The 102,469-nt window shown below is 35.0% G+C and overlaps 16 protein-coding genes, 1 long non-coding RNA gene and 1 pseudogene across 23 annotated transcripts; 8 read left to right on the top strand and 10 right to left on the bottom strand.

Annotated features, from left to right (window-relative positions):
• Window positions 1-6,163: 6,163 nt before the first annotated feature.
• On the top strand, window positions 6,164-8,928 carry LOC133680211 (transcription factor ABORTED MICROSPORES). The gene is made up of 8 exons (XM_062103018.1): window positions 6,164-6,258; window positions 6,347-6,526; window positions 6,615-6,693; window positions 6,792-6,860; window positions 6,967-7,596; window positions 8,059-8,349; window positions 8,446-8,622; window positions 8,725-8,928. The coding sequence occupies exons 1-8, from the start codon at window positions 6,182-6,184 to the stop codon at window positions 8,926-8,928; spliced, it is 1,707 nt and encodes a 568-aa protein (XP_061959002.1). The 5' UTR covers window positions 6,164-6,181.
• A 256-nt stretch (window positions 8,929-9,184) lies between these two features.
• LOC133679090 (basic blue protein-like) lies at window positions 9,185-10,174 on the bottom strand. The gene is made up of 2 exons (XM_062101596.1): window positions 9,848-10,174; window positions 9,185-9,638 (listed from the first exon to the last, which is right to left on the bottom strand). The coding sequence occupies exons 1-2, from the start codon at window positions 10,005-10,007 to the stop codon at window positions 9,283-9,285; spliced, it is 516 nt and encodes a 171-aa protein (XP_061957580.1). The 5' UTR covers window positions 10,008-10,174; the 3' UTR covers window positions 9,185-9,282.
• A 6,800-nt stretch (window positions 10,175-16,974) lies between these two features.
• LOC133679692 (uncharacterized) lies at window positions 16,975-17,736 on the top strand. The gene has a single exon (XM_062102365.1). The coding sequence runs from the start codon at window positions 17,070-17,072 to the stop codon at window positions 17,529-17,531; it is 462 nt and encodes a 153-aa protein (XP_061958349.1). The 5' UTR covers window positions 16,975-17,069; the 3' UTR covers window positions 17,532-17,736.
• Window positions 17,737-19,402: 1,666 nt separating this feature from the next.
• On the bottom strand, window positions 19,403-26,135 carry LOC133679948 (probable ubiquitin-conjugating enzyme E2 23). The gene is made up of 8 exons (XM_062102689.1): window positions 25,855-26,135; window positions 23,187-25,232; window positions 22,610-22,750; window positions 21,511-22,002; window positions 21,145-21,214; window positions 20,915-21,054; window positions 20,466-20,774; window positions 19,403-20,059 (listed from the first exon to the last, which is right to left on the bottom strand). The coding sequence occupies exons 2-8, from the start codon at window positions 25,230-25,232 to the stop codon at window positions 19,808-19,810; spliced, it is 3,450 nt and encodes a 1,149-aa protein (XP_061958673.1). The 5' UTR covers window positions 25,855-26,135; the 3' UTR covers window positions 19,403-19,807.
• A 5,434-nt stretch (window positions 26,136-31,569) lies between these two features.
• On the bottom strand, window positions 31,570-33,280 carry LOC133679230 (SKP1-like protein 1A). Its single transcript, XM_062101767.1, has 2 exons — window positions 32,901-33,280; window positions 31,570-31,981 (listed from the first exon to the last, which is right to left on the bottom strand). Exons 1-2 carry the CDS (start codon window positions 33,201-33,203, stop codon window positions 31,808-31,810), a joined length of 477 nt encoding a protein of 158 aa, XP_061957751.1. The 5' UTR covers window positions 33,204-33,280; the 3' UTR covers window positions 31,570-31,807.
• Window positions 33,281-34,252: 972 nt separating this feature from the next.
• On the bottom strand, window positions 34,253-36,559 carry LOC133680210 (glycerate dehydrogenase HPR, peroxisomal-like; annotated as a pseudogene).
• A 1,297-nt stretch (window positions 36,560-37,856) lies between these two features.
• On the top strand, window positions 37,857-41,053 carry LOC133680362 (chloroplast protein FOR GROWTH AND FERTILITY 2-like). Its single transcript, XM_062103265.1, has 2 exons — window positions 37,857-38,268; window positions 40,038-41,053. The coding sequence occupies exons 1-2, from the start codon at window positions 37,975-37,977 to the stop codon at window positions 40,875-40,877; spliced, it is 1,134 nt and encodes a 377-aa protein (XP_061959249.1). The 5' UTR covers window positions 37,857-37,974; the 3' UTR covers window positions 40,878-41,053.
• Window positions 41,054-42,081: 1,028 nt separating this feature from the next.
• Window positions 42,082-45,874, bottom strand: LOC133679184 (CDP-diacylglycerol--inositol 3-phosphatidyltransferase 1-like). 2 transcript variants are annotated; one of them, XM_062101705.1, is made up of 11 exons: window positions 45,720-45,874; window positions 44,770-44,866; window positions 44,586-44,670; window positions 44,391-44,440; window positions 43,809-43,848; window positions 43,662-43,706; window positions 43,510-43,575; window positions 43,276-43,390; window positions 43,122-43,181; window positions 42,920-43,018; window positions 42,082-42,343 (listed from the first exon to the last, which is right to left on the bottom strand). In XM_062101705.1, the coding sequence occupies exons 2-11, from the start codon at window positions 44,843-44,845 to the stop codon at window positions 42,284-42,286; spliced, it is 696 nt and encodes a 231-aa protein (XP_061957689.1). In that variant the 5' UTR covers window positions 44,846-44,866; window positions 45,720-45,874; the 3' UTR covers window positions 42,082-42,283. The 2 variants fall into 2 exon arrangements, with proteins under 2 accessions (XP_061957689.1, XP_061957687.1); XM_062101703.1 differs by lacking the exon at window positions 45,720-45,874 and adding an exon at window positions 44,955-45,307.
• Window positions 45,875-47,259: 1,385 nt separating this feature from the next.
• LOC133679670 (probable BOI-related E3 ubiquitin-protein ligase 2) lies at window positions 47,260-48,971 on the bottom strand. The gene is made up of 2 exons (XM_062102338.1): window positions 48,311-48,971; window positions 47,260-48,218 (listed from the first exon to the last, which is right to left on the bottom strand). Exons 1-2 carry the CDS (start codon window positions 48,608-48,610, stop codon window positions 47,694-47,696), a joined length of 825 nt encoding a protein of 274 aa, XP_061958322.1. The 5' UTR covers window positions 48,611-48,971; the 3' UTR covers window positions 47,260-47,693.
• Window positions 48,972-56,926: 7,955 nt separating this feature from the next.
• On the top strand, window positions 56,927-58,794 carry LOC133679576 (heavy metal-associated isoprenylated plant protein 26-like). The gene is made up of 2 exons (XM_062102213.1): window positions 56,927-57,172; window positions 58,253-58,794. The coding sequence occupies exons 1-2, from the start codon at window positions 57,092-57,094 to the stop codon at window positions 58,634-58,636; spliced, it is 465 nt and encodes a 154-aa protein (XP_061958197.1). The 5' UTR covers window positions 56,927-57,091; the 3' UTR covers window positions 58,637-58,794.
• A 5,877-nt stretch (window positions 58,795-64,671) lies between these two features.
• Window positions 64,672-66,616, top strand: LOC133679288 (heavy metal-associated isoprenylated plant protein 26-like). Of its 2 annotated transcripts, XR_009836148.1 has the most exons (3): window positions 64,672-65,008; window positions 65,089-65,160; window positions 66,072-66,119. XR_009836148.1 is itself a non-coding variant. In XM_062101832.1 (2 exons), the coding sequence occupies exons 1-2, from the start codon at window positions 64,760-64,762 to the stop codon at window positions 66,453-66,455; spliced, it is 633 nt and encodes a 210-aa protein (XP_061957816.1). In that variant the 5' UTR covers window positions 64,692-64,759; the 3' UTR covers window positions 66,456-66,616. The 2 variants fall into 2 exon arrangements, 1 of the variants encoding a protein (XP_061957816.1); XM_062101832.1 differs by lacking the exon at window positions 65,089-65,160 and having other exon boundaries at window positions 64,692-65,008; window positions 66,072-66,616.
• Window positions 66,617-67,195: 579 nt separating this feature from the next.
• Window positions 67,196-71,041, top strand: LOC133679374 (WD-40 repeat-containing protein MSI2-like). The gene is made up of 7 exons (XM_062101953.1): window positions 67,196-67,756; window positions 68,567-68,890; window positions 68,995-69,138; window positions 69,333-69,457; window positions 69,980-70,075; window positions 70,586-70,857; window positions 70,892-71,041. Exons 1-6 carry the CDS (start codon window positions 67,424-67,426, stop codon window positions 70,818-70,820), a joined length of 1,257 nt encoding a protein of 418 aa, XP_061957937.1. The 5' UTR covers window positions 67,196-67,423; the 3' UTR covers window positions 70,821-70,857; window positions 70,892-71,041.
• Window positions 71,042-71,968: 927 nt separating this feature from the next.
• Window positions 71,969-72,835, top strand: LOC133679461 (uncharacterized). The gene is made up of 3 exons (XR_009836167.1): window positions 71,969-72,174; window positions 72,289-72,346; window positions 72,613-72,835. It is a non-coding gene; the product is annotated as an uncharacterized LOC133679461 (long non-coding RNA).
• A 1,421-nt stretch (window positions 72,836-74,256) lies between these two features.
• On the bottom strand, window positions 74,257-77,391 carry LOC133680482 (basic leucine zipper 23-like). 3 transcript variants are annotated; one of them, XR_009836332.1, is made up of 4 exons: window positions 77,236-77,391; window positions 75,875-76,822; window positions 75,182-75,318; window positions 74,257-74,782 (listed from the first exon to the last, which is right to left on the bottom strand). XR_009836332.1 is itself a non-coding variant. In XM_062103462.1 (3 exons), the coding sequence occupies exons 2-3, from the start codon at window positions 76,647-76,649 to the stop codon at window positions 75,290-75,292; spliced, it is 804 nt and encodes a 267-aa protein (XP_061959446.1). In that variant the 5' UTR covers window positions 76,650-76,822; window positions 77,236-77,391; the 3' UTR covers window positions 74,934-75,289. The 3 variants fall into 3 exon arrangements, 2 of the variants coding, with proteins under 2 accessions (XP_061959446.1, XP_061959448.1); XM_062103462.1 differs by lacking the exon at window positions 74,257-74,782 and having other exon boundaries at window positions 74,934-75,318; XM_062103464.1 differs by lacking the exons at window positions 74,257-74,782; window positions 77,236-77,391 and adding an exon at window positions 77,000-77,219 and having other exon boundaries at window positions 74,934-75,318.
• Window positions 77,392-79,794: 2,403 nt separating this feature from the next.
• Window positions 79,795-81,879, top strand: LOC133679582 (uncharacterized). The gene is made up of 3 exons (XM_062102222.1): window positions 79,795-80,238; window positions 80,855-81,185; window positions 81,268-81,879. The coding sequence occupies exons 1-3, from the start codon at window positions 80,158-80,160 to the stop codon at window positions 81,594-81,596; spliced, it is 741 nt and encodes a 246-aa protein (XP_061958206.1). The 5' UTR covers window positions 79,795-80,157; the 3' UTR covers window positions 81,597-81,879.
• A 299-nt stretch (window positions 81,880-82,178) lies between these two features.
• Window positions 82,179-85,925, bottom strand: LOC133679581 (protein kinase STUNTED-like). Of its 3 annotated transcripts, XM_062102220.1 has the most exons (11): window positions 85,659-85,925; window positions 85,071-85,370; window positions 84,907-84,980; window positions 84,693-84,811; window positions 84,492-84,607; window positions 83,881-84,408; window positions 83,547-83,795; window positions 83,302-83,465; window positions 82,985-83,209; window positions 82,747-82,896; window positions 82,179-82,660 (listed from the first exon to the last, which is right to left on the bottom strand). In XM_062102220.1, exons 2-11 carry the CDS (start codon window positions 85,228-85,230, stop codon window positions 82,406-82,408), a joined length of 2,040 nt encoding a protein of 679 aa, XP_061958204.1. In that variant the 5' UTR covers window positions 85,231-85,370; window positions 85,659-85,925; the 3' UTR covers window positions 82,179-82,405. The 3 variants fall into 3 exon arrangements, with proteins under 3 accessions (XP_061958204.1, XP_061958203.1, XP_061958205.1); XM_062102219.1 differs by lacking the exon at window positions 85,659-85,925 and having other exon boundaries at window positions 85,071-85,526; XM_062102221.1 differs by lacking the exons at window positions 84,907-84,980; window positions 85,071-85,370; window positions 85,659-85,925 and having other exon boundaries at window positions 84,492-84,620.
• A 5,946-nt stretch (window positions 85,926-91,871) lies between these two features.
• LOC133679358 (rac-like GTP-binding protein 5) lies at window positions 91,872-96,044 on the bottom strand. The gene is made up of 7 exons (XM_062101929.1): window positions 95,617-96,044; window positions 94,043-94,130; window positions 93,851-93,960; window positions 93,682-93,745; window positions 92,608-92,672; window positions 92,414-92,479; window positions 91,872-92,325 (listed from the first exon to the last, which is right to left on the bottom strand). The coding sequence occupies exons 1-7, from the start codon at window positions 95,713-95,715 to the stop codon at window positions 92,221-92,223; spliced, it is 597 nt and encodes a 198-aa protein (XP_061957913.1). The 5' UTR covers window positions 95,716-96,044; the 3' UTR covers window positions 91,872-92,220.
• Window positions 96,045-98,719: 2,675 nt separating this feature from the next.
• Window positions 98,720-102,455, bottom strand: LOC133679845 (uncharacterized). The gene is made up of 11 exons (XM_062102555.1): window positions 102,282-102,455; window positions 101,515-101,698; window positions 101,104-101,178; window positions 100,713-100,950; window positions 100,498-100,622; window positions 100,174-100,207; window positions 100,042-100,088; window positions 99,736-99,876; window positions 99,573-99,637; window positions 99,424-99,496; window positions 98,720-99,326 (listed from the first exon to the last, which is right to left on the bottom strand). The coding sequence occupies exons 1-11, from the start codon at window positions 102,385-102,387 to the stop codon at window positions 99,164-99,166; spliced, it is 1,251 nt and encodes a 416-aa protein (XP_061958539.1). The 5' UTR covers window positions 102,388-102,455; the 3' UTR covers window positions 98,720-99,163.
• Between the last annotated feature and the right edge of the window lie 14 nt (window positions 102,456-102,469).

Raw genomic sequence — 102,469 nt, 5'->3', positions numbered from 1 at the left:
TTATTATTTTATAATTTTTTCTTTTCAATTTATTTTGTTATTTCTTTCTAAAAGGAAAGTGAAAAGTAGGTGAGATGGGAAATCTCACAGGAAAAAGGGTTTTTTTGAAGCAAAAAGTTACAAGATTGAGTTTACCTTGACACCTTATCAACAGAGAATTGATTATTAAATTGTTTCTCGTACTCTGAGGACTACTTTGTTCATTTCACTAAACCAGAGGGACTAGTTTGATTAACCCTTGCCTTTTCTTGTCCAGCTAATAATAATAAATTTTATTAGAAGCTTCTCGCCGGTCAAATCAATGGCACTCTGGTTTTCGACCAATGGAAACTCATAAAATCAAGAAAAATATATTTTGTTTGTTATAAAGTTGAAAAATCATATATATATATATATATAGAAAGTTGAAAGCTGAAACACATGGGAGCTTCTAGAGAAGATGACGTAAATTTGCTAAATTTCTTGATTTGACCTTGTATTTTAATATTCATTAATTACATTAAAATTGATATTGGATATAACTAACTTAATTATTATACTATAATTGACTACGGAAAATATTTTTATTTTCATGCCTTTGAATGGTCGTGATAAAATCGCAGTGTCGTGGTTTGAATGCCACCGTTTATAATTGCTGACACTTTACAAAATATAAGAGTGCACGTTATTTTATATTTCTGTATAATATATATTTTATAGTGTGATAGCGATTGTTTTTTAAATAATTTTAATTAGTTTTAAAATAATTTTGATTATTGAAATATATGTTAATAATTTTTTTTAATTTTTAAAAATTATTTTTTTTATATTAACATACATTAAAGCAATTCAAAATATATAAAATATATTAAAATTTAATAAAAAAATGTTGGGATTTGAAGCAGTGATGCAAGTTGGATGAACTTTGAAAAGTATATTTTCCACGGGTTGAGCTCAGCTTTATTAGACTTGTCTCAAAACTGCTTGACGCCCACTTTTTCTTCTTTTTCATGGCAACTTCGCTTTACGAGAGATTAATACCATATTTTAATAAAGCTCCATGCCGTCGTGTTAAGTGGGTTAGAGTCGATCAAGATGCTGATAGCTCTTGAGAGTTATGGCTTTTAGGCGATAATTCCAACACAAGCAAGCAAGACAAGTCGCGTTCATTCACAAGAGAGTGAATGATTTGCATTTATTTAGCGTTGTAGGATGGAAAAGATAAGTAAATTTGTTTTTAGAATGAATTTAGATTAAATTTATATACTTTTAAAATATAAAATATAAAGAAATATGTTTTTTTTTGTTTTCATTGTCTCCTTTCCCAAATAATATCTTATACAACACTCATGCTTGATTAATATTGTACCGGGCGAGAGATATAAAAGATATAAATCTATGATATATAGTTTTATAGTGAATTTTATATTTTCTAAATAAAAAGGATATACAAGGATATGATTCCTTTATCTTTTCTATTCCAATAAAATAAATAATCTATAAATACTATAAAAAAATGTGATAAATTTGGGCAAGATATTAATCAGCTTTTATAAATACAAACCCCTCGGGTGCAACTTTCCATGGAGAGACCTGATAATATGAAGATCAGGTATGCAGGTTTTTTATTTCCTTTTTTTTTTAAAAAAAAGAGGGGAGACCAAGTTAGAATATATACATCAGAAAGTTCTTAGGGCCCAATCAAAGTTGCCAGCAATTTTGGACATATTAGACAACTAGCGTAGAAATTACAAAAAAAAAAAAACAAAGAACAAAGAAACAACACATAAGCAAAAATTTTGACAAAATAATATACTTTAAAATATCACAGTTTAAGAATATAATATATAATTAATATCATGTTTATGAGAACCGCAAAATCAATGTCTATATTTCTTCGCAAACAATGTGTCATATTAAATAAATAAACCATGAGTCATGTACAGAAGAGAAGAGAGACAATGGAATGCTATTTGTTTTACTTTTTGGTTTTTATCCAGGTATTCTAGCACTTTTTTAAGAAATGAGACTATTTTTGTTTGGGGTTTGTAGGTTCATGGCTGTTCCTTTTATTAAATATGTTTTTTAAAAATTAAACTTGTGTTTTTTTATTTTTATAATAATATAATAATATCTTAACCACTAGATTAATAGTTGATAATCGGTAAAAATACTAATTTTTAAAAAATTACGTGAATGATTGTGTCAAGACAAAAACAAAAGAAAAATATCAGCTTTCATCACGTACCTGGATTCAAGCTTTAAGGTACTCATCTTCTCTCCATGGAAATTCTTTATTTTTAGCAACAAATTAATCTTCTTTATGCTTTTGCAGGCAAGAGTGGAAAACTAAGGAGAAAAGGTACGTACTACTGGCCCCTCCAACCAATTTATTTTTGTTTTTTACGATACACACGAAGACGACGAAAACATCCGCTTCCACTAAAACCTTTTTGAAAGGTGATATTTTACTAAAATTCTTAAATTACTGTGATATTTTATTTTATTTTTATAAAAAAACCCATTTTCCTGGCTCTATCGAACGAGCATTTTTCCCAGGTAAGTTTGGACACTTGTTGGCTTTTGCAGAACATGATCTTCACGATCTGACAATATCCCTTTCAATTCGATCCCAGGTAATTTAACCATTTTTTTAATTTAAAAAAAAGAGAAAAATTGTGAGATAACTTGTTAAAAAGAAGTAATATATATAAGAACATAGCTAACAATATTGAATAAATTATCCACAAAATCAAAACAAATGAAACGGAAAATCTGTTTTATTTTGATATAACCTGCTTTCTATAGATAGGTGTGGTGTTTGTACATTGCACAAACCTTCTAAGCAATCTGATCAGGTTGATTTTGATTACTGGAAAATCCTTTCATAAAAAAAAAAAAATCATTTCTTCAAGGAGTTGCTATATATGATAGTTAAAAGAGATATGTTTTATTTTTTTCAGTTCTCCCATCAGGAAAATTAACATCAGTTGATACCAAATTGACCCGAAACCATCCCTCACCGTGAAAAAAAAAGAAGAGAAAAGAAACCAGGTATCCATTCTCTTGCTGCCACCAAATTTGCCTTCCCTACCAACTTTTCTCGTCTTCAATGCTACAGAAGCCCAAGACGACTTAAGTGAACGAACCAGCTTTCCCGGCTCATCGATGCATTGAGAATTGACAAGAAGAGAAATTTGGTCCGCTGAGAAATGGGAGCGACGTCTCTCTCAGAGACCTTACAGTCTAACCAGAAGAGACATGGATCCAGCCAAAGAAGTTTGGTGATGTGGGCAATAATGCTTTGTTTTAAAGTCAAAAACATGCTCACCACGTTAAGTTCTGTGATGTTAGGCTTTGCATCTAATTATCTGCCCATAAAAATTATTAATTGCGTTTTTTGCTGCACAGGTTTGGGTATGATTTGTAAACTTGATTAGTGTGATGAAATTAATTGTTCCTTTTTTTCTTCCTATTTTATTGGAAAGGACTTTTGTTTAAGATGGAGAAGTTAGCCAAGAATACCATAAAGATGAATTATTATTTTTATATTGTTTTAAAAGTAATTCTTAAAACATATATATAATATTTTTAAATAAAAAAAAAACTCTAAAAAACAATAAGATCTCCATAAGAAAGAGAAGGAAAAGGGAAAAGGTTTGGATAGGATTTGCTTTGGTGTACACATGGACTTAATTAGCCTAGGGCCATATAGCCCACGCAATAATAGAGGTGTAATTAATTAGCCATTAATTAATACGAGCAAAATATCTCGACATGAAGGCTGGAAAACTTTGAAAAATGACATTGGAATGATAATTGACAGGAGAATGACAGTCTATGACTAATTGGTCCCTGTACTCTTGAGTAATTTACGTTCAGCTGGTCCATGGAGGACCTCTCTTAACCATTCTTTCCGTTATACAAAACGGTGACCTTTGAATGACCGCTAACTTTGTTACATAAAGCTAGTTTAGCGTAGTTATTAAACTTAATCTCAAATTACCATCGTTTGGGTCCAATTAATTTGGATTAACTTTTTTTAAAAAAATTAAATTAGATATTGAGATGATTAAATAGGTTTCGAGTTAACCCTTAAATTAGCATTTGTATTTGAATCTTCCAGCCACTGAATTATAAAAAAAAATAAAATCTTGATTGACATTAATATTATTGTCCGATAAATATGCAGTATCTAATTGAGAATGGAGCCTTGTCTTTGTTCTCTATTGATTTTGATTCTTTCTTTCTTTTTCCAAGGATCCAAATTTCAAGCATACATGAAAATGGGCCGGGCCATACTCCATTCCCTGTCCAAATGAAGTTTCTCGAGAGGGTCCTGAGTCTTCTGATAGAGGCCCAGAATTAGTCAGGCCTTCGAAAATATCAAATGGACAATCCCGTCCATGTTAAATCTATTTTATTATTAATATTATTTTTTATATATGTAATATATAACAATTTCATTAATATAAATTAAATAAATGCAAGTTCACAGGAAGATAGACAAGCGTTGCTTTTAATACAAATAAACTTAGGCATCGTCATCGTGTTCTAACTAGAAGCTTGCTTTCGAACTCAACCAAACCATTGCTCTAAGTACTTCAGAAAGAGTTGTTCAAAAGATGATGTCCTAAAATTTCATTCATGAAATCCAAGATTACGAGAATAGAAGAATTTCCTGATTCCAGTAAAGCACTTGGTGGACGGTGGACACGCTTTATATCGTCACAAGGGGCCGGAGAATATCAAACCCGGCCAATTTTGTTGCTTTATCTCTATAGATATATATGCTTATAAATGTGATTATTTGTGAAAGTTATTAAACTCAATACGTTATATTATTCATTTCAAGGTTTGGGTTATTAATTTAAAATAATATTATTTTCAAATTTTATTTTATAAAAAAAATAGAACAACATTTAAAAAAAAAACAAATCAAGTTTTGACCGGATCAATTCGATTATGTTTAATCAATTTCTACTCAGTTTAATTTAAAACTTGAATTAATAATCACATTATCAAATCATCAAATTAATCTATTAGATTATATACCGAATTTAATATTTAAGACATGAAATAATACTTTACCAAAACGAATATAGGTAGTTAAGGTTTTGTACACCATCTTAGCTCATGCAATATGCTCCTTCCATCATTACAACAGAAAGCAATACACAAAAAACTCTACTTACACATGCCCCCTTGCATAATCAATTTTACATGAGCAGATCCTCACCTTGGATTTATTGATGTTAAACCTCAGAAAAATGATCAAATGATCCTAATTAAACAGATCAATAGATAGATCCTCATTACACCATAAGGTAATTAGGGGAACCCCCAAATTAGTTACTTACTTATCCACCGGCTTTCAATTGGGTCCCTAAACTTAATATTTTCTCAATTGAGTTCCTAAAGTGTTAGACATTCTTCGATAGTCCATATCGACATGTTGTTTTGTTATTTTATGCATTAAAGTGGCACCTTTTTAAGGATATTTGACAAGGTTGAGAATCATGTAATAGATTAGGGATGAAAATGAGGTTTCACAAAGTTATATATTAACTATATATAAATTGAAAGAAAATTATTTATTATTATATTTCAATATATCATGCAAGCAGTGCACTTCACCTACCAAAGCAACAGCCAAACGTGAGATATGAAGGGAGACGATGTAGGAATTAGGGGATCAATAGTTGTATTTTTTCTTCTTCTTTATATAAAAAAAATCATTCAATATATATAATATAAAGTCTTTCGTTTCATCTTTCATTTGCTGCTCACGCAAGGGTGTTCTTTGGTGCAGTTAGCCATTGCTATCATCTGAAGTTTGTGGGATCCTTGCTTTTGTTTTTACTACTACACTTTTGTTTCTTGTTCCAATATCCTTTCGTTTTTCTTGCTTTGTTTAGCTAAAAGAGGCAGCAAACTACAGAGATTTTGGAACTAAGATGAGGTACCCTTATCAGCCAGGTATCGATCTTTCTATCTTTGGTTACATCATGTGAGTATACTAGAGAAGTCTGTGATCTATTCAGTATATTTTTGTTAACAGTTTTGTGCTTTTTCAAGGATTTTTATGCATTCTTTTTCCTAATTCACTTACAAAAGTGTCACGCTGATTTTGGAGTTTGTCCCACTTGGCTTTAATCAATCATGCATCATAGGTAACATCATGAATGTGGTACAAAACCTCATGGAGAGACTGAGGCCTCTTGTGGGTGTAAAAGGCTGGGATTATTGTGTTCTTTGGAAACTGAGTGAGGATCGAAGGTTAATGCAAACTATCCTAATTAAACTCATGTCTCTCTCATTCCCTCTCTCTCTTTCTCCTTATGTTTTGTTTGGGGTTCGCTTTTAGGTATATTGAATTGATGGATTGTTGTTGCGCTGGGACTGAGCCCACTCAAAATGGTGGAGAAGACCTTCAGTTTCCTGTTTCTGCAGTCCTTCCTTGCAGGGATGTCATGTTTCAGCACCCAAGAACTAAATCTTGTGAACTTCTTGCTCAACTTCCTTCTTCAATGCCCCTAAACTCAGGGTACGTACTTGTCAGATATTTAACAGAAAATTATCATATAAAAGAAGTGCTTTAAGTTGAATATTTAATTACTCGAGTTTGAAAACAGGTTTCATGCACAGGCCCTGAGCTCAAACCTGCCTAGGTGGTTAAACTTCTCTAGTAGCTCAGATTCAAATGTTCTTGAGGTGAGTAATTTCTATTCTTTGCATAAATGAAAAGGAAACCAAGACTTATAAGTAGCAGTCATTTATGGGACCAATAAGTTCTATGCTGACCTGAACAGGAAACGGTTGGAACTAGGGCCCTGATTCCAGTGCCAGGAGGACTAATGGAACTGTTCATTGCTAAACAAGTATGGTTTCCTTTTGTTTTGTTGATTTTTTATACTTGAGAACTAATGGAAATGTCACTGCTAATCAATGGTGAAAGTGTTTATCTTTATATCTTATGCTGCTCAGGTACCTGAAGATCAACATGTCATAGATGTTGTAACATCTCAATGCAACTTCCTAATGGAACAGGAAGCCATGATCAACTCAACCAACATGCATTCAAGTTTATCAATTGATGTGAATGTTATGAGTGAAAACCAATCAAAGCCATTTCTTGCTAATGAAAATGAACAAGAGGATCATCACAGTTTGAATATTCCATATGATACCTCCCTTGATAGACTCCACATGTCTAGTTCTCCAATGAACAACTTCATGCACCAGTTCAATTACAGCACCGACGAAACCAAAACAAAAGGCGATCTCTTTCAAGGAGTAGAGAGTGGGCTACAAGATATGGATGATTTGCAGAAGTCCATGATGGCTAATGCAGAAAGCTCGCAGATGCAATATATGGAGTCAGGTTTAACAACCAAGGATCAACATGGAAATGACAAAGAATCAATAAAACTAGAGAATGGGCCATCAGCAGAATATTCACACTCGGATTGCAACGATGATGAGGATGATGCAAAGTATCGGAGGAGGACTGGGAAAGGACCTCAATCAAAAAACCTTGTTGCTGAGAGGAAAAGGAGGAAGAAGCTTAATGATAGGCTCTATGCTCTCCGGTCCTTGGTTCCCAACATTTCAAAGGTAGTCACTCTCTTCAGTCTTCATTTTGTGGCACACATCAATCTAAATCTCTCAATTTATGGGTGGAACTACTCATGAATTCTATGAAGTAATCCCTCTCCTCTCTAGACCATGTCAACATAACATGCAATATTTAGGATCAATATTTCTAACCATTTTTATCATTCAATCCCTTGTGACGAGTCGATGAATTTAAGATACATAACCACGCAATGAGAGCATGAAACCATGCCTGGTTATATGAAAAGGTCCCCAAAATAACTTTGTACGTTGTACCATTCCACTATTGAGCCGATTTCCTTATCAGCTCCCCCAGCGCTCTTGGCTGGGCATAAGCCTTTTGAATTTGGTAGCCGAAAAATGGTATCCTGCACGTGTGAAAAGAATTCGACCTAACCTGAATTGGTGAATTTCTACCACTAGTGTTACATTATTGATGTATCGTGTGCTTTTTATTCTTAGCTGGATAGGGCTTCCATACTTGGAGATGCGATCGAATTTGTGAAAGAGCTTCAAAAGGAAGCGAAAGAACTCCAGGATGAGCTTGAAGAGAATTCAGATGATGAGGGTGCTAAAAACGGGAACAACAACAATATGCCACCAGAAATTCTGAACCAAAATGGAGTTAATCTTGGTGCATACAGGTCTGATTATGGTGTGAATGGATTTCATGTGGAAGCATCAGGCATTAGTACTGTTTCAAAACAAAACCAAGACTCAGAAAATTCTCACGATAAGGGACATCAAATGGAGGTATATCTTACTCTACTGTTCCCTTCTTTTGAATTTATGGTATCACTAACTCTTAAGTCATTTTTGTTTTCCTGATCATATATATGACAATTATAGGCGCAAGTGGAAGTTGCTCAAATAGATGGGAATGAGTTCTTTGTTAAGGTATTCTGTGAGCACAAGCCTGGAGGGTTTGTGAGATTAATGGAGGCTTTGGATTCTCTTGGCTTAGAAGTTACAAATGCTAATGTGACCAGCAATAGAGGCCTGGTTTCTAATGTCTTAAAAGTAGAGGTAAATAAAGACCATTACGAATCCTTCCTCTCTTTTCATTCTGAAGTATAAACTGAGAATACGAAAATTCAGTGTCTATTTCCTTTGTCGTCTTTTGATTAGAAGGACAGTGAAATGGTTCAAGCAGACTATGTAAGGGACTCTTTGCTGGAGTTAACAAGAGACCCATCAAGAGCGTGGCCTGAAATGCCTAAAGCATCAGAGATTTGCTGTAGTGGGATGGACTATCCTCACCATGATCACCACCAGCACCACCTGCAGAATGGCCACATGAATTACAACCACCATCACCTCCACCACCTTTGACCATAATCTGATCAGTTTCAAATGAGAAATGTTACACATATATAGACTCTAACGTTTCCTCGTGTTTTTCTTGCAAACATATGGAATAATTAGGTGATCTGTAAGAATCTTTTCTAAGACAATATAGCACGTATGGCTGCTTGGTGTCTATCAAATGTTTGTGTTTTCCTCATCTAAGCACTCAAGTAATTAAGAAGGGGCTTGGTTTCCTGCTCAAATATTGGAGAAAATCAAAACAAAGGAGAAGGGATGGATCTTTAATTTAATTCGTTTACCATAAAAAAAAATCATTTAATTTATCATAAAAAAATCGTTTACCATAAAAAAAATTATGCATTACAATTTCCACTAGTCTTACAATTGGAGTAAAACTCCAAAAGCAACAAGAGAAACCCAAAAACTCCATCCATCAAAGACGTAAATGGCAGCACAGGAGTTGGCTGGTGGTGGTGGTGGAATTGGTTCACTTTGTGGTGTGGTTGGCCTAATATTTGTGGAATTAGCTTCTTTAACATCGATGAAAAACCTCATGCCTCCAAGGCAATGCCCATCAAAATTGCAAATGAACCAATATTTCTTTGCTTTATTGAGTTCAATTTGATCATTCCCACTCTCATATGTCGCTAAAACCCCAGTGCTTCCATTGCATGATCGATATGTAGCCTCAATCACTTCATACACGTTGTGCTGTCCCTTCACATACTTAAAAACTACACCAAAGCACCAAAATTTGAGTTCCATTTCACAAAGGAATATATATAAAATTAAAACTTAATTTGAAACAGTCTTGGAAATGGAATTATATAACCACTTAATCACCGGCCGGCTCCATTGAAAATTTTTATGGCCGGTGAATTAAATGCTCTCGAGTTAACTATAGAAAGCAAGGAAATTCAGAACGAGAACGAGGACTACATACCGAGAGTATCGCCAACGCTAAAATTATATTTCTGTGACCAAGAACCAAAGTTAGCCCCCGTATTCCATTCTAACTCATCGCCAACTGTATGAACTTCAGATACAGCACCTTTCAAGAACACCATAATCAAGATCATTAGGAAGATCCTGGCCTCTCCCATGCTTGCAAGGTTGAGAAGAACAATGGAAAACAAAAAATCAAGATATTGAGCTGGTTGACTGTGTCTTGTAACCTTTGTATCATGACTTTCTAGCTGGAACCCTTCTTCGGTTTTTTCTTCCAGTTACAGCACAGGACAGCTAATTGCTCATTATTTATCTTCTTCCGTTTATATGGTTGCTGAAATTGACCATATATGCTTGTTGAATATATATATATATATATATATATAAAGAGAGGACCATTTGCAAAGTGGACCTATAAAATCATGGCGTCTTCTTTAGAAATAAAGACCTTTTCGTTGGTTGCACGCTTCTTCGTCATGTTCAATACTATAATTCTAAATTAAAAAAGAAGAAGCTAATTTAACACCTGAAAGAAAAGGGAGCTCTCTGGCTTATAAAAATTATAGCTATTAATTAAATACCGTCCAGTACTACTCTAGAGTTGATTTAAGATTCTACCGATTTTTTTTCAGTTTAAACACGGTGATTAAAAAAAAAACAACCTGAAGTTTATTGATTTGACTTTTTTTATTTTATTAAAATATAATTGTTTTGACTATTTTATTAAAAAAATTATTGATCTTGATAAACTGCCTAACCCCTAACCTAAATATTCCGTCAAATCTGGTTTAATAATAGCTATCCTTCTAGTAACATGTAGTTGAGTGTTATTAATTAATATATGTTCATTCGTCTATGTCTATAGTATATTTTATTGACTGGGTCCATTTTCTTGTTAGGGTTGATCACTACTATGTACCTGGACCTCTTAAAATAAAAGTTTTTTTTTTTTTTTTGTTGGAGACGTCCGTCCGTCCGTCCGTACGTCTATCTGTCTGTCCGTCGATACGATCGGTGTGATAATTGGCCATGGAAATGTGCGGTTGTTGATGGATTTAATAAATGTTAATGTCCAAGAAATTGATGTGAACGAAGCTTGGATCAAAAGATACATACATACATATATATATATATATACATACATATATATAAAAGCCTTGAAACGTACGAAAGTATAGACCGCAAGCATTTTCCATGATGGATTTGATTAATTGTTAATTCACTTGCTAAGATAATTATGCACACCCACTATCTATTGGACCATTGACAGGCTCGGCCTCAAGTCCAAGGTACCGCCCAGCGACATCATAGCAGAAGCCTGACGAATTCCAAGATCCAAAACACTTGGTAATAATTAGAATGGTATATTAGATAATCGGGTTAATTTTTTATTTTAAATAATTTAATTTATTTTACTTTGTTAAAATGTTTGGTTATTTGATACGTTGATAGCTTCTAGTTGCTGGTGCTGGATAAACTAAAGTGATCAAATATATGTTAAAGGTTTTTTTTAATAAATAAAAAGAACTTACAATAACATTTTAGAAAACTTTTATACTATCATGATTAAAAAAGTGTTAAGAATAAAAAAGTTATGAATCTATAATTGGATGGATTTATAAAGTGTGTGTCTTTATATATATATATATATATATATATATATATATATATATATATATATATATATATATATATCTTATGAGTTATGTGTAGGGAATTCCGACCGGTGATGTTCTGATATTTGCCCATTGGAGGCTAAGCACACTGACATAATATTTAACGTGGTTCGGCAAATCGCCTACATCCACGGGAGAAGCCATTGCATTATATAGGGAGAGAACAAGATTTACAACAATAGAGGAGGAGGAATCATCCCCTCTTTGGCAACTCTCAACCTCACTCTATTTCTCTCTTTTCAGTGCTGCAATGGCAGCTACTGCTGGCTGCCTTGGCAGCCTACTCTCTCCTATATCTCTCACATCTTTAGCTCTACTTTCCTTCTCCTTGGCAGCCCCTCTTGCTCTTTTGTCAACAATGGTGGCTGCCAAACTTACCAAACTTTGACATTAGACAATGGTTGTTGGCTGCCACCAACAACCCACCATTGCAGCCATCTTCTTTGACAATGGCACCCACATAATTGACAATATTCCAACAATCACCCCCTTTGCCATTTATGTGGGCAATTGTTCTCTTGCTTCTTCAGCACATGCTTGCATCTTGCAACTCTTCTAAGCTTACCATTCCGAGAGCGTCTTTGGCTAAGTTTCCAGGTACTTGCCAAACCTTTCAATCACCAGAGTCATCCAAGCACCCCTTTGCTCACTCCAAAGGATCACTTCAATCAGATGGTTTGTCATATCTCATCTGAAGAGTGTTTAACGCTTGTTTCTGGAACAACATCCCCCTTCAAGGATATCAACCATGCTTGGCCTGGAATGATTTATCAAGCCTTACACCAAGGCTTACAACACCCCCTCAAACGGATATTTCCAAGTGCGACAGTCATTGAGTATTTTAATGTGATCTCGAGCTCACCACTCTTCCAAGAGTCTACTCATCCCGGAGTTGCGTCTGCCCTCTGTTCCTCCCTAGGAACCACACCTTACTTCTCCGTGAGTCTCCAGCTCTTAGTCTCAAGAGTCCAGGTAGCTCTTCACCTTTAACCATGGGGACAACCCATTAAAGGTTGATCCATCTCTATCTTCATACTCTGAGTATTACAATGTCATTACTGAGCTCACCACCTTGACAAGAGTCAACTTGTTCCCGGAACCTGCGCATGCCCTCTGCTTCTTCATAGCAGTCGCGTCTTAATGCTCCACAAGTCACCCACTTATTGTCCAAGGCAAATGTCTTCTAGCTCATTGATCTTTAGCATGGGGGCAATATCCATGAAAGTTAATCCTGCATTTGTCTCCATACTCATCATAGCCTCTTCATTGGCTATACACTTGTCCACTTATACCAGCCATCACATTGGCTCTGGGGCATTCTGTAATTGGGCTCCTATCATGGCCCTCACACCTTCTCCTGAGGTGTCTCTGCCTGTCGTCATGAGACGGTCTGAACTTGGACTCATATCATGGTCCTCACACCTTCCATCCGAGGTGTCTCCTCCTGTCGTCATGAGACGGTCTGAACTTGGGCTAGTTTCATGGCCCACACACCTTCTGCCTGAGGTGTCTCCGCTCATCGTCATGTGGCGGTCTGTACTTGGGCTCGTTTCATGGCCCACACACCTTCTTGCCTGAGGTGTCTCCATCTGTCATGAAGCTGTCACATCCTCCTTCATCGGGGATGTCTCCAGTGACTCTAAGATTCTCTACCACCATGTGGACTTGGGAGAGATCACTGCACTGTTCACATAGAAAGAGAGAGTTGTGGTGCACTCTTCACAATCCTCCATCTCATTTTCTATGTTTGGAGCTTCTGTGCCTCTCTGTTTGATAGCTCCACCTACACCAACTCTCTTTGGTGTCTTCGCCTTTCATCATAAGCGGTCGCACCCCCTTCATTTGGTGCTTTTGCAACAGCTCATCTTTCCATCCTTGCATGCATTGGAAAGGTCCTCGCTTGTTGCCTTTATCAAGAGCACAAAAGACTTCCTGTTGTACAACTTTTTCACACAGTCTCTGCTCTAAGCTTCATCTGGGAACTCTTCTTCTCCTTGCATCTGTTGTCTCATTATAGTACCTCGTTGGATCCTTCGGGTACTCCTGCATAATCTGCGTGTGCTCTCGTGCAATTTCGGTTCTCCAGATTTCTCCCTATTCTTTGCTTTTATGTTTGACAGCAGCTCATCCTGTCACAACATTTATCCAAGTCAAAATAGAGTGTCAATCTTTATCCCTTGTTGTATTTCTCTTCCATTATCAAGGTCTTCATTAATTCTCCATTCGAGAAATTACAGTCACCGAATCTAACTTCTTTGGAGAAATCACCACTCTATCAGATCCTTGAACATACGGAACCCAACTGTTCCTTTGTGCCGTCATCTTGCTAGTCTTCAACAGTTTCATTACAAACTGTTACATATACAAAAATAGTACTGTGTGGATGATCCTTCAACTAAGCAAGTTCCCAGGAAAGATTTGGAGGGGTCACACTGGTCCCACTTAAAACCCAATCTCCTAGACAGAACTTCTTAGAACGTATCTATCCACCGTACTGCCTTTTCGTATATACAACCATTTGCTAGCTTTGTTGCGGCTTTCCTTTACAAGTGATCTGGGGTATCCCGGTTTTATACCTGATTTCTCAACATCTGGCGAGACTACCAGTTCTTAGATTCGTCAAGATTGGTCTTCATCAATTTCCACTCTCCACCTCAAATCGTCCACATGATCGGGTGTCCAGAGTATCCCAATTTTGCCTTCCTTCAAGGCAATTAAAATTTCTCCGCACTTAGCAGTTCAGCACATGTAATTGGGCAAACATGTGTACTTTCTCCTTCTTCATCTCCATCGACCACCATGATGACCTACAGATGCCTCTTCATCGGGCAATCTCTTTCAATAATTCACCACTGCCATTTTCGGTCTCAAATCTCAACGATCGGACCGTACAATTGTATCCGGAACGATCAAATTAGCTGGAAACAAGTCTGAAATCGTCCAAATCGCATTTCAGACGGCTAAGATTTGATCAAAACAATTCTGGCCTGATGAACGACTCAGATTCAATCTCAGATCCAGTTGCACATAGGATCAGCTACGCTGGATCCTATCCCTCGGCTCGCCGCTCGGCTCCAACTCGGCTCGGCTTCATTTGGCTAAGCTCAACTCAGCTCGGCTCGCGGCTGATGACGTGGCAGATGGTCCCACTGTGCTGACGTGGCTGATGACTGGGCGCTGGCATGCTACTGTACATGCTGATGTCACAATTACATCAGGATGACATCATCCCTGGCATGTCTACTGTGCATGCTGACATCATCTTTATCCGGGTCAGTCACATGGGTCGGGTCAACTGGTATTCGGGTCGGGTCAACCCATCCGGGCGAAGAAGACGCGTGGCGTAAGTTTCCGACGTCCGATTTTCACCAGTGGCTTCGTCTCTTCCTCCTCTACACGGTGGTATGGTCAAAACACAATTTTGACAACTTTCATTTTGAGCAAAAATCAAACACCACTTCAAACCATATGCTCTCATACCAATTGTAGGGAATCCCGACCGGTGATGTTCTGATATTTGCCCATTGGAGGCTAAGCACACTGACATAATATTTAACGTGGTTCGGCAAATAGCCTACATCCACGGGAGAAGCCATTGCATTATATAGGGAGAGAACAAGATTTACAACAATAGAGGAGGAGGAATCATCCCCTCTTTGGCAACTCTCAACCTCACTCTATTTCTCTCTTTTCAGTGCTGCAATGGCAGCTACTGCTGGCTGCCTTGGCAGCCCACTCTCTCCTACATCTCTCACATCTTTAGCTCTACTTTCCTTCTCTTTACTCTCTCATTTTGCTCTCTAATGTATGCCTCTATTTATAGGCATCCATGGCAGCCCCTCTTGCTCTTTTGTCAACAATGGTGGCTGCCAAACTTACCAAACTTTGACATTAGACAATGGTTGTTGGCTGCCACCAACAACCCACCATTGCAGCCATCTTCTTTGACAATGGCACCCACATAATTGACAATATTCCAACATTATGTTCATTTACGGAGAGGAAGAACTTGAGTGTTATTGTATTTTTATGATATTTTAAATTATATTTTATTTAAAATAATATATATCAAATGAATATAAAATATTTAAAAATATACATGAGATAAAAAAAATAATATTGGGCTTAAAGCACATTCCCAGCACCCTAATTTTTTTTTGTTTAATGTGGGTGTCCAGATCAGCTTGCACACATCTCGACTAATCTCACAAGTCTTGAAGTTAACGACCATATAAAATTCTAGTGATTATTATATGAGCAACTACAAAACTTAAATCTAAAATCATAGATAAAATAAATTTTTTAATCTTAAACTCTAATCGCTAACTAGCATTTAAATGATTCCTAGCACCCCCGATTATTTGGAAGGGTGCTGGCGTGCCCAGCGCCCCCAGTTAATTAGGGGGGTGCTGGCCGCGGCAGAACCCCAGTTGATTGTGTGGGTGGTGGCGTGTCGAACACTCCCCAATTAATTGGGAGAGTGCTGCTGGGCAAAAATTAATTGAATGCGCTAAGCATGGATATAATTAATTCAGGCAATAGTCTGGCTCTGGCAGGCATGTTTTACTTTTTGAAGAATTTCTTAGGCTGGTTAAATTTCTTAACTGAGCAACCTAATTAAACCACCATGAGCTTTCATGTTAAATTGCTTGTTTGAAGCTACAGTTGGGTTGTTAAAAAATTATTTTTTTTATATTTATTAATAGTTTTAATATTCTGATATTAAAAATAATATTTTAATAAAAAAAATATTATTTTAATATATTTACAGGTAAAAAATACTTTAAAAAATATTCTAATATTTTTCTAAACACCCTCAAAATCTGATTTGAACAAAGATTTAAATTATTGGATTATCATGTGAATTCTTGGCTTAATTTAAGTTTTTTTTATTTTATTATTAAAACTTTATTGTTTAATTTTTTTAAAAAAAATCATAGTGTTGAATTAGTTAAGTTTAGACAGGTAATGAATTAACATATCAAGTTTAACTTTATCTCAATCGAGTTTTAAATTATAAATTTTCTTAATTAATCCACCAAGCAAGCTAGATTAATAACTATATTAGGAACAATACATAATTTTATTAACAAAATATAATTAATTTGATCTGAAATTTAAAATTTGATGATCAAGGATGAATATATATATATATATATATATATATATATATATCAGATACGTTAATACCATCATGTTATTTTACATGCCTAGCCTTCTCAAACGGTATTGTCCCCGTTAATTTTATTAACAAAATATAATTAATTTGATAATTAATCTTTTTTTTATGGTCCCTGTTTTGGAGCCAAGACCACGTGGCAGCATTTCAATTGAAATCACGTGGCAGCATTTCAATTGAAATCACGTGGCAGCATTTCAATTGAAATCACGTGGCAGCATTTCAAGCCAAATGACATGAACTATGAAAACGCTGTCGGTTCAACTATTGATTTTACTTTTCCGCCACTGCAAGTGCAAGCAGAGCAAAGAGGTTGTCCAAAAACCCTAAGCAAAAAACCCTCACCGCTAGAAGAACAAGCAATGGCGGCAGCAGCGGCAAAAGGAGGAAGATTCAGAGAGCTCCTAAAGAAATATGGGAAAGTAGCATTAGGTGTACACTTCTCTGTCTCAGCAGTTTCAATCACTGGTCTTTACATTGCCATCAAGAACAACGTGGATGTCGAATCTCTCTTCGACAAGTGGCATCTCCCTGGTTTCTCTAATCAAGAACCGACCCAACAAGATCTTCAAGAATTGAAATCCCAAGATGGGTTTCTCGAGAACGATGGTTATAATGATAGATCAATGGTGGTGATCGGGGAAGAGAAGAAGACGAAGAGGAATCGGACGGCTGAGCTTGTTGCGTCAACTGGTGGGGCGTTGACTCTGGCTGTGCTGTGTAATAAGGCTTTGTTTCCAATACGGGTACCTATAACTATTGCCGTTACTCCTCCTCTGGCAAGGTTTTTGGCTAGGAGAGGGATTATCAAGAATGGTGTATGATTCTTGATTTGTTTTTTTTAGGGGCTTTTTTACCTCGTTGCTTCTCTATCTAGTACGTTTTGTAATGGTTAATGTTGAACGGTATAGAAAAGGAGAGGAAATTTGGGATAAGTTGATAAAATTTGAAGTGGGTTTTGGTGGATATTGGTTTATAATGGTGTTTTTAAAGTTGCCACAAATAATAAACTTACTGTTAAACTGTGTTGATTCTGGCTGTTTGTAAACGCTAAGGAGGAATTGGTTTAAGCTTGATGTGGATTTTGGCAAGTCTTGTTTTTTGCAGGAAATATTTTGTTCAGTTTGTAATAACACTTGCTAGGGAAATCCTTGCTAGAACAAGAAGCATGGAAGATTGACATGAACAACTGACTACCTTGTTGGTTTTCTTGCTTAATACCTTTCCACATTCTTGTTCATGTTGAATGTACCGATCTCATGCTCTAATGTGCTTATTACATAAACTTCTTGGAACTTCAAAACCCAGTCGAGAGTTTTACCTCTCTTTTTTTTATGTCAGCTTGAATGTCCGTGATCTTGTAGATAGGAATTGCCGAGTCACCCTGTCTGAACTTTGTGCAATTTCAGGATTTTTCTTATTTGGTTGCCATTGGTTTTTCTCCATTAAAATGCCTTTTGGCCAGACTGTTTTCATAAGTTGTTTTTACCCGCGTTGCGGAATGGTATTGCTTTTCTCATCTGTTTTGTTCTCTCATTTGCTTATGTGCAATTAAATTGAGTTAATAATCAAATCAGAGCCAGATTATTGTTCCTTGCCTAATCTTTGATTTATTTAACTTTGTTAAAATGTTTGGTGATTTGATATGTTGCACATAAGCAGGAAGTAGTGATTTGTTTTGGTGCACCTCCGCAACGTTCAGAGTTTGACAATTGTAGCTTTGCCTTGTTGATTTTCCTGGACTGAAAACTCAAATCTCAATAAATAAAGAGCATAAATGCACGTAAATTTGCAGATGGGAGGACCTTGAGAAAGTTTTTGATGGAGGAATATGAGAAAGTTGATTGCATTTTGTTCACTCATCTCTTAATTTTTACTAGCTGAATTTGGAACTGCAAAGAAATCAATTCTAACAATGCATGCATTTTTTTGGGAGAAGCTAGCAAGGCTAGATATCAAACCTAGCTAAAATAGCATTAATGGGAGAAGCTTGGTAGCATTTTGAGCGGTCCAAAACAAATTTTGTTCGAATTTGTTTTGGTCATGTTCAAGAAAAGATTTCTAGTGTCAGCCTCACTAAACACAGCACCCTAGACGAAAGAGCAGCAGCTATTATAAGCTCTCTCCTAGCCTCGACCTTCAAATTTGCTTTCACAATTACTCTTTTAGCACTGTGATGCTTTTGTTTTAGATTGGATAAAATTAAGTGAACGATCGACACTTTCAAGCAATTGACAGACAAAAGGGCCTCATTAAAATAATGATGTCTAATATCCAATTGCCGCAGGCAGTCTTATCAGGAACGGTTCAGGTTATTGCTTGCCCCTGATACAGGTAGGATTCGCTTGAAACCCAGGCTATGGTTTGGGGCTTCAATCATGACCTGAGTTCTTATTATTTCTGACCCTGTTATGGGTTCAGTTTCTTTGCTGCACTTTGATACAGATCGAGTTGCTACCCCTTCTGTGTAGAATCTAGTTTTCTTCGTTGTAGGGCTGCAGCGCTTTCAACAAACAAAAAATCCTGAGTTTTTTACAGGTGATAATTATTAGGTTTTACCTTGCCAATCACAATGGATAGAAACAACGTGCAAATAAAGCTTGAATTAAAGACCATAGAAAGCCAATTTTGAGGCATTCCATGATCGATTCAACGTCTGCTTAATACACGTGTGTGTGTGTGATAGAGAGGGCTCTTTCTTCAATTATATATGATTCATCATTTCAATAAACGAGCAAACTGAACAGTAAATCCAAAATCCTGTCTGTCTTCTGGATCCCAAAGTACCAGAAAATTGTCGACGAGGTTAGCTGCAAAATTTCCAAGATTAAAGAAACATTCCCTCACTGTTGTATTCCCTGATCAAATAATCTTATGACCAAGGGAAGCACTTAAAGAAACATCAGGACCTAAACCCAATGAAGCACCAGAATGTTTCCGATCCCAAATTCATGTTTCTGAAAAACTGACATTTACAGGTATCTGGGATTTGAAAGTAATGGCAATGAATGAATGGAAGTTTTTTTTTTTAAAAAAGAAAAAAAACCTGACCTTGCTGATTTGACAGGATGTTGAAAGACCGACTCATCAGGTTGTAATATTATGACGGTAGCAGATGCTTAAATTCATGACAATCAGCGCCAACTTCATTCAATGCCAAGTAAAGCTTTGGCAAAATCTTTGCTAACATCAGTTTGAAACCAACTGAACTTAGATTGGAACTTTCCTTGCTGCTTACAGAGGCCTCTTGAGTGAGAGACCCGATTAAATTGCCTTGCATATATGCATTGCAGGCTTTGAGAATGTAGTGACCGCGCCTCCTGAAATGCTCCTTTACCAAGTCTTCAAAATCCTGACATGTATTGACATAATGAAACATTTTTTTTGTGATTAGCGGAATATACTCTACAAGTAATACAGAGTTGCAGCATAATGCACAAAATTAATATTCGCCTCAAAAAAGTTGAACAGGTGTCTGTTTGAATATGTCAAAGCCCAGAAATATATGGAACATTTGCCAACTAAAAGCATTCAAATCATCTGTGTTTCGTAAAACGTCCCAATCCAATAAAATTACAAAAAGAAAGAAAGAAAATGAAACAGGATGAAATAAAACAGTTCTTTTGCATATTCATAATCATTGTCATTTGATCAAATCTTTGGTAACCAAATGACCATTATTAATTGTTAACACAAGAATAAAAGAAACATGAAAAAAAAGGTGATAAGAAGTGGAATTCTTGTGATTAATATATTACCTTGGGGGGTTTTCTCATAAGATACATCATTGTCTTGCAGTTCAGCAAGAATGTATTCTCATTGTATGACAACGAATTTTTCTCTCCTTCAGCTGTCCCTATCTGCTTGTCATACCCAGCTTCATTAAAGTATGGCTTAGAATTTAGTACCAGCCCTTGAAGCGAAACTAAGACCTGAAGGATACTAGAAGACGAGTGCCAGACTTCATTTCCTCTGCCAGTCCAGGTATTTAAAAGGCTAAGGCACACCTTGCCTTCCTCATACAAATTTGGATTTATTCGCCAACCACCAGAATGATAGTGTGCTGACTGCAACAACGCAAAAGACAGAAAAAATAGAGTCATGAACAATTTTTTCCAGGTCAAACTCAAGGTGGATTGCAACAAACAATACAAAATCAGAATAGTAGCCTTCGAACCAAAGATCAAGTAAGATCAGTATATCTCACAGGAGGGACATCAGGATACTCTGGTGGAAGGTGAAAGTCAAAAAAGAATAGTCCATCTTGGTAAGGTGTTCCATATGCCCCAACTATTGCTGCCCTTAAGAGATCCATTCGATCCTCATAAACCCGTACGTAGATCTCATCTGTTAAAATTTTTTGATGTTGAGACTGAAAGATGCGAGATATTCTAGTCAACAGGGCATAAAATTTGACATGCTCTGAACAACTCGTACCTGGAAGGTTGTTCTGGAGGATGTTCCAATCTTGTTGAACCTTCTTGAGCCACTTCCTTCCATTATTGATCTGCCAAGTTTGATGCATTAGAAATTATTCGAAAATATCATGGATATCATGGCACATTTCAAACATTTAGATTTCTTGATTATGATAGGTGATCAGAAACATCAAAAAATGAACAATTATAAAAACTTGAAAAATTAAGTAATTACTGCACTGTTGTAAACTACTACACACATTTGAAGACCATTAATGTCGATCAAAGCAACTCAGAGAAAGAGTTTACTTCAACACCAATGAAAGTCTGCCTATTTAAGTCTCATGTATTAAGAAGGAACAATTGTCAGAATAGCACATCATACCTGTCCATTTGAATCAAGAAAATGATGGTCCAAAGGATCTTTAGCGGTCTCAAAATGTTTAAAGTAGTGATAAATCCGAGCCTCAGAACATGTCATATCATTTGACATTTCAGTGCTTAAATTGCATGAAGCTTCTTCATTTGACAATATCAGGACCTCCACTGAAGCATCTTCCTCTTCTTTTTCATTGGTATTTTGCACACCACAATTATCATTGACATTAGATTTTCCAGAACTAGACTTGTCACTGGATTCTTTTTCTTCAGAAATACAACTCGTTCCCTGAGAAGGCATTTCATTTTCACCTTTGTAGCCTGAAAAATCCGGGTCTACATTTTTCCGACCTCGAGAGAATATTCCGTTGGCCAATCTTGCAACAAAGTCAAGAGCAGAAAAGGGAAAATTAAGTGCTGTATTCCTTCCCAAATTATAATTCTCCACGCTCGCTTCTTCTTCTGAGTTCATGCTGGTTGCATCTTGCAGTGCAACTGCCTGAGCAGCAGATACTATCATCAGTTACTGAATACAGCTATATTTCCAATCTAATAAGATAACTCCTAAGGAATGTTCGAGCAATTCATGTGAGAATGGTTAATCAAATGACATTAATTATTTGGCAGTTGTTTATGGATGGATCATGTGTGGTACTGATACAGCAAATGAGAAATTCCGAGAACCGCAAGATTAGAGATCAAATAAAAATTATGTATATGGCCTAGATTCTATATGTTACTGCTTATTCCATGTCATTGTGACATGTTATATTCACAGCACTCTTAGTTTCTAATGTTTAGTATTTTGTGAGTTCACTACTAGGATAATGAAATAAAAAACCTATATAAGCTTCATAATTTCTTTTTAATGTCTATGCCTCTCATTGACATCTAAAAAACAATGAATGGCATTATGATTAATTCATAAATGATCACATATCAAACCTCAAAGACCTACTTTTTATAAGTATTTCCTTGCCGAGGATATATTACAGAGCTAGATCCCATCATATGACCCACTTATATGTTACCCCTGATTACCCATTAACATTTTTGTCACCATTGAGTTTAACAATGCAATGCTACAGTTTCAAATGGAAACACACCTCTCGAGTATTCTCAAGAGCGTCCCTCTCATCGTCATCAACTGTTTCCCAACTAGCTGCAGCGCCACTTACTTCACTCCCAGCTGCCATTGAATCATCGTCATCATCTCGACCAACAACAAATATTGCTTGAGGTCCAACCTAAAAGCAAACCAAGGAATAAATGCATCAAATCAACAACTTGTCCTCTAAATCATAATAATGATGATGTAACAGCTTTGTAATTTAAGTTGTAAAGGTAAAACAAATTATAATTGATATCCAAAATCTCATATTGAGCAAATCCCAAACCAGCCATGTATTTTACATGGAAAAATTTGTATTCCATGCATACATGTACTTTTAGAAACTTAGGTGTTGAATATCTTTCTTTCCCATATCATGAAGAAGAATTCATAAGGAGATAGGAGCCACCAACTCTTTGCAATGATCAATTTCATGGATAAAAGAAGGTGCAGGAATCAGAGAAAGTAATTGAGCCAGGAAGATAAAAAATAGTAAGAGCTGATCCCTAACCAGATTTGATAATTTAAAATGGAAAGTGGGAAAATTTCAAGAAAAAAACTGCTAAGCATACCGTTGAAACCATCCCATCTGCCCATGTGACTTCAATATCACCATTCCTAAGACCAGATATATTCCCAACCCAAGAGAGATCTGAAAAGTCTATAGAAACTTCATTACTGGATGCATCCTCTCCTTTCTTGCGTCCCAAGCACTTTTTTGTATTCATAACCTCACTTTGTCCACTTTGTTGCTTTGAATCCCCAACAGTCTCCAAATCAGAGGTTGTTTGATCAGAAACAGTTACTGGGGACAATCGAACGACTACATCCCCATAAGAATAATCATAATCCAGATGACTCTCCAGCTCATAGACACTTACAATTTCCTCCTTGTCAAACTCACGAGGATCTTCTGCCCTGGCAACTGGCTTCAACCATCTCACACAAGCTGTTCGCTCTTTCGCATTAACACTTTTAACAACCCCAACACGCTTAGCTTCAGAAGAGCTATCAACATCATCAGAGGCCTTCTCCACTACATACTGTTCAGAAATGAATTCATGATCACCAGGACTATCAATTGGAATCAAAGTTGTTGAGATCAGTCCACATTCTATAGTTCCATCCTGCCATGCTACATCGACCCTTGTCCTGGTGTTGACAATCAAAAGGGCTCTTTCAAAATCTTCCTCTTTTTTTCGAGGCTTCTTTTCTCTTCTGAGTATAACTTTACGAAGCTTTTTGCGATGGGCAGGCACCTTTGAAACTGAAGTTGAACTGCCACAAGAGCTAGATTCATTACTTGCAATAACAGCTGTATTTCCATCTGGTGCTGCTGCAGGATCAATAACCACCGATCCATTAGTATCATCTAATTCCTCGGTTGCAACCCCTTCTGAATCACATCCGCTGCCCAGTTGACTAGAACCTAATTCACTTTTGGTTGAATCATGAATTCCCAACTTCAATAAATCCTTGTCTAAAGTAACAGAGGATGATTGTGCAACAGATGATGGGAGAAGACACCAGTCACCTACTTGCCAACTTGCATGTGCAAAACAAGACAGCAGTTTTAAGTTCTTTGGACTCTGCTCTTCAGCAGGGGTAGTTGAAGAATCAGGTCCATGGCCAGCAGATGCTATCCAATAAATGAATACTGATCCAGCTGTAACTTTAGTAACAGTACCTTCCAATCTATTAGCTTTCCACAAGCCTGATAGCCATCGAGAATTTTTAAAAACTGATGATGAGGTAGCCCTCACACGCTGGCCTGGGTGGTATGGTAAATGCTCATCTTCCTCAAAGATACCCTTGGAAATTGGTTTTAGATGCAATGGCTCAGCCCCCTTTACTTTGCACACAGAACCATCATCAATTAACACAGTCACATCATCTAAAACATCATCAACTCTACCCAACCAGGGACCAAAGACCACATAATCACCAGCAGCAAACTCCCTCACACGTACCAAATCTCTGGATGACACATCTTTTATAACAGACCCGTCAGGAGCTAACAAATCAACAGAGATATTAACATCCACGACAACACCCACTTGCCCTGTTGGGTCCGAAGCAGATGCAACATAATCCCCATGTAAGAATCCTCGATCAATGACAGTTACATCATTGACATGTTGAATTGGGTTAACATCACCCATCCAAATTACCCGAACCTGATCGGTCTGAAGAGTTTCACCCTTGTAATCATCACTTTCTTTGTTCCTCTCTTCAATTGTATCACCATTAGCATTACCGTTACCTCCCTCATCACCAGCATCCTCATCAGCATCATCCTCATCTTCGATGTCGTCGTCATCATCATCATCATCATCTGTAATACTGCCATCCGAATCTGACTCACCAGCAACTCCACTTACTACTCCGACCACGTTACATTTTTTATGTCTAACAATATCTTGTCTATAAACATACGGCACATTATTCAAGTTCCTACCAACCTCATCTGGTTTTTTAACATTATTTTCAACATCTGCATTCAACTTGCAAACCAACCCATTTGCCATAGAACCACTTTGAATCAAGCAGTTTTTATTATCACCCCCATCACTAGACCCATTAACTTCAGAACTACTCTCATTTTGTGCACTTTCCATCTGAAAACACATATTGGAATACAGGAAAAAATTCAAAACCTTTACCATTAACACAAAGTCCCCAAAAACAAAAAAATCTTAGAGGCACCCAGAAGTTGATGCTTTTAAAACTAATAAATTAAAATCGACGATCTGTCACTGAAATGCAGTCAAAACTTTGCTTCTTTCCATATTGAAAAATTACCTTGAATCTCAAACCCTTAAACTGTAAAACTAAATTCGACGGGCAGCCATCTAAGTTCAATTAAAGTTTAGCTTCTTTATACATTGAAAAATTACCCTGAAGATCGAGCCTTTAAACAGTAAAATTAAAAGTGACGGACTGCCATTGAAATTCGAAACTAAGCTACACAATCAATGCTATTTTTTCATAACCCGTAACAAGATTGAGATAAAAAAAAAACGATACCCATTGCTTAAACTAAAATCTGCAATCTAATCAAACCCCCCCCCCAAAAAAAAAAAAAAACTTGCATATTTATTAACATAATCAATGATTGAAACCTATAATTTTATATCACATCAAAATCTCACAAAATATTAAAAAATCACATGCTCAGTATCGAAAGCAGCAAATAGTCATCAATAATGGAATAAAAAGATTAATGTTACAGAAACTAACCGATTAGAGGAAAAACACTGAAGCAGCTCCAAAATGATCGAGCTCAAATCCACGTGATAGAAGCTTAATAGCTAAAAGTCGTTAATAATTGCCCAATAAAAACGATGATTAACACGATATAATCGCAGGATTATAAGAGGATCCGTATCAAATTCTTTTTTTAAGGGATTTTCTTAGCTCTGTTTATGAAATTTTTTGAAGAAAAAAAATGAACGGTCTTTGAAAAATTAGAGAGACTCCTGTTTTTCTTTTTTGTAATATGTGTATTTATAAAGCCAAAAAGAAGAAGAAGAAAAGGGAGGCATGAGAGCTGGAAAATGAAGCGATGTTGCAAGGGTATCTCTGTAATTTTAAAGCGCTGTGTGCATCGGATTGACTTGTAAAATGCTCGTTTGATAGGTCGTGAAATAAAGTTGGTGAGTTGATCCTGGCCGTTCGATTTGATGACTTTAGTAATACAAGGGATTTAAAAAAAAAAAAAAACAAATTGTGTGATGGATGATGCTTTTGGGGGTAGGATGGTGAAGAAAGAAGAGTATACGTGGGCTGGGTTGCGCTTCTGCTCTAATAATAATAAGAGGATTTTAGGGTGTGTTTGGCAATTGAGATTGTGGTGCACATGTTTTTTTAAATAAGTTCTTGTTTGGAAATATATTGATTTTTTTTATATTTTTTAATATTAAAAAATATAAAAATATATTAATTTAATATTTTTTCCAACCAAAAATATTTTCAAAACAAAAACAGAAACTGATCATTTGTTTAAAGTTGAAGTAAAGAAATTAATAATATTTTACTATGGTTTCTTGACGTATGGGACAATTATGAATTTTTTGATATACAAGCTAGGGTTCCGTTGATTCATCTTTGTTTTTTTCAAAAAAATAAAAATAAAAGATGAAGTTTGGTGTTAGAGGAGGGTTCAATTGATCAATTTAAAAGAGCTCGAGGATCTTGTAAGAAAAAATAGTAAAATTCAAAAATTAACAAGTCATGTGTCTCCCTGTTAAGAGGATGAGATAATTTAGTCGCTCGATATTTTATATATGGTTGGATGCTTGTAATATTATTATTTTTATGTTAATTATCAATGTAATTATTATAATTATATTTACTTGTATTGCTGATATTGGGTTTGAACATGAATAGTTAAAGATTTTATATATACTCGTTAGAAATGCTTAACCAAAAATATATAATTTGTATAGTATTTATTTTAACTTGATATCGATTTTGATTTTTAAAAAAATATAATATATATTCTCTTGATACATACCGAATTTAAATTATTAATCAATTTCAATTTGTTAATAAAATTCTATTATATCACTTGATTTCATTAACTTTACTAAGAAAAATAATTTAATTAAAAAGTAATAAGGTTTCAAATAATACACGCTTCAATTCCAATATTATCGTCCAGGTTTAAGCAAATTGAAGGACCTTGATGCAAGTTGATATAATTTAAGACACCGTTTTTAAATAATTTTTGTTTTTACATGTTATAAAAAAAAATGCTAGTATTCATCGCTTTCAATTAGTTAGAGTAACAATAATTTATAATAAACTCATGATAAGAAATTGTAATTCAAAGTTTTTTGTTAAAAGTTTTTCTCATATATTTTTTTAAAATTTAGTATCAACGTTTAAATTTTTGTCTTTTTCAATACCATTATTTTAATTGTTCATCCAAAAATTTTGATTTTTTTTTCTTAAATCAAATGTCTAAATACCCTTTTCTGTCTAAAAAAAACCGCTAGCCTTATAATCTCTTCTTTTTTATATTTTTCATTTAAAATTCAATTTTATAATTTGAAAGATAAAAGTATGATTTTAGATTCTATATACGGAAACTTGCTATCAAACATGTCAAAAATAAAATTAAAAATATATAAACTAATTTTCTAATAATTTTAAGCCAAGAGATCTTTTTAGCATATTAGCCTTTCAATAGTGGTTAAAATGCATTGAAACTTAAATTATATTGGAATTGGCTCAATTATTGGTTGTTGGTTTAAATGATTCGAACGCTTGTTCCTTTCAAATAAGATCTCGAGTAGTTCAAGCCTTGTAAATAAATCACATTATCATTACTGGGAAAGTTTTATATTTTAGTGAGCTGCTCCAGCTCAATTGGATTAGTTGTAATATAGTAAACTTCTAGGTATTAGAGTTTAGACTAGAAAAAAATATTGGACCGCTAGAGACTTGAGCTAATTTACCAAAAACCAGGGTATTGCTATTTTTTATATTTTTTTTATATAAGCAGTATATGTTAGTGTTAATGGTCTGGACGTTTTAATTAGGGTAGATAGATATATTTATTGAAAGCCACCTTTATTTAAATACCCAGTTGGGACAAACAGAAATCATCATAACGTGCAGTAACCTTTTCTTTTCTGTTTTTCCACGAGCAAAAGATTTCAAATCAAGACCCTGAAGAAGCGAACATGAGAACGAAAACAAGTCTGCAGAAACCACAGAAAAAACTAAAGAGAAGCAATTTGCTGACAAGGAAGACTCATGGCTCAAAAGCCATACCGAAAAGCCATAAGAAATATATAAAGAGAGTCGATCCAAACATAACTTATTAATAGAATGCAGTCCAAAAGAAAAAAGCTTCAATCCAGGGAAAAAAAATATAGGAAGAATGCTAAATTATAATTAATATATGATACTCCCCTCTCCCTCCCTGTATAGACTAAAATTATTATTATTTGATCATTTATTTAATCTTAAGCTAGCTGGTTTCAAGTCTAATTAAACATATATTAATCATATTTTGAAATCTCACATAATAGTTTAAGTTATTGGGTTGAGATGATTTTTTAATATGGTATCAGAGCCTTGATGACTAAGTGGTCACAAGTTTGAATCTTATCATTTTTATTTGTTTAATAAAAATCAATCACAAAATAATATAGATTTTTATAATTTTCAAACCCCAAGAGTTTTTACTTTTAAAATAAATAATAGTAATTGCAAGTAAACCACAACTCATCAACCGTGGACATAGTAATTAGATAAGCATCAAGAAACAAGAGTCGTAACTATCATTGTTTCAAATTCTTTTTTTTTTCTTGTTGGTTTTTACATCAAATTCTATTTCCTAAACAAAGGAGAAACTTGAGTGGTGGTCTCTCGTATTACCAGGCCATCAATTGTTTATTCACACTCCACTTTTTTTTTCCGTTAATTATGACTGATATAACCTTGTTAATTAATTAATTTATTCATAATAAAAGAAATATACAAAGAAGTTTATATTTGTGATTTCAATAAAATATGCAGTGAGAATACCAGTTTGTGTTCGTAAATAAATAATACTCTGTACAATACATATATATATATAGAGAGAGAAGCCTCTCATTAAAACTCCCATGCATTGTTATCGTAAGGAAAGCCATAAACCCGAGAAATCCCTTCTTTCTCGAGCTAAAGCAAACAATGGCGAACGAGAGAGAAGTCATGAAAATTGAAAAAATACGTCTAGCTGAGATAATTTTGTTCTGGATTGAGAGGGCAGCAATTCTTCTCTTTGTTTTCTTTGGTGGCATCCCACGATTCCTTCGCTGTTCTCTGGGACTCTTTGCCTTCACAAATATATACCATGCATCCCTTGCCTATGACCGACTATTTGTCAATCCTCAGCCCAATGTAATTAAGTGCTAAAAAAACAAAAAAAGATGTTTTTTTTTTTTTGCAATATTGACCTTGATTGTAAAATATACGTTGTGGTTTAATATATTTTTTTAGTTGGTAAATTTCTTGTTGTTTTTTCTTTCTTTTTTACAGGAACCATCAAACACTTTGTTTGTTTTTGATCGGTATGCAATCTGGTTAGCGGCAATGTACTTTTTCTTGGGATCTCCAGTCTATCGTTATGTGGCTGCTGCTGTATTTGTTATATCAAATACGAATTCAATCGTGAAAGCTTTGGGGGTGAATGCGAACCAGATCCTTTGCTGTAACCCTACAGTGAGTCCTTTTTAATAATATATGTTCTTTTGAGCTTCCTGCGCGCATCGATATGCCCAATATTAAGATTTCTGTGTACATATGCAAAAACTCTTTTCTTTTAGAAGTAACTAGGGTTTGTAGTCAATAAATATTATGTGAAATTAACTATGACCAATAAACATGTTAAGGGAGAAAATAATTCTCCTTTTCCATATCTAGAATGGGATTTAATTAAATTAATGCCTACTAATTTATACCACCTCCTTTAAGTATCAATCAAAATATTTACATTAATCTTGTGCATGCCCGTTAATCAATTTTGGAGGGCTTTAGATAGCCACTCCCACCATTGAGCAATTCATATTCTCATAATTAATTACTGTATGGCTCCTAGACGCCTAGGCTCCTAGCCCCTAAGTCTAGCATGCATGCAAATGGTCTGAGTATTCATGCATTGTTATCATATATCTTTACAAAATAATGTTGCTCGAGAGAATCATCAACTTCTATCTTGTTATAAGGCTTGGATTGATTATATGCGTATGCTCATTTGTCGATGAGCATGCTTGATGCTATCTTGTTCATTAATCTGTTTTTAACTTAGAAGAAAATTGGTTATGCAGAAAGATGACAAAGAAGAGGAGATAGAGAAAGCTCTAGCCGTGGAAGAGTACTCAGCAGAAGAGAAAACCAAGCATCGTGAAATAGAAGAAATCCCAGACACTGAAACTATTGAGCCTGAGGCCCATCATGAGATTGATGAGGAGGACTATGAAATGGTTAGCTACAAAAAAGATGTTGATGAGGAGGAAGAAGAAGACTGCAGTAGTGGTGGTGATGATGAGGAGGAGGAGGAAGACTGCAGTAGTAGTGTTGGTGATGATGATGATGATGATGATGGTGATGAAGAGGAGGAGGAGGAGGAGGAGGAGGAGTACTGCTATAGTAGCGATGATGATGGTGATGTCCAAAAAGAAACGATCGAGAAAGAAGTGATGAAGGATCAAGAATTGAAGGAAACAGGAGATGGACGTTGCTGCGAAACGAGTAGAGCTTTTCTTTCCTCAATGCAACGTGAGATCGGGCTGCTGAAGGAGCTCAATGAAAAAAATTGCAAATTGATGAAGGATCTCGCAGATACATTGTTGTTGTTAGAGCAAGAAAATGAGGTTCTGTCTAGAAAGCTTATTAGTGCTGAAAGTACATCGTCAACCGAGCAATTAAATCAAATTGTGTACGAGTATGAAAGGAAATGCCAAAGATTGGAGGAAGAGAAAGCTAATCTTAATGCTAGCCTTTCTACTGCAGAAGCTGAATCTGATTTTTATCGAGAGTGCATGCATAACTTAGGTCTTAGCAATGAGCTACCTACTATTTCTACTCCTTATTAACGGACAAGGGTCTATCTAGCTTATATTTTTATAGTTTTTTAAGGTTTTATAATGATACTTACATTGTTTATATCTCCTTTTCTAATTAATTAGTAGGTTTTTTAATATTTTCAGGGCAATGCTTTAGTTTCTTCTTCTTTTTCATTACTATTATTGTTGTTGTTGGAACAAAAGACCATTTACTTGTTTGTTGTAATTTCGATCATGAGATCATCAGTATCCCTACTAAATAAAATTTGAACCAGTGGGGGGGCATACTCAAAAGTTCTCTGAATAAATCGAAAGTTGTGGTTCTCATAGCCCTGCCCTTGAAAGTTGAAACTGCTGGCTTTGATAAAATGCATGACATTCATAGGCATCCATATTAAAAAAAATAAAATTCCGATTATGTGATGAAAAGAAAAGTGGTTCGGGGCAACCAACCTTGAAAGAGGAAGTCCGAAGCAATTCTACTAGTCCGTGAAAACAGAAAATGACCTCAACCTTGCTACCAACTAGAGAAAAATAAAGCATGGCATCCTATCTTCTTATATCAAGATTCCTATCATTGTATGGACAACTTTCCTATCATAGTATGGACATTGTGAGGACAGCTTGTAGTATCACTTAAATGCCCACTGGTTGTCTTTGCGGATCTGCTCTTCTTCTTCTGGAGTGAAGTCATTCTTGATGTTAAATATCTTACGGATCTCGTCTGGAGTCTTCCCCTTGATCATGTCAGCCGCAGCCTGGCAGGTCAGATCTAGCAAATCCTTGATGTTCAGATAGTTTGCAGCCTGAAATCAACATAACTTTGCCATGTTAATTCAGATAAAGTGTCTAAATAACAAAGTCACGAACAAAAAATAAAAAATAAAGTAGCTTAACAAATAATCATCCAATATGAGAAGCACTGAATAGGATCACTGGGTTCGTTAATCAAATACAGAGAATTTCACAAACTAAAGTGTTGAAGCATGAACATAAAACAGGAAGCAAACAAGAAGCTCACTATCCATCATATTTCACAAACAAATCAATCTACCAAAAACAGGCAAAATTGCCACATTACAGTTGCAAACAACGCGCCAGTTATCTATCGATCAAGGCATCAGTTCACTTTGTTTCCACTGTTCATCTAAAAGAACTAAAAAAAACTACAAATCATTTTCTTGATCCGTATAATCTTTCCATGTTTCCCTGCGTAAGAGCATCATAAGATAATAGTTGAAGCAAATAGACAAGAGAAGAAATCCAAAGTGTGGGTACAAATCAGTGAGTTAAAACAAATCTCTCACAACGGAGCACAATCCCCAGAAAAACAATACAGAAAAAAACCCCTAACCCCAAAACAAAAGAACCCCCCCCCCCCCCCCCACATCAAAAAACCATAATCTCCAACTTACAAACTCGTATTTAGCACTAACAGATACCACAAGGACCCAATAAAAAAACAGATACCACAAGGACCCAATAAAAAAACAGATACCACAATGACAACATCATATAACTACAACAAACCTAAAGACCAGTCTCTAGTAATATTGCAAACCAGCTCCCCTGACAAAACTAAACAATGAAACCCTAAAAAGCAAAAAGATACGATCTTTAACCAATAAAAAACAAATAGAAACCCAAACAATGGCAAAATCATAAATATTCACAAACAAAGGGTTAAGAAAAAAAATCTTGAAAAAAGGAAACAGAAAGTCTTACCAAGATGAGGTCAAAGAGGGTGTTTTTGTCAACTTTGATGAACTCGGCATCCCAACTCTTCATAAAGTCATCCTTTCCAGTAATAGTCGCATCTTTATCAGCATCAGCTTCCACATGTTTCTTGCAGTACTCGATAACCTTAGCAAGAATCTTGCTTGTCACATTAGGCAACGGGATGTCATTTTCTGCGCAATCATCTTCAATCATATGTTTGATGGTCTGTGACTCAACGGCGACCGCTTCTTCGACAACGAATGTCTCGCCGTCGGAGGATTTTAGCGTGATTTTCTTTGATTCTGACATATTGGGAAAGAATTTGGAGAGAGAAAAAACCCTAAACTTAGTTTTTTTAAAAGAGAAATGAAAAGTGAAAATGAGGATTGAGGGTGAAAGGGAATGGTGCTGTTTTATAGAAGTATTTTGGGAGTGAAATGGTGTCTGTTTTGGAATAGTGTTTGTTTAGGATTCCGATAAACGAAATTACCTTTAGATCCTTCCTTAGTTCACAAGGAAAATGCGGGCTAATTTGAGAATCCTGTGTAAATAAGGAGAAGAACGAGGGTGGTTTCGGGATTTTATTGTTCTTATTATTCTTTCTTGTTTAATTATATGATTTGATGAGGAAATTTTGTTTGGAGTTAACGTATAAAAAAAATATTTTTTTATTTTTTTAATATTAATATATCAAAACAATTAAAAAAAAAGCTAAAAAATAAAAATAATTAAAAACATGGTTGACTGTAATGCTAAACAACTTTAATTAAGCTTATTATTTTTATTTTTATTTTTTAAAATATATTATCTTATTTTTTTTAAATAAAATAATATCATGAGTTAACTTATCCACCCTACAATTTACCCTAATTTAATTACTATAATAATGAACCTACAACCTAGCCTAATTTAATTACTATAATAATGAGTTTTTTTTTTTTGGATAGATGGTGAGTATTTTAAGTTGAGAGACGATTGGATAGAGACTTAATTAAAAATAAGGTAGTAATAAATTATTTATTATTGAGTGATTAAAAATACTAGTGGTTTTTGATGGGTTTATTTATTTATTTATTTATCGAATGAGAGGTGTAATTTTATGTGGTATTTATTGATTTACTATATAAATTAATAGATATTGTATGTTATCCAATAAAGAGAAAAATATTGATATTTTAATCCTCAAAAATCCCTTTTATTGCTATTAATAATTTGTGAGTCCCTCGTACGTTGAATGGTTATCAAAACAAAAAAAGAATTGTTTTCGTATGATTACAAGGATCGCATGCAGATGGTAATTTGCTCATTCATGAAGCTTGCTCTCTCAAATAATTCTTACTGACTAAAAGAACATCACTTCAGATTTTTACCTTCTTCATTGTTGCAAGCCTTTCTTTGTTGATCAAGTGGTAAGTGGCTTTGTCCAATATTGGGCGAAGACTTATCTACAATGAACACCAATGGCAGTCCGTATTATTTGAAAAGACAAATCAAACTTGAGACCATTTGTAAGACAGCAAAGGTATCCAACCACTTCTGCCTCTCGAAGCACCTCATCCATGCTGGCTGCTCTTTTCCAAGCAACCGGCTGCTCACCGCTAGCTTTTAGGAATTCACCATAAGCTGCAATTACAGAGCATACTACCATGAGCTAGCACAAAGAGGAATTGAGAACTAAATAGTTCTGATAGACTGTCAGAAGCATGCCTGTAACAAACTTCTCTAGGCGTGTGGATTGGTAGAGATCATAGTAAATCAGATTCATTTTGAACCCTTCAACCTGTTATGAAGAAGAAAAATATGTATATAAACATGTGTTCTATGCTTTCGCCAGTACGGTTCATTCGTTGCATGTTTCACCAAATGAAATTGCATTATGATCACTGGACTGGAACGTCTCCTGCCTTTTGAGTTTCTCTTCAAAAACACATTAATGCTCATTTATGTGCATTTTTCCGTCAACTCTAATCAAATTGACCTGCTAAGCTTGATATGTAAGTCCCCTAAACAATCCAATGACTCAGAAATTCACACAACCACTAGGAAAAATGTTTGGATAAGCAATGGTTAGAGTCGTACGTACAGGTGAGGAAGCCATCCATCATACAAGCCTTCCCTCATGAACTGGTCTGCTTCAACAATTCTTCTAGCAGCAGCTAAAGAAAGTGATGCTGCCAACTCTGCAGTTGTCTCTGTAAGAACTACCTAACCAAATAACCAAGGTATCAATCTTCATTCATTTTCCCCGTCAAGGATTCAAAACTTGCTCAGAGCATGTATTAAACTTACATGAGTATTTCCAACAGCAACACCATACTTGTTAGCAGCACTAACATCGACATTATTATAACCAACAGCCATGTTACTAAAGGCCTTTCCACCTGCCCTGCTTAGTGCTGCGAACAATGTCTCCCCCCGATCTTATGTCAGCTGAATCACAAAACAGTACAAAAGAACAATTCTTAAACATGTCCACAGCAATTTCCAACATGATCCTACATGAGAAATTAATGAAATACCTGGCCTATTACACTGCCACACTTATCACCAATTAGAGCAATAATATCTTCAACAGACAGTATTGTTTTCTTCTGGGTGCATATCTAGTAGACATTAAAACCAATAAAAACAAAAGTCTATCAAATTCACAAAATCATTCAAGAAATTAAAAAAAAAATCGGTAGGTTGGTTGGTGATTGGGTGTGATTTCTGTGGTGGAATTTTCGGACCTTCTATTTGGTATAAGATAATGGTGACAAGGGTTGCTTTTATCACTTTTGTTCAATGATAGATAATGGTGACCTTCTGGGTGCATATTGTTTGGACAGTGCTAGCTTAAAGTTCCTTTGATACGGTCCCTCGGAGAATTCTCAACAAGCCATAACAAAATTGAACCTTTCATGGTTCATTTTTGTCTAGAGGCTAGCCCATTGTTTTAACGTGAATCATGGGTCGACACCAGCGTCAATTGGACTAGGCATGGTTCTGAACTCAGGCTTGAGCCATCATAAACCACTTTTGTGTGTGGTAGTAATAATGGGCCGTGGCTAGCCCTATTAGTGAAGCTGTCAGATCAACAATTAAATTGCTTTGGTCACCAATATATCAACGAAGTTTATGATGAATGACTGTTCAATAAAAGTTGATGTGTGCTTATGAGTGTTTAGAAATTATTTTGGTTCGAAAAATTATTAAATTTATATTTTTTTAAGTGGTTTTTTATGGTTTTGATGTATAGATATTAAAAAAATATATATATTTAAAAAATTATGTTAATATATTTTTAAACAAAAAAAACTACTTTAAACAATATTTTTGCATCACTGTATTACCTTTAGTTGAATAGAATTATGAAAAAACAATCCTCCAAATGCTAAAAACAAGAACGCCTTCTCATTCCAAAGAGCATCCCAACTCTTTTCACCACAAGATCCAAATCGAGCCCAAAGAATTTGACTCTCTTTTTTTTCCCATTTCTTCTCCTTTGTGAAGAATTGCAAGTCACTGGGCAAATGCATCCCAATTTGTAGGAGTAGGACCATCATTGCAGTACGCCCCACCGGAAAAATCCAGAGTGGACTGGTGGTCCAACCCAATTTCTGATCAGGTCTCTTTCGTGCGTGTGCCGGGCGCACGCCAAAGCGAGGGAGCCCATGCGCCAGCATGAGCCGCTCTGTCTTTGGACTTTGATTGATGTGTTCCTTTGAAAGGATATTTATAATTGCGGTGTATTTTTAAAAAAAATATATTTTTTATTTAAAAATAATTTTTTTAATTTTTAAAGGTTTAATAACTACATCTTTTATTTACTAATATTGTTTGAAAGTGTAATTGTGGTTATTTTTAAAAGTATTTTTTATTTAAAAATATATTAAAATAATATTTTTTTATTTTAAAAAAATATTTTTAATATTTACGCATCAAAATAATCTAAAAACATTAGAAAAATATTAATTTAAAATAAAAAATAAAATTTTTTTTAACTTTTTAAAAACATATAAAAAAAAAAACACGATCAATATGTGAGTAGTCTCACCATGGTTCGATTCCTAAGAACAGTAGCTTAGTTTTGCCATCAGCATGTTTTGAAGTAAAAAATTAAATTAAATAAAAAACAATTTAAAAGGCAAATGTAAATAAACATTCTAAAAATCTCTATCCATCTACAACATAGCCCCCACGTTCCCTTTTTCTTTTTTTCTTTTTTTATCCTCCACTTCTTTCCCACCAAGCTCTAACTTCTCAGCTAAAACCTATCTCCCTCTGTACGTGCTTTCTTCCGATAGCCTCCTCCTCCTCCTCCTCCTCCCAACCTACCAAACTGCCATGTGGGTCTTGTTGTGGCGTAAAATCGATTAGATAAACATCAATTTGTTAACCAGAATGTTTGGGAGCGGAAAGGGAACTACAGAGGGAGGAGGAAGGTTCTTTGTCGAGGGCACTACTGTGGCTGCAATGAAACCACTAGTTTTTCTGGTTACCAAACCACTAGTTTACTTAAAGAATAATAGTCAATGATGATATCTTGACGGTGGCCTTGTAGGCAGATTGATGGTGGCCTTGTTGGCAGCCGAACGATGAACAGCGATAGATCAATCATGAGATAATTTTTGGAGAGCTCCATGAAAGATGTGGGAAAAAAAAAAAATTTAATTTAAAAATTTAAGTTGGAATGTGAGATTTTAATATATAATTTATATTATATTTTAATATATTTCTTTTTTAATTTGAAATTTACAAAGATTCTTTATTGTATTGTGTTTAATGTTTAATTTTATTAAATAAAATAAGGTAGTGAAATATAAATTTATAATTTTTTATTAATAAAATTTTTATATCATGTTAAAAAATTATTTAAATTTAATATATAATTTTTATTGTTTTTTAATAATCTTAATACAAAAGATATAAAATTTAAACTCGTTTTATCAATAAAACCTCTGATATCATGTTTTTTTCCTAATAATCCCAAAATTTCAATTTTCAGTTAATAAGGTAACCAAGACTTTATCCTCAACAAACCCCTCATTCTTCCCTTCTCTCTGCGAAACATTTACCTCTCCACAAACACAGAGAGTTCATGGAGAGGCTTCTGTATTCTTCTTCTCCTACTCCTCTAAAAACCCACTTCAAAAGGCCCACTCCTTTGCTTCCTAGACTCTGCAAACTTGAGTTACCGAAACCTGGTTTTCCCTCTTTGACAAGGCCGGAGTTCAGGAGAGTCAACTCTGTCTCTTGCAAACATGAGAACCCATCAAACCCATTTATTAAATTGTCATCCCTGTCTCCTCTTAAGGTTGATTCATCATCTGGGTCGACGCCAAAATCCCACCTTGTCAAACAGATCGTTGATGGAGTTTCTGTGAAGTCTAAGGTACCGAGTTTGTGTAGTTTTATGGGTAAAGTTTTGTTTTTTATGGAATAAATTATTGATTTTTGTGTAATTTTCCGATTTAACTGAACAAATGAGTTGATTTAGCTATGCTGTTATGACTACGAGGCTTAAGATATCACCGACTTATGTTGTCCTTGAATGGATTCCATGAGAAATCATAATTGAAGATTTTGAGGCAGTTTATATTGTACAAAGACTGATCCTTCCATGGATTATTTTTTTTAGTGGTGATGGACTAATGCCTTCCAGAGTTTTTAGTTAAAGGGGGAATTGTGTTGATAACTCGATATCTAGCTTTAAATGTCATGATAGGAAGGCTTTAGATATCACTAGCTTAAGTTATCCTCGAATGAATTAACATAAGAAATCATAGTGTAATAATTTGAGACAATGTTTTTTCAGAAAAGATGGGTATTTTTGTCAGTTTTTTCATTGATACTTAGATATGCTTGTTGCAATTGGGAGGTTTTAAATGACATTAGAATGAAATCATAATTGAACATTCAGGACGTGATATTGTTTAAATAGTGGTCCTTTTTTTGGATTCTTAGTGATGATGGACTAATTGCTACAAGGATCGAGGATTGTGGAATGGCAATGCGGGGATGGAAGATTTGGTAACTGATGGACTGTTTGTAAAATAAAGAAGGGGAAGAGAAGGGAAGGAGAAGGGAAATGCTGAAAAATGAATAATTTTTGCGTGCTTTATGTGAAACCGGACACACAGGCAAGACGCATGGTATTAGTGCTTTAACATGATCACAATGGGATTTAAATCTGTTGTCTATTATGCTTAGCTCTTAAGGCGGCATTGTGTTGTGATTTCTGTTCTACACTGAAATTTGTGAAGTCCCGAAGTTGCAATTGATGCTGGATTCCACCACATGGTAGAGACTGCTTTAGTTACAATTATTCTAGGAACATAAGTTGTATTGCTTTAGTTATAGAGAATTGACTGTTTGCATTGTTTTCTGAAAACTAAGCTCAGATTGAAAGGAGTGGAGTCTGACTGAATATGCAATTACCACATTCATAAGGACAATTGTGCTAATCTTTATCTTTGCTTATTATGATGGGAATGCGTTAAAGGTATCTCTAGCTTATATTATCCTTGAATGAATTCCCATGAAAAATCGTAGTTGAATAAATTGTGGAAATGATATTGTAAAAAGAGCAGTCCTTTTGATGGATTTTTGGTGATGATAGACTAATATCTTCTAGGTTTGAGAAATATGGATTTTGGTGGTATGGAAGTGGAAAATTTGGACTTGAACCTCATCTTAGGTAATTAGGACTTGAACCTCATCTTCTTTGCTGAGCAAAATGAAACTATTTGTTGATGTTATCAATGCACTTTAGACATTTTATCGGTGCCTGGAAACAAGGTACCTCTTCCCCATCCTTACTGAAACCTTCCAATTCATATCTCACCTATTGTTATAGCTCTGTTTATTTCTTGGTTTTTGGACCTTTCAGTTCCAGTAGAAAGGAATTTCAGACTCTTCTTTGTGAATTTAGAATTTGAAAATGCCTACTGTCCTTTAGAACAACTAAAGTAGAGGCAGTAACACGAGAACCATCAAAATCCTGATGGTTGTAAAACATTCCAAGAATGCCAAGTGGATTTGAATGCCAAAAACACTAAACTATTTTGATGAAATTTTAGATGGTTTACTAGATTTTGTAGTTAAAATTCCATCCTTTTTTGTCAAAGCTGCTAAATCTGTTGTATTCTCTAAATGCTGCAGGCAGCTACTGTTGGGATATTCATGGTAGTTTCTGCTCTCATCATGTTAATCCACCCAGTTTTCGCATTGCCAGCTTTTGCAACCTTCCAAACTGCTGCCCAGACTGGGGGCCCTGCTGCTGCTGCAGGAGGGGCAAAATTTATGCGAACTGAACTACTGACCAGTGCTTGGGCTGGTTTATTTGCTGGTTGCTTGCACACACTGTCAGGGCCTGACCACCTTGCTGCTTTGGCTCCACTCTCAATCGGTCGATCCCGGATGGAAAGTGCTGCTGTTGGAGCTCTTTGGGGTTGTGGCCACGATGCAGGTCAGGTCATATTTGGCTTGCTATTTCTACTGCTGAAGGATCGACTCCATATTGAAATCATCAGAACTTGGGGCACAAGAGTGGTCGGTCTAACTCTACTTGTTATTGGTGCTATGGGTATTAAGGAGGCATCAGAAGTCCCAACTCCATGTGTTGCCTTAGAAAATGGTGAGTGTGATGTTAGTGCTTATGAAGCATTAGAAACCCCAACAGTAGGGAAGAAGAAAAAGATTGGTTTTGCTACTTTTGCTACCGGTATTGTCCACGGACTACAACCAGATGCATTGATGATGGTGTTGCCTGCACTTGCATTGCCTTCTCGGGTGGCTGGGGCTGCATTTCTGATCATGTTCCTGTTTGGGACTGTGGTTGCCATGGGTAGCTACACGGTATTTATAGGGTCATGTAGTGAAGCATTAAAGGACAGAGTACCCAGAATAACTGAGAAACTCACATGGGTTTCGTCCCTGATAGCCATTGCCCTTGGCCTTGGTATTATCGTTAGCCAGTTGTTCGGGTTCAGTTTATACTGATCTGTGTGGTTGCAAGCTACCATTTTAGTTTTAGAGAAAGAACATTAGAGAAGAATTTCAATTTATTTAGAATTTCCATCTTTTTTTATCTCATTGAACTTTTTAAGTTTGTAATCTTCAACATACAAGGGAAAGACTTGTGTCTCTGAGAAGTATTTATAATTTATTTGGTACAACTCCAGCTCTGATAATCATTGTTTTTGTGCTTCAATTGATATATGCATTGCCATTTTTACTGTGATGGTAAAATGCATTAAGGAAGTTGATTGTGTGATGAAAATTGCTGTTGGCAACAAGTTGGCAGCACATGCTTTTCCCTTTTCCACAGGGGATAAATCCAGCAAAAAGCACTTACAGCTGTGTCTCGATTGATATGACGGCATGAAAATAGTACGATTGTGAGTCCATGACTCAATCATATACACCAAAGAAGTGACAATATATTTGTGTTTTGCCGTCGGAATCAGCACAATCACATAAATTGTGTTCTTCAAGTAAACAAGTGTCTGTCTGAGTATTTTGATATTTTTTAAAAGTAATTTTTATTGAAAAAACTATTAATTTTATGTTAAAATCAAATCATGCCTAAAACAACTAATTTACAAACACCTTTTTATTCTCAAAATTTTTTCATATTGAATTTTAAATTGACTACTACTAATTGATAATTATCATTATTATTAATTAACCTATTAAGAAAATTTAGTTTAACTACCTCTAATCATTTTCATTATAATTGTCATTATTATTAATTAACTAAGAAAATTTGAATTGACTGCAATCATGATAATGATCATATTTATTGAGATTTAAATGACATCTTGTTTACTTCAATAGGTTAACAGCACATGCCAGATTTTTTTTGAAATATTTTGCTTGTAGATGACAGTGACGGTTCCAAAGACAACCATATGGAGCTCTTGCAGAAGTAGATATATCATATTCTTAATTACAACCCTTGATTCAAAAACAATTCCCAGATATTTCATTGCGTTGTTTCTTAATACTTGCCTAAACCCTGCCTGCCCTAATTGCAGAGCAAAAGCTTGTATAAACCCGGCACAGCAGCAGTCCACAGGCATATGTAGCAATGCTTCCATCTATATACCATCTAGCATTAGGACCCAAAACTTGGGCCAACGTGCTTCAACAAAAAAATGTCTTTCTACCATAAAGGAAAATGAAAAGACTACACTGTGCAACATGGTAGAAAAATCCCGTTGTCATGTCGTCGCTAAGATGTTTTAAATTCATCGCCTGTTATATAAGTATAAGCTTTTCACATTGCAACATCAATTGAAATTCGGCACTTTCAAGTTTCAACAATAGAAATGAAGACTAACAGACTGTACGTTATCAAGTCTGATGCAGCTAAGGCCCTGGAATTGTACAAACTGAAAAAATCATCATGGCCTCTCCTTTTTGTTGATATCATGAAGCACACAAACATCCGAAGCAGTTTTAATCTGAAATCATCAAAAGAATTGCAGAAAAACCCAGATCATATCAAAACATTAAAAGGCAACCGAGTATGATAGGCTCTCTAAAATATATACAACTCAAATTTACAGACTTTTACTGTACATGGGCGAGAACGATGACAGGTCTAGAATTGAGTAAAATCTATGACGACTAAAGTTCATCTGAGACAAAACTTTGACTGCTACAGACTAAGTGTTGATGTGATCACCTTGGTCAATTTCAAAGAAGAATTTGAATTGATAGCACAAGACTAAATGCCATCATGGCTAATGATCTTGTTATGCTACTACAATGCATATTAGTTTTCTACCAAAACAAGAATTAAATTCAACAAAATACTGAAACTTTTTAGCTCAGAATCTGGGTAAGGCACCAATCACATTTTACACAAAATGTAGATACAGGAGATGCACATCAGTCACCAATTTCAGGAATCTCAAAAGCTAATATATCAAAAGATATACATGAAGAAGAATCTCAGCATCCACAATTTTCTTTGTTGTCTAAAGAATGACATGACATAGTTCGTAACAAGATAATAGAGGTATTAGCTGGTGTACCTGGATGATATTCACAAGTTGCTTGATTGCCCATCCAAACAAACTTAAAACAACCAGGACAGAGACGAGTGAACCCTCTGTTATAGAAGCCTTTAAAACCTGAAAGTAGAAATGACTCAGAAACCAAGACAAACAAGAAAAATTATCTGCTTAATACATGATGAAAATTGAAAAGTAAACTTGTAAAATAATGAGGGCTTACATCCATCAACTTTTTTTCAGTTTCATTTTGTGCAAGAAGAAACAGGGAAATATAAAGAACCTGCAGAATTAACAGTCAGATCAAGAGAACAGAGGTAACCATTACATTACAGAGAATTTGACTATGTAAACTGGCAGATCTAAGTCATAATTACCTCACATGCCACGCAACAATAAGCCATAAACATACGGTTTCCATAGTAAGCCTTGAAAAGCCAATTAGTACTATCTTTCACATCCTTGTGGCTAGCTTTGCCTAGCAAGAAGGTACTGCAAATTGATGTAGTAGAGATCCAATAAAGTAGAGTAGGTTACACGTGCATGTTTATTCAGCAAGATCATATAAAAGAAACAAATGCAGGCCAAGTTATATAAAGAAAGAAAGATACCTGTACATCTGCAGCCAGTGGCTGCCAATATCGAGGGCAAGCAATGACAGAAAAACCATGCCAGGCCTGCATAAAATCCAACCAAAAATCTCAGGTATTATTGTACAAGTTCTCCAACTGTGATGCACGTGAAATCAATAGAGAAACCTTGCCTGTATACTTGGGAAAGGATTACTAGGAGGCAAGCTGTGCTAATCCTGGATGAAACACAAATACATGAGGGTGAAATCAAAAAGGAACGGAGAGTGCTGAAGAAAAATTCAGATTTGGTATGAGTTTGTGTTACGGAAAGAAAATACCTGTCCGTTACCATGTCCAAAACAGCTCCAAAAGTCGAAACTGAACAACAGAAAAGATGAATCAAATATTCCACCTCAGGCATTATTTATAACTAAAATGAAACTGTCAGGAACGGGGCAAACCCTTATGACCAGATAAAACATAGAAAGCATGGAATGACATTTTAATACAGTATCATTAACCTATTTAACAGAACATTTCCCTCGCCTAACAAACGATAATCTTTCACGAAAAAAAAAAGAGCTAGAAACAAGGAAAGAACTTTTACAGTATCTTCAAGTTGATAAGACCTTAGATTGTAGCTGTTGTTGAGCTCCATTTAGCTAAATATATCCCTGAACATTCTATCTGATTCGAACTCAAGATGTAAGGTACAATACAATGGCTCTCGCCAAATAATCAACATACAGCAACTTTTTCAAGCAGATATTATTCAGACTATTTAGTCCCAAATTTAATCCAAAAATTTTGTTCTGCGCAGCTTCATGTGATTACTAAGTGAATTTGCATTCATACTTGAATCAGGACCTTTATAATTCACATATTGAACAATAAGAAGACCGGGAAAGAAAAGACCATGCCTTGATTGAATTTGCGAGCAGCCCAACCATCGATACCATCACAAACAAAGCTGAAATCACAAAACACAAAATCACACACCCATTTCTTTCACACATTGAAAAAAAAAAGGAAAAAAAACACCAATAATATTGGAAATATAAATTAAATCAAAACTCAAAACTAAAATAACCCTTCAAGAAACACAAAATCCTCACCTGATAAAATAAAGAGCACAAAATAGCCATTTGTTAGAAAAACACATAGCAAATGCATAGCAATTCATGAGCACTCTTGTATACCCTGAGTGAATATTCACCAAAAAAACAAAAATCCCATAAAGCAAAACGTCATAACATAAACAAAAACAGCAAGGAAATGTTGAATAGAAGAAAAACCCACCAATAATATTAGGAATGTAAAGATAAACACTTAATTTGCTTGGTTTTATTGGTCTTGACTTGTTGTTTTTAGCCATTGAAGAAGCTTTCTATCACAGCTGCAACACATCAAAACACAACACAACATTAACTATTCATATTCACAGTTTCCAAGACAGAAAAACAAGAGAGGAACAATAAATTGACCTGTGATGATACAGAGGTAACAGCAGTGAATAGACCAAACAAGGGAGTAGTGGCAGAAAACCCAAGAAAGAAGATATGGGCTCTTTGTGTTTTCAAGGGGTAACTGCGGATTAAAACTAAATTTTGGGTTTTTAGGGTTCTGATTATAGTTAGCTAGCAAGTGGATTTGATTTGTTTGGGACAGGGAGGGAGCTGGAGCTGGAAGGCAGGAGGGAAGGAGGTGGTGGGGAATCTGTAATTTGCTTGATTTTGCTGGCTAATTATGTAAATTAATGGATAGAAATTTTATTTCTCATGGAGTATTAAGTTTAAATAGATGATAACCAAGCAATGAGGGCATCTTTTTAGTCATTAGTCCGGTCCCCTTTAACTATATACTTCTGATTATGGTTAAAATCCATACTTTAAATAAAATAATGTAATATTGAAACATTAGGACATCGAATCAAACTAAAAAAAAAATATTAAAATTAAAAAAAAAAACATTCGAAGAAATGAAATGAATATAACCAGAGCAATACAGGAAGTAAAATAGATTAAATTTCAAATCAAATAATATAATTAAATTTAAGTACATCAAACAATTAATTCAAGATAACCTGTAAATAAAATCCGACCAAATAACTCTAAATAATTAATTGAATTTAAAAAATAACAATCAACCCAGCAATCTAATAACTCAAACTTTAAACCAAGGAAAATCCCAAAGAGTCCGGCAACTTTCAATGAAAGCTGAGGGACCGTCGAGGTCAAAGCTTCCGATACCTTGCTTTTGGCCATAGCCATTGACGCCATCAATATTCCTTGCCTCCGCCATTGTTTAATCCTCCTATTTCTTAGCCCTAGGAGCTTGGTCCACATGCATGGCCCCTGAAAATCGCTGAGACGTGACGAGACAAGAAGAACCACCTCCTTAAGATTCCAATTTGTCACTCTCACCTTCATGATGGTGTTTATCCACAAACTTTGAAGTTATGCAAATCGAACATTATCCTCAAAGCAAGATAGGAGCACATTCTAGACTTGGGTCCCAAGCTTCCTTACCGATGCTCCTTGCCTCCGAATCATTTTAAATTACAACCTCTTTTTTGCCTCCGAATCATTTTAAATTACAACCTCTTTTTTGCCTCCGATGCTCGTTGTAAGTGTTCGTATTAAACTATGTTTTATTTTAAAATATATTAAATTAATATTATTTTTTATCTTTTAAAATTTATTGTTAACATTAATACATAAAAAATTAAAAAACATTATTGAAAAGACAGTATAATTTTAATAAAAATAATCAATCCGATATATTATAAATTTACAAAGCAATGGCAATCTACTCTGTCTAGGAAGGTACTAGGATACTCTGCCGAGTAGTGACGATGAACAATAAACGTCCACGTCAGCACCAACTGACAAACAAATGGTTCTCTTGCAGAAGGGAAAGAGATACGCTGAGAAGGGCATCGTAGACATGGACAGCAAAATCAAAAAACTCGAACTTCTATTTACCAGTAGGGAAACGGGCCCCACGAGAAGGACAAAATCAAAAGGGACAATCAGAGAGACGCATGGGAGATACAGTGCAGCTCCCCACAGCAACCATAAAAGAGAAGAGCTGGATGGACACTTAATCAGGCGGGAAATATGGAAGGGCCCACCAACAGACCAGGAGACTTACGAAATTACCGGACTGCCCATCGAATCTCCGCTTCGATGAAAATTTAGTTTTTTTTAAAAGGAACTGTATTTGAAAATATATTTAATTTTAAAAAATATTAATTTAATATTTTTTAAAAATATTCTTAGTGATTTAGACGGGAATAATTAATTACCTTGCATGGGCTCGACGCGCCTGATAGTATAACCTTTGGAGATCTTATCATTTTTAAAACTAGTTGGTTGGTTGAAATCTTAGTTCTTAAGTGATCTCATACAAGGGAAGAAATCATGATGATTTGCCTATGAACTGACGCGGTAATTACTTTTTATTTTGAAATAATCCAGGATTTATAATATTTTAAAACATTATTTGGATCGTTTTTGCACGTCGAGTTTAAATCCAAGTCATGATTGATTTTAAGTGGTGGGTGATCTTGCATCATGAACTCCAAGACTACTGTAAAATAGGGTGTTAATAGCTGAGAGATAGATGGCTTTCTCGTTTAAAGCCAACAATAACCAAAAAAAAGGGTGGGTGGCTCAAATCTCACGGCTCACAAACCCTAGCTGGTGTTATGTTCAATCAAACACAGTCAAGCAGATTGCCTATCATTTTCTTTTCAGAACATATGGCATAAAATCAAGAGAATCCCAATTAATCAAGCTATAGACTTCCAGTATAGCGACTTTTCATTTCACAGATGAGGTGTGAACGCAGATTGAGAGCTTGGTGGGAATCTGACATTGCTTTCAATCTTTTCTTGTCACTGCCAATGCCCACACAATTGGCAAGAAAATGCATCAGAAGAAAGCAAGAGATGCCCTCATCTTGTCCCGTAATTCTGTCCAATATGTCTGATTGATTTCTTGCTACTGGTTTGAAGTACAACTATGAACACATGAGACCCTAAAAAGGCAAAAGAGAAAAAAAGAAAAGATAAAGGAAAGAAAAAGATATCTAATAGCCCTAGCCCCTAGTAACTACACATCGATCCTTGCTTCTATCCAATGCATTGAATTGGGTTCTTGATTTTCTTTCCCGTTCCTTTTCTATTTACCTTTCACTTTTCCCGGAATGTTTTTGAAAATCTAAACCATTAAAGCCTCGATACTGGCCTTCTTTGGTGTTTGACACACCGGACAAGAATCAAGAAAAGCCTCACAGGCTTTACATGAGCAAAGGTGCCTGCAAGGAAGGAACAAAATGCACGAATTCCTAGAACTACATCCCTTGCATACCATCACCATCTTTCTCGCTGTGTCATCAGCGGCATCAAGCAACCCCTCCTCTGCTCCGCTACTAACATCGCAGCAGGACTCTGAATCCTCTGCACCATTGTTAAAGCAACCAGATGAATTTTCTCTTAGCTGTTCAATTGTGTTGTTGAGAGAAACAACCATCGCTTCGTTTTCTTTAGCCATTCTTTGCCATGTTTGATTCTCAAACTCTAGTTTCTTCAAGAACTCTCCAAGCTCCACTGTTCTTTTAGCTGCCTGTGCTATTTCTTCATCCTTCTGTTTCATTATAGGCAGGGCCTTTGATTCTAGTTTCTTTAACAACAGTCCAAGCTGCTGCCTTTTTTGCTCTTGTAACACCAATCTCAATCTCTCATTCTGTTTTCAGAAGATGAAAAGAGTCTTTTTAAGTTATTAAACAAACACAAAAATAAAGAAAATAAAGAAAATAGATTGTTATCTGGCCAAACCTGCAGTCTGATATAGTGATCAATCTCTTGTCTTTGCTTCTCATCGTAGGAGGCCAGGGTACTCATTGAAAGATTACTGGTGTTGCAGTTATTTTTCGAAGCAGAAACAAGAGTGTTATCAGAGAAAAGATCTTGATTCCTTTGAAGCTGGTAATTCTGTAGCTGATGCATGTTACATTGCTGCAGCTGCTGCTGTTTTTGTTGCTGAACATTGAAGTGCTGATTTAAACCTCCACAGCCATAATCCATCCAATCCTGCTGTGACCCTCCACAAAATGGAAACTGTGCTTCTATTGCCATTCTTTAAGTAACCAAAAAAAAAACAAACCAATCTTGATCCTTATCAGATCCCAGAAACCAAATGGTATAGAGTTCTTGAAATAAAACTGGATTCCTGAAAGCCAGGACTCGAATTTCTTCCTGGTCTCTGATACGTGACAATAAGGGGCAGAAAAATAAGTGGAGGGGTTGAATATATATAGGAGGTGATGTGTGATAATAATAGAGAGATGTGATAAAAGTAGCCGCTATGACTTTGAAGAAAAAGGGGAAAGAGACTGTCTAGGATACTAATTTTTCCTTTTTATATAAGCTCTACCTCTACTCTTATACGCATACAGATATATTATTTTTGTTAAACGACGTACGCATGCAGATTCTGTGACTAAACTATCGGGTCAGAGATTTCAGAGGGGTGTTTCTTCGGCTTTGATTAAATTTAAAGAAGAAAAAAAGGGGGTGTGGGGAGGAGGATCAGAGAGAATTGTCAGTTTGATCATTTGGAAGGCCTGAAGAATAGGATTCTTTATTTGCCTTTTGGGAGTGTAAATCCTTGCCACCTTTTTTCTTTTTCTGGGGAGACATGGCTTGCAGGTATTTTTGGCATTGATCTGGGCAGGATTTTATCGGGCATGTATTCAAGTTGTTGAATCATTCTTTGGACAGATGGAACCATGGTAATCAGATCTAGCTCACATCATATTTACTGGAGTTAATATTTAAAAACACTTTATATCACGATCTCAAGCACGACAGCTAGGAATTGGTGATGTAATTTAGGAAATGAAAGCTAATTTTGATGGCGGTTTCCCTTTTTTGCTTCATGGACAGCAGATTAGGAGCTGTACTTCCTATAGTTTTGGTCATGGAACCGGTTGTTTTTCCTATTAGGGTAATTCTCCATTTTAAATACTAAATAGTAAATCCACTTAAAAGCAAAACCCTATTAAGATCTTGATTAAAGAGTTGATCAGGCCATGTGATAACCCTTCTCTTTTACTGCTTATGATGCCAAAAAGATAATGATGGCTTATGTGTCTCCCACAATTGAGTCCGGACTGCACTTATCCAAATACTTCACTTTCTTTACCCTCCCAATCACATGACCACTTTAAAAAAGTACACACGCTTGAAACTACAAATTAATCCCACAGCTTTATAAATAGCTGCTTCCAGGTGCTGCTGTAAGGAATTGCGTTATAAATAAATATATATTTTAAAAAACATAAAAAATATTATTCTGATATATTTCCGAGAGCGTGAATCATTTCAAAAAACAACCATTGAAACACTCTCAACACCTCCTAAAATTGAATCTCTATTGTTGCTGTTTTTTAACTTGAGGGTTCTGATTGGAATCATGTACACAAAATAAGGACCGATGTGAATCTTATGTCTTAACTAGATTGAGGATTATTCCAAACGTTGTATGATCTTTGATTGTAGGATAAGAACTCTCAATAAAAGTCAGTCTGAGAAATTATTGCTTGAACCTCGCACCAATCACACTACAGGAATAATTGAATTGGCCACCACAGATTCACTGTATTAACCAATTAAGTGATTTTAATTCAATAATTATTAGCCCAAAGTATAGTTATTGAGGTATTTGATTCCTTTGAGAACTGAACTCTCGTCAAAGATTAGAGTAATTCGGTCACAGCTTAAAAGCAACAAGCCAAAATTCAAAACAGCAAGTCCATCACCCTGGTACAGAATCAGGAATTCATGTACAAAATTTCTTGATTTGCATGCAAGGTGTGGTGTTTTTTCTTAAAAAAAACAATTGAAACAGGGGCTTTAACAGAAGAAAACTCAAATTAAACAAAACCATGCAAAATTCTATCATTATCCAATTGATTTTTGGACTTGTGATGTGCAAAAGCTTGGCCAATGCCTGACCAACGCATCAAATGGGTTCATGCCTGCCACTTTGAACAGCAGCTAGCCATGGATCCTAAATCACGGAAAATTGTCCATGTCAACAAGATTCTAGAGATCTACAAGTCCATGGAAAGATTATATAAAATCCACTCCACAGTTTCCCATGCCTTTCTTCAATGGTTACATTGCAACAACAATACTGAAAAGGGTCATCATCCTTTTTCTTGAAAACATTGTTTTCATTTGCCCTTGACAAGAAGTTGATAGGAACACTCGGGAAAACAAAGCATGTATGGTGAGCGTGGACCCATGTGTTGCCCACCTACCATGATTCAAGTGACTCACCCCCCTTGCTTGGAAGCTCCTGTGAACCAACGGTGCAGACCATGTGAATTTGTGAAAGCATCACCACCACCCTCATTGACTAGGCATTGCTGTAGTATTATTTAAGATTTTACAAGGGTGTGGTGCAAAAATGCAAAGCCCGTGTCTCTCGTATTTGGTGCAAAGTTTCTGCTGCACCTTCACGACTACTACTGATCTTTGCTTTTTTTCTTCTTTTTTTGCCGAAGTGAAATGGATGCACTTGGGTCTCGGGGTCTTTGTTCCAATAATAAGGCAACCCACATAAGGTTTTTTGTTTCATTGCTTCAGTGGGATTCAGAGAAACGTGAAGAAATCTCTAGTTGCTCTTCATCTCGTTCCTTTCGCTATTATAATCATTGGCCATTTTTTACTTTTAGAAAAACATGGTTTCTAATGCTTACTCGGTGCCCTTGGAAAACCTTAATAGACACCATGTAAAGCGATTTCACTATTCCATTGACGTGCTGGTCACTTTTAAGGAACACGCCATGAACTTTAGCGTGTAATCATGTGCTTACTGCATAATTAAAGTGGGAATCAAACGTATAATTAAGCCCCATGATTAAGCAATTCCTCAAATTGCAGTGGTGTATATAGGGACCAAAGTGACTTTAGGTCTAGGACTTCTAACACTTTAGTACTGGTTGCTGTGAGTAGTGACATTCTTTGAATTCACAGGCAAAGGTACGCGGCACAGATATATATATATATATATATCATTTTTTCTAGCCAGCTTTATAATGAGAGTAAAAGCAACTCCCTTCAATCTTCGTGATACCATATGACCACCATAGTTGACGCGCAATATGGTGGGAAAAGGACGAAGAAGAAGATAGAATTAGGGCTTCTCAATTTACAAGTCAATGATTTTTAATTGTAGAAAAACTATAATATGTAATGCAGGTTTATAATTCATAAATTGTTGATGAAAATATAACATATCAATTAGATATTAGATATATATACTGATAGAAAAAATAATCTGAAACTAATTATGTAAAATATTTAAAATTCAAATTAAAACAGCTAAGAGAATAATTAAAATTGCAAAAACAATATCTTACGTGCCTAATTTGATGGCTTTAATCCCGACCTTATCTAATTACAACAAGCTAACCCCTTATAAAAATGGATTTGTAGATTTTTTTTAATAAAATTTGAGTTTCATTTGGCTATAAAAATATAAAATCATAGCTATTTTTGTCAGTCGCCCCGTTTTATTATTATAATTCATAAATGCATGTGCAATGCGTTCCACATAAATTCCACCCCTTTTTTTTTTAATCCAAATCAAATCTTCAAATGATGATAGCCTAACAGATGGTCTCCTATGCTGTATGCTTGATCTTCAGCAACCTTTTTTTTAAGAAAAATCTATAATGATCAGCAACCCCAGATGCCACCATAGAAATATCAGTAAAGGGCCTCCGGTGACAAATACTACTAGCTAGCAGCCATCTAGGGCATACATGGCAGTGTCGAATTCTTGAAGAGTACTAAATTTTGGTGCCATGTCATTGTTTTAATGAAGCTGTTTTTCTACACTGGCATTGTTTAATGTCCTATTAGCACTAATTAATCATCAGGTGTTGTCACGTCATTGATATTGAATCAAATATACTCTCTCTTTTTCCCCACAGTTACATGGACGATTACAAATCATGTTTTCGTTGAAGTTTCTTTCGAAGACTTTGAAAACCTTGCCACAAGGACCCTTTACCTGCCGACCGAACTCGGTCGACCGATTTATAAAACGGTCGAAAATCATCAGCCACGCCACTTTTATACACCAGGGTCAAGTCACACTTGGCTATTTTTTCCTATTCTTAAATTTTTGCTATAATTATGTTCCTAGTAGTTTCTACCACTTTGATCCTTCGATTGTTCACACAAGGGTTAGGCTTTTGAAAGGGACCCTGCACAAATGCTCAGAAGGGAAATGTTAATTAATTGTCAGGATTTTAAAAGCTAGCCAGGTGCATGGTCTGCATTCTAATAATCAAAACGAAGACCCGCCAAGAACAATCATAAAGACTGACCTTATGACGAGTGACAACTTCTGTGCCACGATGTACGACTGGTATGGGTGAGGCTAGCTAGTTACCTTTCACGGGCACCATGGGGCCATAGGGGTTAGCTGATTTGTCCATTTATGACTTAAATGGGAAAGAGTTATCCAGGGGGGTGGTGCATCGTGGTCTTATACAATGCATGTATATATATGTTCATGAACAACTGGCTCCATTTATTCCATTATTTCTCTGCTTGCGCACAGCACCAGCAGCCATACGATGCGTGGAGACGTGGGAATATGTATGAAGATGCAATCTGTGATTCTGAATTAGTGGCTGCTGTGATATTTAATTGAGCTAGGATCGGATCCACTTTGTAGTGGAGAGCCACCTCGTGGGCATAATTAGGCATGTATCGCACATAAAATAAACTATTGTGATATGTCAGAAATTCTAATACTAATAAACAATTTATTAGTTCAGGACTGGTTAATTTCTGTTAGTATTTAAAGCCTTATACATATTCTTTATAGATAATTGTTTTCTTAGCTATTGTATACTGTAAAGATCGAGTGTTCTTGAAATTCGAGCTTCAAATTTTTTTAAAATAATTTATATTTAAATTGGAGATTATGTTTGTATTATATTTAAAACAACAAATTCAAAGTATACTGAATAAATTAATCTTGCACATGCAGCATTTCTCTTGTGATGATAAACTTCCTTTCTTGTGGCAGCTAAGATTGCGCCACTCTGGGTTTGTCTTTTGATGCATAAAGAATACTTGATTGGCTTGGTCAGGCATCTCGATCTTGAAATTAATTGAACAAGTTGTTTGATAATAAAATCAGGTTATAATTCTTTAACAGCTAGGTCGAAGGCATGAGGATGGAAGAATGGGTGATCAAACCATAGACACTGTCTGTTTTTATATTTTAAAATTATTTTTTTAAAATATTTTTTATTTTTGTGTTTTTATATGGTTTTAATGTATTGATTTCGAAAATAAATTTTAAAAAATAATATTGTATGGTTTTAATATTTTTTATATGGTTTTAATGCATGGTTTTTCTACTTGATAATATTGTTGATTGTGTATATTTTTTCTTGATAATAGATAATTGAGATATTTAGTGCTGATATGTTTGAAAAGATTAATTAATTGTCTAATGGTAGAGTTAACTGGGGGTTTAAAAAAGATATATAAGTTTTTTTAAAAAAAGTGATTTTAAAAATCATGATAGTGGCTGGGTTTTTTTTATGTAAGTACGAGTTAATTTAATTTTAAATATTTTAAAAAAAAACCAAAAATATTCTTGATAAAAAATAATTAATTATCTCTTTATTAATTTTTTATTATACATAAAACAGGGAGTGATCTCGGCTCTGAATCAACCGTGTAATACGCCGGACAGTCTGGGTTTAATAAGCAGGACATGATTGCACCACCTCTGATCATCTGCTTCAGTATGCACACTGCTCTCTTTTTCCATGAAAGAAAGAGGTGGCCAATGCAGCCTATGTCTGGAGGGGATTTCACGTTCTACATGGTAGACGACACACGAAGGTCATGTGAAGCTTGTCCCTGGCGAGAGCCTCCCAACAATTTCTTTAAATCTGGGTCCATTTTCAATGTCTCCACACCAATGGAGGAAAGGGAAGGAAAAAGAAAACCCTCTCGGTGCTTCTCGTGCGACTTTGACTCCTAAACTTCTTGAAGCCACCATCTTGGCTTTTCTTTAAAGCAAAATCCGCGTTGGCAAGCCAAATTTGACCTCTTCTTTCTTGCTTCCAAGAAGCTGCTCACTTCCCTGATCAACAGCCTGACCGTTTGCCATCATTGTTTAATAAGAACAGCTGTTTTGAGTCTTGACCGATCTTGATATGTGCGTTAGAGGTCGTTGCGGGTCTATCTATTTTTGGACAGGTATAATATTCTTAACCCTATCATAAGCAGTTCGGTAACGGGGCTTTTTCCGACCCACCGGAGCTTTAAGCTTCAAATGGACAAAAAGGAACAGGTAATTTGATAAGTGGGAAATTGTTTAGAGGCTCGAGGACATGCCATGTCTCTCTTGTACACTTCAGATCGGAGCGATCATGGTCCATTATTTTTATTAAAAAAAATATTTGATACTGACTTAATCAAGTTTTGATTACTTGATTTGATCAATATCCTCGTCATGATTGATTTAATTCTTTTGGGCTTCATACTCATCAAAAACTGTGCCAGATTACTACAGAGTAATTCAACTGGGCTTGATCTTGGGCTTGTCAACCACCGTTCCTGGTCTGGATCTAGATTGATTTATTAGGACTTCACTACACCACCCAATAGGCATAAAGCTTTTGCTGATAAGGACATTGATTTGTTACTTTCCACTCAAGCCATCAATAAAAATCGTTTCTTGAAAAACACGATCTCACATCAGCCTTGTTTGGATGAGTAGATTTCTTTAAATGTTGGCCTTAATATTTAATCTACAGAAATTAAAAAATTGAATCACTTTAATTGTCAAATCATTGTGCCGGGGTTAAAGATTTTCAACAAAAACATGAGTAGTCCAGCCTGTAGAATTTTGGAGTTTTACACCCGGGAGATCTCACTAGCTATCTTTTCTGAGATATGTTTTAGAATAACACTGATTTAGAAAGATTTGATAAAATATCATGTATTTATCTTGTCGGATTTTAAATATATAAAATTTATTAAATATTATTTTTTAAAAACATAATAAAATAATTATCACGTATCAAATTTACTATTCATGAGCATAGTAAAATAGTTATCACATTTCTAAAGCACGACAAGGTAAAACTTCAATCATATTACTTAATTGGTTGACCAGTTATATCCAATTAAAAAAAATGATCGACTATTTCACACAAAAACCATAATTTAATGAACATTCTCTCCTGGATATGTTTATGAGTTTAAAGTATATATCTTTATCCATCTTGTAATTTTAAAAATAAACTTTAATTAAAATCTGAGAAAAATATTGTTCACCCAATAGTTGTCTTCTGTTTTTCAATGTCAATGAGGTAGTTATACTTGCAACAATGAGTAATTATGAGTGATCAGGTGTGGGTTTATCATAACTAAATGAGAATATGTTCAAAACATATTACATGAATAGCTTAACAGATGTATTTATACGCTATTGAGACAGGTCTTTGCCTAATAGAAGGTATGGTCACGTCATACAAATATAACACCTCAAGAGGACCACGACTTTTGATTCGACTGTTTGATCACACTCAAATTTTTACATGAGTTTTCGGATACTATTTTCTCCATAATAGCTATTGCATCGCTATACGGACTATCAAATCTCTAGATATAAAAAATCTCACTGAGACTCTATAATTTTAGGAGTTTAAAGATTTTTCTTGTTATTTTAAAAATTAAACGATTGGTTTTATTGACCATTACAAAAAAGTTAACTGGTTAATTCAGATAATTAGAGTCTTAGATTATCATATTTCAAAAATACAATGGTTACTAGATATCACTGATATAAAAAGGATAAGATAATTTTCACGCTTAAAAGCAATCACATCAACAAGAAGAAAATATTCTAGCTTTGCCAAAACATTTTGCTCATATATTAATTTTCGAATTGTTTTGATTTTGCATACTAGTTTCCCAATTTGTCCCTTTCTACGATCAAAATCAAACCAACCAGTCCCACCTCCACCAGAAACACCTCACTCACTCAACCCCACAATGCACCCACTGCACCGAACACATAAACTTCGGGTCCCACGCTTACCCTGAGAAATGAATACATTCACACTTGCCAGTTACCATAACGACTTTCAAGTTTTTTGGCCGTTTGTGGGGCCCGCCATCTTAACTCGCGCCAAAAAACAACGAGACCCGCCTGGGGCAGTGCATGGATAGCAACGACCATGATGGCATCTGTAACAAATAGTAACTAGGATACGTGTCAGGAACTCAGCTAGGTGACACCAAGAAGAAGAGAAAGATCCGACGGCTGATATTTCCTCCCAGAAGAAGGAAACGAGACTATTTGGCACTTGCAAGTTTGCTTATTTAAATGGACGACTCCCTCTTCACCGGCTCGTGCCTGTCAAAAGAACTACAATCATTTTTCTGCGAAACTTATGAAAGCCTTTTGGGATATCTCTGTCTAATAATTCCTTATCTTTTCAATACTCTCTCTACCTTTGGAATTCCTTATCTTTTTGACGAATCAAGAAAAATTATAAAGAAATGGGTGTTCTTGATCACTTGCCTGACTTCTTCGATTGCTCTGGTGGCGGTTCCAAGCACAAGAAACGAAAGAGTTTGCAGGTAATATTGCCACAACTCTTTACTCTTACTCTTCTTTTTTTATACACACAAGCTAAAGAAAGAAACTTTTTTTCGATAGAACAAACAGCCAGCATGAGCTCTTGAAATATAGTTGGTTTCACAGTTAGAACACGCAAGAAATTGGCTCGTTGTCTTATCTATTGTATATCTGGATCTTTCCTTGGATGATCTGATCTCTCTGATGGTTTTAGATTGAATTTTTGTCATTAAACGATAAAAGTACTCCTGAAGGTTTTCGCACGCTAAAATTAACAACTCACGAAAAAGCTTTCTTGGCAGTTAATTACATTCAAACACGAAACAATAACAACGTTGCTGTGTTCATAGTTGATAAACTTGACGAGTTGATATAAGAAACTTGAGGTTTAGAACTGAGTTGATTTTTAAGTTGAAGTGCGTTTTTGGCATTGGGCCAAAATGTTTTTCGCCAATTTTTTTTTAAAAATGATTTAAGGTTTTGATGTTTTCATGTATGTAAAATATAAATTTTAAAAAATAAAAAAATATTATTCTAATTTATTTCTTAAGTGAAAAGTTACTGAACTTTCAAACATAACTCAAGTAGAAAAAGAAAGCATATATTTTAATAAAAATAATCGAAACATGCCTTATAAATTCACTTATTAACCCAATAACCCTGTTTTTTTCATTCTTTTCAGATTAGTCCCTGTACCATACGTGACATTTATGGATTTACCCATGCACTAATAATGGATTGAATTTTAAGAAGTTGAGAAGACGTTCATCATGTTCATTAGGGACCTCATAAAGTGAAAATTGTAGCTACCAAAAAGTAAGGGCATTTTGGTATTTTACTAATGAAACGGGAAAATTCATGATAAATCTGGTGCCCCCGCCAAATTTTCTAATGTTATAATTCTCTTTTTATGATGTTTTGAATCTTTTACAGTACAGAAAATAATTTTAAAAAATAAAAAATATATTATTTTTATATATTTTCTTAAAAAATTATTTTGAAAAACATTAGTTAACATAGTGACAGACACTATCTTAGGTTTACACGCTCACAATACGTGATTGATTTAATGTGATGATCAGACGGTGGAAGTTAAGGTCCGCATAGACTGTGAAGGATGTGAGCGCAAAGTGAAGAGAGCACTAGAGGGGATGAAGGGTGTGAAGCAAGTGGTTGTAGAAAGAAAGGCAAACAAGGTGACAGTCGTTGGATATGTGGAGCCATCAAAGGTGGTTGCTCGCGTGGCACATCGCACGGGTAAGAAGGCAGAGTTGTGGCCATACGTGCCATATGATATGGTTGCCCACCCTTACGCACCTGGGGTTTACGACAAAAAGGCCCCTGCTGGGTACGTGAGAAATGCTGAGGACCCACAGGTGTCCCAACTAGCACGTGCGAGCTCTTTTGAAGTTAGATACACTACTGCTTTCAGCGACGAGAACCCTGCAGCTTGTGTTATTATGTGATGATCATTATTGTAATTAGTTTATTTCTGTGCTTTGATTTTAGGGCTTGTAATTATTAGTTTCTTTTTTTAATTTTCCTTGTCTTGTATGCTGCGGTGAAATTATTTTGTATTTGTATCTTTTATTTTTTCAATTAATATTAGAATATTATTCTCGAACTTTCCTTTCAGAGCCACAGAAGTGATTGTCGTGTGCTAGTAATTCAGTACGTGTAAATATATATTTTTAAAGAATTGTTTGTTTTTACATTTAGACATGGCTATAATACTTGATTTAAGGGCTGCCTTTAAGAAAGAAAAACTTTATAACGAGACAAATTATTTTTATTAAAAGGGCTGCGTTTTTTAGACTCACGCTTCTGATGATCTCCCCAGCTGGTTCTCGGGACTCAAGAAACCGTCGTCTTTCACCGTTCACAGGCTGGTTTCGGGACTCACACTTCTGACGATTTCCCCAACCATCCCATGATTGCTGGTGTTGTGCCACCCACTGCGGTCGATGGAGATTGACCCCAGTAGCAGCTCTGCGAATTCTGTGATTGCTGAGGCGAGGTTTGGCTTGGGGGGGTGGGGGTTTGAGCGAATTTTAAGTGTTCGGTGAAATCACTGGAGTTTTGGAAACCAAAGCCGACTTGAGTTCAGATAAATGCAACTTTTGAAAGCTGAAGCACACAAACCAGAAGCTAGCCTGGGTCAATGATAAGCATTATAGAGCGTGTTTGGCAGTGTGGTTGCGGGTGCTTTTCAAATAACTTTTCATGCCAAAATGCATGTCAACGATGTTTTTTCATTTTTTAAAAATCATTTTTGACATCAGCACATCAAAACAATCCAAAACGTACAAACCATATTAAATTTTAGCCAAAAAAAAAACAAAAAATTTTCAAATTTTTTGGGAACGCGACCGCAGCCGCGTTCCCAAACGGTGCCATAAAAAAATATAAAAAATGGGTACACTACGTACGTTCCAGACATCATTTAGTAGTTGGACACTATCACTTGCATCATTTAGTAGTTGGACACTTTAACTTCTTTTTAACAATATTAAACTCTACATTGTCTTGTCCGTGCAGAAGAAACCAGGTTGTTTCCCGTGTTCTTGCTGCGGCTTATTTACTGTTTACGAGAGTTGCAGGGGATATGTTTTAAGTTCTTATTTTTTAAAAGTATTTATTAAAAAATATTTATTTTTATATTAACAAATTTAAATAATTAAAAAATATTTTAATAAAAATTCAACCATAAACCCTTTGAAAAAAAAAATTAACATAAAAATAATAAATAAACTAGTTTTTTTATATATATTATAATTAAACTTCAAAACTATTTACTTGATTCTTTATTTAACTTGAATTTTAAATTAAATTATATGAAAGTTATCTTTATATTAGCTTATCAAAAAAGCAACTCTAGAGAAAAAATTAAGAAAAAAAAATCAAGTTAACATTAATGATCATAGTTATTAAACCCGACCCGGGGGTTGACCCGGCCAAGGCGGGTCTCGGGTTTCATGGATCAACCCAAGTCAACTCGGGTCAATCCGGAAAAATTTTTAAAAAAATTGAAGTTTTAATATTTTATATGAAAAAATTAAAAAAAATCATGTAAATATAGGCTATAGACTATACACATTGTAAGTAATGAAGTTTAAAAGAATATTTTAAAAAAAAAATTATTCCACATTAAAAAGATATTATGTTAAGTTTTTAAGTTAAAGTATTTAAATAAAAAATATTTTTTATTCCACATCGAAAAAAACATAAATTTTTTTTGGTAACATAGAATATATATACTAACGAGTTTCAAATATTATATTGAAAAAAGATAACTTTTTTCAAATCCTACATGGAATATATATATTAACGTTATCCATTTAAGTTGAAGTATTTAAACTAAAAAATTTTTTATCCCACATTGAAAAAACATAATTTTTTTCTTGGGAACATATAGTATATATACTGATGGGTTTCAAATCTTATATTTAAGAAAAAAAAGGGTCTCACCCGGGTTATGGGTTGACCCTCTGGGTCGTTGCACCGGCTGGTTTTTTGACAAACCCGGACCAGTGCAGCTCCCGGATCGACCGGGTTCTGAGTCGACCCGCCGAATCAGTCTGAGTTTAATTACTATGCTGAAAACAGGCAACATAGTTTATAAACTATACTGAATTAATTTTTTATTTTGATATATGATAAAAAAAACACAAAAATTAATTTGCAATCAATAAAACATTAAATAATAAAACTTTAAAAAATCCAGATACACGCGGGTTTCAATGTATTTAAAAATAGAAAGCGACAGACTGCAAATTCACCAGTGGACAAAGATGATATGACTTGATTAGCAAAACATATTAATCTGGTAAACTGTTGATATAGACAATTAAACTGGAAGATGCACGACATGTAGGAGCGAAGCTCTATTTGATTAACTAATTAATTATTAAATGCTTGAAACAGTAAATTCGGATGAAAGTTCTTGCATCGAAGGCAAACCCACCAGGCTGGTGGAGGAGGGTGTAACATCAAGGGTGACATGGGTCAATGATAAGATTAGGTAAATACACGCTGCTGTGTGCCAGTTACTGTATAGCCTCAACGGGCATCCACTTGCCCCTGCCATGCCGTCCAGCTGTGCCATTGTACAGCCGAAAAACTAAGAAAGAAGAGTCGCTAGTTACATGGTGTTTGAGTATGCGTTCCAACTGTCTTTTTATTTTTTCTAAAAAAATAAATATATCTATTTTTAGATTATTTTAATATATAAATGTTAAAAATAAATTTTGAAGATGGAAAGTATAAAATCTGAACAAAAAAATGGTCTTTTATTATGGTTTTTTTATCTTTTTATTTTTATTTACACGGTAGAATAACACTTACACCATTAATTGCTCGGATAAATAACCTTGTAAAAAAGAGGTTTTTTTTTGTATTTTTATTTAAAATTACATAATTAACCTTCAAATTTTCAAAAGAATAACTTTGAAATACATTTTTATCTTTGTGCCATGGATATTTTGTAATAATTATAAGCCTTTAGGGTTTTTTTTGTACTTTATCTTATTAAAATATTAATAAATCATCAAAATATGTTTAATACATGCCATGAAAAAACCCAATCGCCATCTCATCCTATGCGCAAGGATGTGGCGCACCTGTTGGGTGACACGTCTAATCGAGACGGATGATAGTTCGGCGGTGATGGATTTTTTCTCCCGTCCTTTGTTTCTCTTTCTTGAACCTTGATTTTTGTATAACGCCTTTAAAAATTTAGTTGTGTCCTATATTTTATATTTGTTTTGGGTTTAGTCCCTATTCTTTTTATTACTATTTTTTATTATTTATATTTTTTTTATTTTCTCCTTTGGAATTTTAATTTATCTTTTCAAATTTTGGTCTTCATTTCTTTCATTACTTTTTTTCTATCATTTTCTTCGTTTATTTTGTTTTCAAAATGATCTTTGATTATTTTCTTTGAATTATTTTTTGTGCAGGACTTGGTGCTCATTGTTTATTTAAAAATAAAATTTATAATTATGTAGATATTTTTTTTAAAGTCATTGACGATAAATGAAAACAAGTCTGGTAAAACCAAGAAATAAATATAGATCAAGATATTTAATATTGTAATACGTGTTATTCACCTGGTTGTGTTTAATGAATTTATTAAAATCAACTTGTAATAGAAATCGACACACAAGTAAAATTTATCAAATAAAATAAAAAGAAAAAAACATACTATGCAATGCTGCACATGTTAAAAATATTATAAAAAAATAAATGTTTTTTTATTTTTAGAAATAAATTTAATATGTAAAAATATATAAAAAATACAGGTGAATCATGCTAACTTCTTCAAAAACCAAACACATACAATACAATGAAAAAATAATCACTCTTTAAAAAAAGGCTAAGCAAGCGCCAAAAAAAATTCACATGGAAACGAAATACAAACTTAAAAAAATATTTTAAAAACAACACTTAAAAAAAAATGAATTTGAAAAAGCTCAAAACTATATAAAAAAGTAAAAAAAAAAAGAGGCCAAATCAAGCGGCCTGCCCATGAATAAAATGCCCGTATACATATGTTTATTTTTTTTAAGGTAATAGAGCAGATGACATATTGTTCATCCTAGTTCAGCTTAAAAAAAATAGATGATGTGTCATTTAAAATTTCTAAATTCTAAGCACTATGGTAACTGTAAAAACAGGGCGGCTGGTTTTTTATTATAAAAACTTATTTTCAACTCCAAGCACGCAGACAATATACTATAAACCTTATTAAACCAATTCATAATCTTCAAAAGCATAAAAACCCGCATCAAAACCTAAAATTAACTCGAAACTATAAATAATTTTCGAGCTTGTTTTTAAAGCACTTTAAAAAAAAATACTTAATTTGAACTTCCATTATCACATGAAACCATTCAAAACATAAATCTACCACTATGGTGTCCAAAATCGCTGTAATGATAACGTTTTTTATCCACGTTGGAATAAGGCGATCACCTCTCTCTCCCTTTACCCAAAAAAGATTGGAAAATTATAAAAATAAAGTTTAATATTAAAATTAATTTTTTATAAATTAAATGGACTAATTATCTAATAGTTAAAAAAGATCGGATATTCAAATTTACATTTTAAATAAAATTGAATGCCACCACCCTTTTTACCCATATTTTCACCCCAATCCTCTTACTTTCAAATTAATCATCTCTTGAAAAATACCTGCAACAGGATGCTAATTTAGATTAAAAAGGGCTCAATTATGTAAAATAAAAAACAAAGGATGAAATTCAAAATAAAAAATATCCTGGCTTTGTTACACAGTGATTTGTAAAAGAATAAATAATGATTTTAGCCAGGGCATTTTTTCTCGCAAGGCTTAAATTTAGCTATAATATTTTTCCCACAAGTATATTGATTTTAGTGCTTGGTTGTTATTTTATAATAGAAAAGATAGAACTTGAGGTATATAAACACATCTAGTCCCGGACATGGAGATAAAAATTTGGTTTTTTTTTTTTTGGTAATCCGGGGTGTCCGGGCCAGCTTACGCGCCACAACTAATCCCCAGATCCACTGAACACCTGCAAGCCCAGTAGACATGTAAGACACCGCGGGGATGACAGACGTGCACGCTAGGGCTCGAACCCAGGTGACAGATATAATGGTTTTATCAAATTTTCTATCACTCTAGCTAAAGGAAGATGGAGATGACAGAGACACAGCCAAAATATTTTATTTTTTCCACAAGCATTCATAGTAACATTTTACAATTTCAATCTTTATTTTTACTTTTAGATCTAGATCATTGATTTTAGCTAATTTATTTCCACCATTAGATCTAAAAACTGTAAAATATAAAACAAAAATCACAAAATATGAGAAACATAGACGAGAGGAGAAAGGTAAATTATTAGGCGAAAGGAATCCAACTAAATTACCTATCAAGATTGTTATAGGATGAAAGCTCTCATCTTAAATAGCTCATAAACATTTAATATGTGAATTTGAAGTTCTATATTTAAAGAAGTAATGATAAATATCCTTAAATCTTTTTTTTTTCTTATCTAAAGATACGATTAAAAAGGTATTTGAAAATTTATTAGCAGTTGATAATTTTTAAAGTGTTGTTTTACTTAAAAATATATTAAAATATTTTTTATTATTTTTAAAATCAGTAAATTAAAACAATAAAAAACATAAAAAAATTATTTTTTTAAAAAATGTAATTTCAAACGCGTTAGAAAACCGTGAATAACGATTTAACTTCGCAAACCTTTTCCAACGTGACAACCTCTGAATGGACCAAAAAATAAACCTCTGATCCGATCCTAACCAAGAAAAAAAGAAAACATTCACACCAACCATAACCCGGTTTCAAGTTTTTGGGCGTTTGTGGGGCCCACCTCATAGGTCGTGCAAAGGGACCCCTCTCAGTGGTCGTGCAACGGGACCCACTTGATGTCGGTATATGGATAGGAACGAGCCACCAGCCATGATAGTATCTGAAGAAGCAACCAGGAGACGTGCCAAGAAGCCAGCACAGTGACACACAAAAAAGAAAAAAATCCGACGACTGATAGAGCCAAAGAGACCCACTTGCAAGGTTGCTTATTTAAATGGAGGACTCCTCAAATGATATGTCCGTCAAAAACATTCCTAATATTTCACGCACTTTTCAAATCCCTTTGGTGCTTTTCTGTGCATTAATTCTTTATATTTTCTATATTCTCCCTGCCTTAAGGATTCCTTTATCCTTTTCACGAATCAAGAAAAGTTATAAAGAAATGGGCGTTCTTGATCATATGTCTGGTATCTTTGACTGCTCTCGTGGCAGTTCAAGGCACAGGAAATACAGGCAATTGCAGGTATGTAACATTTTGCCAACTCTTTTCTCGTACTCCTCTCTTTTTTATACATATAAGCTAAAGAGAGAAACCTTGTTTAGATAGAACAAGCAACAAGCATGAGTTCATGAGATTCCGTCGGTTTCATAGGTATAACATATAAGCAATTGCAGGTATGTGTTATTGCCACAACTCTTTAACCTCACACAATTTTTTTTTTTGTTATATATATATATATATATATATAAGCTAAAGAAAGAAACTGTCTTGACAGACCAAGCTACAATCTTGAGCTCTTGAAATTCAGTTGGTTTCATAGTTAGAACATACAAGCAATTCGCTCGTAGTCTTGTCTGTTGTATCCTTGAATCTTTCCTTGGATAATTTCGCGTCGCCTTTTAAAATTCCTTAGCAATCCCAGATCTCTCTTATGGTTTTAGACTCAGTTTTTGTTATTAAACGATAGAAATTGCTCAAGGTTTTTTCTTACTCTAAAACTAACAACTTCTTGAATCGCACGGAGAAGTTTTCTTATCGATTTGTATCCATGCTAAACTCGGCTTGACTCAATGGATTGATATGAAAATTTGTAAACCGAGCCCAAACCCTAAACCCAGCTAGATTTTGAATTAAACTGGAAAAAATATCGATTCCGATTGATTCCATCTAAGTTCGGACAAGAAAAAAAATGAATTCGTTTTAATAAAAATAACTTAAAACTCAATTAACCCGATAACTCGCATGTTGACCCACCACTCTAATGACATATATATACTTTCCCATATCAATGCTTGTAAACGATCTGGTTCCATGGCTGTACCTTTGAACTAGCAATGAATATAATTTTTGAAAAATGAGAAGATGCTCATTATGTCCCTCACGGGTTCTCTCTTAAAGTGAAAAAGATCACCATCATAAAGAAAGGCATTTTGGTATCTTCCTCATAAAAATTAAAATAGCAAAATCCCTTGTGGCCCACCAAATGTTTCTGATATTTTTATGCCCTTGTGGCCCACCAAATGTTTGTGATATTTTTGTGAGTTGCCACGCTGACATTGAGTGATTGTTTCAATGTGATGATCAGACGGTGGAGGTGAAGATCCGCTTAGACTGCGAAGGATGTGAGCGCAAAGTGAAGAGATCACTAGAGGGAATGAAGGGTGTTAGTCAAGTGCTTGTGGATAGAAAGTCAAACAAGGTGACAGTCGTTGGATATGTGGAACCAGCAAGGGTGCTTGCTCGCATTGCACATCGCACGGGTAAGAAGGCAGAGCTGTGGCCATACGTGCCATATGACACGGTGGCCCACCCTTACACAGCCGGGGTTTACGACAGAAAGGCCCCTGCTGGGTACGTGAGAAGTAATCAGGACCCACAAGTGTCCCAGTTCGCACGTGCGAGCTCCTTCGAGGTTCGATACACTACCGCTTTCAGTGATGAGAACCCAACAGCTTGTGCTGTTATGTGATGATCGTGATTGTAGTTAGTTTATTTTTGTGCTTTGATTTCAAGGCTTTTAATTATGTTTTTAATTTTCCTTTCTTGCACGCTGTAGTCTTTATTATTATTCTCTATCTGTATTTTGTTTTTACTGGTATTTCTAAGAAATGAAGTATTTGCCTGCTCTAATACATTACCCCATGATGCACGTTCATTTGAAAGCCTGAAAAGCTAGTAATTGATTATTGTCGCCTTTTTTATTTATTTAGAAATTATATAAATTTATTATAAAATTATAATTATCTCTGAAATAAATTGATTTGTACCTCACAATTTCGACAAATTTATATTATTTATGAGTTTGTTTTTGAGATAATGATTAAATGAAAATGAAAATTTTATTTTAAATAAATCTTCATTTTCATAAAGCTGAATAGGATCAAAATCAAAGTCCTAAATTTTTGCAATTAAAATTAGAAATACTGTTCTCAATCTTTCCTCTTGGAAGTGACAGAAGCGATTATCGTGCGGTTGTAATTCAATGCCCACACACACACACACGTGTGTGTGTATTATATATATATATATATATATATCTCTCTTAAATAAATGCTTGCTTTCTTAAATGCAATAACTTGAAAAAATAAATTGGAATAAGAAAAACTGTCTTAAAAAATACACTCATAATTAAAATCCAACCATCCAAAGAGTCTACGACTCATATAATGTAGTGAGTCGAATCTTTAATGAAAACGAGTTTAAGCTCGTATAGTTGGCTTCAATCAAGTCTTGGACTCCATGTTTTTCAGGTCAATATACTAGGCCGGGACTAAATCAACTTGGGCTTTATTCAAAAGAAGAACTTGGTCTTGGCCCATTTCTCTTAACATATTTCGCGGGAAACTAGAAGACCCTAAAACTCCAAGTAACAGCACACAGTCACACACACAAAGGGGGGAAGACAAGAAGAAAAATATCTCGAGAAAGAAAACGAAAATGGCACCGGTGGAGGATGATCAGGATGTGGGACAAGATCAACTTGATGAAGAATTCTCTGTATGGAAGAAGAACACGCCAGTTCTCTATGACTTCGTCATCTCTCACCCTCTCGAGTGGCCATCTCTAACCGTCCAATGGGTACCACTAGCAACTCCACTGCCTCACTCAACCGACCCGTCGTCTTTCTCCGTTCACAAGCTGGTTCTTGGGACTCACACTTCTGATGATTTCCCCAACTATCTCTTGATTGCTGATGCTGTGCTGCCCACTTCGGTCGCCGAAGCCAAGATTGACACTAGTGGCAGTTCTACGAATTCTGTGATTCCTAAGGTGAGATTTGGCTTGCGGGGCTCTTTTTCGTGCGAGTATTAAGTGTTTGGTGAAATTACTGACATGAAATGTTGTTTTTTATTGTTGGTTTTTTTTTGGGTTACCAGTGTTTTGATTCAGTTTTGAGCGAATTCCGTGATTCCGAAGTTGAAAGTTTAAATTTTGGGTTTTTTTTTGTGGTTATCAGTTTAAATTTCGTTTGCAGCCTCAGGTCCACGATTATTTTATGATTCAGGAGGTCAAATTTAATTTTTTTTTTGGTTTCTTTGTGGTTGTTGAGTGTTTGATAAAATAGCTAGCTGAATGTTGTTTTTGAGGGTGGTTCTCTGGGTTTTCAAGTATTGTTTTCTTAGTCTCCCGAGTCAAATTTAGGGCTGTAATCTACTAGCTGAAGTGTTACAACATGTGTTGTATTTTTGCATGATATGCATTTGATTGTTTGAACCCCTGCATTGCTTTATTATTTTTGATTGATTTTAACTATTAATTATCAACTCTTACATTTGTATCTGTCTTGAAATAGTCTATATATTTGCTTTCCTTGCTGCTGCGACATGCATTCTTATTTTCAGTTTCCAATGAAATTGCTGAATGTGATTATTAAGTTATGACGAGGGTGTTGCTTTTTAGGTGGAACAAATAATTGAATGTGCTATATTTTTGTTTCAAGAACTGTTCCGTGAACATAAAGTTTTTGCTCAAATTTTTGCATTTATGCATCATCTCCTCAATTATCATTGGAGACAAGTATTCTTTTGATGTCTGAATAAAAAAGAAACACGTAGCTGATTTTTTTTTTTGGATTAATAGGTGGAAATCACACAGAAGATTCGTGTTGATGGAGAGGTGAACAGGGCACGAAGTATGCCACAAAATCCTGCTATTGTTGGTGCAAAGACTAGTGGTTGCGAGGTTTTTGTGTTTGATTCTACCAAACAGGCAGAGAGGAAACAAAGGGATGGCTGTGATCCGGATTTAAGGTTAACTGGCCATGATAAAGAAGGGTATGGATTGTCGTGGAGTCCATTTAAGCAGGGTTATCTTGTGAGTGGTTCACATGATAATAGAATATGTTTGTGGGATGTGTCTGCCGTTGCTCAAGATAAAGTGCTTGGTGCTTTGCAAGTTTATGAGGTAACCTCAGGACCTTTTCTGTCCCTTTTAATCAATAAAGTTAATCTTTGCAATCATGGTGTGTGCTAAATGGTTAATTGTTGGAGTTGGAAATGCTTTTATAGGCCCATGAAAGTGTGGTTGAAGATGTGTCATGGCACTTGAAGAATGAAAATTTGTTTGGTTCTGTGGGGGATGATTGTCAATTAATTATCTGGGACTTGCGCACAAATCAAATCCAACATTCTGTTAAAGCTCATGAGAAAGAGGTGAAGCAATCTCACCTCGATGTTTTTTGTATGCTTGTTTTTCTCATGTATGCATGTTTTATTGTTTTGGGAATACCTGCCTGTCTACTTGGTGTAATATTAGTGACTTTCTTTTTTGTGGCTTTGCTTGTGAAATCTTCATTTTGATCTTGAAATGTTTTTCTTTCTCGTAACACTTTGTTTCTCGGTACCAGATTAACTATCTATCGTTCAATCCATACAATGAATGGATTCTGGCCACAGCTTCTTCTGATGCAACTGTTGGTCTGTTTGATATGCGGAAGCTGACTGTACCACTGCATGCTTTACGTAGTCACACGTATGTTTTCTACCTCTTGTATGATTTTGAATATAGTTGCATGACCACAGCTGTTATTCTGCATTCTGAAAGGTTTTGCCCTTTTGGAATGCATTCATTCAACTGAACTGTCTTACAACTTTAGGAATTGTCTTTCTAATGTTTTAGCTGCATTCTTCAATTTTTCTATTTCAATGGGGTTTCCACGGATTACCAATTAGAGATGCAAATAGTTATAGTACACGTACATCTGAACCTTGTATTTCGAATATCACCAGTTGTGCAGCTCTCTTTTCTTTATTGGTATCGAGAATGGAAAAATTTTCTGTACTTGCAAATCGATGTGTTTGTATCGTCTTATATTAACACTGCAATAAATTTTGTGACCGGTGTTGTTTAAGTTTTTGTTTATAAAAAAGAGACAAGTGATATGCATTCTGGATGGGCCTGCATTCTGGCCCCTGGGTGGTGGCATTTCTTCTATATCTGTAGTTTATTTCCCCATGGCATTGACTACTATCTGTTGGATGCTTATTCTGACAGAGAAGAGGTATTCCAAGTAGAATGGGATCCTAATCATGAAACAGTGCTAGCATCCTCTGCTGATGACAGAAGGTTGAACGTTTGGGATCTGAGCAGGTATTTTCATCAGACATTTGTGAATATGTTCAAAGATGGAGTAATTTAGTTTTGATCCATTTCCCTTTAATAGTATGACGTGGTTTTCTTTTGCTCCATTTCTCTCTCATTAGATGCCCTAATAGAGAAAAATAGTCGATAATTTTTGTTTCTTATTGGAATAGTTGTAATCAACTCCAGCCTTTGTTAGATTCAGTGATTAGAGATGGAGTTTGGATGATCTCTTATCCTTCTTCCTTCTATTAATTAAAAAGATGAATACGATACCTGAATTGCTAGTTGACTGTATAGCTTGGTCATTAGCAATTGCCGCTTACTACAGTGTTTAGCAACTTCAAGTGATCAATTATACGATCTCCAAATCACTGGATTTTCATCATCATATGAAGACCTTAACCATCCAATAAAATCCCTGTCCTTTCTGGTTTTATCGATAAGGGCTGGATATGTTATGAAAATATTATTGTATGTTCCATGAAAATTATCTAACCACTATCTTGATGCCTTCAGGATTGGTGAGGAGCAGTTAGAGTTAGATGCTGACGACGGCCCACCAGAACTTCTTTTCTCTCACGGAGGTCACAAGGCCAAGATATCAGATTTTTCATGGAATAAAAATGAACCATGGGTCATCTCAAGCGTGGCTGATGACAACACACTTCAAGTGTGGCAAATGGCTGAAAGTATCTATCGTGATGAAGATGACATAGCATCTGCTGAGGAGCCACCTCTAGCTGGGAAATGAGCGAAAAGCCGATCTTCGTAGCTTAATTAGGCAACGAGACGATGATTTGTTTTTAACCTTTGCACCAAACATGGCCAACTTCTGTTAATTTAAACATTTTATATGCAATTTGTGCCCCTTCATGCTTAATACTTGTTGATCTGAGATGAAAACCGGATGGCTTTTCCGTGTTTCATGGGATTACTTGTTTGGGAGTGAGATTACGGTTGTTTTTTTAAGAACTTTTCATGTTAAAATATGTTAATATGATTTTTTTTTATTTTTTTAAAATTATTTTTAAGATTAATTCATTAAAACAATTCAAAACTTACAAAAATATTAATGTTTTATAATAAATAAATAAAAAAGAGCATAAATTTTTTGCATAGCCGCCTTGAAAGTCGCCTGGACCTATATTTTTGCTATCCATGACACCCATCACCACCTAGCTAGTGGCAGTGCTACCGCCTGACTTTATTTAAATTGTATTATCGGGCACCTAAATAGTTCAAGCAAGCCATTTTATGGCAGATAATAATCTGAAATATCAGTATCCAACGCTATTAAAACAATCCAAAGTGCATTCGACTTGGACGTAGAATCCATGATTAGAAAAAAAAAAGACTTGGAGATAGAATCCTATCAAAACAATCCAATGACTTGAACATGGAATCGTGATAGAAAAGACTTGGTGATAGAATCCTAATATAACAGTTCAACTGTACCTTACACGCACAGACGACGTCTATATATATATCTAGGGTTTAAGTATAACACATCAAGTATCATCTCTCACAAAAATCAAAAGAGCACCATGACTGAGGCTGTAGAATTAGCTAGGTTCTCAACCAAGTTATTTATGTGTCTGGCAGGCTTAGCATCTAGTGCGTTGATGTACCCGAATGTATGCATTGCTACAAGAAAGTATTACCCTACCGCTAATCATCACTTGGTATTCCTTTTCATGGTCACACCCCCCTTATACGCAACACATTGTTTTCTTCGATTCTTAGATCAACGAAACTTATTGGACTTGTTCTATAACAAGCAAACAGAACTCATATCCAAAACACGAGAACGACTTGGCACTCTGATTTGCTTTTTACGTGGGTTCTATGGTCTATGGATCTACCTTAACGCCAAAAACAGCACTGACATGGAGCCTAGCTTGGATCTTTCGAAGAATTTTGCTGCAACTTCCATTCTTGTACTCAGCTATGTGAAGTTTATTGGAAAGAGTGAAGATTCCTTAGCTGTTGCCCGTGCAGTTATCCAACACAGTATTTTAGCTGCAATTCTTGCCATGCTCGATGGTCTACACATGAAATCTTTAGCGATAGCACTTTCACCTATCATACCTTCAATCATTGTACTGGTGAGTGTGGTCTCTGTGTAGTTTTCACGCCCCGCCTCTATTGAAAATATCATATTTATTAATTCTGATCAACCCCTCTCTGTGATTATTTTTTTTCCCGTTTTTATGCTTAAGGTCACTCCTAAGATGGAGAAGCTCCACTTGGATACTGAGAACCTGCAGGAGGACGAGGGTAATTAATCTTCCTTGACTTTGCGTATATCAGAAAAAAGAAAGAGAAAAAAAGTTTCGGGTTAACAATTTTGGTGCCATTAGAGAAGTTAATATTGGCGTTTTTCAACTTAATCCTCAATGATGATTTGGTTTGGTTTCTCTTTCTTTCGACAAAAGACTTTTCTCTTGAAAAGAAAAAACATAAAATGTCTCCGTTTCTGTTCTTGTCTCTGCCCAACCATTGTTAGTCCTGATCCTAATTCCTTGAATTCAATTCTTTTGCAGGGATATATTGCAAAGAATAGGAGGAGACACAAGTGCGTGCGTTGATAAACTCTCAAGACATGGATTTTTTATGATGGAAAAGATATTATCTCATGTAAGAGATATATGAAATTATCTCACTTGATTTCTTTAGTTAGTTTCTTCACCACCCCGTATTGTTATTCTTCCTTCGAAGTACTTATTTTAGAGTTTTAATTTCAATATTGGTTCTCATGTTTTTCCCTCCCTTGTTTTCCTCGAATTTAGCGATTCATTTATTAAGTCCGCAAAGTGTAATAGCATAGCATCTCCTATTAATAGCCAAGAAAATTAAATGTTGAAATGGCTCTTCATTTATTGATGCTGACGAAATTAATGGGATGTTAAAATCCCTTTATCCATGGTTAAGAATAACGAATAAAAATGTTTTTTTTTAATCAAACACATTTTTATATTTTAAAATAAAAATTATTTTAAAAAACAACTATACTTACACTTTCAAAAAACCTAATATTAAAATTACCCACACTCGTCAAATTTACTTTCTTCACTGGAATTTTAATGTAAATCGTGGGAAAATGACAGATTGAGAGACTTCAGAGATATGCCCATTGATGGGCCATATAAAAAGCAATCAATGGGCATATTAGAAGTCAGATACATATTTATTAGTTATTGGCCTAGGAGATGCTTCTCTTAATTATTTTTTTATAAACTCCATGGAAAAAAAAAGAGAATTTCATAAAGAAAATCGAGAGAAGAAAATTAGTGGAACTATTTATGGGAAGGTCCTGGATCCAAATTTTCTCTTTTAATAACTAGTGATTTTTTTTTACTTTTATGGGCCATAGAAGAGAGGCTTCTTCTTTAGGGAAAAGAAAGGAGGGTAAAAAGCTTGCCCCTTTGAGCTCAAGAACTAAAGGACGCGACAAGACTATAATTCATAGAGAATAAATTAAAGTATCTTGGAAGACAACAACACAGCACACATAAGTTGATTAAAAAATATTTATTATAGTTGAATAAAAAATCACACATACAACCAGGCATGGTCAGCCAGAAATTTCACGGATCCAACATGAATAAAAGGCCTTGTGTTGCTCTCTTCACGCAGCTTTGGGAGGAGAAAAAACACAAACAGATATGGTGCTTCTACATACGAGGGTGCAAGTAGCTCTGCTCAAATTGTGGGGTCAAGGAAGTTATATTGTGCAGTTATGATCTTTTTGCTTATAAAATTTGCTGTAGAGCTAAACATTCAAACATATAACCAAATAGCCATCCATCAAAATTGGTAGTTTTCTGATTCCCTGTCAGCCTGTAACATATATCCTCACAGAGATGGTTACCCTACCACTCACTGTTTGGTCTTAATCTCGTGCTAAGGGTGAACCCAGAACGAGTGTACCCAGAAAACTAGATGGATTCTAGGAATACTTTACACTTTGAAAATAACCAAGGCGAATGGATGAGAAACTGAGGACATCAGTTATTTGTAGAACTTTTATCAGATCTGTGTTTTTCTAAAGCACAGAATTCATTCTGATGGTTTACTGTTGGTGATGCTAAACTTCATTCATCCAAAGATATGCATTATCTAAATTCTAATTTTCTTCCTTCAATGACAAAAAATAATAATAAAAAATCCAGTGAAGTGAAGCAATCTTGACATCCAAACGATAACAATTATCCTCCAATTAACATAATCTAGTCGGTCCAAAACTGCTTTCAATTCGTAACTTTTTTCGTGTCTCTAAATAAAATGAGCAAAAGCAAGAAAGACCATGTTAACTAGAGACAGAAGTTGAAAGGGGCAGTAAATCCAACTTACCCCTTGAGGACCTTAAGGCTCTACTCCACCATTTCCTTACAAAGGGTGCATAAATAAGAAGATTAGCAGCTTTCAACATTAAATTGACAGCCCTTTCACTCTAAACATACTGTGTCTACTTGAATAACTATTTAACACAGAATCCTCTTTTCCCTTGTTGCAAAGAAGTACCAAGGTACGAAACAATATTGAATTTGGAAAGATTAACCTCACCATCCCTTGCTATTCCTGTCTCAGTCATGGCAAGCAGCAAGTTCTGAACGCAAATTTCACAATTCAGAGGACACTCGGATTGATTACAGACAGCGAATTGTTTGATTCACTAATGAAACGTCAAACACGTTCCCACCTTACCAAATTCTGTAATTCAGCAATAAAGAAATCATATTGCTTGGGAATGTAAAAATTCTTAAACAAACTGCCAAAACTTGTAAAAAGACAGAAGAAAGGGGACCGTATCAACAATATCTTCATCAAACAACACCACTCCTACTTGTTGTTAAGGTCAAGCTTGGATATAAAGAAAACGGTTGATTTAAAGCTTTGTAAACGTAAGTTGAGCTTCATAGAAAACCATAGGTCGGTCTCCACTCATAAGTTCTACTAGCAAAAGATCCATCAAGTCTCCATTTTACAAAGGATTTTTTCAACCAATTTCACAAACTAACCAAACACCAGCTAGGAAACTTCAGACGAGTAACCCAACACCTAGATGAAGAAATACACAAAATGAAAAGGGAAAAGGAATTAAAAACTAACCACACCCAAAAAGGCATATTGATGAAGCTGATGCTGCCACTCAACAGAAGTACTTAGTGGAAGCACATGCATCCTCACTGAAAATGCTGACCTCAGTTTGACAGTTCTTCAACTTACTGTTGCTTCACAAGCCCCTCCTAACAGGATAGAAAACACCACAATCAGTCACAAAATCCAAATTTGGTTCATTAGCTACTCGATCAATGCAACTAGAAGAAGACATCAGCAGTGTAGTCCATACCATTTAAAACACCTTAACCTTGTATATGGCTGGAAAATACCATTTAATACACATGATCATACCTTTCTCCAGTTTGGGATTGTTTTTCCAGGTAACATACAATGTGAATGAGATGACTCTTTGAGATGAAATGAGAACAAGTGCCTTAAGCAAACTTTCCATGGAAGGTCTCACTTATATCCTTTTAACATTCACTTCATTCTCTATATGCAATCAAAGTCTTTTATCACAGGAATACATGCTTTATAGTTGCACGGAAAGCAAAACACAGCAAGTGCTTGACCTAATTTCCAGAATTCATCCCACTACAGTTTATAATAACAAGGCAAACAACAAGTTCTTCTTAAAAAAATAGATCAAACCAATTATACTCAAGTTGGTTGTTAATCAATCAGCTCTTCCTAAATCCACAGTTCGATTAAAAGCAAAATATTAAGAACAATGAGTTTCACCTTTCCTCTTGTTTGCACTGGAAGAATTGCCATTCATTTCCTCATTCCCAATGCTACACCCAGGTAAGTCTCTCATTCCTGAATTCTGATACTCCATACACTGAAGGTTCTCAAACTCACAACTGTTAAACCCTTGTCCTTTCAATGCTTCACCTTCTCCACCTTTGCCATCCAACCCAGGATGCTGGCAATAAACCTGATCATCACACCTTATATTACATGGATTTATCACAAGAGAACCAGGAAAATTGGTCAAATTCACATTATTAGCTGATTTCTGATATGGAAAAGATCCAATCTCCCCTTCAATTCTCCCCCTGATGTCTACAAGTAAACACTTGAGCCTTGCAACCTCTCCCTCCAATGCAGCCTGTCCTTGCAGCCTCTTTAGTAACTGTTGGTTCAAAGCTCGCAAACGCTTAACTTCATCCTCCAAAGAGGCAGCCTTTGCCTTCTTCTTCTCCCTATACTTTCGGACAGCCTCCCTATTGCCCAATGGCCGTTTCTTTGACTTTTTCTCTATGGACTCCGCAGTGTCTTCACTCTCAACCTTGTCCTCAGAAGAGGACAAAAGTTTTGTATGTGCATGAAAGCAAACGTGTGTGTGAGGATTATCGGGACCAGGAGGATTGCATGTGTGTGTATGAGTACAAGCATGAGGAGTATCCTTCAATAGCTCATCCAAGAAACCATAAGAACAGCTGCTTGGAAGATCATCCATATTCGTACTCAAAAACAGTTCTTGGTTTGAATAATCTAACTCTCCATCGTCCATTATAGCACAAATTTGCCAAACAAAAGAAAGGCAGATCCAAAATCCGATGAAGCAAGTATAGATTCGAAATTTTGATGCTGACCCGGATGATAATTTCAATCGAACCCTATCTTTTACCAGAATTTAGTAACACCCAGATGAGAAATTTGTGAGCACCAAAATGCACTCCTAAGCTGCAAAAGATGGATTTTAAGTAAGCAACTCGGAAAATCCACCAAAACCCAAACCCAAAATGCTAAAATATCACAAATTCAACTAATTCAACCCCGATAGCAATCAAAGCAAAAAAAAAAAACAAACACAACTCGATCAATGGAAATAATTATTCAAAAAAAAAAAAAAAGATATACCATGAACATGAAATCAAAAGCAGAGAAATTAAGACAATACTTCGACAAAACTAAGGTTTATGTGGCAACGACCGAAAGAGAGAGAAGGAAATAAAAAGACAGTCAAGACAGAATCCATGAAAAATCATAACCATAATCATAAATAACCCTAAACACCAAGTGGCAGTTCCTCAAAAAGGAAAAAGAAAACTTAAAATGGAGACTAAAAAAGCTAAATAAAGTAAAAATGAGCGTACCAGAGAAGATGAATTTGGTTCTTATTCCATAAAAGAAAGATAGAGGGAACGAAAGCAAAGGTCTCTCTTGTAATTAACGCAGTCAACAATGAAAGACGATAGGTCCCCTTAGCTGTCAATTTATAGGTATTTGAGGGACTAGTACCTCAAATTACAAAAATATCGAGAAATTGTATGGTCGATTTTGTTTTATGGTGTGAAGACATATATTGTGGGCCATCCTGGTGAGAGTTTTCTTTGATCTAAATCATGACCGTCCACTTCTTAGATTTACAAGAGAATTTGGTTTCTTTTATTAATTATTAGTTAATTGTTTGTCAGAACATATCCCCCAGGTCAATTTCGTTAATTAAAAATGTTTTTTTTTTATTAATTTGTCATGGGTAATTCATGAAAATTCCAAAATAATAACTTTGTTAAATTAAATTTGAATAAACAATGATTACGTCATAATTTTTTTATTTGTTTCCAAAATAAGATAAATCTTACGAGCAAATTTGTGGATTATTGCATTTTGTTATAATGGAAAAAACGAAATGGATTCCCGGTAGATTTAGAATTATTTAAATGAAATTAATAATTCTATTGAACAATAGATTTAAAGTTTAAACCCATAAAATAAAAATAAAAAACAATTTTAACCACCAAATCAACTTTAAAATTAATATAATTAGTTCCTAAAACTTGGACGCTTAGATTCAATTTGGGGAAAACAGAAGAGGTTGGATTGATCAGTAGAGATTCAAGATTAGAGCTAAGACTGACATGCACTCACGATCTCAAGACACGTCTAAACTCTTTTTTCCAAGTATATAACATAATTAATGAAAATAATTATAACATAATCAGCTTCCTTTAATTGATACGTATTTGTAAAGGACAAATAAGTTTTGTTAAAGTAAAATACAACCCCATATTAGCAGCGACAAATACTTTTTACTAAGAAATATATTAAAATAATAATTTTTTTATTTTTTAAAAAATTATTTTAATATTAGTGCATTAAAATTATATAAAAAAATAAAAATATTAATTTAAAATAAAAAAAATTAAACTTTTTAAAAATATTTTTAAAATATAAAAACAAATAATATCTAAATCAGTCACGACAAGAGTTGCAACCAATAAATTTGTTGAAACATCATGGCTTTATGATTTTTTCTTTACCAAATTATTATCAACAAATAAATTCATAAAGAAATGAGCCTATGGATATAGATACATAATAATAATAATAATAATAATAATAATAATAAAACACATAGCCTTTTCTTGATTTTCTCAAGAAAAAGAAAATATAAATTTATATGGTAAGAGTTTAACATTTTTTTTATATCGTTTCAATAAAATAGAATTAATTATTTTCATGCGTGTAAAAATAAAAGCTGCCATTTATCATTTGGTTTTGTAAACATGCAAATCAAATTGTACTTTGGATCACACCCACATTAATGCAATATAATAATGAATTCCAAAATGCTAAATGCATTTGGATCACACCCACATTAATGCACATCAAAAATTCAAATCCTTTCTCCCTCAAATTTTGATTAACTTCGAGGAAAAAAAACTTTGATTTATAAAAACAAATGGGAGATACATTAATTTGATATATGTGAACGTTTTTTTTATTTGATAATTAGATGATGATTTTTACCTTGCAAGCATCAAAATTATTCATTACATCTGATCTCATTAGACAGTTTAATTTAGGATTTGATAGACTTATTTTTATCCCTGATGACCCATTTAATTTTTTAAAAATAATATTTTTTTTAAATTTTAATATTTTTTATTAACTCTAGTTAATCTTCATGATTTATAATCTAAACTTTGTATAAGTACGACTTTTATATAGAGGTAATCATTTTTGGTTCGGTTCGGTTTTTATAAAAAAATAATTAAAATTGATTTTTCTTTGAAAAAAAACCGAAACCAAATCAAAACCTGTTCAAACCGACTGGTTTCGGTTCAGTTATTTTGGGGAAAAAACCAGTTCAAACTAGTGACTTGGTTTCTTCCGGTTTGACTCGGTTTTTTCTAGTTTGGTTTGGTTTTAGGCTTATAAAACCGAAACTGAATCGGTCGGTTTTTTCAAAATTCTAATCGGTTTTTCATGATTTGGTTTTTTTAGTTATTTTTTTTCCAGTTTTCTCAGTTTAATCGGTTTTTTAGTCTTTTTACTCATTTCTGTTACTGAATCATGGATTACCCGCTTATTTTGATAAAAGCATGCCATGTGAATTATAATTTGACTACTTAAAAAAAAACATTATGGATTTCTGATGATCTGGCATTGAAGGTGAATCTGATGGGGAATATAATCAGTCACTGACTAGATCAGTGTTCTTCTTGATGAGCAACTTGATCTATAGTATTTGCAATTTTACTTTTAAATTGCCGGATTAAAACCTTGAAAGAGTGGAATCTAAAATAGAGATAGCTCGATGCCCACGAGGTCGCTCATGTAAAAACATAAAATAAAAATGGAGCAGGTCCAAATATTGGAAAAAGGGAAATAACATAACCCAGGAAAATCCCTCCAGCAAGAATATAATCGTGGAAGGATCACAATTCATGTATTTGCTTCCACTATGCACAAAATCTCTGCATTCCTTTAATCAATCCCCTAATATCACGCTCTTTATATGGAAACCCTCTATACTTCGCTTGAGTTTTAGGCTTAATTAGCTCCTTGATCTTTTATTAAACAAACTAGTAGTATCAACGAAAGCCAAAAACTATTTAAGTTTCCAAGAAACTGCATACCCTGAACACGGTTACTTCATAGCCTGATAATTTACGCCAAATAACAGGAAATAAATTGTGGGTTTATCACAATTTTGCTAGTTTTGTGGTTTTTAGACAGCATAAATTAGTGTCTCGTGGTTTAGAAGTTGTTTTAAGAGTAGAACAAACACTATGTCAAGGTGTATGCGGTTCCCTCCACCAGGGTACGTGTGGAACGGAGTGAAAGGGGAAGCCTTGATAGAGTTGATTAAGGTTAGTTATTGATTCTTAACTTTAGTTGATTCTTGATTTTTTTAGTTACAAGCCAGACCTTGAATCTTGATGGGTTCTTGTTATCATCATATATTAGGCATGGCGTAATTTTGACTTGCAATTTTGTGACAACGTTACTTGTATAGGAAGAATAAGTGGGGGTTTTAAGAGATTAGAGAGGGAGACAGCATAGTTGTGATTTCGTTCTTGATAGCTTGGCTTCAGGTTTTTTGGACCGAAATTAAGTTGATGTTGATTGTTTGGCGGTTCAGGGAATTGATAAAAGATAAACTTTTTAATTACATGTTCTTATTTTCATTAGTTCAACTCGAAAGAACTCGTACATTTCAACTATCTTCAATTTTGAGTTTTTCTTGCTTGTTCAAATCCACAAGCTGGTGGAGTACTTCGAATAATATGAAACTATGCATTAGAGTTGAATAAACTTGATTCTGAAAATTTCCAGAAAAGTAAGCTGAAATTATTGTGCTTGTATAGAAACTCAGGTTTTTTAGTTCTTAATTTCCTCTGCATTTGCTTGATATTGCTTCCGAGTTATGTCATCTTCGTGTAAGTCAGTTTCTCAAGTTTAGTGTTGGCCTTGTCCATTTTAAAGGTCAGGAGAGAAAAGGCCGAGGTTGAGAAGCGAAGGAAGAAAGAGGAGAAGAAGAAAGAGAAGAGGAGGCAAAAAATGGAAGAAGGATTAGAGGGGGGACTGGTTAAGAAGAAAAGGTATAATCCTCACAGAAGGAAGGTGCAACACCGGAGCGAGGATGGCGATGTAAGCAGCTACTATCAAGCGAAGAATGAACATGAATTTCGAAGAACAGAGAGGACTAGTCTTGCCGAAGAGCTCAAGCAGCCTTCAATATCAGACAGCTTATATGAGTCTTTTGGCACCAGCCAGAGTGCCGACAGGAAAGGGCCTGAAAGGTGCCAAAGTCATGGTGAGTGCATTTCTATTTGGTACTCTTTCTGGATGTTATTATGTTTGTTCCTGATACGTGCCTTTTGTGTTTGTTAAAACAGGAAGCGTTTTTTGGATTGATATCCAATTGCAAGGGCATGAGGATCAAGATCTGGTGTTTGGTAAACCAGTGTGCTCTATTACAGCAATGGATTTTCTTGTCCAAGAGAAATCTGAATTGCCCAGAAGCTGCACCAAAGAGGAGTTCTTTTCTACCTGCAGTGAGTCCACAACCATTGCCTTCGAATCGGATAGACCTGGTGTTGAGTTGTGCCATTCATGTTCTCAAACTGAGCTCGTAAGAGATAGGAAGGATGAATCGGCTCTTATATCCCAATACTCTGGAAGTGGCTTGCAGCATACAGAATTAAACTTTAGGGAGTTAGTGTAAATTGGATTCCCCTTCCCATGAAGAGCGGGAACCCAGAATTTGACTATCTAGGTTGGCTCTACGAGACGAAGCCCGAGAGACTGCCTAGAAGTGATTACACTCAAATCGATACAGCTAGCAATGATAGAGTGTCTCATCCAATTTCTTCTCTGTACCCAACAGCTCGGTATTTAGACCAAGCTGAGATGTATGCCTTGCCATTTACAATACCATTCTAAAACTGTCACCTGAATCTGTGCTTCTTTATCGTCTGTATAAATAAACTTGTGTTTGTAAGCCTCTAGTATTTCTATACCCAGCTTTCCTATGATCAAAATGTGATTATCAGCTTTTCTATTCGCTAATGTTTACAGTAGGATCTACATTACAGTGACAATTCATCATAATACAAGCTTCTGTATGCTGAAGCCGTTTTCTGTTACTTTGTTTCTTTCCTTTCTTTTTTGGAGAATCTAGATAGTCAAGCTATTACGAATTGTTGTTGCATTGTTCATTTTTCAGCAGATTTTGATTCAGATAGAGCAAATGCCCTTGTCTGTTAGAAAAATTGCATTCTCCGTGTTTCTTCTGTAGTCTCAAAGATTCAAAAAACAAGCTCTTGATAGGCTTGAACCTTAATCCTCCCTCATTATCACTTTAAACAAGAATTTTACAAGTCTACATCTTCAAAACACCTCGCTGCAGGGCGTCAACCTTTTTTTCCCCCTTAACTGTACAGGCACAAGGTTACATACTATTTGTACAGAATTATGTGACAACCTAGGCTCTGAAACAGGCAGTCAAGAATATTGAATAGAGTGCAAAGTAAACTAATTGAAGCTTGATGATCGGCTCCACCTATCTTTAAAATACTCCTCAATAGAAAGATTATTTCCATGCTCCCAACTACTAAATGATGTGGAATCATAATCAACATCAAGCAATGCAAGACTTAAATGTGACTCTGCACTAGAGTTTGGATAAACTTCATCATCATTATCCTGGTTTTCTGGATCCTGAAGATCCTTATTTTGAGGGTTCACCCACTTTTCCGGTTCTTTATCTCCTCTTAGGAGCTTCAGTATCTGAAAGAAAAAAAAAGGTTAAGAAAATCTACCATGACAACCAAATTAAATTTCCTGAGAATCCAGCCGCAGGTTTAAATTAGTACCTCATTCATTTTAGGACGTAGTCTAGCTGCTCGTGTAATGCAGTGTGCTGCGGCAAGAACCATTCGTTGCATTTGAACCTCATCAAAGTTTCCCTTCAAGTTTGGATCCACTAAGCCTATTGCATTCCCACTCTCTATTATTGGTTTTGCCTGAAACTCACAGAATTTACTGTTATTGATGCTTGTGATTAATAGAGATATAGTATTTTGTAGTTGCGGTGACCTGAGAAACTCTTACCCACAAGACCAAACTCTCTTGGCTCTTGTTCTCGGAACTAATTGGTTTTCTTCCTGATAGCAATTCAAGTAGAACTACACCAAAAGCATAGACATCAATTTTGTCGCTGACTTTCCCATACATGAAAAATTCAGGAGCAAGATATCCAAATGTTCCAACAACATCGCCTAGAGTCACAAACGATGTAGTTGCCGGTCCCCATATTGCCAGCCCGAAATCGGATAACTGTCGAGTAGAATAAAAACAAGTCATGCCATAATTTTGTGATAATTTTCATTTGTGGCTACCGATAATCTGCACGAGTCTCAGCAGAATACCTGTGGTTCAAATCCATCTGAGAGAAGAATGTTTGAAGACTTGACATCTCTATGAATAACAGGCCGAGAACATTCGTTGTGCAGGTAGTTTAGGGCTTCTGCAATTTTAACAGCTATATCGAATCTCAGCTCCCATGACAATGGAGATTTGTCTTTGCTCTTTCCTACACATAGTTTCACATCAGAATTGTTTCTGTCAAGCTTCACTAGTGAAGAAAAACATGTGCAGGTCGATAAAGACTTACCATGTAAGTTTTCCTCTAAGCTTCCTTTAGATAAAAAATCATACACGTAAATGAGATCAGCATCTTTGATGCAGGCATCAACAAGAGGTGTGATGTGCTTGTGGTTCAATGAGGAGATGATTTCAACTTCAAGAGCAAAATCTTTCATTGCTTTCTGGGATGATTTCTGAACCTTCACTGCCACTGGCTTGCCATCCGGAAGAATCCCCTTGTACACACTGCTACATCCCCCTTTCCCAATCAAATTTTCTGTCAGAAAGATCATAAATTTTTTGTCAGGCAAGAGAGGAAATTCAATTAGTCTAATCTCATGTGATTGATTCAGGGTAAAAACCTGAGTGAAAATTCGAAGTTGCGCCTTTCAGAACCTTGTTGCATATGCCTGACAGAAAACTAGGTGAGCTTACTTTCAGCAGAATATCCGAGCCATTTTCTAGTTCACCTGATGCAGAAGATCTACTCCTATTGCTATCTTCCAAGATGTTACTTATCTCTCTTTCTTCTGCTATTGAAACGCGAGGATCTTGTTGAGAGGAGCGATCCGGTAAGCTCATTGCCCACTGTACTACAGACAGTTTCCTGGAATGCAAGTTCAGTGGAATGGCTGAACTTGCTCTTCGGAGGAGGGGCCAACCGGGTATCTGATCCAAAAAATCACCAGAAAAAAGAGAATTTGATCTCTTGTTACGTGCATTTACAGTGCTGCAAACTTCATCCTTTATTTCTCCAATCTCATCTCTTGATAGCAGTTCAAAACTAGATATTTCAGTATATGCTTCAGAATCCCCGAATTCAGATTGGATTTCTCTAAAACTTAAATTTTCATTTATATTAAAACTTGGTTTTGGATCTCCACCGAGGCCTGACATAATCGAAAGCAACATCAATTATTATCTTCTCAGGATCTGATAAATGGATTTTTATTTTAGGACACAAGTACCAAACCTGGTAGTTGATTGTTGTTGCACCTTCTAAACACAATTTTTCCATTGTGGATGGCCATAATATCTGTGGTTGGACGCAGTCGCTTGGCGCAATACTTAGCAGTAGAAGCCCAGACCCTGAAAATGAAATCTATCTAGACTAATTAGAAAAGAAGCATTAAACCATGATTGATGCAGAACTTGCGTTTCTACCTGCCCCTACCTTAGAGCTGCCTGGCTACTGATCCCCACAATTACGGCTACAGCAGCATAGTTCTTTGCCTCTCTAACCAGAGTCCTTCTAACCGAAATCCCTTTGGCTATCTGACCAGAGAGGCCTACCTAAAGCCAAAGCAAAAAAAATCATTGTCATCTGCAACTTTTACTTTCCCACCGGAGGGCCAGGAAAAAGTGCTACAAGGTTTTTGATTACGGACCTTCTTCATGGAACATAGACCATCATATACTTCTAAATAACTATCCAACAAAGGCTTGTCTCTCAAAGCATGGCCTGCATCAACAGCTCATGTTTCATCAAAATCATGCAAAACTTTTTAAAAAAAATAGAAGAAAAACACCACTGAACTGTTGAAAGCATTACCAGAACTTCCACAAACATGAACAGCAACAACACAATCACCAGGTTCAGCAACCTTTGCAATAGCCCAGCTAAGTAGTTCTCTGCTATGACTATCTATTCTTATCCCAACTAACACATTCCTCCTTTCAGTAGCCTTGGCTTCCAGCTCCTCAACTGTCATTTTTTCTTTTATTCTTGATAACTTACTTCCACAACATCAAAGCATCCATGTATATTCTCTTCCTCCTAGAATTCCCAGAAACTCTGCAAATTTATTCTCTTTAACACCCTTTCCACCTCTTGAAACAAGCGTTTCAGTCTCTGCAACACAAAAGAATTTACATGGTCATGCCCAACCACCATATTAGGCACTCACAGCTACCACATGAGAAATATAAATACAACCCATTAATAGATTCCCCTTGAATAATCCAAACTCAGGAAAAAAAAAAAAGAAACCCTTTCTCATTGCATTAATCCACATGCTAGCTCACCATGAGATAAAACTATAAACATAAATACCCCAACAAGATCTTGAAAATACATATAAAAACAAAAGGTGAATCATACATAAGATAAACAAAACAAGACAACAAAAAAGATATGTACCTAAATATTTTTGTACCCATTTTTTTTTTTGAAATTGCCGCCAAAAATCACCACCCACTTAACTGATGAAACTTAAGAGATTATAATTTTTTTTTAATAAACTAAACATGAGTGCTTCGGTGAAGATCAGTTAAACAAATGGGCTAATCTGAAAAAGAACAGTAAAAGCCAGTAAAGAAGAAAAATGTAAACAGGTCAAATCTGGAGAAGAAAGTGTTGGCAAGTAAAGGGAAAAGTGGTCAAGAAAATTTATGTGCGCTGAAAGGAGAATTAAGAAAAATTATGGGAAGTGGTGTTATTTAAAAAAAAAACAAAAACAAACAATAAATTATTTATATATTCTTTATTTCTAATAATTTTAATTTTAGGTCGTTGGGAAACTGGCAAATTTCGCGGGAAACGCATGACAAGGGGCCTTGTTGAGGCTTAACCACCGGCTGTCTCGGGTTGCAAGGTAATCTAACCACATGCTTGAGTTATCTTAGGACCGTTTTTTTTTCCATGCACATGAAATTTCTCATCTTTTGCCAAAACTTAAGATCTAGAATTATTTTATTTTCCAAAGAGTGGGATAAATCTCTTTGTTTTGGAATGGAGAAGTTTTTTTTTATTAATTACAATATTTTCTCAAAGCATGACGTGAAACTAAAGAGCTACTACACGCACCATGCAAAGTGGAGAAATGCTACTTGCCATTTAAATTAGGGACTTTTATTCATCATTAAAAAAATCTTGTGAGGTTAGGTGGTGAGTAGAATTATCATTAATTCATGAAAGGTCTATTTTTATGTTTGTAATTAAATTTGGCTTGAAAAAATATTAAATTAATATTTTTTTATATAGTCTTAATGTTTGAAAAGAAATAATTTAATTTATTTTTAAAAGAATTGAAAAGCAATGCATCACAATATTAATAACACACAAAGCTTAATAGTGTGTAAAAAATAGCTCAAGGGTCAATTTTATTATTATTTTATTTTCAAAAGAATGGATCAGCTGGTCTCCAATCAACAACCATTGTGGTTGATATTAATTCACAGAACAAACATGGTTGCTTGAGGAGATTGTCAAAGCATCTATTCTAGGTAAGGGGGATCACACCTAAATTAGTTTGGTTATCATATTATTAACAACGTGGTCCTATTGCAATATCAACTATATATTATCAACGGAATGAATGGTTTAAACAAATTGTAAGATTTTAGGAATGTGGTTGCGGTTGCTTTTTAAAATGTTTTTCATACTGAAATACATCAAAATGATATTTTTTTTAAAAAAATTATTTTTGAGATTAACACATCAAAACAATCTAAAACAAAAAAATAATTTTAAATTTTTTAAAAACACGGATTGACCAGTATTCCAAACGGGCACACATACAAACATTATCAACTTTTTAGGGTAAATCTTGTTCGGATATCTAAGTCTTGACTTTGGTATTATCTATATTTGTATGCTATAAAACTATATTTATGAGAGGTGAAGATTATCGCTGCTGCATGCATGGTATAGGATGACTCTTTCAGTGGGTCATTTTTTAGGGATAATTTTTAATGTTATAAGACACGGTCCGGTCATTGACTAATTCAAAAAACAATCAAAGTTCAAGTTGATCTAAATCAACTCATCGATCAATAATTCGAGTCTTACACTGAATTTAGCCCGTCTTTTGTTTTTGAGAACCCATGTTTCTATTTCAGTCATGTGTTAACGTGTATGACCGCTATTTCCAAGAACATAAAACATGCCCAGCATAGGCAATATGATGTAACATTCCCAAGATTTGTGCTTATCTTATTTATTTTAACAACTAATTAAAGCTAGTGCATTTCCTTGGACTGGCTCTCCTTTTCTCACTAAATCTTGTCCATAGATCGTTCTAAAAGAGCCGCAGACTCATCTTTGTCAAGCCAAAAGGAAGGGATAAAGTTTGGCGTGAGTAATGAGGCAGCAAGTGAGATCATTCGATCTTGAGGATTATTAGTTGCTACTTTACTGTATAGTTTATAGTCATCTAACTTTCTAACTACGACAAAAAAGGTGACTTTGAAGTTTGATCATTGACCCAAGAGATTGATTAATATTCAAATCTTCAAAGTCTTGTAAGCTTAATTAGCTCATGGTTTTGGCCTTGTACTAGTTTAGAGACTATTAGTGTTTTATACGCTAAATGTTAGTGTTTTATACGCTAAATATATTTATATTTAGCTTAACAGACAATAGATTAAAGAAGCATTGTTATATACGTGCGTCAAAGGTTAATTGAATTTTCGACTACTCTGAAATAATTCTCCAATCTCATGATCGTCCTCTCTCAACTGCTAGCCAGAGATGCAGTATAAACTTCAGTTTTTTTCCACGATAAACAGGCATGTGTATAAGATACTGTTGTCCCGCAGTTGGCCAGGGAAGTGAAGAAGAAAAACAACCTGGGATGGTTAAACAACTTCAGAAAAATGACCATCGACTTTTTAAGAATCTGAAGAAGGTTAAAGAACTCCAAAGATGGTCCCAAGTTTTGAAAGTTCAGTGCTGACAACTTGGCGTAAGTTATTTTGGCAGCCATGGTTTTTTGAGTGGTTGGGCTTAATTCCCCAGTGCTTATCCTAAGGCACAGTATGCCATTTTGGTTGGTCGAGTGTCTTCTTTGTCATATGTGTATGCACAACAGCAAATCTACAGACGAATCAACGTCAATATTGGGCACTTGAAATTTCCTCTGCCAGTCAATTCTTCATTGCATCCAAGGGAGACGCAACACAAATGTTGGCAACTCCACTTGTATACTATTCTTTGACTAGCCAACTAACAATTATACCATTCCTTGATCAGGAAAAAAAACTCTCTCGTCCCATTTTGAACCTTCACAAATCACAACAACATTAAGGCAACAAGTAAAGAATTAATTGAAGGAAATAGATGTAAAAAAAAAAAAAAACTAATGGGATCATAATGTTGATTAATTTCTTTGGGAAAATGGTAATAAATAAATAAAATCTCAAGGACATTGGTCTTTTTGTTGCATTCTAACATGTGTAGGGTTCGACTGGTGCTGGTTTGGAGCCATGTGAAGAAACCATTTGTTAGCAGAAGATCATTGAGGTGATCGAGTGTGTGGCTGGCTGGCCTACGTTCTTCTTTTTCCAAAAGAAGTGTTTATCATACACACACCATCAACTTTTTTGTAATTATGTACATGTTTTCAATTAGAAAGTAGGAACCAAACGCACTTGAGTGCTATTTTATTAAATTATTTGTTCATCATGGAAGCCTTTAAAGCTGCTCCTAATAAAGAAATGCTCTAGAAACCACGGGAAAATAGTGTTCCCCACACTACTAATTCATTAACAAATAAATCACTATGTCACCACAGTGATTTAATTTTTTTTATCCTTAGAGGTCAAAATTAATGATTAACTAAAACATATTTATTAAGAAAATGTAAGATTCAAATATAGAGAAATAAGATGAGGGGGGGGGGGTGGTTTTTTTAAATTTGAGGCTAAAAGGATATTTTTATACTCTAATTTTTTAAATTATAAACTTTTCATCCCTAAAAATTTATAAAATTCAGTTTTGATCCCAAATTTTATTTTCATTATTTTTTGATCCTCGATAGAAAAGATGAAAAAGAAAATAATAAGATTTTGATAATAAAAAGAAAAAGTCTCAGTTGAAATTGATTTCAGCTATATAGATAAGTGGTTTTTTTGTTTCAATAAGTTTTTTTTAATGAGAAAAGTTTATACATGTTTCTCCACCTCTCTAAACTTGCCTAGAATAATAGATGTATACAAAAAAAAAAAATTTAGAACCACTTTCTAAGTTGTTAGAGGTCATGAATTAGAATATATTCAAAGTTTTTTTTATATCAAAATATGATAGAAAATAAACTTCTCTTAACCAGAAATAAACCAACTTAATTTCTTATTGTCAGCATTTAAGGAGTACAAGTGAGGCTCCTTAAGAAAATTTTTAAAAAATAAAAATAAACCTCAAGCGTGTGGACTACTCTAAATCTACACACTCGAGTTTTTTTTTGGAGGCCCGAGAACTTTGGATATATCTTAGCCTCGAAAGTTTGGGTTTTTTTTGCTTTATTTTTTTTTTAATTTTTACTGATTACAGTTGCATTTTTTTTCCTAAATTAATATTTGGTTGATTATTAATTAAGTAATGTAATTTGTTTTTGGTTTGATTTTATTTTTCTCAATCTCTTTGATACTTTGTTAGTTCTTGATTTCATGTGTTTATTTTAAATAAAAAAATATATAAAAAAGAATTGTTAAATCCAATTGAGTTTGTGATATGGGTCTCATATTTGACTAATTAACTTTGAACATGTATGGATCAGGCTCAAATAATTTACTTGTTGCATAAATAATTCTTGATTTATTTAATTAGATATTCATACGAACTTTTTGAATTCCACCATAATTTTTTATATATAAAAATACTTCTAAAATTTACATAAATAGTTTTTTTAAGAAAAAAGAAATATTAATTGCGGGTCAAATAGCTGCATGTTGTGATTAGCTAATTGGCTCTACAATTACAGGGAAAAAGAAATAATTGGTTCAAAGTTTCCATTGGTTGCCACTGTCTTATTGCAACATAGTGATAAATGGGATAAGATAATGTTTAATTATTGTTTTAAAATATAAAAAATAGAGATATAAATATATTTAATTAAAGAAATAAATATATATTCAAATATAATTTTAGAATAAATTTCTATACTTTTAAAAAAAAAAATACACGAGTAACATGTCATTCATCCCTACTATCTCTCTCTCTCTCTTTCAAAATAATAAATAAACACTACCTATCAACATCATAATTAGTATTTATATTATTATTGCATAACACAAACGTCTTAACTTTGGAACAGGCTACTAAGATTAGCAGTGTCGCTTGGCCATTGACATGAAACAGCTAATCACATGAAAGCTGTAACATGCAAAACGAGGAAGGGTTTGTTGCAAGAAATCAAGATTCAGCAGCTTCAGAGTGATATCCTTAGTCTAATCAAATCAAGAATTCAAGATCAACCAAACGTGGAGTATTGGGATTGACTTGTGTTGCCCCATAGGCCCATCCCCACCACTAAAAAAAGATAGATGCTACTGCTTAAAGACTTGCATGCTGTTAATAAGATCGTGTCGAGTTATAAATGGTTAGGTTAGTTTTCTAGTGACAGAGATTTATGCTTTGATTAATATGAGTTTGTTGTGATGTGATGTGATGCTAGCCTGCAGCGAATTGCTGGGATTAATAACTACGGAAGTAAGTAATTTATGGGCCACAGACCTGGTACGATTCATGCCGATCACGTCTTTTTTTTCTTTTTCTTAAGCCGATTTTCACTTATTTTATTTTTGTAGGCGTGTTTCTTATATTAGGATTATTTAAAAATAATGAAAAAACAATAAAAAAATATTTTCAGTTGTGCATGATTGGGATCTTTCTTGATTGTGCATTTATTTATGAAAGAAATTCTTGGCTGCAACCTTTTCTCATATTCAAACGATAATACGAAGAATAAATTTATTTACAAATAAATTAAGCAACAACTCCATTAATTATTGGTTGATTATACGTAGACTATTTATAGTTCTATCAAAACAAGAACATAATACGGACTTCAGGGCCTATCCCATGATACTCTTGAGTCCAGCTCTAGCAGTAGGCTCATACTTGATTTTGTCTACCAAACACATAAGGGCTATCTCAGGAACAGGAGGATCATCAGGGATTGGATCTGTAAGCAGTGAATATACGAGTGAAACCTGCATGAATCCCACAAGAATCACTTAGAATTATTTTAAAGATTAATGTTTTAAGCAATAATAAAATTTTCTTGGTCTGAGCATCTGGAGAATTGGTTAGTTCATGTCTCTTTGATGTAACAGAATAGGAAAGATTCAGGGTAATTTGTGATTTTGATGTGTTCATTCTGTGAAATGTTGCAATCCTGATGCCTTGCTGATTCTCCGAGATGATATCTTGGCTTGAGAACAGCTTTGAACCAGATGGGTGTAAAGGGAACCACAGAATTTGATTTACAATATCCATTCAAGAGGAAAACAGATACCATATTCCTTCTTTCTTGTTCACCTGAATGTGACGTGAGGTTTTGAAATCGCTGTTTAACACCATTTAATAGACATACAGCAGAATAGGAGCTTTTAAAATGTCGATGAGACTCGAATATAATAACACAAAACGATAACTATATTAAGATTCTCTAAGTGCACTAAAACGGGTCACGGATCATGATACAAGAAAGGCTTTGTATTTCACAAGGAAATTCTGCTTAGTCTAGTCTACAATATGTAGATAGCCCTAAAGAAATAAATGTGAGTTAACAAAGCAGCGTGAACCATTAATATACAAATCACAAAGCAACAAATACATAATTTGATTCTCTTATAAGCGCCCCCTATTTTTGTCAGTATTGACTACGGACCAAATCCTTTCTGTTCCTCGAGATAATAGAGATAGCAAATGAGACCAACGCGCCTAATTTGGTGATGTTTTCCTCTAGAATTTTGTTGCAGAGTCACAATATGGAGCAGGCCTTTTGTGCCTGTCTCTTCTTTTTCTTCTTCTGCTTCAGAGGCTGGAGGACGGCCTTAATGGCTGCATCAAAGACCGCTTTGACATTCTGTGTTTGAAAAGAGCAGATGAAACAAGTAATGAGGTAAGCAGCAACCTTCTCTCATGATTTCACATCAAGAACTTAATTTGCATACCTGCTGTGTTTTTGAACTGCACTCAATGTATACAGGAGCCCCTATTAGCTTTCTCAGTTCCTCTCCCTTTCAAAAGAAAATCAAATAAAATGTTTTATTCACTTTATATGGGCTGGCATGATAGTATCCACCATAGAAGCAAGAAGGCAACGTGAAGGCAAAATGATAGTTAAGATGTGACGCGGCAGCAATACCTGAGCTGTGGTAATGGGCACCGCACCTGGGTGATCTATAAAGAATTGCTTATCATCTCGGAGATCTACAGGAAGCAAATTTAATTGTCATGAAACTCAATGCTTGTCCACAAGTTAAGAGAAGATACAAGACATTCTACACTGAGGCAACACAGCTAAAAATAATTTGAAAATCAACGAAAAGAGCAGTGTCATTTGTATTGTGTCAGTTAATTATCTCCAAGTTAATCATTGCAAGAGTATACTTACGACCAACAACAGCTTGAACTAACACATGGTTGTGAAATTCAATCAGAAATAATAAGGTACTGTTGAGCACATTTTTGGCAGATATCAGTTCAATTGGAGACACTTAATCCTGTTCATTTAACCCAAATCCAGAAGAGATAGCAAACAAACGTCAAACATCTAGGTGAGCTACCATACTCTGGGTTTTTAGGCACCGGTAATTGAATAATGAATACATACTAAAAGCATCTTCATTTAAAACACCTGCCATAAAACTTTCTAGATATGCCATGACTCCTCGACTTTCAAAAGTGTCATCAAACCACTAAGTAATTCTATTTTCTAGTATGCTCAGTAAGCCCTTACGGTGAAGTAAGGGGTGCTCGTAGTACGTTTAAATCCCAATCTCAGCCAATTTAATGGTCATTTCCAATATACAACATACCTCCCCCATACTCCAAAGTTCAGTTGAAATGGGCCTTAAAAGCACGCTTGATTGTTAATGTATGCCACTCTTTAAAGAAACATTCAATTAAGCACTCTTGAATAACATTGTGTCATCTCAACTATCCCAAGATGGCTTCAAGAAGCCTCATCTTCACTGACTTAAACATCATGTCACACAAAAGAAAATTAAGTGAGCAGGGAAATTACAGTAGCTGAAGGTATTACATGACACCCATGTACAGACAAGGGATCTTGAAAACCAACTTCAGGATTCAAAGCTATTAACCAGATAGCAGAAAAGGCTAGTCTTAGGCTCCTAGCAAAGAGTTGTACAACATACCAAACTTCTGCATTATTGGCATCTCAAAAGAAAAACAGATTAAGGAAAGTAGGACTTACCGAGCTTTGTCCCAACAAGAATAATTGGAACACCAGGTGCATAATGCCTCAATTCAGGAATCCACTATAAAAGACACAAAAAATAGAAAATTCATTAGCACTTTACACATAACCAGAAATTATAACATTTAAAGAATACAAGATCTTGTGAAGAAAATGTTGGTCTTACTTTCTTTGCAACATTTTCATAGCTGGCCTTGCTAATGAGGGAGAAGGCAAGCAGGAAAACATCTGCCCCCCTATAGCTCAAAGGCCTCAGTCTATTGTAATCTTCTTGGCCTGTGCCATGAAGTCAACACATGAAGTGATTACAAAAAACATTCAAAGACAGCAAGGGAAAAATTATGAATTTGAAACTTACCAGCAGTATCCCACAACCCTAAATTGACAGTGCTCCCATCCACAACCACATTCGCACTGAAATTGTCAAACACGGTTGGCACGTAATCCTGTTTCCCATTTACAGAAAATACAACAAATAGAAACCTTGATGTTAAAACCATTCTTTCCCTATTTCATATTTGAATATTATCAAAACTACATGGAAAAAGAAAGGCAAAAGTGCTGAATCACCATGACACCAATCATATAACAGGGCTTTCCCACAGCTTAAGCTTGAGAGGGAATATTGAATCTTTGAAAACAGAAAATTTCAGTTCATTAAAAGCAGCATTGCAATTTTTGTGAAAACCAAAACTGAAGAGAGAATCCAGAAAACACCCTTTTCTTCTAGTCCTGCTCAACTCAAAAGAATCAAAGCAAGCACTTTTCAGGAATGTTGCAATGAAACACAGTGACCCTCCAAAAATAACCGTAAAAGTAGAACTGGTTAGTGGTCTCCAAGTAGAAAAAACCCACCTAGACTAAACCATTAACTTGTGTGAGGCTAGCTTCAGTTGTTTAACCTATTACAAATTACAAATATAAATCTTAATTTGTTTCCATATTCTGTAACCAACCTAACAAAACCCCCAAGTTAACACTTTGATTAGCCTGTAAAAGGCATGGTCAGTTGACTGGTTCAATTTACCATAAACAGACAAAAAGAAAATGTTCAATTTCCTCCCAGTTTCCACGTTCTCGGGTTACAAAAACCTAATCAGATGCCAAAAACCCTGAACCTTGACCTTCCACTCCAGAAGTTTTTAAGCGAAGGAAAACAAATCTTGATAGCTCCAATTACTTAAAAAAACAAGACTTCGTTGACTTGACAAATTTCAATCTAGAATTATCTATACGTTACTAAAACTTTCCAGGGAACAAACAGGAACCAGAAAAAGACCTAAACTTGATACCCCAACTAAAGGTTTTCGCCAAGAAGCAACACTCCATCAGCTAAAACCAATTAGTTTTATCAACCCCGGTTGACTTCACAAGTATCTTCCATGTTCCGGGCTTTTAAAAGAGAAACACATACCGAAGAAACGTAAGCATGACCTTTCAATCCGGAAGTTGTTCAGACAAAGGAAAAAAAAAGAGTCTTGACTTACTCAATTACTTAAAACTCATGATAGATTGGCTTAAAGGGATATTTTTCAATCTGCAATACTCTTTAAATTTCCCGCATTTTCGAGGGAAACAAACAGGAACAAAAAAAAAAAGATCAAACCTTTGGACTCCAATTTTAGGTTTTGAACCAAAAAAAGCAGCACGCCATCAACTAAAACCAATTACTTTCATCAACCCCACATCTTCCAGTTTCGGACATTTTCCAGGGAAAAAACAGCAAACCAAAACATAGAACTAACCATTACAATCCAAATGAAGGTTTCAAACCAAAAAACCAACACCCCCATCAACTAAAGCTGATTACTTTGATCAACCGCAGTTGACTTGACAAACATAATCTCAACTTTCCCACATTTGCTTTTCTTAAGAACCAAACAGAAAGAAACTAACAGATAAAAGAAAGTAAAAGGTTGTAACTTTACTTACCGTAGGGAAAGTGTTGCTGGTGTAGGAAATAAGCATGCAAGTCTTGCCAACAGCACCATCACCAACAGTGACACACTTTATGAATCTTGAAGCGCTCATTTTCTTTCTTTCTTTCTTTCTTCCAATTACAAAACCCTAATGGTCAATTCTTGAACTTACATATAGAAAATGTAAGAGATTGATGCGAGTCTCTTTAGTTAGGAGTACAAGAAAAAAAATGAAGAAATTTAGTAACCAAGCAAGCAAAACAAGAAAGAAAATTTAGGGAGCTGGGCCTAGAGTAGAGAAAGAGAGAAGAGACAACTCTTGCCAGCTATACCATATACCTATATTTCATGTCCCTATACTTCTACTCCTATCCACCAACACCTGTCACTTGCTATATTTAATTTTTTAAGATTTCCATAAGATTACGATCTTAGTTATAATTCAAACACCTTACATATTCTTAGTCCTTTTCCCTGTTTTCATATTAACATATAGTCTTGAGTGGTTGGATTAAAGTGGTAAATGGGATCATTTTATTAATTGAGCTTTATTGTATCCCTTTCACTCTAAAAAAATTGAAGCACTGCACATTGCATTTGGGATTCACTTCTTCGATGGTTGATTTTTTGTTTTTTTGTTTTTTTATGTCTTGCTTTGTGGACAATCCGTGAGTGAGTAATGATAAAATAAATGAGGCAACATGCATGTGAATCATAAAAGTGTTTTTGGTTTTATTCTAAAATTAGTTTTTGAATATAGTTGTCAGATTTGTGTAATGTCTCATTTGAAAAATCAGGAATTGTGATGTTAATTTCGAGTAAATTATTTTTTTTAAACAATGTTATTTTATTATTTTTAAAAATATATATTAAAAATTCAACCGTGATTTCTACTTTTATTATTATTATTGTCATGATGTGTTCATGCATGATGCATATAAACAATAAAAGGTTGACCTTTTGTTTTTAATAAATTGAGACAAGAGTCATAAAAATATTAATAGAGTTTTCGTCTCTTTCAAATTTTCAAATTGCCAACTTCAAGGGCACATAGTAACGTAATAAATATTACTTTTTAAACTAATTTATATTTAAAAATATATTAAAATAATATTATTTTTAATTAGTTTGTTGCCGATTACCATGTCTCCCGTAGAGTTTCAATTTTCTCAGTTAAATCTGGTACAGGTCAATAAATGCTCCTGTTTTTTAAATCATGTCTGGAGTCTCAAGCAGGTTACATGGAAGTCAAAATTAAGCCTGGAATGCATTTAAAGAAAAAGAATATTTTTTTTTTTTAAAAAAAAAAACTCAATTATCACGTAGTCTAGAATATCGCATACCTAAAAAACAAATCATGCTGTGCGTATCATGTAAGCACGTACAAACTTCCTTTCTCTCAGCATGTTTGGTATGCTGAGTTTCTAGCTATAGCCTGTTACTGTAGTGGGACGATAATGTATTTCTTTATGATTTTATTTTTAATTTTTTAATTTTGGTATGTCTCGAAATATACCAAAAAAAAGAGTAGATGTAGTTCTGGTGGTGCAGAAATACTACATGGCCATCACACCATGGAAAGAATTACGATAACAAGGATGAAAAATTGCTAGACTTTGCCGATGTTACTTCCAGAGGCAGGTTGGTTGGTAAGATTGCCTTCAATTTGAAGCAATTTGACACTTTGATAGGTTGATGACACCCTCCTGCAGCAATATTTAGTAAAATAGTTTAATTGTTTTAAGATAATTTGATATATTGATGTTAAAAAAATATTATTTTTAAAAAATAAAAAATATATTTTAATGTATTTTTAAATAAAAATTAATTTGAACTATAACTACTATCATGTTCTTAAACACCCTGAAGAAGAGGCCATGGCATTCAAGGGGGCCAACAGGGTGTCACAGAAATGGGGGAAGCCACTCACGAGCTGAAACTAGACATGGTTGAGCCTGCAACCTTGATTGGCTAGCAGCGTTGTCCTACCCTGTTCGAGTATATATCCTGACCCATCCCACTCAAGAACTCTCTAACCACCTTAACCTCCATGGAAAAAAATTGTAGTTGTTGAATGTGGTTACTGGCTAAGGGTCCATTGACCCACCTAATCATAGTATGTTTTTGAATCATTACATCTTTGACATGTCAACGGCAGTTTTGTGCTGGAATCTGGCAAGTGTTGAGGTCCCATTTGATGTAGCCTTGCCAGCACCGGTACGAAAGAAGGAAGCCCTTTGACTTGTATGCTTGCATGTATAGAAAAAACCAGATCGGCATGTGATTGATGAACCAATTCCATGAACATCTAAGAGGAAAACAACTCAGAATTTCATTTTCCAGAGCAAGAATCCTTCATTTTCTTAGGCTTACACATGCAAGCATCAACTCACCTTGCCAATCAATCTATCTGTTTCCATGCAATGTTGCTTTCATGAGTCATGATTTATCATCATGACCTAACAATCTTGTCCAGACCTGAGTATTATTGTATTATTTGCCCAAAAAGATACCGATGTTAGCTTGACCTGCTAAAGTTCTGCAGCTCAAACATAGGTTCTGATTACTCCTCAGTAGCTGTAGTTTTTAAGTTTATAGGCATTGGAAATGTCCTCATCTCAATTATCCCAGCAATAAACTCCTTATCATGCAAACTAAATATACTAATTAATGCCAAAAATCAGTACAACACATGGGGCGGTTAGCAGCAAGACCATGTGCGCGAATGGCCAACCCTCTCCTCGAGTTCCTCTCTCGATTAAACATCCTATCCTGAAATGCCACGATCCCTCCCTATCAGCTCCACACCAATTTCTTGCTGATCACAACAATGGAATAAAAATCATGATGCATTGATGCTTCTTTTTCAAACTGAAAGTAGATATAGAGTAGTGGGCAATGACTTCAATGGTAAAACAACTTGCTTTGATGCTGTTTGTTTAGACGGTGCTTTTTTATTTTATTTTTATGTTAATTTAATACACTAAAATTAAAAATATTATTTTAATATATTTTTAAATAAATAATTTAAAAAACCAACAGCTGATATGATCTATGTTCAAACCGAACAATTATGTGGTAAATATCCGCTTAACCTCCCAAAGACAAATAATATCTACTTGCTTGATAATGGTCGAATGAATGCTGTTATAAAGAACTGCATTGCCATGATCGATGTTTCAACTCTGTGTGCTAATTGCTAGGGCAGAAATTGAAATGATAAACATGCAACATCAACTTGTATTTTTCACACAACATGGACACTCACAGCAAAAATAATCTTCCAAGATTTATCACATTATAGAGCCAAAAGGTTCCAAACTCTGCTTGCTCATTTACCTCCCTGCTTCAAAGCAGCAAGCCGTGACTTTTACCTTCAACTCTTCCAGATAATAGATTGCTCCTTCTGAAGTGCAGAAGCGGGACCACCAAGGTTGCACCTCCCACAATGTATTTCAAAATAGCCGTGGCTCTCAAGCATAAAATCTAAATTATAATGTGAGATGTAATTTTCCCCGTGAAGTAGAAAAGGTGTTCCACAGTGAGCAGAAATGCAAGACTCATGGTTCTTCGTCTGAATCAAATATATCTAATTCAATCATCTTTGTTGTCCCCTGCTTGACTTTGTCTACTGAAGCTTGCCCCTGCACGGTTTTCTTTCTTTTTAAATCTGGTTGGTTTTTTGTGACCGTAGATGGATCCAATTTCTTGGTAGATGATTTCCTGAAGAATGACGGATGAATGTTCAATGGCATAGAAAGGCAGACTCAAGTGCAAAGATCAGAAATGTGTGATCGATGGCATCAAATAATTTATTCACCTTTTCTCTGAACTATTTACTTGTCTGTTTTGCGTGGCAGATACTTTATCTGAATTTTTTGAGCTCAGTTTTCCTGCAAATACCAAATAATGAGAATTCAGGCGATGATATAAAATCAACATCAGCAGGTAAGGCCAATGATCTTAAACCTGTGATTTCATTGAGGAACCTTATCCCCTGTGAGTGTGAATTTGTTGTCACTTTATCTGCATTGCTGTTTTTCAAGTACAATAATGAACGAATTAACAGCAATTAAAAAGGTCGCAGTTTTAACACAGATAATGAGCATTAAGCATGCAATCTATGACAAACCTCAATGCTCTTTTGAGTGCCTCCACAGACAATAATTTCACTGGCTGTGTGGGCTTTTTTAATAATGTTTTGTCTGCTAGAGGGTCGACCAAGTAAATGCCTCGTGACTTGAGAGGATCCCTGAAGGCTGTTTTCAAGTTCCTGACAAACGAAAATTACAACTTGTGATAAAAACCTCTTTTTTTATGGGAGTGAAGAGAAGTCAAATTTAAAACAAAGGTTGCAGACAAGTTTCGTTGGATTATGCAAATGTTAAAACAGTAGAAGCTACAAATTGTCAGACGATTCCAAGCGTTGATCACATACCCTCCCTTAAGCTCAGTTCGCACTGTGGAAAACCTCTCTGATGTTTTCTGTAGCAGCAAAACAGGTATAAGCACGTCCATTCTAAAGACATGTTGATCAAAATAGATAGCAGCACTGGAGAGTCATACTTACAGAGTTATGATACCTGCAATACATCCCTTGACGTCTGAAACAGCAAAGTGACCAGAGTCAGACTATCAAGAATCGGAATTGCATGCATTTTTACATAGAAACTTTGATACAAGAACATGAAACCTTACAATTCTCAATATGAAACTAAGTGCTGCTATATAAGACAAAGGACCATATCAATCTTGACTGGGATTGCAGATAAAACTTTCTTGACTGTTGTTCAGGAAAGTTGCATAGTCCTTATAGAATTCGGGCAGAGATAACTTGTATGAAATTTCATATTGCTATAGAAAGTGACATGATTTTAAAGATGCTGAAACATACTTATTTATGACTAGTGTACAAGGCAATCCATCCTTCCTTTTTCCCTTGCAAACTCCATAATCAATTGAAGTACCCATCTTCAATATTTGATTTGCAGAGAACACGCTCAAAGAAAAACCAGTTCCCTACAAAGTAAGAAATGGAAGATTTTATTTCTTTTAGGAAAAAGACAAGTAAACTCGCAGGACCAAAAGAATGCGAAAAGCTGATGATACCACATTGTCCTTGCGAACAGTGCAATTGAACAGTGCAAAAACTGTCCCGGCTTGCTCTTTACAGTTCTGCTGATAAGCATCGCCAAACAGGAAAACAGATATACTGCTTTCGTCCAAAGAACCAAATTTCCATATGCAATAGCTCTTCCCAACAGAACTAGTCTTTGGACTTCCCTTCTCAATCAACACTCCAACAGTTGCCCAACATCCCATGAGAGTGTCTCCCATCAATAAATTTCTACAAAACCATATAATAGAAATCATAAGCCATGATGCAATTCGAAATCCAATTAATCCATTCAACAGATTCACTGTAACGAAGTAAATGGCTTCAAAAATCACAACTGTTTAACACACACACACATAATGATTTGAGGTACAATAAAATTACTTAATAGTTGGTAACCGAACAAAGCGAATTTCTGAGAAACGCTCGCTGAGCTCCACAGCAGTGACCGATTGATTCCTGAAACAGAAATTAATGCATTGAACATAAAACAAAACTAGCCAACTTCTAAGGTTTTCTCAACTCAATTTTAGCTTCCATTTGGTCACTTTGAAAGGAATATAAGTCCATTAGTGTCAACTCTTCTCTCTGGCAAGGGAATGGTATAAACTATATAATTAAATAATTAAACTTATCTCATAACACGAATAGATTAATAAACAGTCAACTTTAACCACCCAAATTGTTTATAAAAGGTACATTTGGGTAACAAATTTAATAGCATTAGTATCTCAGACGGTAAACTAAGTGTTAATTATCATTTAAATGCATTTATTTATAGTTGGATAAAGCTACCTTATTCTTAAACCTGAATACTTCTCCACATTAGCCTCAGTGGAGTTTTTCAAAACATTCAATTTTTTTCCAGCTTTCACCACTGGTTTTGGCTCATAATCAAGACAATCTTGAACAGCATCTCTAAACACTGACAAATCAGCCTGCCCTTTTCGCCTTGGTGATCCATCATCCGATAAATACCCTTCACAACCAAGACAAATCAAAAGATAACCCACAATAAGTTCTCCAAAAATATAACACTATCAAACAACCATTACCAGCCCCATAAGCAAAATGAGAGATATACGAGGCAAAATTTAGCAAACAAGGTCAAAACTAAAACACCCTGATTGATTTTATCAGAAAGTAACCACCCCATTAGAGAATTTTAAAAACCTATTAGCCCAACAAACAATGACAGACCAGTACACACAAAAATCTGCAAATGTAGAAAGAAAAAAAAGAGATGCCCACATTAAAATTCTACCAAACAAAGCCAAAATCAACGGCCCTTTTTTAAAAAATAAACTTTATTTGTTAAAACTGAAGTTTAGCAATACACATTAATACTACCCACTATATACGCACAAAAATATAGAAATCCTGTAAATTAGGCTAAACTAAGAGAAACCCACAATGAAGATCAACATAACAAGCAAAGAAGAAGCGAAAGCTTCAATCTTTCTTACAGGTTATTAAAAATGTTATTAAAAATGATTGAAACTTTCACTGCTTCCACAAATGAATTTAAACAGCACCAAATGAATCCAAAAAACATATAGTACCTGGTGAAAGGGAATGGTGATTTGAAGGGGAACCAGGAGGGGTTTCAAGAACTCTGTCTTGAAGAGAGAGGAGAAGGTCAAGATCTTCTTGGTGACTACTTGACATTATTGTTGATTTTCTCTTGTCTAGAGTGATTTTTGGTGGTTTTGTTTCTCTAATTTTTGTGGGAGGGAAAGTTTATTTTTGG

Source organism: Populus nigra, chromosome 19, assembly GCF_951802175.1.
Source record: "Populus nigra chromosome 19, ddPopNigr1.1, whole genome shotgun sequence".
NCBI lineage: Eukaryota > Viridiplantae > Streptophyta > Magnoliopsida > Malpighiales > Salicaceae > Populus > Populus nigra.
Note: the sequence above shows the minus strand (reverse complement) of the source record. Positions and strands in the feature narration are given on the sequence as shown.

Excerpts from the sequence above, each read along its gene's own strand:
- LOC133680211 (XM_062103018.1), top strand. The coding sequence starts at position 6,182 with ATGGAGAGACTGAGGCCTCTTGTGGGTGTAAAAGGCTGGGATTATTGT. Across the intron at positions 6,527-6,614 it reads TCAATGCCCCTAAACTCAGG|GTTTCATGCACAGGCCCTGA; the intron begins GTACGTACTTGT and ends GTTTGAAAACAG. Across the intron at positions 6,861-6,966 it reads AACTGTTCATTGCTAAACAA|GTACCTGAAGATCAACATGT; the intron begins GTATGGTTTCCT and ends TATGCTGCTCAG.
- LOC133679090 (XM_062101596.1), bottom strand. The coding sequence starts at position 10,007 with ATGGGAGAGGCCAGGATCTTCCTAATGATCTTGATTATGGTGTTCTTG. Across the intron at positions 9,639-9,847 it reads TAGCGTTGGCGATACTCTCG|TTTTTAAGTATGTGAAGGGA; the intron begins GTATGTAGTCCT and ends GCTTTGGTGTAG.
- LOC133679692 (XM_062102365.1), top strand. The coding sequence starts at position 17,070 with ATGGCGGCAGCAGCGGCAAAAGGAGGAAGATTCAGAGAGCTCCTAAAG.
- LOC133679948 (XM_062102689.1), bottom strand. The coding sequence starts at position 25,232 with ATGGAAAGTGCACAAAATGAGAGTAGTTCTGAAGTTAATGGGTCTAGT. Across the intron at positions 21,215-21,510 it reads TTCTTGATTCAAATGGACAG|ATCAATAATGGAAGGAAGTG; the intron begins GTATGATGTGCT and ends CAAACTTGGCAG. Across the intron at positions 21,055-21,144 it reads CCTCCAGAACAACCTTCCAG|ATGAGATCTACGTACGGGTT; the intron begins GTACGAGTTGTT and ends AAATTTTAACAG.
- LOC133679230 (XM_062101767.1), bottom strand. The coding sequence starts at position 33,203 with ATGTCAGAATCAAAGAAAATCACGCTAAAATCCTCCGACGGCGAGACA. Across the intron at positions 31,982-32,900 it reads CCCTCTTTGACCTCATCTTG|GCTGCAAACTATCTGAACAT; the intron begins GTAAGACTTTCT and ends TGTTGATTTCAG.
- LOC133680362 (XM_062103265.1), top strand. The coding sequence starts at position 37,975 with ATGGAGAGGCTTCTGTATTCTTCTTCTCCTACTCCTCTAAAAACCCAC. Across the intron at positions 38,269-40,037 it reads GAGTTTCTGTGAAGTCTAAG|GCAGCTACTGTTGGGATATT; the intron begins GTACCGAGTTTG and ends TAAATGCTGCAG.
- LOC133679184 (XM_062101705.1), bottom strand. The coding sequence starts at position 44,845 with ATGGCTAAAAACAACAAGTCAAGACCAATAAAACCAAGCAAATTAAGT. Across the intron at positions 44,671-44,769 it reads TTACATTCCTAATATTATTG|GGTATACAAGAGTGCTCATG; the intron begins GTGGGTTTTTCT and ends ATATTCACTCAG. Across the intron at positions 43,849-44,390 it reads TGCTCGCAAATTCAATCAAG|TTTCGACTTTTGGAGCTGTT; the intron begins GCATGGTCTTTT and ends TCTGTTGTTCAG.
- LOC133679670 (XM_062102338.1), bottom strand. The coding sequence starts at position 48,610 with ATGGCAATAGAAGCACAGTTTCCATTTTGTGGAGGGTCACAGCAGGAT. Across the intron at positions 48,219-48,310 it reads ATCACTATATCAGACTGCAG|AATGAGAGATTGAGATTGGT; the intron begins GTTTGGCCAGAT and ends TTCTGAAAACAG.
- LOC133679576 (XM_062102213.1), top strand. The coding sequence starts at position 57,092 with ATGGGTGTTCTTGATCACTTGCCTGACTTCTTCGATTGCTCTGGTGGC. Across the intron at positions 57,173-58,252 it reads AGAAACGAAAGAGTTTGCAG|ACGGTGGAAGTTAAGGTCCG; the intron begins GTAATATTGCCA and ends TGTGATGATCAG.
- LOC133679288 (XM_062101832.1), top strand. The coding sequence starts at position 64,760 with ATGGAGGACTCCTCAAATGATATGTCCGTCAAAAACATTCCTAATATT. Across the intron at positions 65,009-66,071 it reads GGAAATACAGGCAATTGCAG|ACGGTGGAGGTGAAGATCCG; the intron begins GTATGTAACATT and ends TGTGATGATCAG.
- LOC133679374 (XM_062101953.1), top strand. The coding sequence starts at position 67,424 with ATGGCACCGGTGGAGGATGATCAGGATGTGGGACAAGATCAACTTGAT. Across the intron at positions 68,891-68,994 it reads GTGCTTTGCAAGTTTATGAG|GCCCATGAAAGTGTGGTTGA; the intron begins GTAACCTCAGGA and ends ATGCTTTTATAG. Across the intron at positions 69,458-69,979 it reads CATGCTTTACGTAGTCACAC|AGAAGAGGTATTCCAAGTAG; the intron begins GTATGTTTTCTA and ends TTATTCTGACAG.
- LOC133680482 (XM_062103462.1), bottom strand. The coding sequence starts at position 76,649 with ATGGACGATGGAGAGTTAGATTATTCAAACCAAGAACTGTTTTTGAGT. Across the intron at positions 75,319-75,874 it reads CAGTGCAAACAAGAGGAAAG|GAGGGGCTTGTGAAGCAACA; the intron begins GTGAAACTCATT and ends CTATCCTGTTAG.
- LOC133679582 (XM_062102222.1), top strand. The coding sequence starts at position 80,158 with ATGTCAAGGTGTATGCGGTTCCCTCCACCAGGGTACGTGTGGAACGGA. Across the intron at positions 80,239-80,854 it reads CCTTGATAGAGTTGATTAAG|GTCAGGAGAGAAAAGGCCGA; the intron begins GTTAGTTATTGA and ends TCCATTTTAAAG. Across the intron at positions 81,186-81,267 it reads TGAAAGGTGCCAAAGTCATG|GAAGCGTTTTTTGGATTGAT; the intron begins GTGAGTGCATTT and ends TTGTTAAAACAG.
- LOC133679581 (XM_062102220.1), bottom strand. The coding sequence starts at position 85,230 with ATGACAGTTGAGGAGCTGGAAGCCAAGGCTACTGAAAGGAGGAATGTG. Across the intron at positions 83,466-83,546 it reads CTTAGAGGAAAACTTACATG|GAAAGAGCAAAGACAAATCT; the intron begins GTAAGTCTTTAT and ends AACTATGTGTAG. Across the intron at positions 82,897-82,984 it reads AAGAGAGTTTGGTCTTGTGG|GCAAAACCAATAATAGAGAG; the intron begins GTAAGAGTTTCT and ends TGTGAGTTTCAG.
- LOC133679358 (XM_062101929.1), bottom strand. The coding sequence starts at position 95,715 with ATGAGCGCTTCAAGATTCATAAAGTGTGTCACTGTTGGTGATGGTGCT. Across the intron at positions 92,480-92,607 it reads TGCCCATTACCACAGCTCAG|GGAGAGGAACTGAGAAAGCT; the intron begins GTATTGCTGCCG and ends TTCTTTTGAAAG. Across the intron at positions 92,326-92,413 it reads GCAGTTCAAAAACACAGCAG|AATGTCAAAGCGGTCTTTGA; the intron begins GTATGCAAATTA and ends TTTCAAACACAG.
- LOC133679845 (XM_062102555.1), bottom strand. The coding sequence starts at position 102,387 with ATGTCAAGTAGTCACCAAGAAGATCTTGACCTTCTCCTCTCTCTTCAA. Across the intron at positions 100,951-101,103 it reads GTTCGGTTACCAACTATTAA|AAATTTATTGATGGGAGACA; the intron begins GTAATTTTATTG and ends ATGGTTTTGTAG. Across the intron at positions 99,327-99,423 it reads GTAAATAGTTCAGAGAAAAG|GAAATCATCTACCAAGAAAT; the intron begins GTGAATAAATTA and ends GTCATTCTTCAG.